Genomic DNA, 144179 nt, shown 5'->3' with positions numbered 1-144179 from the left:
CAAAATTATTCTTCTACAAGGTCATATTTAGGTCGCACATCTTGATCAAATTTTGAAAAAAGGCAAACACTCTTTACTTAGTGAATATAGATACTACGAACACAAGTTCAGTTATTTTGCAAAAAATATTATAATAGACATTGTGTTAAATTATAAGAAGTATAAAAAGGTTTTTTCTAAAATAGTCGTATGTAACAAAAAAAAAGGTGGAAAAACTTGATGATCTGCGAATAGCCCAAATCCTTATTTTATTTTATTAGAAAGGAAATATCAAAATTTTCATCTGTTATTTTCTCTTTTTGCTGTAAAGGGAAGCTTCAGGGGAAAAAATCATTATACATGCATTTAATAGGTAAATAATTAATGCAAAATTATAATTAATGCTGTATTTTAATCTTTATTGACTAAATGAATAATAACTTTTGTCTTCTCCTTTCAAACTTTGATACATTTTTTATATTGTCCAGCTAAAGATAACATCGTAGGAAATTGACATTTTGCATATGTCATTTTCATACAACATGAACTAGCCGTAATTAAAAACGGGAAAAAATGTTATAAGACAGACCACCCTAATGTACACGTTTACATTTGTATACATATGCAAATAATTTAAATTATGTTACGAGAAAACTATCGTTTTACATTCAATTTGAAATTCAGTAATAGTATACATATACAACATTCAAGTAAGAACTAAATCATGAATATTCAATGACTACATATCTCCATACATAAAAAAGTAGTTTCAAATTATGTTCCTATCTGAATAAAACAAATTAATGTACATTAGCGTAAGTATTCCTTCATTTGTAGGAAAATTAAGTAGGTATCTTATTCAAAAAAAAATATATATAGGTATGTATGTTTTGTACAAGTTGGGACTAGCTTAAGTAATCTGTAGAAGCTACAATTGATACCTCTCGCAATGCTTGATTTAGTTACAACATAAATCGTTTGAGTTATCAGCTATAAATGGATACTGTCGTTTCATTTTGATCTAATAAATGTTTTATATTATTACACGCTCACTCTGTACAAATAAATTCAAGCCAAAAAAGAAATTTATCTATGAGGGCAAAATCCAAAATTGATCTCAGTTTTTCTTTTATCTCATCTGAATTCTGATATATGTGGAATTATAGTACTCCGGGACTAATATCCTTCAGTTTAATTGTGTACCCTTAAAACAACCACCCAATTAAATTATACATTTAATGTTTTTGTATAATATAACCTATAACATTCCTCATCGCTATGGAATATGAAGTGTGTCGTTTTTCATAATTTTTCAGCCTAAAAATGGAAATATATCGAATTCAGAACAAGATACAGAATCAATAAAAACTCTATATAATCATAACAAACAATTTTACATAAGTTTTATTAATCCTACTTTTAATTTGGTGATTATTTAAGCGTAAAAAATGAATTTGAGCGATAATTGTCCAGAATTACTATAATCCCAGATACTTTAGAATTCAGAGGACTGGGAGATAAACTGAGATCGATTTTGGATTCTGCACTCATAGATAAATTCGACTATTGTCTTTAATTCATTTGTACAAATTCCTCCCCCACCCCTAATTCTTCCCTTGTGTTGTGTATTTACAAGACCCATAACTCTGAACGTATGAACTTTATAATATGCCACATAATTATTATCAAAATAGTCATAAATTACATTATCAAGTCATTGATTATTCAAATAACTTTTTAATTAATTTTAGAATTATATCATCACAGGCAATGCAGATTATTTTTTTAAATTATTCATCTCATTTTATGACTGAACATGATTGATGTAGATCTTAAAGGAAACTCTACAATACCTAAAATAATATCCCTAATCCATAAATATTAATACATTGAGGATCAATGTATGATTTTAAATTATAAAATTAAGGCATTACCTAAAAAATGAGCCTTTTTAAAATTCAAATTTGATACTTTGTGACGTCATGGGGCTGTTTTTATTATTTACATATCCATGACGTCATATGTTACAGATTAGTCGCTCATGGGTAACACATTACATCCCTTATGAGCAGGGATAAAGTAAACAAATACCACATGGTTTAAAAAATTACCATATGACATCATTTGCATTCAAATAAGGAAGGGGAAAACATGACTTCACAAATAATCAAACTTTAATTTAAAATTCTGTTATTTTCTAAGCTATCACTTACTTTTATCAATTTATATCAAACTCAAACTTTTTACATTATTTACCAACATAAGAAATGTGAAAATGTCCAAGTAACATAATTATCTTAAATTTTGCAATTTTTCACTACAGGTAATGCCTACAAAAAAATTTACTAAAAAATGATTTTTTTACACACTTTGGCTAGCCAACCATCACCACTACCTCTCTAGTCACTCTTTTATTAATTTAGAAGGAATTTGAGTACCACCAGCGTAGGTATATGCAGACTACAGTTTCAGAAACACTGATGCATACATTTTATCAATTATTGCAATTCATTTTTACAATGATTGCTACTTTAATTTTGACAATTTTTTAGTTTAAAGTCATGTATATACATACTATTTATCTTCTTGAACTAAAAAATAAATCAATGGTTTTTTGAAAAAAAAAAATTACTTGTAATTTTTTCATAAGTATGCTCTTTAGGTTAGTTTTATTCTGCCGTACTACATATATATGTAATTCAATTCTGCTTACAACTTAAATCTAATCATATTTAATGCATTGAATTTTTTTTATAACAATTGAACTTTTTGGAATCCATTATGAATATATTGAACATGTTGCGTGAACATGTGTAAAATTGACTTTTTTTTATCAATTTCCCATAAAAAATATTCATTGCATTGATTATTGAAATGACAATGATCAAATAAGCTGCAATATTATAATATGTTTACAATTTAACAACAAATTTGTGAACAATTGTACATTTATCGTTGAAAATTCGCAATAATTAAATTACTTGATGACTTGCAAATTTTGTGTTTATTTAATATATGAATGAAATGCTCACAACATATCAATTGTTGACACATATAAATATGGTCACTTATTGTTCAAATTGTATAAAAAATATGTAAATTTTTAGATACTCGTAGTTGTTAGTTCTTGTATAAATGTCGATATTTGTTTCATAAATTAACTTTTTATGTTCAAATCGGGTGTTTTTCAGGGTATTTAGTATATCTCTTAGGAGAAAAATAAACTTAGTAATGAACAAATAACAAATAATGTTTTAATTTGCGTAATAAGTCAAATAAATAATTCAAATTTGTCAATGTTCATTCATAATATTTTATATCGATTCAAAATGGTTGAATCTCAAGTAATCTTCTTTAGGCACATCACCTGGGGAGAGTGGAGCTAGAAAGTGCAATGGACAATTTGGCATTTTTTAATTACAATAATGTGTAGTTAAGGCTTGCTCCAGTAGTTTCGAAGAATTAGCAACTAATACATATTACTCGTTCATCTTGTTTTAAAACTTGTAGGTTAATGCTAAAATTGATCAAAAATGCTCACTCGTGGGAGATAAATTTATTTGAATAAAAAATATTTGAACAATAAAGTTACATTTATTAATTTGATACCGGTTCAGTAATGTTACCAAGATGACCCTTTCCAAAAAAAAATGTTATTTTAATGGAAGACAAACTTGACAAGCCTAATATATCTTATCTTGGATTTTTTTACCTCTTTTCAAACTTTGTTTTTCTCTCGTTTTAAGAAGTACACAAGTCATAACTGATACTTTCATTAATTAATCTAAGTGTGAGTACTTTTTTGTAATTGTCACTTCTTGGCTACAATAATTGAAAAACATTTTATTCAATATTCCTTTTATTTTTCCGATTGCATTATTTGTATACAATATTGTAGCAAATATCGAATTTTCTAAAAAAAAAAATTCCATGATACCGATACGATGCATAAATCGATTTTCCGAATTGAATTTGATCTATCAACTCACTTTTAATCTTATCATCACTTATACAAGCTCAAGATGAGTAATATGTCAAAAGTGAAAAGTGCAAGAGCTGAGCCCGCGATCGATCTACTGCCTAATATGAATTTTCTCTTTTCTAAAGAATTTTGACTTTTTGGAAATTTTCTCGAATTAGACGTGACTTATTTCTTTTAATTGATTACACAATTCCACAAAATTAAACTTTTTCTCATAACAAATTTCATAGCATTTTTCTTAACGCAATTTTTGTGCCGAATTGATATCTGTTTTTTTTTGGTAGTACGTAGTATTTTTGAAATACAGTGGTTGGAAATTTTACCAATTTTTTGAGATTGTTATGTGCCATAGATCAAATTTTATACAAATAGTATAACTTTGGGAACACGAAGCACCAATATGCATATACAAACATGTGCGTATTAATTGTCACCCCATATATATATTTTTTTTTTGAATAAAAGAATATTAAAAGTTATATTCTAGACTCGGATGAAAATCATATAACAAATATCAAGAACTGACCATGAAAATAGCCAAAAAAAATTGAGAGTGCCAATACTTATACACATGGTACGATCTAAATAAGCTATTAAATCTATTTTAGTATTTTTGAATAAGCATGTATAAAAACCAGTAATTATTTTGGCCCAATATATAACTTGAAATATTTCAATATATATTGGGCCATATATTGGTATATATTGGTTATATATAAGGTTTTTATACATGCTTATTCAAAAATACTAAAATAGGTTTTTTAGACATCTTTTCTTCAAGATTTAATAGCTTATTTAGATCGTACCATGTGTATAAGTATTGGCACTCTCAAATTTTTTTGGCTATTTTCATGGTCAGTTCTTGATATTTGTTGTATGTTTTTCATCCGAGTCTAGAATATAACTTTTAATATTCTTTTATTCAAAAATAAAGATCAGAAGAGTCGAGAGCTTTTTTCATCTGAGTACTTTAAATCTCTTTTGATAATATTTTTGGATGTAATGAACTACCTCAGTATTATCTAGAATTGCCAAGAGCAAAAAACATTGTCTTCGAGTCATAGAGAAGATTATTCAATTTTTTAAGCAAGGCGGAGGATACATATCGATTTTTTCAAGAAATTGGATGTTCCTAAATCAACTGTTCGCAAAAAATCAAAAAATAGGGAGAAGTTTATAATTGTACAAGAACTGGTTGTTCATCAAAATTATCTCATCACTTGCAAAAAAAAAAAAAATTGGTAAGAGAATTCAAAATTAGCCCCAGAACAAATACAAGGGGATTTTTGATGATTTAGAGAAGCATGAGATTGTTGCTTCACAATTAACGATATCTAGAATCCTTCACAAGGAAATCAATCATGGGAGACGTCCAAGAAAGACATCATTACTCAAATCTCGACACCTTAGATCAAGATTCAAGTTTGCCAAAGGAACACTTAGAGAAGGATATTTACATAAAGGAAATCTCGATAGTCCTTCTCTTCTCGTAACACGATACCTACAATAAAGCATAGAGCTGGATCAATCATTCTTTGGGGCTGTTTTTCTTCTTAAGGTACTGGAAGGCTTGTCAGAGTGAATAAAAAAAAGAAAAAAAAAGAAGATTATTTCAATATTTTAGACAAAAATTTGAAATCCTCCTCAAAAAGTTTAGGCCTTGGGAGTATGATGCTATTTTAACAGGATAATGAACCAAAACATTCCAGAAAATTTGCATCTTCGTGGCTTCAAAGGAGTAAAATTAAGGTCATTAAATCTAGACTTCAATCCTATTGAAAATCTTTGGGGCGAGTTAAAAAAAAAGGGTTAATTCCATAAAAACTAAAAATATCCAAGAACTCGAGGGACATAGTATTGAAGTGGCAAAATATTCCTTCCACAACTTGTTTGAACTTAATAGTAAATTATAATAAAACATTAGTTGAAGTTATCAGAAATAAAGGTTACACAATTGACTATTTATTAGAGGGATGCCAATACTTCTGTCATGTTTTTTTTAAATTATTGCTAAAAATAAAATATATAAACTTTTCTGTTCATCAAAGTAAGCAAATTGTAGATCATTAATTATAAATAAATATTTTTTTATTTTCTTTTTATACTATTGTGTTGTTGTTGTTTTTTTTTTGTAATCATAATTGAGTATCTACGTAAATATATAGGGTTGCCAATACTTATGTGTATAACTGTAAATAAAAATTATATATTAGAAACGTTGGGAATGCGTCTTCCTTTTAAATTTTTCCCTTGATTGTCACGATACTTTGTTTAATCTTTCTTCGATCTGTTTATGTTGTCTGACGATTTATCTCTTGAATAGTTGAATATATATCTCATGACCAATTTCTATCCCACTTTAGCGATCCCCACATCCGTTTTTTTCTCTTTTTTCGAACTAAACGTCTTTAGAGTTACAGCAAAATTTCTTGAATTATTATTGATTTGAACATACGATATATTCACTTTTTTTTTAATATATCCAACATAAAATATACAAGTCATTAATCAGTTTCCAAAGAAAAAATACTCGTAAATGTCTTTATAAAAAGCGAATTGATAAATTCAAATTAATAAGTAGGATTTTCCAATTCTTCATAAAATAGAGAAATCAAAGGATTTGCAGAAAAAAATAAAACAATCGCAAAATGAATAATCTTGAGTGGATTTTTAACAATATATATTTAATCAAAGAAGTTATTTAATATTTGAGACAAATAAATTGATATATTTTACCATGAAAAATATAAATAACTCAACTATTTTATACAAAAGACTATTTGTTGTCTACCTGTAATCTATCACTTGACAAAACATTCATATTCTATAAATAGGTTAAATAATTATACATGTATTTTATAATATTTTTTTCTGGCAATCAAAGTAATTGGATTATATGAAAGCATTAACAAGAGCAATGCATATTCATAAATCAATAGATAAACACTATGTTTTGTTGTTACTTTTATTTATTGGCTTACATACATTATGATTTCCTGTATTTATTATGGAAAATAGTGCTTTTTCATGGCTTCAAGTCTTTGCATAAGAAAAATATGCAAAAAAAAATATTATTACATAAATCACAACTAATGATTAATTTTTCATACATAATTTTGAAAATTTTTGTCCACAATTTAACAGAGTGTCTCTATTTGATCAATCTATTTAAAATAAAGTAGGATAGCCCATGTAGGGTTGCAACAGTCACTTGTCTGCGAGCATCTAGGAAGCTAAATCTACAAAATTTACATATCTCCTATCTACTTAATTGGCGAAACTACATCTGACCAATAATGGGAAAGAAATTACATTCAGTAAATTAAACCTACAACTATATAACATAATACCAATTATTTACAGAAAAATCAACAAATTTTGTTAGCTTTTCTTTGACATATTATTAAAACGGATTTTGAAAGGAAAAACTTAATATTTTTAATAATATGGTCAGTTTTTCACTATTCTTCTTGTAATTTATATCATTTAAAGTCTTGATTATTTTGCTGTAAGTTGTTTGTTAAATCAAAATTCAAAACACACTCACTTAAATTTAAAAAACGCAAGATTTAGTAAAGAGGACAGTTCGTTTGAGAACTTCCTACCAATGAACTACCACAATGCCACAAAATAACTGAGCTCGTTGGTTCCAAATATTGAGCTAACTTGTTGTCAGGTGTGCTAGTTTATATGAATAATCTATATCAACTTTATTATGTGTTTATTTTATAAATACGTAAACTTGATCAAATTATTTGTAATAGCTTTTAAAACTATACAGCAATAACAAATTCCAAGCTTTTATCACTTCAGTATCGACTAATAACAACCTTGGATAATATTTCCTTTTTTAATTTGGTCTATATTGTTTATTTATATCAAATAAATTTCATTTAATTTATGATACTTAACGAAGCCCAGAGTTGGTGTTTTAAATATAACTTATAAATTTCAGTCTCTTTTATTGTGGGGATGATGTTCTACTACTTAAAGTGTATCTTGCAGGCCTTCCAAGTGATTTATTAGAATAATTTGTTGATACATAGTAGTGATTGTTAGTTAAAAAATACAAATGTAATCAATAATATATTTTTAGAAGAATCCTTCTAGCTTATTTTTTATTGTTGCAACTGTTACTATATCGTATATTCTTCTTAATTATTTTATTTATGGTCATTTACACTTAATTACAATACAGAGTGCATATATGGAACTACTACTGAATATCATATTTGATTAATAAAATAACATACATTTGTAAGTATTTGGACGAATTCAAGTCAAACCAACTCAAAAATTGCATTAAGAGTAAACAAATACCATTGGTCCCCTAAATAATTAGTTATACAAAAACACATTTTCTATAAATAATGGGTAATAACTTTTTAAAAAAGAATGTTGGTTTTTCACGCCATTTGTCTAGTCAAATAATGCAATATATTTTATCATGATCATTATTCAAATATGGGCATTAAAGGGTGGGGTTCCGATCATTATACAAGTAAATAACGAGCAGTTTTAACAAGTGAAAATAATTTGATGAGATTTTTTGATAAGATTGATGAAATTATAATTATGTGTAACTATTTTACGAACAAACAACTTTCTATTTCCAAGTATGTATATAACCAATACCCCTGTTGTATAAGGTTTAATTCTAATTTGCAGAGATTCATTTCCAAATAGGGATATGAAAGTTTTTTTTCTTACATATAATCAGTAAGTTCATCTTCCTGGTATTTAGAGAATTTAGATTATATTAAAAAACATATATATATATATTTAAGCAAGTATAAATAAGGAAATGTACAATTGACGATCTATCAAAGTTTCCTTTGCTCTGTCTCTCAATTGATTGAGATTATGTAAAGAGATGAAGAGATACGAAATGATTGGATGTCACCCAATTTGAACAAATCCACAAATAAATGAGTGATTTTGTATATATTACAATTATAATATTAAATTTTAACAGAAGATCTTTAAGTGTTGATAACAAATCATAAGTTATTCTTGGACAAAATGAAGAATCTCATAATTTTTGAAGATAATTCGGATCTTTACAAAATTATAAGTATTGTTTTTCGTCCAAAATAGTTTAGGAACTCATCAATTAATTTATAGAAAATGTTTCAAGTCTATAAATACCTCTGAATATTTGCATATTGGTTTGGGGTTAAGTCAAAATTTTCTATTTTTGTGATCAACGTCGACTCAAGTTTGTGTAAATAACAATTTAAAAGTTCGGTCATGTTTAAGTTTTCGTGAATGTCGACATATGTAACTAATGAGTAATTGCCATTGATCGGATTTATTAGGCATTGACGAACAGGCAATAAGAAGGACATTATATGATTGAATAATATAGATCTTATTTATTAATATATATAAGAAAACTCCCTAACAAGGCATCAGTGTTTCGCTTCTTTTTTTAATAAGCACACTCACACGTAGTTATTCACTACTTAAATTTTCTCTCCTCAAGAATGATATAATAGTGGCAATAGTTTAAGAAGATTTTAAAAAAAATTGTCTACGACAAAAAGAAAAAAATGCACCCGTTAAAAATGTAGGATGTACAACACTAAATACTCTTATTTTATTTTTAATATAATGGCTTGAACCTAAACACACTTGTTGCTAAACCTTGACTAAAGTCATATTCATTATTTTTATGTAACTCCACTTTTTATTTAAATGGGGCGTAGAGAATAAGCATAAGACGAACGTTGTTTAAAATGAGTCATCCTCAGACACACAAACAACAAAACAAACGGACATACTTTACTTTATAAATATATATGTGGTCTTTCCTTTTAAATACATTAACTTTTCCTTTATTAAGACGGGAGATAGGGGAGTTTTTACTATCCTTCTATCCTTGATGTCCAAATTATGCAAATAAAATTTATTCGCATTTTCGGTTTTTATTTACATTTTTATGTAAAAAATATGTATTAGTACAATTGTTAGTAACAAACCTGATTACACACTCTCTAAGTGTTTCCCTCCAAAATAAGAGAGCTCTGTCTCCTCAACCCCTGTTTATCCTATCGCCAATGCTAATGAGATTTTTACAATCCATTTTCCCTTAATAAATATTAAGTTCATCAATTTTTATTTCCTTTCAAATACAAAACTCTAATGGAAAACACTCAGCTTTTATTAATTGTTGTCTGCATATTTAACTTCCTTTTTATGCATTAATTATACATGACTAGTGATAATAATAGAAAATTTGGCTAATCATTAATCAAATGTTTGAATTTTGATTATTCGAATTCAAATACAGCCAAATTTTCGATACAATATTTCTGACAAGTTTCAATTATTTTTAGAAAATTGTTGGTATTTAATTATATCGAAATTTTTGTTTTTTTAGTTCGAGTAATAATGGAATCCAACAAAATCTGCAAATGATCAAGAAAAATCAATTTATTGGTTCAGGGTCTATGGGCAAGATACCATAGTCCTTCTTTCTTTCGAAATATAATAAAGAAAGAAAAGTTCCGTAATTATGGTTTCATCAAAATGTGATGTCATTAATATAAAGCTGATTAATCCACTTGTCAATTGGTTCCTTTGCCACAGAATAAATTGCAAATACAAAAGTAAACAGATTTATACTTGAATAAGTCTCGAGATTTGAGACAAACAAACATTTTTCATCGAAAACTATTTAATTATTAAATTGCCATTAATTTTCAAAATAAGATTTCATCTTAATATTGATGATAATGACTGAATTATTACAACTTCAACTCGAGTTGAAATATTTATATTAAAAAAATGGCTTGATAGTAACTCTGTAACAAACAGTTATCTAATAAGTCGGTTATATACGAGGATGGTCTGCAAAGTTTTCAACCTAACACAGATACAACAAATTTTTTCTGATTTTATTGTTTATTTTTTAACATAGTCTCCTTGTAACTCTACACACTTTTCCCAGCGATCCTCTCATATCTGTAACAGGTCCAAATAGTACTCGGCGTTTTTCTCTGCAAAATAATTGTTCAAGATACATTTTTTGTTTTTGGATCAATTACTCCGAGTTGAATTAATTTAAGCAAATCAAATTTTAACACAGCAAGCCCTAATATGTCTTTTATTGTTTTAATCTATTTCAAGGTTACAACTTTGCAACATATATTTAATGACAGCTTGACACTCGATTTTGTCCATTTTTCACATCAACCAACTCAATCTAAATAAATTATTTTTATAAAAAAATGAAATAATTTTAGTAACAAATTTTAACTCAATAGAAGCTACTTGTTCATTTTATACAATAAAAAAAATAGATTCTGTTTGAAAGGTAATCTCAAAAATAAACAACTTATAAAATATCAAATGAAGTCTTTAAAATATACCTAATACATAAATGTATTTCAAAATAAGAGGCCCATTATAGTCCGAAATAAATCAATAAAATAATGGCATTTGTATATTTATCATTTAAAAGAAAACAACAGGAATTACTCATTTTCTTGATTACTGTCCTGGATTGATTTTGTTTTAACACGCTATCTATAAGATTTAATTAAATCAAATCAGTACAAAACTTTTTGTGCGATTTTCTATAATATTATTTTAATAACAATTAGTTTTTCAAAACCATGACAATTCAATTTATTTATAAGAATGAAACAGTAGCAATATTAAAAAACTAACCACACCTAAAAAAAAATTGAAAAATCCCATATGTTGTAACATTTGTATTGTGCGCAATTATTAGATATGATAATAAAGTACATCTTTATTTGCACGTTTTACTTACGTTGTTGTACATATAATACCAACAAAATAAAATACTTATAATTCCATATTTGAAACAATGGGTGTGGTTTATGTATATCATTTATGCATATATTTACTTAACTCTTCCATGCCAAAGAGCCTCATAAAATATAAAAAATTATGATTAAAACTTAATTGGAATCGACAAAAATTTTATATAATTAGATATGACAATTGATTTATTATTTCCATTGTTGATAAACAATAACATGTAATTCCTTTTGATATAACGTCAGTACAAGTCTTGTTTTATGGGGAAAGGGTACTGGAGCACCACCCACGCAGGATGAATTTTACAAGTGTATATACAGGGAGCGGGGATCAGATTGTCGCCTACTTTAAACCTTGACAACTTGAAGATGACATTATCAAATAAAAAACCAGTTACCAAATAGGAAAGCTATTCTTGTCAGCTGACGATACGTGGTTCAGTTAGCATCATGCCTTCATCATATGAGGAGATAAAGAGCTATAAGTGGAACGAGGAGCTTTCGAGGTCCGCCGTAGTCATAGCATTTGTTAATAATGGAGGTGAAATCTCCCATTCAACGATTGCTTCAACCTTAGGAGTGAATTTACGGACTGTTCAGCGTATCTGTAAGAAGCTAGAGGACACCTGGGATGTTGATGCCACCATAAAGAGGGCACCCAAGGAGGAGGGCGCTGACAGGAAGGTCAGGGACACCGACTTTGTCGACAAAGTGAAGAAGATGGTTGAGGATGACCCTACCAGGTCAATGAAGGCTGGAGACAGGCCCTGGGGGTGGCAACAGGAATCAGCACCCTGCCATGTGTCCAAAATCTCCATGCAGTGGTTAACCGAGAACTGTTATGACGTCGTAACCAAGGATTTGTGGCCTCCTAACTCTCCTAACCTTAATCCTTTTGACTATTTTGTCCGGGGCTATGTCGAGAGACATACCAACAGACATCCCCATAGCACCAAGGCTAGCCTGATGGACTCCATTAAGAAGATATTCGGCAACATGGACAATGAGACGGTCAGAAGAGCCTGCGGCCGGTTCAGAGGCCTTATTGAGGCCGTTATAGATGCCAACGGTGATTATATCGAATGAATGGCTACTCTATACCTATATGCTCGTCATAGTTTTAATTTTTAATAAAAAAGTTAAAAAATGTTTATTTTGTGTTGTTTTTTGTAGAAAAATATTTTGGTGACAATTTGATCCCCGCTCCCTGTACATAGACACAAAACTGGAATCTAAAAATTAGCTCATTTACCAATTGAGAGGTTCTGGTAAGTTATTTAGAGATGGACAAAAATAAAGTTAGGCACGTTAAACATTTCATAACACTATGTAGAAATTAAAACCTACTTTTCTTCTTTAAATTATCAAGAAAATGACATCTGAGCATGACACTCTACTGAAGATCCGCGTGCTTCATGATGCAGAAAATAAAATAACAATGCTTACTTCCTCCAGTGGATCCTACAACAGAACAGCGCTACGTGTCCTGCTTCAATAAGAAAAATGTAATAAAGGTCTACTCAGCCTTTATGTCCCGTTTACATTTGTGGGTCAAAGCTGAGGGGGATCATATTAAAAGATGCAACAGCTAATTGTTCAATTTAAATTTGATATTTTTTAGGTTTTGTCTTAAAATTCTATCTATTATAATTTAAAGTTACTTGAAAATATTGTCCGGATACTTTTACTCACCCTTGTAATCAATAAGTCATTTATAAAAAAAAACAAAAAAAAACAATTCACTATAAATTTAATGAAAATAAAAGAGTCTTAATGTACGCAATAAACTTCCCCCTTTGTTAAGCTACCCTATTGTTTATTATAATAAAATATACTTGTACATAGTATTTGAATAGTTTTCATATATAATATGGCAGTGTCCACATAAATCTTTCGATTGCATGTGCTATTATTTATATTGTCTTCTTATATATCTATAAATTATCATTATTAATGGTATTCTTTCTATTTTAGAGACGAGGAGAGAGAGAGGCAAAAAATAAAATACATACACACGTAGTACATATAAAGCTCCTAGATGGTATAATCGACCTTGAAGTAACGGGATATATATATAAGTAATTTAAGAACTACTTGAGGATTTGTTAACTCATATGACTTTTACTGATCCTAATATATTTCAATGACTAACATTTATGTACAAATCAAGTATCTTAAATCTCTTGGAAGAAAATACATAAGAACTTCCCATCTGAGCTCCCGGAGCCTCTAATGGGGCATCGAAGATGTGTGCCACCTGGTGTTATCTTGATGAGACACAATTCCTCTCCTATTCGAGTTTCATTTTGTATCCAGTCTTTTGCAAATTGTTCAAAATGGTTTTATGAGCAATTTTAGGTCCTGAGGGATGCTACAACTGCTAACATTACGATCTATTACGATATTTGCTATGATTTTATCGACATTTTCAACAGCAGGCCTGCTAGTGCGTGGTGCATCATTCACCTCCACTAAACCAAAAAAAAAAATACTCTAAGCCCTTTTGTGTAACAGGAACCGAAAGAGTATCGTCCTTGTGTACATTAAAAATATTCTTGGTTGCTTTCGGCGCGTATTTCCCTTTCAGGTAGGGAATATGTAAAATATTGCGGAATTCTTTCTTTGATACCTCCATGCTTGACGCTTGATAATTCACACGTGAACTGGCAAATTGCAAAATTATCAAAACAGCGTTTGTAGTATATACTTACACCTTTACAACACCTTTCGTATAATCCGATGTGACCAATAATGAATAATATATGTATATTTAGTTTAAAAAAGGGCGTGAAATATGAACTTACGTTCTCTCCAACAAATTATTAGACACAAGTAACTATTTGTGGAAAAAAGGAAACACATATCCCAGTCTTCGTTTAATAAATGCATGGATCAGAATTACTCCAATGTAAATTCTTAAAAATACTCCAAGTTAAACAAACACTTACCCCCCTACTCCCCAACAAATCTGAAGTATTAATCTCTATCAATTATTTGCACTCACACAAGTAAATACTTTATATTTAGTTGTTATGTCTTTAAAAAAATAAAATAATAATCACAACAGCTTTTGAAAATAAAAATATGTGCTCAAATTATTAACAACAGCAACGCTAGGAAATTCTTAGAGCTTACAGCTCTAAACGTCAATGTATGTTAGAAGTCCTTGATTATATCCTAACTACATAACATGGAGGGACATATTCATAAATTAGGTAAATAGTTTTGCAACCTATAAGATTTAAGGAAAGTAGGAGTGAGTTGTTGGGGCTAAAAACATTAAGCACAGGACAAGTCAGGATGCTATTGAGATATTTGAACCTGTGGTTGATTCTAGTTAATTAAAATTCAGGGAACTACCAGTGCAATTTCACACGTTTGAAAAGCAATTAGCAACTAAAAGATACGGTAAAAATCAATAAAAATGAAAGCCACACATTTAAACAGATGTCAGGTCAATCTTTGTTATCCACCAATGTTTTTTTTGGGGAAAGAGGGTTTTTATATTATCTAGCTATAAATATTTGTATACATACATACATAAATAAAACATCTCCCTTATAATTATATATTTGCAAAATCATGATTGAGTGGGCCAAGACTTTCGTGACAAATACAAATTATGCTTGAATTAATAGATTTTTATAAAAATTTCTTAATGAAAAAAAAAAATAAAAGCTACTTTATATATCAATTAATTATTATTATTTTAAAAGAAAACCAATTTTATAAATTTTAAAAAATTGATTTGCAATGCTTATATTTGATATAATTATTTTTTATTCCATTTGCTTTTACGATAAAAATATATATATCTTTTTTAAATTTTGATCTTTTTTTTATGTATAAAGTCACGGCCAAATATGCAAAAAAATAATGTGAACAGATGTTTTAGCTAAGAAAAAAAAATCCTTTTTACAGTTCTAAGAACAATGTAATGTGCTTATAGAGGTTTTCAAATGACGTCATCATTATGGAATTCTGCCATCGTAAATGAGACATAAACAACCAATATTGGGAAATGTAAGAACACCTTTTTTCCCCATTTTGTATAAGAACTACGACAGAATCATTTTTATTCAAAAATTGCTGTTTATTGGCTAATCAGTGACGTTAGTGAAAACGTTTAATATGATATTATTACATTATTTTCTTAGTTTATCTGACAAAGACGAAATAAATGATATTCTTCGTGCATACTCCTAAATATAAGACAGATCTTTCACTTGAAAGACCGTTACAACATTCACATGATTGATAGGCTTTGTCTAACTTACGTACATTTGCATAATTGTTATACGGTATTATGAGAATCATACTTTTAATAGTGAGATGTTTTTAATACAAAGTAATACAACCGAGTATTAACTTTATAAGAATGGCTCATTCTTTTATTTATTTCCTTAGAACCGTGTCTTAAATTTGTTATATTTTGTACGTATAATATTTCACAAGCAAATATGCTTTGAATGTTAATTACTAATTTAAATCAACCCTTTTTACCAAAAATTCAAGGGATCACAACGTTAGCTCAAAAACAGAAATATTTATGCTTTATTTGGTTCTCAACTGTCAATATTTATATTTTTTTCTCCCTAAGCAGTGCACTGAACGTTGACTGATTGAATGAGAATAATCTCTTTTCAAGTCAAAGCTATAAATCATAGTCTGAAATGAAAAATACGTAATCAATATTTGTTCAAATAAAGTTGGTTAAGTGACTACTTTTATGTCTGTTAGAGGTATCAAGTATACATGAATATTACTCAATAACTAACAACGCAACCTCTATAAATTCGTCAATTGAACTGAATTAATAGGCGAATTCTGCAGAAGGAAAAAAAGTTGTATACGTCACGAAGAAAAATTACAATAAATGATAAGCGAAATTTTGATTAAAAAAAATGATTACTAATAAAACAAAAATCTACGCATGCTAACAAACAGTTTCGCCATTTTTTGAAAGGTTTTGTTAAATTGTGGACAATTCCCAACAATTACTGAATAATAATTTTACAATGTGATAGAATTGACTAAGTACCAACTAATTTTGGAATATTTTTTTTAGCTTTATATGGAAGAAAAAGTTGTAAGAGACAATAAATGTAACGATGTATTATAAATTTAATAAAATCTAGGATAAATCGTTGGTGCTGCCAATAATTGAGACTATATGACATAGTTTTGGGATAAAATCTATTTTTTTTAAAAAGTGAAAGTCATTATGATGAACTTTAAAGGACATAAAAAAGTCAGGAGCGTCCGCAGGGGTTGGGCTAGAGGGCTATAATTTTTCTTTCCCAAGATGAATTTTTCTCAAGAAAATAGAGTAAAATTTTGTTTCCTAAAAATTTAATATTTGAAATTTAAATTAAGAATTGGCCATAATCGAATTTAATATTTCGCTTATCTTTGCATAATTTTCTAAGAAATACAATTCAATTGAAATAATACATTTCATAAATTATACTTTGAAGTGGATTTACGTATATATTAACACTTTTTTCTAGATAATATTTGTTTTGGGTAATTATAATTAATCAAAAAATTACTCATGAAGAATTACATTACATGGCTTTGTAATTTAACAATCCACTGGGATGTCATCAAAATAACGACAATCTAGAAGTTTTTATTATCTCTATATAGGCATTTGTATGTTAAAATGTATTTTATTGTCTTATATGGTATTGTCACGTATCGGTTTTTGTTCAAAAAGTGTTAGTGGTATTTCGATACTTTTTCACTAAAAAAATATTATGCAAAAAAAAAAAAAAAAAAAAAAAAAAAAAAGACCATGCACTTACACCTCTGTTGTACAGATTTTTGTTTGGGATGAGGGAAGGTCTAGTTTAGAAATGAAATTTATTTTCAAAAGAAAATTTTCTTTCTTATTTTTAATCATAATCATCAAATTGGCACGTATGGGTTAGAAATTTAAGGATTACGTCATCGATAGTAGTACTAGTCTTATTCCTATTTTTCTTTATGACTGTAAATTAATGGAAGGGTTCAGAAAAGGATTTAAAAAAGCATTTAGAAATGCGGGAATTATGCAAATTAATGGAAACATTTCATAATAAGTAATTTGCAATGATTCTCTCATTATTTATTATTTTCTACTCTTCATGAATATTTAGAATAGCAAATGCATATAATTCTGTAACTATGCTGTCAGTCAATATCTGTATGACTAATATCAAAATTAAACCAGGTAATTTTTGTATAATATTATTGAAATGAGTAGTAGATTATATAGTGGTTGAAGATTATATCACTTAAAGGATTATTATGTACAAAAACCATTGCTAATTCAATGACGCAACTTCCTAAATTTCGTAATGAAATAATTGTCTTTATTGTTGCCTAGATTCTTTTGTATAGCTTAAAATGTTTATTCAGCTACAAGGGCAATATTCATTCATTTATATAATGAATATGCAACATTGACATTGCAAAAATAAGAATAACATTATTAATTAAATATATTGTTATATTAAGACATGTCAAAGGCCTTAACTTGTGAAAAAAAATATTTTGCTTCTCGATTATTCATGCAAATAATTTAATACGTTTTTGTAGATGGTAGTAAAAATAAATTTAAGAACAAAGCTTATCATTGAATTAATAATAAGTCGGGAATAAATTTGTTCCAAAAAGTCCTAAATCTTAAAATAACGTCAATATACGACTCAAAAAACATCTCGTGAAACAATTTTTACGAAATAAAGTCAACATACATAAACAAAGGGCGACTTGTATTTAACAGCCAACAAGAATTGTTTTTAAATAGATTTTCTTCTAAAATAATCATATGATTTTAATAAAAACAAAAACCAATTTAAAACTTAACTTTAAAAAAAAAAAAAAATACATAATATTATTACACCATATAATGCCTTTTTCTTCAATATCGGTTTCGACTCTACCTTGGAAACGGGAGCATGTATTAATGACATTCTACTTTGAATGATTCCGGAATTCCTCCCAAATCCTGGACATCAGCTCGGATTTTGTGTAACAGGAAGATCTGTTCATGTGTCGCTCAACTCAAGTACATAGGGTTCAATTTCGGTGAGCTTGTAAATCAAACAGTGGGTCAAACAAAGTCAAATAAAAATATGACAACCAGGTCCAAGTTTTCTATAGAGTGTGGCACAGTCATAATTATCTCCAGACTCTTCCATTTTCTTCCTGACTTTTAAGAGAAAGGACCCGTCCAAGTTTAAGAAGTTTGCTATCTTAAAATTGTCTCTTCTGATACGTATCATAACATTGACACTCTACTTTTTCCAAGACTGTGGAATAAATACTTTGTTGATCCATGGCGTTTTTTAACCGACGTCAAAGGCTTCTGGCTAGCCGTTAAAACAACAAACAACGTCCTGCCTACCCATGTGCAGCTGTTGCAGGTACTCAAAGTTCGTTGTTAAACAACAGTTGTACGCTGTAATTCAGTGAAGTCATGAGCAACTTACTTAGATTATCCCTTAGATATGTTAAGATCCAATACTTACAATAATGATGAATACTATAATTAAGAATAGTGACAATCTATTAAAGGGTGTAAAGTATACTTGAGATAGTACTGAACGAATTCAATTTGTATACTGTCCTAAATCCTTCTTTAATTTAATAATTGAGTATATTTTTTAATTTTGTAGAACGATAATTTATAATTCTCGTTTTTTTTATAAAATAAAAGTAAGACACTCTTTTTATTGTTGTAATGATGTTTATTAATTTTTTTTCCCTGAAATAGTTATCAATAAATGTTAGTCAAATTACTCAAAATATTGATATATTTTCCGTGGATCGAATAAAATATACATTTCCTACATTATTTATTTGATTAACATGTCTAATCGGAACAGGGCCATTACAATCCTAAGAATAAGTAAACGTCTTGAATGTAACTTAATCTAATGGGGAAAAAACCCAATTGAAGGGATATTTTCACGTATGAAATTAGTTTCGATACGCTTTGTTCATTGTCAGTTTTTTCCCATTGATACTTGTATTTATGAAGTAGCCGTTTTATTGTATTACTTTTATTTTTAATTACAGTATCATATTTTCCACGTTTGTTTTATGAAGTCATTTTTCAAAGATATATAGAGCAAAAATAATTAAGATATTCCATATGAAAAAATATCATTTACTTCTTGTTATGAAAATAACGTAAAAAGTAGGTATTATTTGTGTTCCTGCATTGAAAAAAGATAATTTATCATCTTATCAAATATTTGAACAATTTTTTTTCTGGAGGAAAATACCAGAAGTATAAAACCATTAGTTTCAATTATTACCAACTGCATTAAATTATATTTAATTATATTATTTCTATTTTAATTAAAGAACGACTATAATTCATTGGCCATGAAACAACAAAAGACATAACTATTCTTACTTACCTGTGTCCTAGCAAAAATCAAGATAAATCTTTCACAATACATTACATACTTAATTTAAGTTTTGCAATTTTCAGCAGCATAATTATTGAGGGAATCTGGAAAGAATAATGCCCAACCTTTTAAAATTATTCTTCTCAAAATTGCAAAGTTTGTTATCAATGAAAATCAATCCGGCATTATCAAACAAGATAAGTTCTCGTAATAAACAAAAATTATATAAACTACTAATAAACAATAATTAACAGAAGATGGCAACAATATTATCGGTTATGTAAACATACTTCTAATACAGGTGGAGGAATAAATTTGGGAATATAAGTTTACTTTATAAACTCAAGATATATTTATTAGTATAAACTTGTATGAAAATGATCAAATTATAGAATAAACTAATTTTTAAAAACTAATACTCGAATTAGCTACCCTTTACCCGGGTTATATGTTGGAGACGAAGAGGCACTAGGGCTGAGGGAGCAAAGCCAAAGTTGTTCACGGTTGAGGACATCCACAATGCCCAAAATGACTCTGTGTTAGGTAAGACATTTGACAGTATCTATTAGAAGCACTGTGTCATCGCCATGTAACAGAAACTGCAGATTGTCATGGTCTGGGCCTTTTTTATGTTAGACAGGAAGAATATCCTCCTCATTGTTATTGAAGAGGGTGTGAAGATCGACAAACACGTTTACAAGACAATGTGTGTCGTCAAAATTCTTCACTGGCCTCAGGAAACATATGGTGACGCCCCTTACATCTTCAGACAAGAACGTTACAACATTACTCCATCAGCTGGTGCTGGTTCAGTTTTTTCATCTCGATTATTGACTTCGGTAAATCATACTTAAACTCTACAAAAAAAAATGTAAATTCTGGCTCTTCTAAAGTTTGGTGCTTGATACAATATGCTCGGAAAATTGATGCTTTGTACTCTTGTTGAATTTGTTTATAACTCAAGAATACTTATAAATAGACTCGTCAAAAGCATATTCTAATACAGAACAAACTTCTTAAACTTGTTCTCTGAAAAAAGTTCTTAATAACAATTTATATAGAATAATATAATAGAATAGAACTATCTTTCACATGTTTTCCAATGACAAAATAGACTCAAAAGTAATAAAGAAATCAAGGGTAAGCTTGAAGTGTTCAGGTTATATAATTAGCGATATAGACCTCACATCACTAACTCCATCTTTTTAATGGAATTATATCAATGTGATAGATATTAATGAGTTCAGCATTTCAGGACACTGAAGGACTCTTATCAATGAATGTTTTCTTAGAGTTGACTTAAGCAGAAATGGACTCAATAGTTTCATTGAATGATCTGTCGATGGAGGATGATTATTCTGTGTGTATTCCTCACTGGGTCTTTCAGTCGATTATACTGTCTTTTCATGAAACTCCTTAGTTCTTAAAGAAGTACACGATGATTCCTTACAAGATCTAGAGGAATTGATGTGTTTTTGAGCATAGAGGCGATGATTCACAAGATCAAAAGTCAATAGTCACTATCAAAGATCTTGATGTGAAGGGACATCTGCACAATGAGCAATCCCTCCATTAAAGGAGATGAGATCCCTTGAACAGAACATGAAGTTGAAGCAAGGATCAGAAGGCATAAGACTAGATATCCAAAAATAATTATATTAATTATTAGGAATGGAACCGATGATCCATTATAACTGAATGCTTCGTAGGAAAGATCCATCTAACTTCGTTTGTTTATTTTTCTTTTTGATGTTAGGAATACAACGGCAATTTTGATAAATTCTAACGGATTATATTGTCATTTTCTAGCTAAAATTACAACAAAATTTGGAATATTTTGACTAGATTTTGGAAATTAAGTAACGTAAAATAGATATAACTTTAGCTTAGGTTATCAATATTGTATTAATGTATTCATTTATGCAAGAAAGTCGACATTAATAGGGAAGTTTTTGATGGCACTAAAAATAGCTATGCGGAAAAGAAGCACGCTGAAAAGAAGCTATGCTGTAAAAAGTGTGCCCTAAAGAGCCTTGCTGAAAAAAATCACGCTGAAATATATGACCGCCATATTTTAGCACTTTAAGTGCTTATTGCAACAACAACAAAAAAAGGTAAATTTTATTTTACCGGTTCAACAAGAATGCAATTAAGTATAATCTTGCCAAATTTTAGTATAGCGAAAACCAAAAATTATTGTAACTCTCAGTCTCTCCTACATAATTACATTAATCCATTAATAATTTTACCTCTAATTTTAACCAATTCGATTCTACAAATCAAATGTATTTCTAGGCATATAATATAACTCATCGGGTCTTTTAGAAGTCATTATTGAGCAACTTGTAGTCTGAATATAGCTAGTGCATGTATTTTATATTTACAAGAACTTCTACTACTCGATCAATGTAGATAAATGCTCCTTGAAGAATGAGATGGAGCAAAATAAAAAATATATATCCATATATCTATAAAAAAGAGAAATCGAGTGCATTGCAAATGAGTAGATTTACTTGGGAGTCTATGGTATTATTGTAAACGTAATACAAAACATATTTCATATTGTGGATTTAAGAATTTATGAGCTTCGAAATAATGGCGTTTCGTGTTCATAATATCATACAGATTATACCATTATTTTTTTATGTTTATATGATATTTTATATATAAATATATATCTTGATAATTTGAACATTACATGATCCTACTCTTAGAAATTATAATGGTAAGTTTGGCACATAGAAATATATATGTAGCAATGATAAAACATTTTATTTGCACAACAGGGTTATAAATACAGGATCTTTAAAACCTGGAGATATTTACATTTTATTTTACGAAACAAAATTATGTATTAGAAGGTTATTTTTTGTGTCAATATTAAATATTTGGTTCTCTAATTTGATGTTTTATGTCAATAAAAATAATATGCTTTACTTGAAAAATGCACTATCCTTTTTCGTTCCTTTTGTGACCAACTTAAGGCCATGTTTCTATTAGAAAAATAGTAATTAAATGGAAAAAGGAATTGAATTAAAAAATCATGTAATGATTGTTTTAAGATATTAAAAGATATGTTTTAATTAATTATTAATATATAATAAATAGATAAACCAAAAAATGTACTTTAACTCTTTATGACATTCATTACAAAATTGTCCTACTTTTATTTTAGCATCTTTTACAAATATGTATATTCAAAAGATGAAATTTGCTTAGAGATAGATGGTCTATTGATGAAGGTCTTAGACATTTAACGTCAGAGAAATATTTCGATAAAAAGAACCACTAATCCAGAAAACCTAGGCAAACTTGGAGCAGTAGATTTTAGAAGCTTTTGTAAATATCTTTTAGCGATATGGATTCCAAAATGTTTCAGAAGAAAGGATTTATGGAAATATATTGTATCTTATGAATGTTTTAATCTCTAATATAACAACAATGAGTTACGTTCAATAAAGTATAATACTTGTAAACTCAAATATTGGAGCTCCCTCCTTAATACAGTTTGGGACTCCTTTTATACTTTTCAACTGTCCAGGGTGAAAGGACCGACACAATCCTAATAATAACTGTGATACTAAAAAATTGGTTTTTAGTTCTTAAAAGGAAAAAACAAGGGATAAAAGTGCGTTTTCCATAGATAGAATATTTCTTGGTCTATGTACGTCTTTGTATTTATTACTTGAGTTTTATTACTGATACAATATATTTTATTTAATTACAATTATATGTTTTTAAATATATATATCAGCAGGAATGTAACTTAATGCATGTGACTCCCAAGAAAAATTATTTTGAAATTATAATTACTTTGATGCTATAGAATGAGATGAAATGATTCAGAAGGCAAACATGATATGATCAATGGTCATTGATGGAATAAAAAAGTTGTACTAGAGGGTGGGGGCATTTATCACAGATGATATTACTTATGCAACTATTCCTACCTTTTACAGAATGCACATTGTCAAATCCATTTATAAGGTGCATTCATGAAGGCTAGGTATATAGTCATATAGTGATTCATGGCACCCTCAGTGAGCAAAAAAGTACTCTCGTAGCCAACTAATTTTTTTATATGATCACGTGGTCATCGTATCGCACCTTGGATTTTTGCTGCATGTTTAAAAAAATTTCCCATGGATGTGGTCTCAATTGGTATTTCAGAAATTTTCCCGAATTGGCACAATCAGCTTATTATGTCATCTATTTCCAACTTTTAAATATTTAAAAACACAGAAAGGTTTAATACTTTATAGGGTCCCATTTGTATTCCACCAATCAACGTTCAGAACAATTGTAAGGGGTATGAGTTTACAAATTGACAAAATGCAGTTTGAATTTTCATATTAGTGGACACATGATAAACTTTATTGCGTCTCTTTTTTTAATTTTTCGCTCAAAAAGAGAAAAAACATGACTTGTATTTAATGGTTGATTATTAAATGTCGTGATTATTTACAACTGTTCAACTACTGCTTATAGATTAACAAAATGTGACTTCAATGAAAACGTTAAGAATTAATAGGGGTGTAGTCAAATAAACAGCTGATAAAAAATAGAACTTACCTTAAATGTGTGTATGATAAAAGAGTGCAAATCTCCTAAAAATCCTAGCAATTTCTTATTTGCATTTAAAAAATCCGAGTTTCAACGTCGGATTTATATACATATATATATTTATTCTTGATAAACTGATTAATTGACGTCTTCAAATACAATATAGTTAATATCCAATAATAGTAACTATATTATTTACAAATACTTATCCATGGTCAATCAACTGAGGACTTTTAAATGCTCTGAATTGACTATATTTACTAAAAACTCTCACAGAAGAAAATCTAAAATATAATAATTATCATATTTTAATTAGAATAATTGGAAAATCCATCATACTTTGCGCAAAATAAATGTTATTAATTATATGTTTTGTATATATACATAGCTTTATAAACTAATTTGTAACAATAAAAGCTCCAATATCATTTTAACAGACCATCATTAAAAAATAAATGATAACGGAATCAACCTATAGCATTGCTTATAAATATATTTGTATGTCCATGTCACAAAGACCTCACGCATTTTTCTTATATCATTTTGCTATACCTTTCCATCGCACGCCATTATATTAAAGTCATGTTTGTTTTAATTTATTTGGGCAAGAAATAAATCAATAATGGTATACCTATTCCATCAAAAGTCTTTAATTAAATGACTCTTCAAACGAACAAATAATTAAATTAATAAATTTATTTACTAAGCTTTTAATCTACTTATCTAGTTGGTTTATGTGTACATGAAATAACAAATGATTACAATTCACTCATTCATTAAAAAAGTAAAAAACCATAACAAACTTGAAACTTGACGTAGGTTCATAAATGAAATTAATTATATAAAACGTCTTAGTTAAAGTACAGATATAGAAAGGGGATAATTAGTGACATGGATTCTATGAGTAAATCTATTTAAAAGTTACCCTAGGCAATAGGTTGAAAAAAATATAAAAAAGGGACTTTAAACCCTTGGCTAGTTGCAAATTTGTAATCAATGTAATATAACTCCAATTTTAGAAATAGCTTTATCTTTTAATAGCAAATTTGATAAAATACATAAATATTTTAATTTCTATGACTAAATAATTATTAAAATACTTGTTTGTTTGTTTGCTTTTTGTAAATGTATAAAAATATTTTTTTTTTTACATAAAATTTAGAAGAATATTTTGTGTTGTATTCTTTTAAACCTCACTGAAACAGAAAGGAATCCATGTTCTTCTTTTTTCCATTGTTGGGTCTTTTCAGCACTGTTCTCTTATGCTTTATCAATTATGTTCTGTGAAGATTGTTATAATTCTGATAAATTAATAGTTTATATAATATTTCAATTTAATGCCATATTTGTTACTTTTTATTCTATAGGCTTTTTTTTATTTGATGTCTTGATTGAGAAAAAATAACATAACATTCAAATAGTTAAATTTGGTTTTATCAACGGAACCTCTATTTATATATATATATACAATTTAGTAATTACCTTACTTTACTTAATTATTATAGTTTTACACTTTTTTATTATGATGTAACTAAAGATTTTTAAAATGATTTTTTTATGTGTATTCTCTAATTCCATTTGATCTAATAAACTTAATATATAAATATTTGAAACCAAAAAATATTCACTGGTCATAGAATCAAAGTTAATCCTTCTCAAATCGTTGAACTATCTAAACTATCTCAGATTTTGAGTCAAAAACTTAATTATTCTTACATCGACGTAACTCAGTATTAAAGAGCATATTTTAATTGAGTTATCAAGATGTTAAATATCATTTTTAAATACATTATTTCCACTTCCAAAATATCAATGAACTTGATGGATTTGCGTGATAAGAAGGTTCATTTCTTTGCTTCTTATAAGTATACTGTGCATACGTTGGCAACTCATAAGTTAAATAAAGGGAGCGGGGATCAAATTGTCGCCAAAATATTTTTCTACAAAAAACAACACAAAATAAACATTATTTAACTGTGTTGTGTAGAAATCAAAACTATGACGAGCATATAGGTATAGAGTAGACATTCATTCGATTTAATCGCCGTTGGCATCAATAACGGCCTCAATACGGCCTCTGAACCGGCCGCAGGCTCTTCTGACCATCTCATTGTCCATGTTGCCGAATACCTCCTTAATGGAATCCATCAGGCTAGCCTTGGTGCTATGGGGATGTCTGTTGGTATGTTTCTCGACATAGCCCCAGACAAAATAGTTCAAAGGATTAAGGTTAGGAGAGTTAGGAGGCCACACATCCTTGGTTACGACGTCATAACAGTTCTCGGTTAACCACTGCATGGAGATTTTGGACACATGGCAGGGTGCTGAGTCCTGTTGCCACCCCAGGGCCTGTCTCCAGCCTTCATAGACCTGGTAGGGTCATCCTCAACCATCTTCTTCACCTTGTCGACAAAGTCGGTGTCCCTGACCTTCCTGTCAGCGCCTTCCTCCTTGGGTGCCCTCTTTATGGTGGCATCAACATCCCACGTGTCCTCTAGCTTCTTACAGATACGCTAATCAGTCCGTAAATTCACTCCTAAGGTTGAAGCAATCGTTGAATGGGAGATTTCACCTCCATTATTAACCAATGCTATGACTACGGCGGACCTCGAAGCCCCTCGTTCCACTAATAGCTCTTTATCTCCTCATATGATGACGGCATGATGCTAACTGAACCACGTATCGTCAGCTGACAAGAATAGCTTTCCTATTTGGTAACTGGTTTTTTATTTGATAATGTCGTCTTCAAGTTATGAAGGTTTAAAGTAGGCGACAATTTGCTCCCCGCTCTCTGTATATTTTTATATATAAATGAATATATTTAATCAAACCTGATTCACTCTTATTGTAATATTAATGGTTGGGTCTTTCTTTTTGAATTATACGTGTTATAAATTTAATATACAGTGTGTGCAAACTATCTATGCCATCACATTGCCACGCTCTCTTGGGAAAACACATTCACTTAGGCAGCTGATTTTTTTTGTAAGATAGCTTCTTCAAACTTGTACAAGTTGGGAAAAAAATGAAATTAATGGACGAATTCGTTGTGCGAAATATTTGTAAAAGGCACGGATCCCTCCTAGAAATCTACACCAAGAAGGACAACATAACAATTGCTCGAACTCTAGTACTCAGTCGAACATTCTTTCATAAGGTTAAGAGGGAATTTGAGGCCGGTAAAGGAGATTTTGAGGCAACATCAATTTGGGTTAAGGTCAAAGGTCGAAGTTGATAATTTTTACGACTTCATCTAGTGAGACTTTTGGTCTTCAAACTCGCGGGATATGAATCCTATGGATATTTTGTGTGGGTTGTGATCAAACGACAAAAGAACCAAACCCCATTCAACACGAAAGAAGAACTTATCAGTCAGATCAAGAAGGAATTCCAGGATTTGCCAAGGCACCAAATGGCAAAGGTCTGATCGTGCATCCCGTCTCGTATAGAGGCACTAATTGAGAGCAGTGGTGATTTTATTAGTAAGGAAATAATTTAAAATCCATCAAGATCTTAGAATCGGTTTTTTTGTCTAATAGAATGGTTAGAGATAAAATAGCTTTAAAAAAACCTGCTTCGTAGTACAGATAACTTGCGCACCCTATACTTATAATGCATTTGTTTAACTCACATGAACTATTTTTAGACGATTTTAAATACATATGTACATGCAGATATGGTTAAATTCTAATATATTTTAGAGCTTAACAATATTTTATGTTAATTATATATATATGCACTGAACGGTTAAACAGTCACTTTCTTGAATATTAATTATTTTATAGTTGATGATCTAGAGATTTTAAGGGGGCAGAAATATTGATAATTAAGTTTTGCTTTGTGATTATATACCCATGTAAAAAATTTATGCAAATGAAAAGCTATAATACCAGATGCTATTCTATTCTAAAAACGTGGATCTCAAAACAGTTTTCTTTTATGAAATCAACAAAATTTAATGAACTTATATAGGGAAAATTTCTGAGTCACGTCAATTATATATGACAACGTTCCCAATATGTTTTTACAAAGTAATTTAAATGTGTTTGTATTACTCCAGTAGAGTAAGTTCTAACTTTATGTCATCCTTTTGGAAGTTAGGCATATTATTAGAGAAGTTTATTACAATACAATTTATTGTTTCTGAGCAATATTTTATTTTATTTAAAAATATCAAGTTTTCATAATATCCATTTTGTTTCATAAATATGTTATAAGCAACTTTGTTGCTATCTTGGCATCTTTTCCCTCATATTATAAACAAAGTATATCTCAATCTTTCATTTCGAAAAAAAAGTAAGTACAAAGGATAAAAATTAAATTTTTTTCATCCTTTTACTTTCAATTGTTACTCATTGATAAGTAGGAAATTGGTCATCGTTGAACCAAAGCTAATTATAGTTTTATCAGCAATCAACAGCTAAAAGAATATTAATTGGTAAGCAAAGTAGAAAAATCGGCAGCTGACTTCAAAAAACAGTTAACATTTTCATATTTATGGAATAATGTATCAGTGTAGAATAATTATTTTGCATAATTATAAAATCCGTGAAATCATTTAAACATATGTCCCCGCATTTCTAATATTTTTTGCTCAGCCAGAATTGTGCATACTTCATTTGCAAAAGAAAATAATTAATTACCTGTAATCAATTTAAAATCCTGTGATTATATAAAATTAAATTTTTGTACATCAATTAATATTATACTACGCAAAATACAAATATTATTTACATTTTTTTTTTTTACAAAATTGTTTCAGCGTTAAAACAGTCGTAAAAGTATCTTAATAAAAAATGTTGCGTGATGTTCTACATAACTTTGAATATTTAATCATAATTTATTAGATTTATAAAATATGTATAATGTATATACATACGTACAATGTGTGTACAATGTGTATATTGTAGAAATAGTTAAACATTTCGAAGCTATTCACATGGTGGCTTATTTTAAACGGCCACATAGTAAATATAAAATTACTCATATATTTTTGAACTGATTGACTAATTTTTCTAATAACTTTTGAAGGTTTTAGTTTGCTAAATAAAAATAATGGTAACATAAAGTGACTACGTTTGACCTTGATCCACTTTGCCGAACAGTTTTTTGTCCAATGATGGCTTTATATCCCAATTCAATAAGATATAATTTATTAATTAACAATAAAATTTCAACAAAATTAATGCTATAAATAGATGTGTGTCTGAGATCTCTTAGTCATTAATGTGCTGCCCTTAGCAGTAATGATAGTATTCAAGGCGGCTGTGGAAGGTCTGGCACCTGCTATGGATGTACTTATCTGACATGGTGTCCAAGTGCTGGTTGACAGTGGCTTTGAGGGCATCGGTGTTTGCATGAGAGACATTGCTGGCCTTCCTCTTGATATGCACCAAAAAGCAGCGGCCCAGGGGGTTGTCATCAGGGTTTTGGGGGCCACAAGTGTCAAAAAAAGTGTTTAAAAACTTATTCAAAAGAGTCTTACAACGAAGATGATGGGTTTCTTTCATTGGTGTCAAAAGTGGGCTCTCCATCCTCACAAGGCTCTTTCCACCCATTTTTTTTAAAATCTCTCTGCAAAGTCTGGTATGAAACCACGATATCTTTTGCACGGGCTCTCATGGACTAGATGTAATTGGCCTGGTATGTTTCCTTTAACTCATCCCGGTCCAATTAGGCCTTTTTTAAAGAGCAATTAATCCTTTCCAACGTTTTGGGATTGCTAACTTCGTAGACAGTGGTCCCGGACACGCACAACTACTTACAGTACTCAAATGGAAATTCGTTGATCACGTTCAAGTGTCATTTTCTCGAATTTTACATTAGCTAAAGGCTCAGATTTATTTTTGTTTTGTAGTCTTTGTTTATGCTTTAATATATCGAAATATTAATTAATTTCAATCAATCAACCTTCATAAAATAATGAATTAGTAAGTGTTCAGATTTCAATGGACCACCCGGTAGATAAATAGGTGTTTCTTACTCGAAATTTTATTGGCCTTCCTCTATATTTTTCTCAAATAAAAAAAACTAAATTTTTAATATCTGCTGAAAATAAAGACAAACAGTTCATGCAACATAAGGATATATGCTGTTTTTGTACCAAAATTCCACTTTCAAAATAGTATAAGTAGACGCCTTATTCTGTTAAAAGGTAATTTCCTTGTTTGGGAGGGCTTTACGGATCCATAGAAGTACATTTGTTCTTAAATATTCCAAATAAATATACTGGCTTATTTACATATCATCTTGAATCCAATGTTTGAAAATCATTATAGATTCATTTCTGAATCTTCAGCTTCCAAATGGCTTTGTCATACACTTAAGGGGGAAAAGAAGAAAACAAATTTTGTTTACATTGTGTATAACAATAAATCTTTGTTATTATGTAAACTGTAGCGTTAATTCTTATTCTAATAGTAATATTTTAATTTAAAATAGAGGATCGTTTAAAAAAAATCATTCTAATAATATGATTCAAGCATATAAAGATCTTGAAAGGTTCAGACCATACTAAAGGACTATATATTTAATCATCAATGAGATGGAAAAGTAATTCCTTATTCCTAAATGTTTTATAATTTTTTTAAAATATCAAATCAGGGAAAAAAACAAATATATAACACTTAATTTTTGCAATTCTTTATGGTTGATTGAAATGATAAAAGACGAAAAACTAATGCAGCTTATTTTTGTACTTTTTCTTGGGTTAAAATATACGATCAAAAACCATTACTGGTAATAATTTAAGTAATTGAAAGTTTTCATTAATTAATTAGTTGATTGACTTATTCGAATGATTAGAGTCTCAAATGCATTATTTAACAAAGTTAATTGACCTAAAAAGTAACTATTTTTTGAAATCTCTCACATCTAATATCAAAAGTTGATTATAGTAAGCCCTACCTTGTTTTCGTTGATACTGATCATTACTTGCCATGAATAGGGGGAAAAAATACTACTACAATTACTAAAAATTAGTCTAAATAAGCATGGTTATTAATAAAGAACATTGGAATATTTGTCTTTACAGTCCTTTTGTAAAAACTGATAAAACCATCGTCAAAGTCCGTTATGATGTTTGGGAACATTAGTTGCCAGTGAAGGAATGATTTTAACTGGATGTTACATATTTCTAGATAACATCTAGAGTAATATTCTTTATGTGTTTTCATTAGTTTTTTATCGAATTTTGATCAATTCGTCTTGAAAACGAAACTTTAGATATTGAATTACTTTTTTTCAATATTTTTTACAAAAGCTTTTGCCATTAATTGTTTAAACCTTTTCGTAGAAAAGTATATCAGTTGATTTTTTTAACTGTTATAGAAATAACTAATGTAATGGCTAATATATGTAAGTAATAAAAAAAAATAATAAAGTATTGAGTATTTCTATTTCATAAATAAAACTGCAAATAAGTCATGGTACACTGTAGGTATTTGTCTATTAATGTAATTCCTTTCCAACTGTAGTACTCATTTAAAAGATTTGCACACTAAGGTGATCTTAATAGTTAAAATCTTAAGACCAAATGCATATGTGAAAGTTAAGCAACAAAAAGAAGAAATCAGTAATTAATAGTCCTTTTATAGCTCCTGATAACAATTATTAGGTAAAAAAGAATAATGATTTATATGAAGTAGATTTTGAATTTTGTTTACTAATACAATGGTATGTATTTTCAGTGGTTATTTATGGCTAAGAGGTATTTACGGAGTAGTTATAGCGATAAGACTTGGTCTGAGTACATATTTTTTCGATTCGTTCCAAAGTGGTTCCTTTTAAGCCTACATATATTTTTGGTAAAAGGTAGTCTCTGACTCTTGATCTATATTTAATCGGTTTGAGATACTATTATTCCAAACTATATTTTTGTATAAGTCTGATTTAGAGAACAAATTATTTAGGTTGAGTAAAAAGTTCTGGGCATTTTTTGCTAGATGTCTTTCGTGACCTATATCTCACGATTAATACAATGCATAAAAAAAAGCTTAAGTATGTTTAAAGGTTAAGTTTACTCTTAGAAAAAATTTATTGACATTTTTGTGTTTAGTAAAGCCAGTTGTCTGTCAGCGTTCCAAAATGGAAGTAAAAAAATAAGATAAAATTAAATACATTCTTCAGCATCACTACGACAAAGGTGAAAAGGTGGATCAGGGAGCCAAAAAAGGTTTTTCGGTTTCTGGAGCCAATACAGTATCGAATGCGACAGCAAAGTAGTGGTTCCAATGATTCAGTTCTGTTAAAAAGCATAAGGCTGGTTTAAAGAAGAAGCTCGATGTATGGGTGCCATGTATTGAATTCCATCAAGACAACGCCAGGTCACACACATCTTTTACGAGCAGAAGCTTCGAGAGCTTGGATGATATTACATCCGTCGTATAGTCAAAACCTGACACCAAGTGATTATCACCTTTTCAAGCATTTGAAACATTTCTTAGTAGTACAGAACTGGCCTCAAGAGAGACTTGTTAAAATGAGCTGGTCAAGTTTTCTGCCAAGCGACTTTTTTAATCGCAGAATTATGAAATTGGCTTCAAAATGGGGGGGGGGGAAATAATCAGACAAAACGGAGCATATTGGATCGAAACCGGATAATCCTAACTATGTTAATTTTATAGCCAAAATAAAGCAAACACTCAGAACTTTTTACTTCACCTATTGCACGTCATTTACTTTATTGTATTTATCAACCTTTGGGAAAAAGAAAAGAAGGCTCAAAATCAGTAAGTTCTTCCTAACAATATGAAATGATTGTTCAATAATTGTTGAGAATTGTGAACAGCCTATAATATTTTTGTCAATTAGAAATCTAACGACAACAGCTAATTTGAATTCAACCAAATCAGAAAACAAATAAGAGTTAAAGAAGCAGAAAAATCCACACCTGACAACAAAACACAATGTAGAATTTGTTGTATTCTAGTTTGTAAACGCTGTGATCAATCTAAAAAATTATAAGGGTTATGAACCGGTTCAAAGTTTCCACATCATGAAAATCATTTAAATGTAATGGTACTTTATTAATAGAATGACTCATATATTTTTTTAATTTATTCATTGAGAATAAGCCAATAAAAAAAGTAAGCAAATATAATATACAAGAGCCCCGCTGATATTTAATTAAATATTGTACATATGTAAGCTCATTTCTACTACAAAGTCATAATCCTACAAAATATCTTAAGTAAAAAAAAACTATTTCGTGTCAATCTTGTTCTTTTCATATGCTTGGAACTAGTGATAGGACAATTCCAAAAAAAACCCGATTCCGATTTTTTAATATTTTAAATAATAGTTAAAAAATAGCTGGGTTGGGGTAAGTTTTTGAAAAAATTAGAAAAATTAATTTAAAAAAAAAAAAAAAATCAAATATTAAATATTTTCAGACAAAATTTCAAATTCATATTTTTTTTTTCAAAAATCATGATCTATTAACAAAAAATTTTAGCAATTTCAAAACCCATGACTATTCTCAAAAATTAACTTTTTTGAAAAATTTTCTCACAATCCCAAAACAGTAATAATTGAGTTTTTTTCAATTATTTTTCCGAGAAATAAATTTTTTTGAGAAAAGTGGTTGTTTTTTTTTAATTTTTTTCTAAAATTTAGTTTCTTATCTAAAAAATTTCAAAAAACAAATTCAAATATTATATTTTTTCAAAAAAAGTTCAAAAGTTAAATTTTTTGAAAAAAAAATTCAAACATAAAATTTTTGGAAAAAAAATTCAAAACTACAATTTAATTCACAGATAATTAAATTTTTTGAAAAAATTTACAACCCTAAATCAATTTTCAAAAATAAAATTTTTTAGTAATGGAAAAGTAATAAATAATTAAATGCCAGTAATAAGTAAAAATCGGAATCGCCAATTAAGCATTTTCTTCCCCGCTCCCAATTTCAATTCCAGAAAATACACTCTAGTTTCCGATTCTGATTAATTGTCCCATCACTACTTGTTTCACATAGAGAGTCACCTTGATGATTTACTTACTTTTTTTTTTCTATGGATATTTACTTATTTCTATTAAATAAAACCAGTTTGATGCAAAGTGACTCATTGGCTGAAAATAATAACAAATCGTATGTACTTTTAAAAATGTTTCGTCAATTAAGTAGGTATTTTTTATACACATTACTATTTAGTTTTAACGTTGGTAAATTAAGGTGTTATCCCAATAACATCAATGTTTGTAGTGTGTTATCATCTTAGGAGTTATTTATTTTCCTACTTTTGTCCCACAAAAGAGTTTTAAAGGTTGTTGATTGTCAAATTAGAGAAATTGCATTTTTAATCAATAAACAGTGTAATCCTATAATTATTTTTTACCCCAATATATATTTTCAATAAATATTGTAAATGAAATAACATAATATGGAATAATGACTACGGTGAAAGGGTTGGGTCTGAATTATTATACATCAACTAGAACAGAATTCGGCTAACTTTTTTGAGGTTACCCCAAAAGAAATTGTAGTAAAGGGAATTTATCTGAATTTTAAAAATCCACAGCTGTTCACAAAAAAAAGATGAAAAAATTAAATTTTCTTATATTTAATTTTTTGAAAAAAAAAAAAATTTATACCTTCTTACTGAAAATTGAATTTTTTTAAAAAAATTAAGGAAATTAAATTTTTTATAAATTAATTTCAATAATTAATTTTTTGGAAAAAAATTCAATATCCACAGCTGAACACAACAAAATTGACAAACATTTTCAAATGTCAACTTTTTTGTAAAAAATTAAATTTAAAAATATTTTTTATTTGGGAGGAGGGCTACATACACACAAGTCCATCCCTTGAGGACGCCCCTATAGTGGCATGCTTCATATCTGTTTATTTCATTTAACACTAGGAAGTAACTTAGTCCCATGACCCCCAAAAATTTCTAAATTCCCTCAATTAGGGGTAATTTACCTATGTTCCCCAACAACTGAACTAGAGTAAATGGCAAAATTTCAATACTCACAGAAACAGGTTTAGAGTCCATTCTATCCTCCAATGCAGGATCCCAAGTTCATTTCTAAAAGTTGATTTGGAGATGAACCTAGCATAAAGGCGATTTCCATGAGACCAACGAATAAACTAACCCCAACTCACAAAGACACCTTTATTCAACCAGGTAAAATCTGGCCACTCACGTGTGTGAGGTTGGTAAATATAGGAGGTCCTGCTTGTAGCTGTTTTTGCAGGGAATAAAAGGATTTATTTATGTTTTTTAGAAGTAAAACCTGTAAAATTGCATAATCTTGATTTTAATGTTCACTTTTTACCATTTTTTCTTCGTTTTATATTTTAGTATGATTATGCAATAAAAATTGCTTATTTATAACAAATTATTTAAAATAATGAATGACAGATAAAATACTTGTAAAATAATTTGATAATGTAATCGTAATCTTACTTGATAATCGTTACTTGATTTTTAATCCGGTCATTTCAATCCTGCAAAATTTAAATTATCAGCACTTAACCAATATTTATTCTGAAACCTTTTTTATTTCGGAGTTTGTATAGTAACCAAAAGTTTTCAAACTAACTGTACAAAATAAATTACTAACAGGACATTTGCCCTTCCTCTATGCAAAGTTATACGGTTATATTATCGTATCAACAACTACAAAAATTATTGTTTACCTCAATGTATAATTTTTATTAATTCTAATAATAAAATAAAAACACCAAGTTATGTGAAATCTGCGGTGTTTGAAGACGTGTTATTCGGGGACATGCTGTATCAAAGAATGGATTGGACGGTAGCAGATTTAAACTTACGTTGTTTTCCCGTTTATTTCAGTACAAAAACTAGTAAATTGTTATATTTATTTTAAAAAAAGTCAATTTTTAATCACTAGGCGCATCCACAGAATCATATAAATAGTCTTATTATTATTTTTTTTTTTTTTGGGGGCCTTAGTTTTAAGAATTTTTTTTTCTTTTTAAATAGAAGTTTTTTGACAAACAACTTAAAAGTGCACAATTATTCACAGAAAATTGAAAAAATTCATAATTATTAAGAAACAAAAACAATTTCCAAATTTTTAATTTTTCTGGAAAAATTTTCAAAAACATACATGTATTCAAAAAAATCAAATTCAAATATTAAATTTTTTGTTCCAAAAAATTTAAAAATTTATAGTTTTTTACCATAATTTATATTTTTTGAAAAAAAAATATCAAAATCCATAGTTATTCACAAAAAATTTCAAAAATGAAATTTCAAATATTAAATTTTTTCATCCTGACCAAAAAAATTCCTACTAAGAAGCAAAAAATCCTTGATTTGTGTGGGGCTTCAATCCTTGCACCTCCCCTGAGGAAGGTATTGCATTCCTGGATTTTGTAGCATATATTGGTTGACACAATTGTTTTGTGTATCAATAAAAAGTCTAACAAATGGATTTTAAACCAAATTCAATAGTATATTTAAATTAAGACATGAACCAGAACGAAAAAAATAAACTAGTGGAAGAATAATACTATCTCTACTTTTATAATTCCGGGTTCATTCTTGAATTTATCATAAAGTTTTTGTCTTAGAATCAAATCATATTAAATTAGGGCGATTACTCCCTTCCGATGAAAATGTTTCACTCTCATGTCTTTTTTAGTATATTACTTAATCTTTATATTGAAAAACTAAGGAACTTAATCAATGAAAATTATTTTCCTACATATTTGGACATATAGTTTTTGTGTCTTTTTATACTTTTATTTGCATAAAAAACCACGTTACGAGTAATTTGCCCAATAAGAAATGCATAGTATAAAATATGCATATTTAAATAACTGCTTTTTGTGCATTTAGAAACTTGTTAATGACAAATGCAACTTTGAGTTTTTATTTTCTTCAGAATTTAATGTAACTGTGATTATTACATTGATATTCCCAATCAAGTCCCTTTGCCAATTCGTGATGCACACTACAAGGGACCATCAATGACTTAATCAATAGGGACTTGGTATGATCTCTTTTGTTATATAAATGTTCAAAAAGAGGTATAGAAAACCCTTTTATGAATATATACACTTATGTTTATAGATTGGGGATTTCAATTCAGAATAGGCATTGAGCTCAATATCTTGGTAACCCTGAGATATAGATTTATCAGAGTTTGTTCTTCAAGATTTTGATAACACAACCGTATAAGAAAAAAATACAACATATGTGAGATGTTCTTTGAATACGATCCCCTTGCGGGCGGCTATTATTCTGTGCCTTCGTGTAGGGAGCATACTTAAGGAAATTATTGAGTTAACAAAGCTACCCAATTCAACTGTTTAAGATGTTGCCTAGGCTTTCAAGGAGTCTTATGCGTAGAGAACACCTACAAGGAAGACTAATGATCGTTTTGGATAATAACTAATAATAATACAAGATTAAAATTAATAGAATGTGACTTCCTAGCTCAATATATCTGAATTTCGTACCCTACTAATTGTGAGGTGTCTTAGAAAGGGTCAAATAAAAGTGCAGAAAACAATGTTGACTCTTTCCAAGCTTCCATTTTTGATACAATGGCCAACAGTAACAAGAAGTTCCTCATCAAGGCCTCTCCTAGGTCCATGGCTAGGTTTGTTTCTTAGGTTGAAGCTGGAGATGATTGATTTGAGGGATGAACTTCATTATGAACCCCTACATGCAAGAGTAAAATACTTGTGAACTGCTGAATTAATTTTGTATAATATAATCTAATATAAATTATCCTTAATTTTTCTGAATTTAAAATCCCTACTCTTTATAAAAGGTAACTATATATACAAGTATGCCACTTTGATTACTACTAATATTATAGTATGGGATACATATAGAATACACCTTTAGATTATAGTGGTGGATTTTATAGTAACGTTAAGAATAGGGAAAGTGCATTGTACATATATATAATATCATTTGACAAATCGTCATCTTATACATTCTATTTGGGGGACAAATTATATTTTTAGCACATCATTCAAAATTATGAACAGGTGGGTGTTAGCACAGATCAGTAGAATATATTTATTTATGTGTGCACATTGCAAATATTGCTTGGAGATTAAATTGAATTTGTCTTCAGGATAATCAATATATATTTCAAGTTTTATTGTTAATAGCAAATTTTGATTATAAATGATAAAAAAGGAAAATAATTTTAACAGGTTTAGTATTATTAAAAGGGGCTGCAGGTTGGGTTTTTTTAAGGGGGTCTTGGTATTGAAATTTTTAAAAAATTAATAAATTCATAGTTTTACAGAAAATATTAAATTTCTTGACAAAAAATTTCAAAAATCCAAAACTATTCAAAGAAAATTAGAATTTTTTGGAAAATAAAATTCCAAATATTATATTTTTTGGAACGAAATTTGAAAAATGTAATTAAATTTAAAATATTAATTTTTTTTCAAAAATTATTCAAATATTTTTGTTTACCGTAAAATTGTGGGTTTTTTGCCCTAACTCCAATTAGAAGAATTGTCGGTTTCTCCCTCTAAAAATAATTTTCTTCAGAATAGTCTTAATAAATACTGTCATTAAGATAAATAAGAGGACCAGTATTTAATTAAATAATGATTCACTAGTAAACTTATGATATATATTGAGGAAAATTACCTAGTATATTTTACATTTTTACTAATGTGTAGCTTGTCATATTATAAAAATTTAAAAAAAAATGATTCGAGATTATCTTTGCATAAAATATTTATTCCAATCAATTTGGTCTCAAAAAATATTTCGACCTATAAAAAAATAATTACAATCTTCGATGATATTGCTCTTTTTAATCTATTTTTTTATAGATCAAACATAACATTTATTTGAAAATTTATTGATTCTTTTTTGTGAGACTAAGTTATGAGTTTCTTAAATTTATATATCTTTTTATTCCCATAAATTAATTAAATCAATATTTTCTAACAAAAATTGTAGTACTACCATAAATGCAACTCTATTTTAACCATAAAAAAACTAAATTATACAGTTTTTACATAACTGTATCTGACTACATATATGAGTATCCTGGGACTAAAACTAAGGCAACTCATTGATGTTAAGGTTAGTTCTTACACTGACGAGGATTCTTGCTAATTTTGTTTGGAAAATTTTCGCCGTTGGTAATATCAGCTCATAGAAATCATGCCGTGTGAGATCTTCGCCGTCTTCTTATATTATAGGTCCCAGCATAATCATTTGTCACTCCCGTTAAAACATTCCTTTCTTTCTATCGATGAGTTTCTTACATTTCTTCAGGCCTTAACTAAGGTCATGACTTCACAGAAAAAAAAATCAGATCCCCCTATAGCTGAGATACAACAGTAAAGAGTTCGAGAGTGGTCTGAAAAGTTTCTGACAAACATAGATTTTTTTGAATTTTTGATTTATTTTGAAAATGGTCACCTTGTAACTCTACACAATTCTCCCAGCGATGCTCCCGTCTCTGTATAACCATCCAAATACTTGGCCTTTTTTCTTTGTTCACGAGAAACTTTTTGTTTTGGGGTCAATAACTCCGAGTTGGTACACAACATGCCTTTATATGTTTGCTATTGTTCGAATCTATTTAAAGGTTTCAAAACCAAATATATAATTACAGCCTGATACTCGATTTTGTCCATTTTCTCAAATACGTTGCAACGACTGTTACATAACAACTGCGCCTCCAAAATGGCTGAATAACTGTAAACTGATGCTAGATAGATTTGATTAGCTTTTATTTACGATTAATTACTATATTTGAAATTTTATACTTATGCAAGAACGAGGTCCTGTTTTGAAGACCCTCAAAGTTTGACCCATTACAAAGAATACTCTAAATTCAGTGGGATATAACTCCACTCAAACTCAGTGGATTTCACAAATGTTTACTCTAAAATACTCTAAATGATGACACCCTGAGAAATATCTTGGATTACACAGCTTTCATTTACAGAAAAATCATTAATGTCATCGAATTCACCTTAGATATATTCAAAAAAAATAGTTATCAATTTTATTTAAAAAAAAAAGAAAATTTGCTATTATTATGAAAATATGATTTTTTTCAATTATAAGCCTAGATGAAAATAATTACATTGAGATTTAACTCTATTTTTTTTATTTTTTTCTATAACTCATATAGTGTATAAGTGTATTTTTGCACAAACGTTACTACTGAATAAAAGTTAACTTTAACCACATGCTCTTATGATGATTTTGAAGCATCAAAAATTAAATTGGTGGAGGCTAAGCAGAGTGATATCCAACTAAAGTGCATTGCTATAAAGAGACAAACTTTGAGGGACTCTCAAAGGGCCCCTTGTGCTTGCATAAGTCTAAAATTTTATATTTAGTGTCGAACCAAACTTTAAATAATATATATAGCTCTATATTATTATCTCCAGCAACAAAGTTAAATGTTTTGTCTCTGTGTATGTTTTTTTTGTTTGATAGTCACCTAGATAACAATGAAAGTTACATATCAATCAAAAAATCAAAAATGGTACCAAGATTACTAATGGTCATAATAAGAGACCATAAAATTTTGAGATGTCAAAGGATAAAGCGTAAAAACTGCATAATCGACAATAACTTTAGAAAAAATTGAGATAAATTATTACATTTGAATTTATGTGGAGGTTTTGCGTTCCACCGAGTGCCCATTCCAGTTTAATATGTATTTTAATTTCGTAATAATTTAAAGGAAACTTTCAATGTTCTTGATAGACAATAATATTTACAATATTTTCTCTTTAAACCTTTGCAAAAATGATTTTTAATTTTTGAAATATTTAACTTCTAGTGCAATTTGATTTCCAGTTATCTAAAATATCATTTTCCTTTTTACAATATTATGTACAGTTACTCGTTTAATTAAATTTTATTTTTACAAAAAAGCTCACGTATCTAAAATAGAAATAGATATAGATTCATAAATATTGAGAAATGCACAAAGCTGCCGCGTTTAATTTTCTAATACTACTTTACATGGTAGAAATATACTACCTATCTACTAAAAGAATATAAATGTAGGCATTCTTGTGTAAAAATAAAAAACAACAACCCATTCCAACATATGTACAATGGAAACGCCCAAAAATAAAGATGTGTATTCATATTTATGTATGTAGACATCTTTGTTGACTAAAATGATTGGGAATAACATTCACCAAACAATACAATATGCCGTATACCTTGATATTAGTAAAAGAACATAGCCACATAAATAATCTAGAATTGTTAAAATTGTATAGGTACACATATTTTTAAAAACCGTTTAAACTAATTTGCTGTTTTGTATAGCCATTGTGTGATTACTGTATTCCTTATATAGGTGATACTCCATAAATGCTCTTGGTTGAAAATTACAATAAAGTTGATTCAACAAAAACAAGGTTGTTGTAAAGAAGATTGTCATTACATAAAAAATTATTTCTCACAGATTTAATTGATTTGTTGTCTAATATCTATTAATACTTTTTTTCGGTTTGTCTTCGAATTGAACAATATCTCATTCAAAGTACTTGCCCTTGTTCTGAACTACTTGCCACTGACTTGCAGCTAGTGTACACAATGTTTTCCAGACTACTTTTTATAGCTAGTCCTCGCAGCTGACATAAAAGAGTTTATTCTAAGCCTTGAAACTGATTAGCGTTCGTCGCAAATTCTCCGTTTTTTATAAAAATTTTGTCCCAAAAGTGCTCAAAATTGGCATTGCATCATTCTTGCACTTAACTTAGAAATAAAATAAGAAATTTTTTAGGGAATTCATTCAATAAATTTGTACTGTGCACGTTGTAATATGTAAGAACAGACCTTTATACAATTAACCTTATCTGAGTGAACTTTTGAAAAATCTTAAACGATATTAATAAAATATGATTTGATTAGATTTTTAATAGTTCAAGATGGGAAAATCGAAAAAAGACTTCTTATTATTTTTGATATATCCTATTAGTGTTTTTAATAACTTTATAAATTGGCAGATTAACTCAAAAAAACCAAAAATGCAATGCTGACTTGCTTCATGTCTATTTTTTATGTGAATTATTTATTAATGGATAGTTTATTCGCATTTTCAACCTATAACAATAAAACAATTCCCCGGATTTTGATTGCCTTTACCAAAAGAAAAAATACAAAGTAAACTGTTAAAAAATTATTCTAATGATTGGGAATTATCTGACTTTTATTATACACTATACAAGGTTGTCCAGATAATTTGGAAAAATCTTTGAAGTCTTATAATGATCGAACTAGGTGGAATAGAATCATAATATTTTATAATTTGAAAGCTATATTTAACGACATTCAATCAAGGTTGTGCCCAGTTCAGGCTCAGTGGTTTGCAATGCAACGGTCGTAAGGGGAGGCTAGAGGGTGCGGATTGATTTTAACATTATATATGTATAATTCGGAATGTACTTTAAAAGTTGTGAAGAAATAATATGACAATAAAAGTTTTGTTGTACTTAAGAGAAAAATAGAATTTGGGTTGGTTGACTTGTTTGGCTACCAGATGATTTCGCCCCAATTTTAAATTCTTTTAAAAGAAAAGGTTGCGTGATATAAAAAATGTAACGCCTTGTTTCATTTACATAAAATTATGTAAATGGAATATTAAAAGGTATAAATATACCCAAAAATACAAAATAACGAAAATTAGCACAAGAACCAAGACCTATATTACGATTTTGGTTCCGGTCTCAGTTCGACTTTGTCGGTTCTAGTTCTTGTGGCTCAAGAACTCGAACCACCTGACCGATAAGGGCACAACCTTCTATTCAATTATTCATAGTGAGATACGCTTCTCTTGATAACCTCGTCCACACTGCACCAGAAGATTTGGCAGGCCTGGTTGACCTCGTGCAGGTCCACCTGGTTCTAGGTTTGCACTTTTTATTTACATTCCTTGGATAGATGAAGTAGCGTAAGGGAGAAATTACACCTTCCAACAAGACAGTGTACCAGTCCACATTGCCAAAAAAGTGCAGGATGTCTTGACCACAAAATGTACTTACTTTTGGACCCTGGATTTTTGTACTGCCAACAGCCACGAACTGTATAATTATGGTAGATGGAGTATGATGCCTGTACGAAGTATCATTCGTCTGCGGATGCCTTGAAGAAGTCGTTACCCGTACAACGACAAAACTAAATCTGCACGAGGTCACTTGGGCCTTCCAAATCTTCCTGCGCCATATCGGCGAGGTTATCAAGAGAGGCCGAACTCATTATAAATAATTGAATTTCATTAAATGTAGTTTTCTAATAATAAAAAAATATTTCTTTATCCCATCTAGTTTGTTCGTTATAAGTCTTTAAAAAATTTCCCAATTTATCTACACCGCCCTATATAAACATCAATGTCCATAGTTGTGATGGCCAGGTTGCCTTTTTTTATCTAAGGGGCCTTGCATTTATTGAGTTATGTAACTCTCCTAATTCTCCCATTGCCTTCAAAGTATAAGCGATTATCATCAAAACTAAAAAAATAATTTACTCTGTCAGATGCCATCAGGTTCCGATTCTAATAGATATCGAAGAATAGCTCGATATTTTCAGTCACTTTACAGAAAACGGAAAACGTTCACTTCTTACCTAAGATTTTTTAGCATTAAGGAATCCAGAATTAAATGAGGAATTCCAATGTTTTAATAACTAAAACTATCTTATAATTTGTATATTAATACCTTATTTATTCTATCGATCTCCCTTACTGGATATTAATTATTACGTTTAGAATTATGTTAAATTTTTATATGTTTATTACATTTTATATATAAGTATTAGTTTCTTTGAAATACTTATTTTTGTTAAAATAAAAATAACAATACTTGTATTTTATTTCATTTGACTGGTATTCCTAAAAATTAAATTTAAATGTGTATTAATACATACAATTTATTCGATTGAAATTTACAAGTTTATTTTACAAAATTGCCCTTGCACTTTTGCACTCATAATTAAATTATTTTTTAATGTCTCATATCGTCTCAAAAAATGGTAAAACCTTCCACATTAAACCGTTATGTTCAATTTTAGTTTCCAAAAAAATATTCTTAAATCAAATTAGGGGTTACTCTTCTACGTTTAAATTCAATGTGTAGAAAATAAAAGCATAAGAAAAGGTGAATTCGTTGTTGTTACTATTGATGAATGAGTTTATTGTTATTAGAATTACGGGGTAAAAATACAAAGGCCGACCTGGATCGCAGGCTCAACATAAACTTGTGTATCACTAGTACCTACATATATAAACATTTTTATGTTACATGAAGATTCATTTTTGACAAACCACTCTGTATTCATGTGCATTACGACTAATATATATCATGTCACAAGTAATTAAATGAAACAAAGAATTTAAAAAATAAGGGTTTATTCTTAGTTTTAACTATAATATAATGCAATTTAGAAAGTATGCTAAAAATATTAGGTTTCAATAAGATCCCGTATTCTACTGATTTTTTTATGATAAGACACATGTTGTATGAACTGTATCCAATGTAACTTAATAAATTGTTTAATTTTTGTATGCTGGAAGGTTTTTTGTCAATTTGTATTACATTTAATTTTTATTAATATAGTTATTTCACTTTGAAATATAGCTTTGAATCAAAATTATACTCAGAAAACGTGATTAAAAAAAAGATAATGTGAAAACTTATACACTCTTATTTGAAAAAAATTTTAAGTCATGACGTCTCAGTATCTTTTAAGACCAGTATTACTAAATAACGGATTTGTATTAGGTTCAATTAACCTTAAAAACAGCCGCACCTATGACCTTTATCACTATTTTAAACTATATTACTCATCTCAACGGATACGTCTATCATACTGTCCCCGTATTGAGTAAAAATATCCCAACTTATTTTCATTTTCATGACATAGAATCTCAAAAATGTAATAATTGATTTCATAAGTTTTTTAACAAATTTATGAGATAAAAAGTGTGAAGGATTTTGCCACATGGGGTCGACTTTTTTTTTTGCATAGGCCTTATATCCATATTAAATAATATGTATAGACTTAGAATTATATACATGCATAGATGTGTGAAGAAGTTTGATGATTTAATTTATTTTAAGTTTTGAAGTACTTGGAAGATGAAAGGGAATATTAAAATTCTAATAATATTTTGCATCCTCACCCCCCAACCCCCTCAACCCATGTTTGCGTTCGGTACACATAATGTACGTTCTTTCTTATGGGTTTTGTTTTAAAATAATATTTCTATATTTGGGAAGTACTAATTGTTTTAAGGCTTCCACCTTCTGTCTTTTTTATGGAAAGGCTACAAAATGACGATCTACAAAAAATATGCAATATCTATCAGCTATTGTTGAGGATTAAAAATATTATATGCACCTGGGTAACCAGAGGTAATTAGTATTGTATATCTTGAATTATCCCCACCCGCCACAGCTTTGCAGAACAAGGTATTGGAATGATTATGAGAGATCGGCAATTATGGTCGTTATTATATGTTTAGCAGGTTGACCAGCAAGAAGAAAGGCATTAGAATAGCAATATATAAAAGAGAAAAGGAAAAACAATGTATCGTGCACATGCACAGTTAAGCCTTGACAATACGAGTAGTGAAGGACAAATACATTACATCACCCCCCTCCCCTGAAAAAAAAATCAACATTTGTAATGCCGAAGTTGATTAACATTGCTTGTTCTGATTCCAATCTTCATAGTCCAAAGAGCATTCATAGCACAAAATTGTTAGAGCAGATGAGGAACAATCCAAATACATGCACACCTATTAATTTTTAGATTTAACTGAAATACCATGCGTTTTTTTGTGCAATACATAGTGTTAGTGTAGTTGTAAACGTGTACTTAAACGGTATGATAAGTGTCTAATAGATGCGTCCACAGTAATTTGACTTTTAAGTAATTTTCCAAATGTACTAAATTTACCACATTGGTTCATAAAGGGTTAAGGCGTACTCCAGCCTTACAAATACGTTCATAAACAATCTTAAGAATTGCTAGGTGTTGGCACACACATTAGGAATAGATGAGCAGATTGTCTATGTAAACCTTTACGTTAGGGATACCCTCTAGGAGTTTCTCCTGTGTAACCTGGACTATAGCGGGAGCAGCTGACAGTTCGTAAGGTAAAACATTATACCAGAAAAGACCTAGCGGAGTGTTGACCGAGACAGGCATGCGAGCTAAAAATCACTTGATCCACGCCTGTAATCAGGAATTCCATTAGCCCTGTCTTCGACCATCCAGAGAGACAGGGATTGATACCGCACCACAAAACTTGACTTTGCCACCATTAAATGCGGTATTGAATCCGGTGGGCCAGATATTTATGAGGAGTCACTCAGATATTTCTTGAGAATATTCACATTTGCCCTAAGTCAAGGGGAAAGATAATAGGTTATCTTTTAATCAGGGAGGAAACAAACGCTTTTTGAGAAGAGTTAAAGCGAGAATACAGAGCGAAGTAACATTTAATTATGTTACTATTTCCCGATTTGCAACATTATAAGAATTGATCTATTACAAAACAATTGGGGCCAATCTTCGCGACAGCAGGGCAGAATTTTCTTTGGAAGACATGAGTAGTAGCACAGAAATTGTATACTTTCTTTAAAGACGGATGACACCTACAAGTACGACCCCCAAACTGTGTGAACTTTTTGATACGCCGTATCAGCTTTAGGAAATTTATATTCCAAAGTCAGAACAGTTTTGTCTGAAATCATTTCCCGGGAAATAGCTAGTCTTAAATTCTTCTTCTTGAAATCTGTCTGGCGCAGTCTCAAGATCTAGAGTTATTGATAATTGTGCCTACAGCCACATCATCTTCGTAGAACTCATTGCATGAGGAACACAACAGTTTATAGAATTTGGCCTAGCCTTATAGTCTATCTATTCACCAACCGGTTGTTTTATCTCGGTCGGACAAAATCTTTCTTAAAAAAGATTCCACCGGGGAAAATGCTTCGTGCATTACACGGAGTAGGGCAGAATAGTTGTCCTCATTCTCCAAAGGCTGAACAGTGAGGGTTTTGTGTAAATATTGTACGCCAGGGCCAGCACAGTGGAGGAGTTACGCCTTTTTTTATCTGGGGAAGTTCGGCGCAAAGAGATACATAGGTTTTGAAATCTTCACTCCAGGTTAACCAGTGATAGCATCTACGAAGACAAGTCATGTCGAAAGATGGAGGTTCAGAGACGCCTAAGAGATTTGTTCCTGTCCAAGAATCTGTGGTTGGGAGAGGAGACGCATAGGATTCTGCAGCGAAGTTGCAATTGTTGGGAGTTCAGTCTTACGTAGCCGTTGAAACTCTTGAGTAGATTCCCCAAGTTACATTCTGGAACGCTCAATTTCCAGCCTGGCGGCTTTGGATTTAAGGAGAAGTTTAACCATCCTAGTTTGTGACGATGTGGATTACAACTATTGGACACAACTTGGAAAGAAGAGTTGTCGCCACCCGTTCACAGTGTTAGTATTATTATGGCCATTCTGATCTGTGTACATATGTTTAGCGTTTTATATATTTAGTTGTCCATATATATTATCTGTTCCTATTTATATTAATTCTCTTGTGGCTACCTGCGTAGAGTGTATATATAAAATAACCCATTTGTCTTAGATGATTAAAGGAAGTTCCAGTGCGAACAATTATTCTCCCGATATCTCTTTATCTTATTACAATCCAACACAAAGCTTAGAAGAACAATGGATTGGAATGAATACGAGAATACGAGATATGGTCGTTATTTTATTTATTAACACGTTGACCAGCAAGAAAGAAAACATTAGAATAATGATAAATAAAGGGGAAAAGGAAAAATAATATAACGTAGGCATGCACAGTTGTTCCTTGACAACATTAGTAGCGTAATATGAGTAATATAAATCCATTCATATTACAGATACTAATCATGCTTCAATAACCTTAAAAAATCCCTTTTGTCGTGTATGTTAGTTATGTCCAGAAAAACTCTATACATGCTAACATTATAAATCGTCTTCTCCGTTCCCCAGATGGCCTTCTTGGAAAATTCAGCGAGGAGGTGCCCTGCTATCTCGATTATTTTCTGGTATTCTGAGCTTAGAGGGGCTACTAAAACAATGTCTTTCTTAGAAATCGACAGCTAGTTATCAGTTCTACAACAATACTCATAGGAATATTGTAAAAATATGACACTTAACCCCTCAAAATATGCATAATAGATATGAGTAAATAATAACTGTTGGCCCGGTCATCTAAAAGTAGCCATTACATGGTCAAAAAAGGAAGGGAAAGAAAGAGTGTGCATTCCATTTGTAGTATATTCCTAGGTTAAGTACATGCTTCTAAGATTTTGATTTTGAAATATTTTTTTTTTCTTAAAAGAAAAAAAAAACTAAGATCATAAATTGATCATGTTAGGATAGACCAAAGTTTCTTTGTCCTTTTTTCTTTGTAGATATGACTTTTAAAAGGATAAAAGTAATAATAAAAAGGTTGTTAAAAAAGATTTTTTTTGCTCTTTTAAGAAAATAAAAGTTCAACATTTCATAATGATTTTCTATATTATAAAATTAACATTTTCTTTCTTCATTATCTCTTCCAAGAAGATTTTTTAAGAGAGTTCTGTAGAATTTAAGTATATAACTTTGCTTTGTATAGAACTAACATATATGAAAGAAAAATATTTCCCTCGGTCATCTCATTAGTTTTGAAAAGTCAATCATGATTTAGTACATAGTTGTTCTAAAAGTTTGACTAAGTAATAACGACCACTGATGAAATATAATATTAAGATTATTGATGACTTTATTCATCTGAAATTCAATAAAAGTGTCAGCATATAATAAACAGTATTTTCAGACATATGAGTTAAAAATAAGTTCAAATCAATTATGTGGGCTGGGCCGTCAAGACAAAAACAAGCTAAAATGTTTTTAAAATTGTATTCAGATAACATTAATGTTAATTTATGTACACTTACGCGGAAGATACAGAGCTCAGCTTTGTTATGTTTTGTAACTTATTGTTTACACTTTAATATATCAAAATATGAATGTATTTTAATCACTCAAGCTCATAAATTATTTAATTAGTAAGTTTTCAGATTTCATGGACCACCCAGTATGGCCCAGAAATTACAATATATTCTGAAACCTTCTGCTTCATATAAAAAAAATCCTACTCACTGAATGTGTGTACACCTTTTTTTTAAAGGAGATTATAAGATTTAGAGAAGCAAAAATATTTGAGTTGAACTGTCGTTGATTCAATGTTCATACTACTTTTTTTTTTCTTTACAATTTCTTTAAAAAAAGGGTTCAAAGATAAATACCAATATTCACCATGAATAAATTTTAAAATTATGCATTCTTTATTTTTCTTTTATATAAAGTAGTAGTTTGTTTGTCCAAAAAATGTTTTTTAGAAAAATGCTATTTAAAGGCGGCCATGGCCTTCAAAGCCCGACAAACTTTTACCTAAACCATCTTTTGAGTCTTAACAACCTACATGAATAATTTAAGATAATCTATTCATTGGCATTTAATATATAGATGGCAGGGGCGTCCGCAGGATTATATATATATTTTTTTTAGGGGGGAAGTTGATTTTCTCAAAAAAATTTCACATATTCACTGCTATTCATAAAAACTTTGATTTTTTTTTTGAAAAAAAATTCAATTATGAAATTTTTGGTAAAATATTTCAAAATTTACAGATGTTAACAAAAAATGAAGTTTATTTGGGAAAAAAATATGAGAAATATTTTTTTTTTAAATTTCAAATATTAAATTTTTGTGAAAATTTTTTCAAAAGAATGGCCCATAGGCAAACATAAATTTTGCAGGAAAAAAATTGAAAAATTAAATTTTTCAACGAAAAAATTGAAGATTTTTTTAAAATTTGGATATTCGGGGGCTACAGCCCTCCAGCTCACCCCCTGCAGACGACCCTGGGTTAGGTACAAACAAAGTCAACAATAGGGAAAGTGGGTGCAAACATTAAGGTATAAAGAATCTGTATATTGAACACAGGAGTGACCAATGGTTAATATTTGTCTTTATGTTGTTTGTTTTCAAGATCAAAACCCATACTAGAATTGATTTTTGGATTGTTATATGAATTTAAAAGGAATCATAGATTTGATTACGCTAACCTGGAGAACTAAATCACAAATATGTCAAAATAAACTACTTATAGATGCAACTCATACATTTACATTCAATGGATATATCGCACATACAACATACAAAGATTGTTTATTACCTATAACTTTTTTTAAATTACAGAATCCTGGAAAGATTGGGATCCTATTAGAAAATAATAAACACTGTGAAATTTATATATTGCTTTTTCAATTTAACCCTTGTTTTGCCTTACGGGTCAAAATGAAAGTTTTTCAACTTTAACTTACAAACAATAACAATTGACATATTTCAGTGACTAATGTATAAAGATTGTCTTATGGTTGATTTTGACTCGGTTGTTATTAATAGTATTTTATATCATCAATAATTTTAGATAAAGATATATATATGAAGGAAACCCAAAAGAAATAATGATTTATATTCTTATACAGACCAAATATGATCATTTTGGACAGAAAGCAAGAGTACTCTAATTGTAGAATAAGTAAATTAAGAGCAACTAAGATATTTGAAACGTGTATGTGTGTACATTGTACGTGAACTTTACCCAAAAGTACTTCTCGATACAATTACAAATAAATACTTACTCATTAGTTTCAATCTACATAATTACACAATAATAAAAACTATGGACAAAGAAATGTGAACATGTTTTCGATGATGATAAATTACATGAATAATTAGTTATTTAGATTGCCGATCGAATCAATAATTAGTTTCCTTAAAAAAAAAAGGAATTCAAAAGTACCTGCCAAAATTTTTCATGATGCATGGTAAAATTGTCGTGTACATTATCATTGTGAGACAAAATTGCAAGCAATACAGTTATGTGTAATTTCATTCCAAGAAATTATTATTGTGTGCAATTTCGTTGCAATTTATGTTATATTGGGATGATAAAGAAACTTGCCATGAAATATCCCATTTAACATTCCCAGCCCATAGGTTGTACTGGTGAAGCGTTGGGTCCCAAAGTAGTTTAAACTCCACTTCTGCCGCGTTTATAAGCATTTACGACCCTATTATAACTTACCTAAAATCACAGGGTGTGCAGGTGAATGGCTTAGCCCTAAGATAGATCAAATTCCATCGTCGTGGATTCTCTAGACATCAAACAACCTTTTTATATCCAAAAATGCAACCCAGCATTCAGTTTGTAATGTTGAAGTACGGGGCCTCAAAGAAGTTTAAACTCCACCTGCCCCGAATTTAAGTATCAAGGATCACTTCTATTATGTTAGAATACACCCAGGCCCACGGGTTGTATAAATGAGCTCCTGGGACCGAATTAGATTAAATTCTTCAGTCGCCGCTTCCTTGAGCATCCAAAAACCCTTCTAATATCCAAAATGCACTCTGACTCTCGGTTGATACAGGTTAAATGTTGGACGACAAGGTAGCTTAAACTGTCCTGTTTCTATGCACCGAGGACCCCTCCTGTTTCTATGCACCGAGGACCCCTTTGAATACGTTAATATACATCCCTGGCCCACAATTTGTTTTTAGAGCCAACCGCTCCAGCTTTTAGTAATTCCGTAACTTGAAAAAAAAAATAGTAAGTGATGAAACAGCTAATTTTTGGCGAATAATATATATTTAAAGAAAACTTTTATAATAAAATAGTCACACACAGAATTTTCTGGTAATTTTTAAATGTATAAAACCAGAAGCATACGCAAGGGGACGGCTGGAGGGGCTGTAGCCCTCTCTCCCAAATTAAGTAATTTTTCCTTTTTACTGGAAACTCTATGATTTTTTTTTTAAATTTAACATTTGAAATTTAATTCAACTTGTCAAATTTATTTTCAAAAAATTAAATTTTCTATGAATAGCTATGAATTTTGAAATTTTTTCAAAAAAAATTGATATTTGAAGTTTAACTTATTTTTTCAAATTTGTATTAAAAAAATTTAGTTTTCTGTGAATTGCCATGAATTTTTGATATTTTTTAAAAATTTAATTTTCTGTGAATAACTACAAATTGTTGATTTTTTTTTTCAAAATAATTTATGTTAAAAATTTAATTTTTATGTCCAGCTGTAGTTTTTTGAATTTTTTTTTTTTTTTTCAAATTTAATTTTTTTTTATTTTATTTTTGAATGGTTGGGGATTTTAAAATTTTTTTCGCTAAAATTTCAATCCAAAAATTTAATTTTTGAAATTTATTGCAATGAAATTTTACTTTTTGGATTTCTTTACATTATTAAAGTCTGATTTTCATAAAAGTAAGTACATGGTTAAGTTTTCATTATACAATTCATTCCTCTATTTTAATTTCCAATCAATAAATTATACTAAAGCACTATTTTAGAGTGGTTTTTTTTTTTTTTGTATTCACATTCATACATATTGCTATGATATCCAAGCAATAAATTAAAATTGTCAAAATTGTATGAAGAAATAAAAACCTTTTGAGAATTTTTTAAAGTATGGGCGTATGAATATGTTTAATTAGAGGGAAAATACGATTTAAATATTATGGTCTTGTTTTTTTTTATGTACATATTCATTTATTTTTTTGCAATAAATCAAATTTCTAAATACAATTTTTCCAATATACATACCTACACATTTATAATCAGTTAACTATACATACATCTGCTTTCCTTTCATATATTTATTTATCTATCAATTTGTACATATGTAATGCGTCAAGATAAAAACAATTCGTCTTTAATTATATTATTAGTATTAATTGGGGAACAAACTACGCGTTATTAGTAACAGTTTAAGGATAACATGTTAGAACAAATTATATTTTGAGAAAAATACATAAATCCTTTCTGTTGTTAACATCTAATCCAAACATGTTATGATCTGCCATAAAGGCGAGCAGTAGTGTTAGATCGGTCCTAAGACTGATTTTCTAATAAGTCCTATTGAAAACTTCAGGTATCTTGTCTTGACTTAGTTAGTAACTACGGCATTTCAGCTACTGTAGTTTCTACAAAAGATCGATAAGGACCGTTTTTAAGACTGACAAGTTTAATTAGAAACAGGCTGAGAAGACTACAGTCTCTTTAGTTGTTTTTTTTAGACTGATCCAATACTGGCGAGCAGTGTATCACTCACATATGTTACCCTCTTGTCCGCTCCTTTTTCCCTTCCAAAGATACGTATATCTTTTTATTTTAAGTAAAATATGTATTTTTCTGTCCTCTTCTCTAAAACACACATTGGCATTGCCCACTATAATCATTAACCCATTTACCAGTTCGGAATTAATGATATTTTTAAGAATGGACGTAAAGTGATAGACCTCAAAACATACTTTGACTATGGTTAACCCTTGCAACATAAAGGATCCCTTTACTTTGGATATGAGACTTTGCATATAGCTATGAGCCAATTGGAGCGAGTAAGATTTTGGTCGTATTCTCTTCTTTTTAAACTCTCTACTGTTTCTATTACTGGAGTTACTTGGAGACAATCAAATGGTAGATGGGATGAAGTCTCAACCTCTCTTCGGCCGAAGGAACATTTACATAGTACATCTTCATTTCGTTCTTTTTCTTATTAGTTGTAATAAACAATCTTGAGCAAAAATAAAAAAAGGGAGAAATGCCATATTAATTTTTTTATTTTATATTTAACATACACTTTTATATTTCATGGACTTATTCGGTCAATTGCAGATACTGTATTCAAATTTTATAATGAGTTGAGATATCTAAAAATTTTAAGTAAAGCTTATAAGCTTCATTTGATTTATGATACTTAATTTGGCCACGCGATGGTCTTTCAAATGAAATCCATTAAATTATAATTCTTTTTAGGTGAGGATTAATTTTTACAATGTTCTTTCAGTGCAATTTGCGGCAACTCCAAAGTGTTAATCATAATCATTCATTGGAAAAAATAAACGGTAATTATCAGAAGAGTAACAATGTAATCCAGTCTCAATTTTGAGGAAAATTATTTAAAACTCTTTTTATGTTGATAAGAAATATATATGTTTTTATAAATAAAAATTTGACGGTTATTAGTTATATTTCAAACCTACCAAATCAAATGTTATTTCAAGAAAATATTTCAAGGTTTATTAGTCATATATATGTCTTTCATAAAATTTAAAAAAATTACCATATCTATGCAGCTCAAATATTATCATCTCAAATACGGCGAAAAGAGTTTTACTCTAATGATATGTATCATGTATTTAGGCAGTGTATATTAAAACATTTTTTGACATTAATGCGTATAGTAAACTCTAGAAAAAAGAAGACAAATGTTATGTCTGTACAAATATTTGGGGATGTTAAGATATCGCCTGCACATATGTCCAAAAAGGTCCAGATATGGTTGGAGGAGAACTTACCTTTCAGGCCAAAGAAAATGGGGCTCCTTACTCACCAGATGTCAAACTATTGGACTTCACTTTTTGGTTGCATGTTGAGTCCAAGGCTTATACCGTCCGTCATCCAAATATCAGTAACCTCAAGGACTGTTAACCAGCACTGGGATTCCATGTCTGAGGATTACATCAACAATGGGTGCAAGGCCTTTCGTGCCCGCCTGGAAGCCATCATTGCTACAAAGCGGGTTTGTATCGATGATTAGGTAGCCAAGGCATCATATTAGTTATTTTTATTTTATTGACATACTCAATTACAACTGGTTGCTGAAATACCTTTTGATAAAGCGTTAGCTTGAAAGTGTACATATTTTTTCGCCACACCCCGTAAATAGTTTATTCATTCCATATAACAGCCTCGATACAAAGTAAAAAACTTTGCATGTTCAGATAGCTTATGTTTTTGGAAAGCTGAGTCAAGCATCACGGATGGCGAATTTTAGGGTCTCCACCTTTGGTTACCTCGTAGTCAAGGGGCTTAAGTTTCTGGCTTGAAGGAAGCCACTTCGACTTTTCGCCTAAATTTGTAAATTGGCAGCAGCAGAATCATTGTTTTAACGGTACAACGACAAAGATCACCCTCTTGTTGGTAACAATAGTAACCATTGGAGTAATTGACCAAAGTCCAGGGTAAAACAACATGGTCAAGGATCCTTATGTACTGCCTGGCCCCAATTTTAGCTGCCAACTTAAAAAAGTATCGGGGCAAAACTTTTCCATCACATTGTATTACTCCAAAAATATTTTGGATAGATTTTTTGAGCAGGGTACCCCTGAGACTTATTGTCTTGATTTTGAACGCCATCAGTCTTTTTGACGGTTGTAGTGCTCATCAATAGTGAAAAAAAAATTTATAGGAAAAAAATTTAGGATAGAACTATTATGCTTAAAAAAAATCAAACTGCATAAGACCTCTCAACTCTTTTGTTGATAGTTGATGGAGCTAATAGGTGTCTGAAAGACAACATCAAAACCCTTGTTATTTGGCGAATTGATGTAAAGAGCGTATTTTCAGCTATGTCCGGAATTGCCTCCTTTCAACCGGCCGTCTTGGTGACTTGAATCTGGAAACCGTTTTATAATGTACTACAGGTCCATATAGTCCTGATTCGCCTTGTAGTTTTTAGTATTGGTGACTACTACTATTGAAAGTGCTACAGGCTACTTTAAAATGTCCAAGTAATATATTTAAAAAAGTTTTAATTGTATAACTATAACCTTTTGCTCCACTCCCAATATCGATATTGGGTCTACGATGTCCATACTGATATATTTCATTCAAAGTCAATATCACGGGTATTCAGATATCGATACTCGTCCATAATATATATCAAATAACTATGATAAATAAATGACTGTATCGAACTCAGATACATTATTTTTTTTTTTTTTTTTTTTTTTGAATTTTTGATATTTTATTCACATATTCAACAAAATATAAGTATGTACTTTCATTTCTATGAAATGATTCTATATTCAAAATAGAAAAAAAAATGAGGAAATCTTATAAAACTCACAAGATAATCTTTTGAGATAGTGTATATCTTGTTTAAAAAGATTATTCTTCATTTAGAATGTACTTGACAGCAAGCACAATGGTTTAGTATAGCTCTTTTTCTACATTGTAATAGATTGAACCACCTATAAATAATTTAAAAAATATATAACATGTTCCTCGAAGGACACATTTATGTTCATCTAAGATGCATAAAAATACACAATTTTGTTATGTAGATCATTCTAATTCAATGTAACTAATTGTTGACGTCCCTACCTTTTGTAAATTTGATAAAATTAACTGTGACTTTTTACATTCAAACACAAATAAAAATCACTTCTCGAAATATTATGTATTTAACTATTTTTGCGTTTTTTTCCCGCAATTTTACCAAACTTCACACGTTTTTAACTTCCAAAAACACAATTTCATAGCAAAAAAATGCCACTGGGTTTCAGTAATAAAGAGTATATATTTTTTTTAAATGTTTATTTGTTGTCTCACAAACTTAAAAAAATTACAAAATTCGTTGATTGAAAATTTATTTTTGTTTGTTAAACTTTTATTTATTAAACAATAAATCTCTAATTTTCTACATGTTCTACCTAAGATTAAAATTTCAACAATTGTTATTCTTTTGAATATATATTAATTTATTCAATTTATCTCTACGTATATATTTTTTTATTTGAATTGAATCACTAACTTATGAGAAACATATATTTGAAATTTGGTGAGAATCACAGTTTTGATCAAAATTGAAAAAAAGAAAAAGGACTAAATATCACAGGAATCAATAAATAAATTGCTCAATATCTGAGCTATCTATTTTATAAGATCACTAAAAATTATGAATTCCAAAATACAGTTTCTTAAGGCTATAAATTTTGCAAATTAAAGTTATTTATAGGAAATACAAGATCAAGTAATTTTATTGTTTAACATCGACATTTACATTTGAGTTTTGCATTGAATTGATAATTGAGTGCCAATTTCTACACATTATTTTTGAAGACTTATTGGAATTATTGACAAGTAGGGTACAATACTTATGTTGACGTCATTAGGGGATATTAGCATCCAAACATTAAGATAATATTTTCTGTTTGCTATTGATCCTTTTAAAAAAAATGATAATATCCAAAAAAAATCATAAATCAAACCAAAAAATATTTTTTGAATACATATGTTTTGTTTGAAAAAAAAAACATAAAAGATAGAAGATTTTTTCACTATATAAAATACGTCAAAAAAGAAATATTTGGTCCCTTTTGATATCAATGGAACAGACATACAGCGTCATAATAAAAAAAAGACTATGAAAATTTGCTTTTGTTATCATGTGTTTATGAACGTTATTGCACTAAATATTAAATTATATCTTATTATGCTGTGAAGATATCTTTATATTCTAACAGTTAAGAAATATTACAATATTTGGCAAGAAGAGGGAGTAATTGCTAACTACTTGTCAACTTGGACTTTTTTCTTTTGCAAAGGAAAGTTGATAGATGCATTAAAGATGGCAGGTGAATAAATGCTTAGTCATGATTGGCTATTACATAATTACTTTTGAATGTTGTTATACTTATTTGTAATTACTGCATGTAATAATGAAAAAACTATTAATTTAATTCGGTTGATAGTTTCCATTTGACATATATTTATTACTCTTACGTGTAAAGGATTTTAAATATATTTGAAAAATACTAATTACATAACGTATCCCATCAAATAGTTTGATGGATAAATGTTTTCTTCTAATATGGAGCAATGCAAAAAAAAAAAAAATACTAAATGGACTCTTAAGTAGATATTTTTTTCTTCCGCTAAACATGGTTTAATTACTTTTAAATGCATTTTTCTATCATCTTACAAATATATATATGACCAAAATGAATGTTTGTCCTTTGCTATTTTTATGTATCAAGGTTACATATGCAAATGAGCTTAGTATCAAGGAAGGGATTTTCTTTTATAAATCTAGATCCATTTAGATATCCTTAAATATACTTTTATATTATATATACTTTTATGGTTTCAAAAGTGTTCCATGAATAATGATCAAATTGTAACTATATATCATTACTTATATATACATATATAAATCATTTAGTTTGTAAGTAAATAGGGAATCAAAGTGGATTTTTGTGTACATTATACATATATTTCTGCAGCTGTATTACTTCCTGAGGGAAAAATTATATTATATATATATATATATATATATAAAAAAAGCATTGCTAATCCTAGCAACTACCCATTCAACTTGTTTGCATATATAATTCTTACACTTCACCAGGCATGTTGATAATAATTCAAAGGTGATAATAGTTCATCGTTCATAAACGATGAACGAATTCAAAATATACACTTTTGAATATTTAATCGTTTATTTAGACTAAATTATAGATTAACTCTATTTTTTACAAAATATTCTTCAATCGGATCCAATTGTCTATTAATTTCAAAAGTCAAAAAGTGTCAAAAGTGGTACTTCCATCCTCACAAGGCTATTTCCACACACTTTTTTTATAGTTCTTTGTACAGTCCGGTGTGAGATCTTGCATATATTCTCATAGACTTGAAGGGATTACCCTGGCCTATTTTTATTTTTTTTAATCCTCCGGGTTGGTCTTTTAGACGGAGCCCTTCTTCATTTCCAACGTTTCAGACTTGCTGACGGTTTAGACGGTGGTCTTGGTGACGTCCAACTGCTTGGAGTACGTAAATTGAAATTGTCGATCACGTTAAAGTGTCATTTCCTCGGCTGTACACAAGCTAGAAAGATTAGGTTTGTTTTGTAACTAATTGGTTATGCTTTAATATATCGAAAAATGAATTATTTTCACTCATTTAACCTTAATTAATTCAATTACTAAATTAAGAAGTGTTCAAATTTTAATAAACCATCGGGTACTTAAATTTCTTTTGATAAATATATTTTTTCACATACATAGATTAGTATTTATGACTTTATTTGAGATATTTTGGAGTACTTATCACGTCTTAATATTTTAATAATTTGTATACAGTGCGGCGCCAGCTTTTTAAATTACGGACGCGTTGGAATAATGAAACGTAAGAGCAACGAAAAGAAGACATTAATTTGAAATTGCAGGGAAATTTACTTAAACACGAACCATGAATTTTAAGCTTATTTATTTCATAAAAAGCTTGGTGAGGTTAGAAAAGAAGATATATTTTTAGGTTTTTGTCCTAATTGGTCTACTCACTGATTGAGAGTATATTCAAGATTCGCTACATAATCACCTAAAATTCATCTCCATGTAGATCCATTAATATATGTTGAAAATTTGTTGATTTCCTATGATTGTGTTTTATTTTTCTAAAAATTGGTCAAAACAAAACGAAAAGGGGTTTAAAAGGTGAACAATTAATCCAAGTAAAGTGAACAATTTAATGAACTAAACGAATTTCAATAAATTAACGATTAGAGCAAACTGAACAATATTAAACTATTATAATTTTACTAAATAAGATAAAATATTCCTTCAAAATTATTTTGAACAGCAAATAAGAACTGTATATAGAAAAACCCTCGGTCAATATTACCTTAAATGTTTATATTTTTGTTCTTCTTAATCGTAAATAAGAAATACTATATCCAATATATATTTTATTAATACAAAATATAATAATTTTGTCATACTATAGATTATATTTAAAATAGAAAGGTTTCGTGTGTTACAAATATATATTGTTCCGTTTTTTATATTTATATTTTCCTTATTTTTACAAATTATAAAAATAAATAAACGTAAAATTATGGAGGGATTACATCCGGAACTGATGAAATGAAATATAATTAAATAATTATTTTGTGATGATCCCCAATAACCAAGAACAAAGTATTTTCTAGAGTGCAGAGATTGACTAGGAATAACTATCAGGAAAGTTCTTATTCCATCTAACGAATCAATTATAGAAACACACTAGACGACTTGGACCTCGTTAAGATTACTTCTAACCCACACTAGGTAAAAAGGATAATTTATCTGATCAAAAATTATAAAACGATATCAAAGATACATAAAAATACGGTTTATTTAGATTAAGGGTCAAGTTCAGAGTACATTACAGTTAGGACCTAAATCCTTAATAAAAAATTTATAACATTGGTTCAAATCTAAAAGTATGAGAAAAAATTTGCCGCAAGTTATCAGTACTTTAATGTTATACTCATAAAGCTAAACTATAATAATTTATTTAAGGATAAAATCTTTGTTATAGAACAGTTAATGCAGACTGGTATAAGAAGTGCAAATCATTTGTTGGCATAGTAAGAAATAAGCAGTTGCTAAAAAAGAAATAATAATCAAAATTTGTTCTATGAATATCTATTAGTCATTCATTAGATTATTTGTCAGATTTATTGATGCTATAAATATAATACAAACTGGATGCTTACAAATAAATATCATATCCATTTAATGATTGATTCGTTTTTATCATCGATACCCATGACATCTATATGATGAAGTTAAATATTGATACTTTATTGTTCAATATATATCAATATGATCCTGACACCACTTATCTTCTAACACTCATGTATATGAGTCCAAAATTATTCAAGTGTACAAATTACTTGCACTGAATAATTTGATATTTTTGTATGTATATTAAATTTAAAGGATAAATATTTTGTCAATACTTTTTATTGCTTAAGTACATGCAGATGACATTTATTTGTTTGAAAAAAGGACTATAAAGAGGGGTAAAACAGTGAAATTGAAAATTTGATAAACTGTTGAGTTGATTGGATTTACTGGACAATGCTTCAGAAGATGACCAATGTGTTTTCTAACTTTCACAAGATTTAAGATTGTGTTTCGGGTATAAATATTAATGAAATTATACTTTTTTTTATTTCCTTCTTTTTAATAGGCCATGACTTTTAGAACGGCTAGATTTTTTATCCGATAAGTCCTCTTCGAAGTCCTTTTTCAAAAATGTAATGAACCCATACTTGAATTTTAGTAGGCATATAATCATTTCTACAGATATCCTTAATCCATAGCCTCCAAAGATTATCATTTCAATACAAGAAATTATAGAGAGTCCAAGTCAAGTCAAGTCTTAGGTTTTATTGTCATATTGTCTTCTAAATATGGAGCTAAGTCCAAGCCAAGTTGCAAGTACCCTTATAAATTTATTATTCCACTATTAATTATTATAATAACTATTGATAAATCATAAATGTATAATTGAAAACTCAAATTCTCAATAAAATATTTTTTTACTTTCCCCACAGCAATTCTAGAGTATGAGGAGTGTACAATCTCTTTTTTTTTTTATAATTTATAAATTACATTTTAGTCCTATAGTTTTTATAATGAGAATATATACTTGATATGTGTTTCATCTTTCTTACTTACTTAAAATGTATCTTTATCCCTATTATAAATACATGTAAGATACAAATTATTTAATGGAACTAAGTAGATGAAAAATATGAGATTGCTAAATCTTCTATATAATGGATTCCGTATTCAGATAAAAATCAATAAACATACTACATGTTTGGCTTAAACTATTTATTAATGGTGAAATTTTACTTATAATTTATAATTTGGTGCACATTAAGTATAATATAGGTATGAAGCAATTAATACCATATTTTGATTAATTAGAATCCATTTTAAAATTCAATGACAATTATTATTTGTAAATTTATAAATCCATTACAATACTAATAATCGATACGAAAAGTCATAAGAATTAGTGCAAAATCGTTAAGAAAGTTCGTTATTATGCTTTCTTCATCATGCTCTCTCGCTCTTCCCATTTGATTGTGATCTCTTCACAGTTGATCCCTACCATAGCTTCTCCAAGGTCCTCACTAATTTCAGCTAGTTTTAGAGGATCTTTATAGTGTGTAACAGCCTGTACCATGGCATGTGCACGTTTCTTTGGGTTATTACTTTTAAATATTCCAGATCCAACAAAACATCCATCCACTCCCAATTGCATGAGCAAGGAAGCATCGGCTGGTGTAGCTAAAATATAAAATAATTTATTAAACGGAACAATATATATACACCACAAAACCTTTACTCCATATTGTATGTACTTACCAAGACCGCCAGCAGCAAAATTAACAACGGGAAGTCGTCCTAGTTTAGCAGTTTCACGCAACAAATCAATGGGGACACCAAGGGATTTTGCATATGAGAATAACTCTGATCCATCCATGAATTGTGCAGCTCGAATTTCTTTGTTAATGCATCGAGCATGATGAACTGCATTAATGACATTGCCTGTAGGAAATATATAAAAATCATATAATATAAATTGAATATTTGAAAAATATATATAAAAAATATGTGAAGTTTTTTATTAGTTATGGCATTATAAAATGAATTGAGACTTGCAAGGAAATGTACATACAGTTGATCCCTTCATATTCCATTCATTCACCTATAAATCACTTATTATTTAATCAAAGAATGAAGTGCATTTGAGATAAAATTAGATCTCTGATTGATTAACATCATTTTTAAGATATAAGGAAACTGTTCATTTGTAATTTAGTATTGAAGTACTTTTATATAAAAAAAGGAAGGAGTTTGTACATCTGATAAGTAAATTGTCACTTATTGCATTCGTTTTGCGCTCTGCTCTTATTTGCAAGGCCTCTTTATACTTTCTTTGCAAAGAAACTGAAAGAAAGGAAAGGAGACACACAAAATCTTTGTAATGTGTAAAATTATTCAATGAAAAATGAGCTTGGAAATTACAAATTTAAAAAAATAATTTACAGAAATGCATAGACTTCATTTTAACTTATCTGTTAATGATAAAAATACAGACATAATTACGTAAATTAGCAAATTACTACTCCTAAATATTCATATATCTACATATTATAGCAGTCACATTAATTGCTTCGATGTAGGTAGATTCAAAATGTTGAGGATAAGTCAAATCCTCCCCCAACAAACTTTGAATGTACAATTTTCAACTTTCTATCTCCATTTGTAGAAGTCGTCCAATCTTGAGTGGAAACAAATCTATTTCCACTAAAAGAAGAGATACTTTTTTCATTTTCGTTCACTAATAATTTATCCTTTAGTTTTATAAACTTTTTATTGAGTTCTAAATATTTCATCTTCTCCATGTGCAAACTATCCATGACCTGTTCCAATTTCTTTTTATGCTCCTCGTCTTTGGTGATGTACATATTTAGCTCTGTCATTAATTGCTTCACAAAATCTGTTTTCCTTCGGAGATTTGACTTGACTCTTTGAACATCTATGATACAAGTTGAAAGTTAGAAATTATGCTATGTTGTGCGTAAATATTAATATTAAATATACCTTCGATCAGATCCGGATCTGGCTGCCTTGCTATTGTAATTTGAGCATCCTGATATAGTTGTTCCTTTTCTTTGATTATCAAATCCTTCTCTATCAACTGTTCTTGCCTCTGAATTAGTTTTTTTTTGCAATGCATGCGTCTTTTGAACAAGCTCTAAATTAGGTGGATCAATACCTTCTAATCGTCTCCATCTATGAACATTTATTGGGTTTTCCAACTCCGTTTCTAGTGTTTTTACCTTACATTTCTCCCTTAACAAATCTCGTTGTAACTGCAGAACTTCCTTTCTTAATTCGTTAACGATTGCATTTCCCTTATTTAGATATTCAGCTTCCCGATACAATCTCTGAATCTCTCCCTTTAATATACGAATATCCTCCTCTCTCTCGCGATACATGGACTCTCCACGAGCTAATATGTTTTCCTGAAGACCCACCTTCTTCTTCAAGGTAGTAACTTCTTCATTGCGCTTTCCCAATTGTTCGTCTAACATGTTCTTCTCTGTAATTGATCGTTCAAGTTTCTTAGATTCATCTTTTGAAGTATGTTCAAGTTGAGAATATCTTTCTTCCAACATTTTGTATTTTTTGTTTGCCACACTCAATTCATCATTGGATTGTTTTATGTTATTTTTTTATTATTAAGCTCTATGTTCATTTGATTCATTGCCTTTGATATTCGAATCCTTTCATGAGTCTCCTTAGCTAAGTTTTTTTCTTTCACTGTGATCTCTTCTTTTAATTGATCAAACTGATGATTTAAAACTCTTAATTTTGTTTTCAAATCTGAGTTTTCGTCTTTAGACTCTGCAAGTGAGCGGTTTAAAGCTATACGATCATTTCTTACTGCTTGATAAATAGTTTGTTGTTGGTTTAACGTGGATTCTATGGAGGATATTCTTTTTTGATAGTTGTAGGAAGTCCCTTCAGAATCTCTCAAGTTGTCCATTAGACTCTCGATTTTTTTAGTTAGGGAAGAAGACTCTAAGATCTGTCTATCTCTTTCTTCTTCCACTTTCATAACAAAACAATTCTGCTTATCTGATATCCTTTCCATTTCAGCTATTTGTCTCTTTAAGTCAGTCAATTCTCGTATTTTGTTTTTTATTTCTCGTTTTAAACGGACCAATACCTCATCATTTCGCTTTGTTTCAAGATCTTTTGTAGTTATTTCGGATTTCAATTTTTCTCCTCTTTTTTTCTCAACGATTAGTTGCCGTTTTATTTCATTGATAGAAGTCATTGCTTTCTTCGTTTCCTCTTTGAGTTGATTCTTTTCATCCTGGGCCTCTTTAATCACTTTATCATTTGCCTCCTTACTCTTTTTAAACTCTTCTAAATTTTTTCCAAGAACAGATTTCTCTGATTTCATTCTATTAATGATCTCTTCCTTATTACTAAGCTCGCCACATTTACTAATATTTTCTTGTTCTAATTGGGATATTGTACTAGATTGTGTCTCAAAGGAACGTTGAAGAGTATTCAATCTTTCTTTAAGGGACTCGACACTTTTTTCTGCCTCAGAATTAATTAATTTTTGATCTGATAAACTCTTTTCAAATTGAGATATATGTTCTTTCATCTGATTATTTGTCTCTTCTACTAGCTTTATTTCATTCCGTTTCCTCTCAACATCTACTTTTAAAGTCTTAACCTCTCTTTCTGTTCTTTCCTTCCTTCGAATTTCTCTATTCATCTCATTAGTTCTAGATGATAAGTCATCTTTTAGCTGATGAATACTTGTTTCCAAAGATTCTTTATCTATTCCAAGAGTCTCATTCTCCTCTGTTAGTTGTTTAACTCTCTCCTTTAACTTTGATACTTCATTGGAGAGCGAATCCTTTTGTGCAATAAGCTCGTCTCGAAGTTTCCTCAATTCATTTACATTAGTATCTTCAGCTCCAAGGGTCTTCTCCTCAACTGTTTTGGAGAGGTTCTGTATCTCAGTATTGAGAGCTTCAATTGTTTCTCGTGCCCTTTCCTCTCGTTCTTGCGTAATATCCACTATCTTCCATGCTTTGTCTATCTCCTTCTTTAAACTCGCAATGTTTTCTTTATCTTCCAAAGATTTATCATTTATTGCATCTACTTTTGCAGCTTGACTCGCTATTTCCGACTGAAGCTCCTGACACTTTGTTCCAAGTCTTTTTTCTCGACAATGAGATTTCTCAAGTGCATTAAAGAGCTTCTCATACTCTCCACGGAAGGCATCCATGGCCTTGTCTTGAGCAAGTTCAGCCAAAACTTCACGAATTTCCGAACAAAGAGCAAGATAGGCAGCATCATCGTCGTTTCCAAGGGATGTTGCTCCAGATATATCTTCAGTTTCAGATATACAGCTAAAGCTATCAGGATCTGCATCTTGTAATAAATCTTCCCCAAGATTATTTTCATTCTCAGACATTTTGCTTAGTGAGGATAGCAAGTAAATACACCTTTTGTAAGGAAGAAGGAACTAAGAAGAAAATGTTGGATTGAATCCTATTGATTAAATAGTTTTTTTTGTTACTGTAAGCAGTAACATAACGTGCAGCTTTTTGGAGTACTTTCCTTTTCGTCCTTCCATCAAATTATCCATTTATTTATTTTCTTTTCATATCTAACTTTTCCATAGGATCTGTATTTTATTCACATACGAACATTATACACATTTAAAAATAGGCTACTTTTGATTTAAGTAGTATAAATACTTTACAAGCATCAGTAACACTTTTTTCTATAATATTCGTTTGTATTTACATGACATATATTGATTATTAGACCATAATTCCTATGCAATAACTTACTTTTTTGCGATGTTTATTGTAGCAAAAGCAAATAAGTACAACATATATTTTCAATATTGCAATTTCACATTTTGCCGGTGAATCAAATTGATATAAGTAATTCAGAGAGTATAATGTAGTGATGTGCCACAAACTAAATTTTACTGCATGAGTATTTTCGAGCTTCTAAAAAAACCTCGAGGAATTACGAGCTATACACGTAACTCGGTTGAATACTCGTTAGTCGCCTTAATGCTCATTACTTGAATACTCTTTACTCACTAGAACACTTCTTGCTCGATAAAAAGTTATGTAAATAATTATGGACAGATATTTTTTAAGTATTATTATTGACAAAATCATTTAATACGACTTCATGGAGGTTTTTCATGTGGGGTTTGATTAAGGTTGTGCTGCTGACACATTATTTTTTTATATTTTTGCTACATAGCCTGTGAATCATTATATTATACTCTTCTTAGATCTCGTAAAAAAATTATAAGCAATGCTAGCTTTCTAACTGGATAGATTATGGTTAGATGGAGAGGAATTATTTCCATAATTTCAATTAAACCCTGGTAGGTTGATAATTTCCCAAATTTTGTGGTTCAACTAGAAATTCGAAAAGATAAATAGGACTGTTAGAGTCACATAGATCATCAACTACAGCATTACTTGCTCCATCATTCCAATTTTAATGTTCAATTTATTATGATTTTTTATCAAATACGAATATATATCAAAATTTTACTAATGAATTCATTTCAAGATGTAACTTCTTTTTAGACAAAAAGATAATGATAGTTACAAAGTGAATCCTCATCCCTCATCCTGAAATACTGCAAGAGGAATGGGGATTATGTTTAATGTTAAATTTCAAGGGATACACCAAACGAATTTGTAGCTAGTAGAGTGAAAATCAGATTTATACAAAAAAATAAATGTTTAATAACGGTCCCTCCCTCATGAATTTAATCTATATTGATACATACAATTTTTATTTATGCCTATTGGTACGAAAATTAATTTTAAGTGTGTGCTTAATAAACTGCGTAATTCCAAACAATGTCGAGTACTCCCGCAACACTTAAAACATTCAAGGAAAGATTACTTTTAAAAAAACTGGATTTAGAATAAAAAATCACAATGGTCAACATAATGTTGCCTTAAGGAAAACATAAATTTAATTTTGAATTTAAGAGAGAAAGGAAGTCAGTCTTGAAATATTTACATATATTAATGGCTGAAAAAGAAAAACAGAGAATCCCAAGTTTCGACGCGGTCCAGGTTTTGACAGGTTACGAGGTTTTGCCGAGTAACACATTAGTCTAGTTTTTTGTGTCTTTTTTTATTTACTTCATAAAGCTCGAGTACCAATGTACGAGTGGGACATCACTAGCATAATGTATGAGAAAAGCTTTTAAAAGAGTGATTTCACTAACGTATCAAAAGCATAGCATGGGTTTTAATATAGTTATTTACATTTCCTTATTAAAAAAAACTAACTATGGTGGACTTCCATAATCCTTACAATACGTGAAAAACACTCGTTTGCTTATAACACAGATACACATAATAAAATTTTCTGTACATAACTTTGTCAATTGTAATACTTTAGAAATATATAAAGAAAGTGGAACTAAATAGATTTCTCAAATGCCAGAAAAAAGGAACAAATGATGAAAAATCAAGATTTAATTTTTATTTAAAAAATTTGTATAAAATATATTTTATACAAATTTTTTAACTCAATAATCCAAGCTACTAATAAAGCCGATTCACATTCTCAATCAGATAAAATAGGGCTCATTAAAAAGTTTTTATTTTATACAACAATATTTAAATACTTTTTGGTAGAGTAATAACTCTAGAATATTGTTTTTCCCTCAATAATAATTATATTTCTTGAAGGCAAATTATTATTGTTATCTGATGGAATGAAAAAAAATTTACAAAATGCAATAAAATGTATTGCATTTCTCATTATTATAAAACAACTACTTTATTTTTTGTTTAGCCTCTCATAAAATATTTAGATATAATTGATTATAGAAAAGATCCTTTATAAAAAAAATATTTAATCTAAAATAAATATGTACCTGTTCCAGCCTCTCCCTTAGTGCGAATCATGGCAGCACCTTCAGCAATACGACGTAGAGCCTCTCCAAGGTTCCTTGCTCCACAAACAAATGGAACTTTAAATCCAGTTTTGTCGATGTGATGCTGATCATCTGCTGGTGTAAGCACTGAAAAAAATTATAAGCATTTAGTGGATTTATAAGCAAGTGTTATTATGAAGCTAAAGTATCAAAACTTTATATTATATTGTCAACTTGCTACTCTTAAAACTTATCATAGTGTTTTGAACGTTAATTTATTTTTTAGAAGGAAATTATCAGTCACGATCTACAATCCTTGTCGATTATATTATTGATAAATCGATCAGGTTCTTATACATGCCTAGGTATGTCTATAATCTCATTTGGTTCCTTTGCAATTTTAGATACTTTCTATATAAAGATCAATTTGATGTTACTTTTAGCATTGTTGACGTCGACAATCTTTAGATTATAAGCCAGTGGTTGGGGAACAAGGGGTAAATACCCCAAATGAGGTAATATTTATTTTTTTCCGGTATTTGGAGTATTTCTTCCTAGTATTAAATGAAATAAAGAACATGTCACTACAGGGGCGTCCTCAGGGAGGGTGCTGGAGGTACTGTCCCCTCCCCCCAAATGATAATAATAATTTTTGCTTTTTAATACTAATTTTTAGGTGAGGATGAAAAATTTTTACTCGAAAAAAAGGTGTAAATTTGTAATTTTTTGTGAATAGCTATGGTTTTATGAAATTTTTTACCAAACAAATTTATATCTGATTATTTTTTTTAAAATATCTAATTTTTCATATTTTATTCCTAAAAAATTAGTTTCAATGAACAGCTATGGATTTTTGATTTTTTTTGTGAACAGCTGTAGTTTTAAGAAATTTTTGTCCAAAACGATAAAATTCAATAAAAACAAAACCCTTCTATTTTTTGAATTTGAGGAAATGGGGAGTTAGCTGTGACGTGTATTTGTATCGCAAAATGGGATTAACAAATAAATATATTGCCTATATAATCTCTCTGTCCAATGTCTGGCTTTATTATATACGAGTATATCCATTAAAAATATGTTTTTACATCCTTTTACATTATGTAGCCCATTAATTAACTATTATATTTTCAAGGATCGAATATTTTCTGATAATATAGTTAGTTCTGTTGTCGTTCCTAATCCATCATAAACAAAATGTGTTGTAACAATCTAATCATTTCATGAGCAATTACCCGTCAAAAAATCCCTATTATTTTTGGGTATCAAGCTGTATTCAATAAAAGTATCAACTATGACCCCACAGATGCATACGTAGAGTTTAAATCAATACTATGAGAGCCAAGATTTTGAAATTTCTTCTAGGGTGTAAACTGTAGTTGTTTGCATACAAAGAAAATAAAATATACAAAATCATATAAAAAAATTTAAGGGTGACGGAATTTCGGCCCTGTCCCTCCTTCAAGCTTAACCTATACCAAGATGGTGTCGTCTTCAATCATGATGGAATATTTGACGTCAACTAAAACGTTCTATTCATAGATATCCGTGCCACGTCGTTACTTTATTGTATCACGCAACTTTTTCTAGAAAAGAAACCGATAAAAAGCCAGAAACTCAGTTTGCTGTTAGCCAATTCTTCTCAACTATAGAATGATTATTTATTAATTGTTGTGAAATGTTACAGATTAAAAGGGACTACTTCTAACTCAATCAATCAACATTCAGAGCAGGGAGAAAGTAGAAAAATCGACAGCTGACAAGAAATACAATGTATAGGCGAGTTAAAAATGTAGAGGGCCCACTACTATTCATTTGAATACAATTATTTAATGCATTGCTTATCATTCATTTGAATACAATTAGTTTATTAATTTTGAAAAAGTTTTGATAGATTTAGTGTTAAAGTATAACATATCCTATACTTATAGATCCCAACTACATACATACATTAATAAATAAACTTTTTGAGTTATAACTACATTATTTCGTCATTAATATTCCGTTTTCAAATTCTTGTCCCCGATGTGATCTGAGGATTATTTAAATATATCTGAGGTCTTTTATCTATTAAGTGGCAAAATTTTACCATACCTTACTGAGTGTTAATGGTCATAATTTCAAGTGCAAGATAAATTACTTATTATCGATAAGTATGCGTTGTTATGTTTAGTATGACAATGTTTTCAAATTCGAAACACCATTTAGTGTTCAAATAGAATAAGAAAACAAATACTCATTGCCTAGACAAATTGCAATTACTCCGTTTATATGCAACCAGGTAAGATAATTTTGTGATTATTGTATTTTTCATCTTAAATTAAATAATAGTTATTACATAAAGAATTATGATTTTTTTGATCTTTTGTTAACATGTACCTACAATGTACAGTTTTTAGTTAAGGCAAAATCTCGACAAAAAAGTAGAAGCATTAAAGAATAAAAAGAATGACGTGTCAAAATTGAATGTATGTAATTTGTTACACTTTTTTAAAGTATTCCTACTCATTTTTGGTAATGTAAGTTGAGACAATACGACACCTCTCCTCCCTTAATCCCTTGTCAAAACACTCTGTCTTACTCCATACTTCTTCCATGTCTCTTTTTGACACGAATTAATTCCATTTATTCACAATTTATTTTCCCTTCATTTACTTATTTATGTGACTCCCTCATATCATTCACTACTTTATATCTATCTAATGCTTGAGTAAAGGATTTCCCTTGGGATATATTCACGTTTCACTCACGTTATTCCTACTTTTCTTCATTCTTTTATGGGTATCTCTCTTATGTACATTGTTTCCTTTTCTTCTCCTTCATTTTCTTACTCGTGTATGTAAGTCTGTCAAAATTAAATTGCCTTTCTTTATTAACAAGAAAAATAACCATAACATGAAAAACCTTTTCTTTTCATTTCCCACTAATTTACTTAGATGGGTTTCCTTAAACCTTAATTTAAGAAGGGCTCTAATATTCAATTATGGTATTATATGTACCTATGTACTTATTTTTACTTTTATATACCATTTTTAGTTGTTTTTACAGCATCCATTTTATTATAACTAGAAAATAAGGAAAAAATTATCAAAATATTCAAATGAATGGAATTGTCTTTACTGCGTTTCCCACTGAAATTTTTATTAAAATCTACCAAATGTTCTTAAAGCTTTTTACATTAAAATTACTTGTAAAAAGTATTTGGTCCTTTAATTTGAAATAAAAGTCAATATTTTCCGTACTCCTGCTAGTTTTAAATAAACTAATAAACTAAATACGTCTCTCCTGATTAACGTCGTTATTATATCAAATAAAAAGTTATATTTAAATAATCGGAGGTATAATTATATTTAGAAGACAAGTTAATTAAAACTTTATGGAAATTAATCCCTTGACTAATGAATTATATTAATTTACCGTGAAAAAGATATGAACATTTTAATAAATATATGATGCCCTCTAAATGCCACCTTCAACTCTTTTATACCCAAAAAAAAAACAATGGAAAATTTTGCTTCAGAACACTCCTAGTTTATAAGGATTACTCAAAAGCTACGAAAGGAAATTTGTATGTAAAGTGTTCTTTGATAACCCCATTAAGTCAATTTTCTAAATGAAGAGGGATATTCATTTAATTTCTTATATAAAAGGCCATAATCAAAGGAAATATATTGTTCTCCTTACTTAAAAAAATATATTTATATATTTAAAAGAAAAATAATCTTAAAAAAATGAATTTGGGAAGCTTAAAGACTCTTAAAAAGAAACAATTCATAATTATTAATGAATAGGGCAAAAGCAAACTAATATATATATATTATCTGCAAGGTGGTGTGACAGACTGTAGCTTTTTTTTAAATAAATAAATGGAGCATTCTCTGAGGAATTTTCTCATTTTCATATAGATATAATGCTAAATTATATTTATAATGGTATTTCCTAATTTCAAATATGGATCGGCTCTAAAAAACTTCTTATACACCTTAAATTGAAATTTACTGTTTTTTTTCTGAAATGGAAATAGCCTTCAAATTTTTTTACGGATAAAAAAGGGAAAAAACTTTTTCCATTTTTTTAATTCATCATTCGTTAGTAATATTAAAAGCTTCCCTTGTATGAAAAATGAACATACATCACATACGAACATGTTATAAAAGTTGACAGGGAATGTTAACAACTTTATTGTTATTAATATTTAATGTATAAATAATTAACCTTGAAAGTTGTCTCGCCTAGACGCAATTTGAAACAAGAATTTATCTTCCCTCAGTGTTTGTTTGTTAAAATAAAATGAAAAATGGGTTATAGGGGGCTAAGGTAAAGTTTGATGCGAGATAAGACATCATAAAATGTAGATATGAACACCCCCAATATTACTGTTGTTATGTTAAGATCATTTCGAGGAGGATTGTGTGTAATTGAATCAAATATTCGAGGAGAACGAAAATATATTTGATCTTATGAAGGTGAATTTGCAAATTTTAGCACAAGTAATCTCAAATTTTGAACCTCAGAATGAACAGTTTTTTAAAGAATTCTACATGTTTTATTCTACAAACTTTAACAATTTTCAATTTATAAATGGTGAATTTTTGTGACTTTTTATCTCGTTTTTCTATAAGAGAGAAAATGTAACAAAAATGATTGTCTTTTGTAATTTTCCGGCAATGTAGCATAAAAAAATTACTTTGATTATTATTTTTATTTGAATTTCCTACCCTCCTATCAACATTGGTGGTCACAAAAACCTCTTCATTTTGAAATGAAAAATATTTAAAGTTTCAAAGAAGCTGTCACGTCTTTACACAATTTTTAATATGAATTGTACATATCATATGTTATTCGCAATATTATAATTCTACATATTATTTTATTAGATATTGTATTATAAATTTGCATAGTAATATTTTAATATAAGCGTAGCTATACATTTATAATTGTAGATTATAGCCAAAATGTTTTCATATAAATGATAAAATGGTCAATATATGTATATACAATATATAAGTATACAACGACTACAAGGGATCAACAAGAAATTGGAAATGGAGTATAAGTTTATCATTAATAACTTATTGCTTGGTTTATTTATCAAAAAGAATAAATTACGAAATAGCCATGACATATCATGTGAAACGAAGGAATCAATATCTTAAAGCAAAATACAAAGGTTTTTTTTTTGTTTTAGTGAGGTAACGCCGTGATGTAAGTCAGATATTTATCGACGTCACAGATTTCCTAATATATCGAAAGGAATGCCATTTTGCTGACATAGTTGACCATACTTGGGATGTCCCGCGAGTTGAATTTTGCAAGTAATACTCGTTACTTGTCATATAGCTCATACATAACACTTTTTGCCCCTTACAAACTCGTCAGTCATAACTTTATATTTTCAGAGAATTATTGAAAATTTGTCATTTAAAAAAATGTTTTTTCCCAACTCTAATACGTAATGATAAGATTCCTATTAGATACAGAAAACCACTCAGATTAAGCAGATTTCTTTATGGTGTGAATGCAAAACTTTTTAAATCCGAATAAAAATAATTATGTTTTGAAGATGAACATGCTACAATGTGCTCAAAAAAGAAAGAGGAGGGGATCATAATTGTGACAAGTTACGAGTAAATACTTTCATTGTAGGTATCGTAGCCGAGTTTATGTTTTTTATTTATTGTTTACTTCTTAAAACTCGAGTACTAATTGAAGAGTGGAAAATTTTGAGTTATAACTAAAGCAAATTAACTTATTTTTTACAAAAATATTATGAAAATTTCACCCAATGCGTTTAAAAAGAAAAAAAACCCTTTTATGTATTTACATACATAAAACATGGACTGAAAAGTCTCGGGCTTAATAAAGAAAACACGTCGTTTTTTTTTTTTTTTTTGTTCAAAATGGTCTTTTTTTAAATTAATCTTATAATTTAAAAAAATTAGTATTGACTTTTCATGCCATTGCTTAGCTTGAACACTATTTTCCCACATGAAGAAGCAGTTCAAAATTAACAACATATTTTTTTTTTTGACCCATTGCTTTGAAAAGTGTTGCATTTAGAATAATCACTTACAAATTAAAGAACATATTGTAATGAAATTTGGACGTGTTTTTTTAAAGGTTGGCACTAACTGAAAATCAGGTGAATTAAAAAAAATAGCTTAATCTATTTTTGGAGCCTGGACTTTTCAGCCCATCGGATCTTTCAACTTCTCTTGTAATTATGTCTTCTGTAAATGTTCTATCTACCCAAAGTGATTTATACAGTTAATAACAAAATTTAATAGAACAATATTTTGTGAAAAACATTGTTTACTATGAAATAACTGTTTAGTACAATAAAGGATACACATTTCAAGTTCTAGTACATACGACTTTAAGCTTTAAATATATATAAATTAAAAATATCTAGTACTCTGTCCAGAAAATAATTTTATTTTTTTGTTTCGATATTAAGTGATTTTTCTAGACCGATTAATGTTTTTAATAATATTTTTTTCAAAGAAATCTCAAAAGTACACATTAAGTTCTGGAACAAATACTTAATACCTATAAGAGACCGGGAGGATCAAGATTGAGCCGCCTTATCACTGTTTAAACTTCGTATAACGTCATTGTACTTGAAAAAACATATGTTATATTCAAAAAAAATTAAATTAATTATCAAAAAATAAAATTATTGACATTTTTCTAAAATCAGACATTCAGTCCACGTTTTTCTTTCGAACCCTGTATATTAAGGTAAACTACTATTTTTGTTTTGTTAATGAGTTCGTTCATAATATGCCTATACATTCATATAATAGAAGTGTATAGTTATGCATATGGGTAAGGGGAAGGGGGCATTAGTATTTGTAATAACTGTTAGAGCTCCAAAGTCATTTATAAGTATGTAATATTATTTGCATTTTAATTTTATGCTAAATCTTAATTTCTTTGAAAAAATATGTAATGTTCTAATTTTATCATGTAAACAAATATTTAGAAATGATAATAAAAAAGGAAAAACTAATAATAATTTTTCGTAACACAGTGTAAGTTAAGGGCCGTACGAAAGCGGTTGTGTGTCCCAAATGAAGGAATTCTTGCTTTCTACTAGAAAATGTAATATTAATTATTATTAATCCGAATAATTTCTTAATATAAATGGAAAATATGTAATTATCTAAGTATTCCAGAATCCTTTGAGAGAAAATAATCTGTTTTATGTTGACGGTTTTTTATATAAATATTTATTCTGATTTTAGTTTCCTTCTTGTATACTGCTAAGCTTACCTTCTGATTCGTCAATCATATCAACCTTGAGGGCTTCCAGAATTTGTGCTTCAACAAAGTGTCCAATTCGTACTTTGGCGAAAACAGGGATGGTGACTGCAGCCTGAATCTCCTTGATTAACTATTGAGATTAAAGTAATATGTTTGAATTATTAATATGCTTATAAAGTAATTATTGTTAATACAAATAAACATTATTTATTTTTAAAATTCTAAATATATTTCCGCACAAATGTTTTCAGTTTAAAAAGATTTAATTTTAATACATTAATTACTATAATCTATTTTTATTGCGAGGAATAATTCCCATGGATTAAGAATTCTAGTTATTTATTTTAAATTAACTATGTAGCAAACACATATATTTACTTAATTTCTTTGAATAAAAATATAATCTGATTACAACTATAGCCGCCAAACTGTCTTTTATTTAATAACACTAAAATCAATATCTGCGATGGTTATATTATTATTTTTATGTTATTCTTTCACTTCATTACATTTTGAATCCTCAATTTTGTTGTTTATTTAGAGTCATATCCGTAAATTTACTAAAAAAAATTCTAAACATTTTTGGTGAAACAAGTTTTCAATTCGCTTTACAAAATTATGTATCCCACTCTGGGCAATTCATATATTTCTGCAAATTCTTTTTTATGTAAAAGAAAGTAGAGTTATGGATATATATTTATAAAAAGTAAACTATACTAATTTTGTGAAATAGGAATATAGTGTATGAATTGAACAAAAAACCCTGATTTGATATTGCAAAAATGTTTATTTTTACAATTATTCAAGTCTTATCCGAACATCCAAATGTAAATATTTGCCTGTTTGTATTGATTTAATTTATTAGTTTTATCATGGCTATTAAATAAATAGTTTTTGTTTTATATTGATTTTTCGTTTGTTTTGAATAAATTTTACATTCAAGTCTCATATATAAATCTAAGAAATATAATGAAAACTTTCTATAGATGTATGTAGTACTGTAAATAGTATCATCACATCAACATCTTTAACTCATATTTAATTCTTTGTCAGCTGTTGAAAGCTCTACTTTATTAGCTATCTGAACGTTAATCGGAGGAGCTCAAATATTTTTTGGTAACCCATGAAGCCGATAGTTGTTTTTAAAGATATAACAAAGTCATTAGATCTCGAAAGTTTCGATTTCAAGTACATACAAATTGCTACGATTAGTTACTTAAAAAAATATATATTTTTTAATTAAATTGAGTTAAAAAGTATCATTTCTTCATTTAATAAAAAGTTTTAAAACATCATGAATGGATTGCAGTGAGCATCAATTGTGGCTAATACGACTTTGTGGCTATATATTACCACTCTTGGACTACATCACATATCTCAAAATATTTAATTGCTATAGATTTTAAGGTAATAATTTTAGTAAAGACAAATTTACATTTTTTTAAATCTCTACTATAATTTATACCTACAATAGATCAACAGTGAGGGAAATTGGTGTGATGGGATAGTTGTCATATAATTTGGAATATTTTTTTTTTTTCATTTATAAGAAAAGGTTGAGAAATCATTTTAAGACTGTTATTTGTAAAATAATTATTTTAAAATAGAAAATTAATTCAGTAAAGTATGTTTTTATTGTAAACTAGTTAAAGTAAAACAAAAGTGTGTTTTACCCATTAAAAATGCTTTCACAAATGGATTAATTATTTATTTGCCTATATATGAATATTTATATATATGTGCATTTAAAATGGGTTTTGATAAAATTGAATCAATTTATGTATGTTAAATACAAAGAAACATAAATACTTTAGGGGGTCCTTAATTTCTTTAAAGGTTATTTACTTGTGAGCCACGGGATTTTGGATGTAATTTGAACAAATGTTATTTAAATTAGTTTTGTCTTGAAAAATTATTTTCTTAAGCTCTTAAATATCGATTTTTAATTTGTATTCATTTATGGGCAGAGGTTTAATATTATAATACTTTATTCAGCATTATCTCATTTGTTCCATTTGATAAATTTACATTGAATGCATTTCTTGAAGAATACTTCTTTCTGACTATGATATAATTGTGACACTTCTTATTTCATCCGGTGTTACCTCTCTAACACAAAAATTTATATTTTATTTTGTTGCCATCTGTCAATTTTTCTGCTGATTTTCCCTCAATCAGTGTTCTGAATGTTAATTGAGGGCCTTTATATTTGTTTTTGTTATGGCGTGAACGATTCCTAAAAAAAATTGTAGAAAAGGTTGCGAGTTACAATAAATGTAGTGACGTTTTCACAAACTTTTTATTTATTTACATTTTAGAAATAATGCAATATTAAAAGAATCAAGCAACCCCTGGCATAAATCAATGCAAATTTGAAATTGATATTTAAAAGTTTCAGCATATTTTTTTTATTTCAATAAAACTAATTTGAATCATTTTTGTTTAAATGTCGTCCAAAATCCCGTGTCTTTGAAAGAAAAACAAGGATCTCTCTAATATTTATAAGTAGTATTCATTTGTATAAAAGTTTGTAAATAAAATTACAAGACAGCTCATATCTAAAGATTTTTACGAATATATATATATGTTTATTGATGTTGAATATGGTATTTTGGATAATATTCATTTATTCTTCATGTAAACTTCCCATAAAAAATAAATAACTAGATTCATTATGGAAAAAAGAAGATAAAGTGCACATACTTATATAATATGTACGTATAAATAAGACTTGTCCATAAAAAAACATTAAAACAAGTAAAAAAAAATCCCTTAAAATGTGCATCAATATTAAAAACAATTTATCTTTCCAAAATGTGTTTAAAAGTAGGGGTTTAAAATGGAAAAGAATAAGTGAGGAAGACGAGGAAAATTAAATCTCTTATTTCTTTGAAAAGATATATGTGATATGTGTATATGTATATGAATGTATTTGATTTCAAATAAAAAATCCCCCTTTTTACAAAAATAAAATGAATATAAATTTCTTTTTTTATATTTGTTTATATAATATGTGAGATGAATTTATGACTCTTCTTCTCATTTCCCTTCACTTAAAACAAGAAGATCCTTAAGGGGCTCAAAATTGATGTATAATGATTCAAAATATACATATACAGGGTGTGCAAAATATCCATCCCCCACTTTAGCACGCTTTCTTGAGCCAACATGGGCGCATAGATAGTTAATTTTTTTATGTTAGATAGCTTGTCCAAACCTGAATGAGTTGGAAAAAATGTAATCAATTAACAAATTTTTTGTTGCAAATACTTGGAAAAGGCACTAAGCCCTCCTTGCGACAACATAACAATTGCTCGAACTCTTGGACTCGGTGAGACGTTCTTTGGTAAGGTCAGGAGGGAATTTGAGACCTTTAAGGGGGATTTTGAGGCAAAGCTATGTAGGTTAAGATCAAAAGTATTTATGGTTCTTCCTGTGTTCCGCCATGGCATCAGGGTCAACACTGATGCATAACTAAACGTGCTAAACACCAAGGTAGGACCCTGACCAGACGTGGCTCCAAATGGGATGCCTTGCATTTGGCTCCCGGCCACATCCATAAAAAAAAAGATATACAATGGCTCCAAAAACTATTTTGACGACTCTATCTTGCGGACTTTTGCTCTCAAACTCGAGAAATATGAATCTGACGTTGTTGTTTTTTGTGTTTGGATTGCAATCGAACGACAAACCAACCGAACATGCTGCAACACTAAAGGCAAACGTATGAGTCGGATCAAGAAGGAATTCCAGGAACAAGGGGTGAAGGCCTGCTAGCACATTTGGCATCGTATAGAGGCTGTAATTTAGACTGGAGATAATTGTATTTAAAAAAATCAGAATCTTACAAGTTTTCAGAATTCGGTTTTTTTTAATCTAATAATTAGGTTAAGGACAAAATTAGGTTTCGCAACACATATAACTTGCACACCCTGTATATATAAACAATATATTTAATTGATAGTAGCATCTACTCTACTCGTAGAACACAGCTTACAAAAAGTTAAATTGAAGGAGAGTTTTTTATATCAATTCAAATATTGTACAAAAAATATATAGGATTATAATTAACTTTAAGTAGTCTATCGAGAGCCACTTAAGCTAATCGGCACAAAGTACTGTGTAACGATATGTAAATGTGTTTTTACTCTTGTATAATTTACTTCAGGGCCTTTGATACTTTTAGTACCAATATTGGCCATTTTTTTACTCAAATGGCTCCTGTATATTTTGGACTCCTCATCTCATTTTTTTATTATTATTAGAGTTAAAAAAGTGTTGAGACGGAGTTAAAGTTATAGAAAGAAAACAAAATAACAGTTGGAACTACGTCAGGTACTTTCAATCATATAAGAGTCAAATCACGAGAACAAACGAAATTGATATATTTATTCATAACAAAACAATAGTTATGAATTACATAGCAACTAGAATTATAAATTGTCATTAAATTTTGTAATATGCATTTAATCTCAATAGTTTTGTTTCTTACTCAAACAATGACTCACAACTTTTTTATAAGTGTAAACATACTTATTTAACTTCAAATGAGAAATCGGAGTTCTACGAGAAAAACTAATTGCAATTTGGAATGAACTACTAGAATTGGGTTTAGCATTCTTTACTTATTAGTAGATTGTTAACATAGCCAATGATAGTTGCAGCTGTCTTACTGGGGTCGGGAGGCATTAAAATCAAATTCAATATTAACCACACTTTTCGGATGGAAGAGCATCTTTTAAGCATTCTAAAAAAAAAAATTAAGCTCCGTCGAAAAAAAAAATCCTACCCAAAAAATTACTTTTTTACCCAAACATACATATTTTTCTAATGTATTTTCAATGTAATGAGAAGGAACTTCCAAATTTCGTGATCATTAAACCCTTTTTATACTTAAAGCATCAGTTGTTTAACATTTAAATTATAATGTATAGTGTTAAGTTCATCTGCAAGGTCATAGGTCATACACAAGGTCAATTTCTTCGAAATATTATTTTAGCGTGTGTATCGAGGTGTCCAAGTTTGGAAAATTTATTTTGAAGATTTTCAGTCTTCAAATGGCATTTTTTTATCTCTATAGTCTTCTGGAAATGACTTTTTTGACCGATATTCTCTACATGTAAAGAGATTAAGAATTTTCAATTTTAAAGTTATGTTGCTGAATTTCAGAAGTTTGTAATCTCAATTTATGTTGTTAAATTTCAAAAGTTTCATTTAAGTTATTTTTCTAAAGTGATACATAAGATTGTAATATCATTTTTCATTTAAAGAAGAACAGACATATAACATAACAAAATACTTCGGTTACTCAAATGATCAGATTTATTTTCACTTCAAATCTCTTAAGGTTGATTATTACATCTATTATGTGTGTATGTTATAACTACACAGGAATTTATTTTAATTAATTTTACATATTAGAATCTTCGAACCTTGATCACCCTCTCAATCAAAAAGAAGAGCTTTTATAATTTAAATTGTTTTTGTTCGTGTCATAGAATATGTCACGTTAGTCATTTTTGTGCTTCAAAAATATAATTGCAAGTGTTGTTGAGGTTTGAAAATGGTAAGTTTTTAGAAATACATTCTCTTTCCAGATATATCGAGGATACGTATGATAGATGTGGTAATCTACCTCAAGAGCTCGAAAGTAAAAATAAATCATAAGTTGTTTTTGTTTATTATTGAAATGTTTACATATTTGGTTATTGTGACAGCTTAATACATCTACGCCATCTTGCAGTACAAGATGTTTATTTGGTTTGATTGTTATCTTGTCTTCTAAGGAATCTAAAAGATGTTTTACTCATGTTTTATATATTACAACAAATAAATATTAATTTGTTAATTCAATTTTACTAATTTTCATTAATAAAATTAAAGGATAGAGCAATCACAAAATGTTTGATTAAAATTCAAAGAAAAACACTTTTTTGGTATAAATCTGTTATACAATATAAAAAAACTATATGAAAAGGAGTGTAAATACTTTTAGAACATTTTCTTTGAATGTTTTAATATTGTGTTAAAGGGAGAATATATATGTCTATATATGAGAGAATTTAAAAAGAAATATCAATAAGTTTTTAAGAAAATAACTTTTATTATAAAAAAATTATGTGAAATATCTATAAAAATTCAAATATTGATATTTTCTTTTTATAGAAGGATTTTTCATATTTCGCATCCTTTTTGGATAATAATTCAATATTTAAGCTCTTGATAAAGGTACATACTTTAGTTATTTATGAACCCCCATCCAAAGAAGAAAATTATGTCCGCAATCTTGATTCATATAGTCAAACACATCTTTTAAAAAGGGGTTTTTTAATTATTTATGGTTGGTCTCATATCTACTTACATACGTAATTTGTAATAACTTCATAGAAAAATGTTTAATTAAAGTTTATTTCAATCCATTTAATATAGTTTTCCACTCACATTTGAAACTTTATCAATACTTGACATAAAGTAATACATAAGAGCTAAAAGTTTCGATTGATTGCTGTTGTTTACTAAGAAAATAATGAGACCAATCATGAGTTGGTATTGTTTAATCGAATTATCTAATCTAATTCATAGATTAACTAACTCCAAAGGTAAAACGACAAATAAAATTCATGTTCTAATTAACTTCAAAACTAAAAAAATGATCATAGTATATTTTAAATCAGTTTTTATACTATGAATAAAAATCTTAATAGCATTTGTAACTTGGATAAAAGTCAAAACAAAGTCAATGAACTTTGATCAAATTTCATTGGTCACATCCAATGCTAAAATATTTTTTTTATTAAATTATTCAGTAACATTTTTTATACTTGTTTTTATGTAGACACATATAAAAATTGAATTTTTTTTGGGTGGTCTGCAGATTTTTTTTTTTTTTTACTTATTGTGGCATTTTTCAACATAAAAAAAAACGTAAATGAAAAAACCTGGAAGGCTTAACAGTTTACTAGAAAACATTCTTAACACAATCAACTTCTGACGTCACCATTAAATACTAAAATAAAATATTCCAAAGAATTGTTGATAAAGGTTCCATCAACAAGTGTTATTTGTGCATTTCTATGTTTTGAAAAAGTCTGATTTTTGACAAAATATTATTAACCCAAATGTTTTTTTAAACTCTGGTGTTTGAAAAATCCCTTTAAAATCTATTTCTTGTTGTATATACCTGAAGTTTTTTTTAAATATGCTATCAGTTTGAAAATAATATATTTTATATTTATTTATGTATATGTATGTAGATATACAAAAAGAAAGAATTCGTTTCAAAAATTGTATGAGAGTTTAAACAAATATACATATTGTATAGCCTATTCAATTGAATAAATATATAAGTTTATAAAAGGCGCCCCTGGATAATTTTGTACTAAATGGAACAATAAATACTCGTACAATTAAATTTACTTAGTCGAGCAAATTTCATTTATTTAGAATGAAAAAAGTTTTTGTAAAGCCAAAGAATGGGATGACAGAAATATAAAAAAAAATCAAAGCACTTTCTAAAAAAAATTATCATTTATTTCTTTTATAAAAACTTACTCTAGGATCTGACATTCGAGCTACTCCACCATCCTTTCGAATATCTGCTGGCACTCTTTCAAGAGCCATGACGGCACAAGCCTACAAATAAATTAGAATAAAAATAATTCTACAATTTTGCACTACACATTTTCTTACTCCAGCTTCTTCTGCAATTTTGGCTTGCTCAGCATTGATGACATCCATGATGAGACCGCCTTTCATCATTTGTGCAAGTCCAGTTTTGACGGTAAAGGTACCTTCTACCTTTTGGTTATCATTTCCATTAGATTCTGCAAAATAAAACAAATGCTGTATTAGAGATGGTTTTTGAGTGGTTTTTTCCCAACGGAATAGAACCGGGTAATTGTTCTTCTGACTGGGGTAAAAGAACGTATTTTAATACCTGCAAGTAATTTGTGGTTATATAGCCTTAGTCACAAAAACCTTCAAAAGTACAGAATAATATATCTAAGGTACTGATGAGGTATGTACATAGAAGCCAGAATTGAGGGACCAGTGGGTTATTCCACATCCCACTTTTTCATAGACAATAACAATGAAAAGTTGCTTGTATAAGTTGTTATCAATATAGGCAGTCATTGTTATGAAACTCTCTCCCCCTCCCTTTCACTTTTAAATAAGTTAAATCATGTGATGAGTGAGAAACCCTTCAACTACTTCGTTTACTGAGTCATAATTTGTACATAAGTCTTCATACAAGAAGGAAAAGACTGGAAATTAACCAATAATAATGATATAATTATTGCAAATACACGGAGAAAAACTGGTACGAGACAAAAAATAAAGATCAGAATACTTTTTTATAAATTTACCATCCGGCCAGTTATTATTGATGTTCCGAGTACTAGTTCATGATTGTAAATTTTACCCAAGTCCATTCTTAATTGTGTTGTCTTATTCTTGCGTTACACCAAAAAAAACTTATTATTTGACAAAAATGGCAAAATTGTATCATTTTCTGATTAATGTCTGGTAAAGCTGAATAAAAGTTTTTACCATTTTTTATGCAATACATAGTACTTTGGATTTCGAGCACTTTAAAAAAAAATTGCAAGCCAAAAACTGATTGTGAGCTTGATGTCTATAAATATGCACATAAATTTAATAGTACAGCATGGCATATTATCTAAAAAATATATATATTAGTAAGAAGCTGAATGATTATAACATCTGTGCTAAAACTGTAGAACACAGGTAATATTTCCAGAAAGTATTTTTGTTCAATGAATGATTATAAGTTTCTAAAAATATTGTCATAAAACTTAAAAATTTCAAAAATGCTCAAAGAATAATCAAAAACGTTAAAAAAAATAAATAGACAATCCAATACGTATAAAATTGTCTTTTTTTTATTTCATTAAGAGATTGAAATTTTATAATTTTATACAAAATGCCAAAAAAGGAGTGCAGATGTTCTAATCCTATCGAAGAAAAGCATTAGTCAACATGTTCCAAAATAATTGTCTTTTTTGAAACGGTAAAAGGGAAAAATACTCATCAATCATATTATACATTATCCAAATTGAAAACGGATATTCATTGTCCAAAACAACTCGCTTACCAACTGCCTCCATATGAAAAATTTTCTTTCTTTTACTTTAGTTTTGAAATATAGATGTATGGAACGCTTTATTAACCTCGTCAAAGGTAACTACTCAAACAGTTTGTTCCTCATTCGAAATGTGAAAGAAATGTGATAATTAATTCAATAATCGAACTAAAAAGGTGATCTGTATAATTTGTATTGATTTGGCTATAGTGGAATAATATATAATAACAACGTCTATATTTTCTGCTTATATAAAAATTAAAGACGTGAAAAAATACGGATTTTTTTTCTATTTTAGTCATTAAAAATATTTTTTTTAAACTTCCATGATTAAAATTTACCATTGTGTTATCTTAAAAAATAAATTAATTTTTTATCCTTTTCTTAAGCGATTATTAATGTTTTTATTTTTTTATTTTTTTTTTTGCTTAATATAGCCTATTGAAATAGAATTAAAAATGTTTGTTTAGAGAAATAAAAGTGCTTTTAAGTTTTTGTTTCTTCTCTCAAACATGTATAAATATATTTGAATACATTAAATAAATAAGCGAAAAAGTAGTACTAATATTATTATCAAATCATATTTTATGTAATGCATCTATGCAGAAAAAAAGTTTAATTAAGATTTTGCTTTAAATATTGTAAAAACTATGCTTTTCTATAATTGATGAACCCTTTAAGAATGTGGATTCGTGTGTAAAAATCACCGAAGAAATAATCTCTTCAATTCCCCCTTTTATGAATATATTTATTTTATTTCAGTAAGTGATATTTTTATATATGTGGTCAGTCAAAACAAAAGCAATCTAGAATTATTTTTCTCAAAATCAAGTGTGGATTAGATTTATATTCTCGGACGTATAATTATTGTTAATTTCTACTAACAAATCATTCTCATTAACCTTTTAGATGTCCCGTTAATTAAACTTAAATTAGCCAAAATTAATTGTTGCAATAAAATATGGATAAATGGAGAATTATATTTCTAAGGCCAAATCAGGGCCGATAACAGTCTCTTATATAAATATATAAAAAGATTTTAAACTAAAATTAAAATTCTTCAATATCGTAACATACCCCATAAATTTGAATACAGTTCCTACAATGGACTCAAATATGTATATTCCATAAGGTATTGGATTTTATGTATATACTAGCAAAGGGTTATCTAGTGTTGCTAAGGCCAAAGAGAGAATGGAAAATCACATTGACAATGGTCAATCATTATTATGAATTTAAAAAAATATAAAGTGATATAAACTTCAAATAATATAGCAACATATATCCACGAAAAAAATTGTCTGGATGAGAAGTCCATTTATTTTATTTTTATTAAAAAAATTGCACAAGTCGTAGTTCGCCAAGTTAATTGCAAAAAACTGTGTTGCAATATCTTTGTAAAAAAGTAGAAATAAGCATTTATTGGCATTCTAAAGAGAAATACAAATTTATGTGGAAAGGTTATTCGTATAATTGTTCATTCGATGCCAGTCACTTTTTGATTAATAACTCAACACCCGATCTAGTCCGCTTGAGTTCCAAAAATCAAGTTTTGTGTTTGGGATTTGAATAAGCCCCCTTATTAGACCTCTCTTCGAAAATTGGAACCCATGTCTTACCCAGACCAGGTTCAAAAGAGGTCCATATGCAAAAATTCAACCTCCTAGGTCCAACAGTGTGGGCACCCATAAAGGAGACACACACAAACAAAGTCTATTATTATATATAGAGATGAGTCAAAAAATAAATTAAGGATTTTTTCCTTTCTTTATTTTGTGTTCAAGGTATTTTTATGTTGACACACGTCATATATATAAATTATGGAAGTGTCTTACTTCTTTGAATTGAATGATTTTGTATAAATAGATTTGTTTTATAATAAATTATTTTGACAAATAATTTTTTTTATCTCTTTAAATATTCAATGTTAATTTCAAAAATAATACAGATTTTTTTACCTTGCATTTTGAGTCGAGGTTTGAAGCAGTAAGTGAAGGAGAATGATGTCTTGAAGTGCCACGGAATAGCAACTGTTTGCAAAGTGTGAGGAATTCTACCTATTTATAGAACCTTCTCTTGCGCTGGACCTCATATTTCACAGAAGGGTTTCAGTTACAACAACAGTGTGTGCTTATGAGGGTAAACAAGATTTCGCTATTATTCATATTTTATGAGTCGTGTTTCATTCGTTCTGTCTTACGTGTATGGATATCCCCACCATATGTGAACGTTATTATAAAACGACCCTCAATAGTGTTTTCTTTGTTTTATACAATATCCATTTCTTATATAAAAAAAAAACATCTCTTACTCATTGTGCTCATTGTTTAAGAAATTTGTAATATTATATAAGTTACTTTTTTTTTAATTTTTTTTTTCATGGAAAAGTTGAAGTAATATTTCAATTCCTTTTCTTTAGATCTACAAATAAGTAAGATGGGAGGGAAAAAACTTCAAATTGGTGTTCTTGCAGTTCAAGGATCATTTGAGGAGCATGTCAAAGCATTGAATCAAGTTTCAAATGTCTCTAATAGATATGATATTCACGTTTTTGAAATTCGATGCAAAGATGATATAACTGAGAACATGGAAGGACTCATTATTCCAGGTAAGTGTTTTTTTTTTCTTCTCGATTATCATTAAGTTATTCAAAAATTATACGTTTGTCAAGTCTTAAAATAGGTGTGCATTTAGTTCTGCATAGTGCACCCATTAATACAACTCAATAAAGAATGCTATAACATTATAGTTACTCTTTTTTGATAAATAAAGTATACAGTTGTAAATATTATCGTGACCAGTAATTTTGATTTGAAAACTTTGAGACCAGTAATTTTGTCTCAAACATTTTCTCCTCTGGTAATTTCGCCTCTTAGAGACTTTGCCACATGACATATTTCGAAAAGACTAATTGACTATTGGTACCTTACTCATAGTCATTCTCTTATTTGATGCTCGAAGTAATGTAAGAAATTCAATAAATAAAAAGAAAAGAACGTTTCAAATGTAAAAACTAAAGATTAACTAAGAACCTACAATATGTAACAGGGATTCTCAACCTTTTTTTAGTGATATACCACTTGTAGAAAATATTTATTTAACTGAGTACCCCTTACCAGTACAAAACATTTTTAGCTAATAGGGGCCGAAAAAAAAATCTACGGACGTGTCTGGGAGGGGAAGGGCTGGGCTAATGAAATTCAATTTTTATTGAAAATAATGCCAAAAATAAAAAATTTTGGAGAAAAAATTAGAACAATTATATTTTTTTTTTGGAAAAAATATCAAAAATTTATTTCGTTTTGGATAAAAATTTCAAAAAATTAATGTTTTAGAAAAAAAATTCAAAGAATTATATTCTCAAAAATTAATTTTTTAGGAAAGAAAACTAAAAATCAACAGCTGTTCACAAGAAATTTTATTTTTCCCAAAAAATTTCACCTATAAGTTTGTTTAAATTTTTTTTCAAATATTAAATTTCTTGGAGTAAAATCTATCAATCAATATTATATAGCTATTAATAGAAAATTAAATTTTAAATATTCTATATATATAGTAAAAACCAAAAATTTCTTAATTTGGGGGAGATATGTATTATGTATCACTTATAAAATATTTTTTTTTTTAAATCTCAAGTACCCCCAGTGCCTCCAAATACCCCAAAGGGTACGCATACCCACGTTTGAGAACCAATAAAAAGGCGGCGAATATGTCACGCAGCAAAATCTACAAGAGACAAAATTACCGTAGGCAAAAAGGTATGCGGCAAAATTACCTAAAACTAAATATTATATACCCTCGTTTACTTCCCTGGGGTATTAATCCAATCCAGATTCTGGAATATTCTTTTGTTATCTCTTGGGTATTATACTTTTTCTATACCTTCAATTACTTTTTATAAACTTTATCCATCCAATGATCTTGGGATGATACTCCATTAGTTTTTGAGTTATTGACTAATTAAGTATTTAATTATTGAAGTTTCAAAGAATGTTTTTATTATTTATCTACTATACAGCTGAATAGAAAAAAGGGAAATGTAGTATTTGTTATAGAACATGTACTGTTTGAAAATAATTTATGAATTCAAAAATAATATATTCTCTACATTTATAAAAAAATGAATATTATTTTCTTCAATGACTATTTTAGATTATGAATTGACAGATTATTAAATCTAATGGTAAAATAGTATTCAATTGGTTCACGAATACTTATATACATAATCTAATAGGTTTGACTTTATTTAGTGGTAAACATTTTATCATTTCCAATATTTCAAGAGTAAAATTGATAGAAATTTTTTGGTGAGGACATTTATTAAACAAAATCATTTAAAAATAGAGCTTGGCACAATTTTTATTCACTATGTGAAGCCTCAGCTATAGTAATTGCCTCCATACGAGGCCTAAATCCCTTGCATACCTATAATATGTACTCATACTCGATTTTGGCCTACTCCTTCTTAATGAAAGTATCTAGAGACTAGACACTTCCGTGAGGAGTAGCATACACTCTCTTCTCCAGTGGCGTCTACATAGAATATCCAAAGACTTCGCGTCTGTAGAGGAGGTTGGCCACATGTTGAGGGTCCCAAAATTCGGGATAGTTGTCTTTCAGGAATTCCTGGGTCTTAGCAGCGCGATGATAAGGAGTGAAAAAAAAGTTGTCCCGAAATTTTCACTGTCCCTAGGTAGTAGCACTTTTATATCCAAAAGTTAGATGTAAGCATTTGAATGGAGCCACTCTTCCCTCTCCACAAAAATGGGAGGCAGACTTAACCTGTGGTGACCACGGGATTTTTTTTGTTATCAAGACATGTTTCACTGAAGCTGAGATATTGTCTGGATACTCGGTTGTGATGTAGCGGCTGTTCGGCTTATTCAAAGTGGTATCAACCGTGAAAAAAATTTCAGCAGAAAAGAACAACACATTGGCGGAATTTTTGTTGGCCTTGAGAAAATTTGAAATATTCTTTGCTCCAATGCCATTCCGAACTGAAAATAATAAAATGTGTACCACTAGATAAAATCAATCTTTTAATAAATTTTAGACTGCTTAAATATTTATTTTAATGCTGGGATAACTAAATTCAATTGAGTTTGCACTCGTGTTACGATTTGAGGCTTAATAAAGTATGTATATTTCATAGATTCTCTGTATTTAGTTCTTATTTTTACAAGAAAAGTTATTCAAATGGAAGTGTTATGTTAATTATTCCCTTAGCTGCGTTTTTTATATAAATTGTAGCATATATTTACTCAAATTATTCATGCTATAAAACGTTAGATACCAAATTGTAGTATACACCCTTTCTTAAGTAGTCGTCATCGATAAACTGCTCCTTTACTATGAGTTCTACTTATTTTCCCCCCTTCTCTAATTCTGTTTCTGTTTTTACATACACAGGTGGAGAGTCTACAACTCTGAGTGTATTCTTCAAGGACCAAGAGTTTTTTGAGAAAATAAAAGTATGGATCAACAATGAGAAACACTTTGTTTGGGGAACGTGCATGGGAATGATACTTTTATCCGATGAAATCACGGATCAAAAAGTGGGCGGACAAATACAGGTAAATTCTTCATAAGTTCATATATTTTCCGTTACTAAAGTGTCATTAAGAGTAGCATATTGTATATGTATAACTTTCTGTCTTCCTCAGAAAATGAGAGATTTTCTATGTATGAAGAAAATTTTTAGGATATTTTTTTTCTATGTATGTATTTTTTCACATCTGTGAAACAACTGAGTTATATTTTCTGTTTTATGTTCCTTTGAGAGGCCAAAAACAACATTTTATAAATAAATTATGAATGAATTGATTTCCAATTCATTAGCTTCCCATGAGTCTTATCAATAAATAAAAGTTTAATCATAATATATTGTAGCTAATAAATTTTCGTTCAGAACAACTTTATTCATTTGGATAAAACCTGACTTTTGATATTTAAAAAAAAAAAAACTTCTAAACGTTTGACAAAATAAAATATTTTTCCCTTCCCCAAAAAAACCAGTTAAATTTGTGTAACACCTCTGCTTCAACAAATATGTTATCTTTGTTCAAGGTGCATTTAATGCAAAGATAGATGACGTCACCATGGGTTCTTCTTTTACCCAACGACAAATTTTTAGCACTAGACTTGATTTAAATTCAAAAAACATAAAAAAACGAACTGTTCTATTGTATACTCATAATATGTATGTTAAAAATCACTTCATATCAGATAATAAATATAATGTCAGTTTGGTTATTTTAATTCTACCATCAATAAAATAAAGAAAGTGCTACTATTTATCTATCATATTTTTATTCAAAATTGGGAAAATAATCTCATGAAGGACATTCAAATTAGATATATAGGTATTGAATTATTTAATTTTATCAAATATTTTTTGGCTATTCTGAAATATTAAGAAGAAAAATTGAAGAAATCTTTCAAAGTATTAGAAAAATATTATTCTTCCATCCTATTAATAAGAAGAGTAATATAATATACTCGGATATCAAAATATTTATACATAAATTGTTTTCAATTCTATATGTAGTACTACTCTACAAGGAGCCACATATGAAATAACTTCACTCTTAGCTTAACAAAACTTGATCCTTTAATTTAAAATATACATCTTTTCTTGAAAACAACAGTAACTTGAGGCTTTAGATAGAGATTAAATAAAAAGTAGGACTTAATAGGAGTAACAACAGAGGGATTTTTGTACCTAGTGTTGTGTTTGTTCTTTTTTTTTTAACACCAATAACACTGTTAATTGATTAATGGAGAAAAATACAACATATATATCAATAACAAACACACACCATAAATTAATTAAAGTCAGATAAAATAAATAAAAACGACACCAGGAATAATAAAACATTTGTAGATACAATTCATAGACTCGAGGTTTTGTCGATTTCTAAATATAATTCCGAGGAATTAATTAGTAAAATAATTTCTCTATAAATAATCAACTTATGAAAATAAAAGCTGCATGAATCTCAATTCTTTCTCTGGTAATTAAGTTAACTTATTACGACCTCGGCCACTTTTCTTGAGATATGGCATCTCAGAGATGCCCTCTTTGCCACCATCGTCCAGAACTTTGCCACTGATTTGGACGCTACCCTCAAAGTCAGATTTTGGCTGCCCCGGGTAGAGCCCGGGCAGTACTAGTACAGTGTAGTTTGTACTGCGTTGATGGTCTCCCAATATTTTTGAGAGTACCCTCCACCAGGACTCATACTGCTTTCTTTATTCTTTTGAACTACCTAAAGTCGTAATTTAATGTCTGCGTCTCATTACAGAGGCTACGCTCATCGGGAAATACTATCGGCGTCAAGTAGAGGCCCGATGCTAGTCTTTATTTTTTCTATCCAGTCCAGTCTTAGGACCAGTCCTTGGGACTGGTATTTCCGACTGTCAGTCCTTTAAATTTATGTTTTAGGACTGAAATACAGGACTGAACTGTCTTCCTTTCCAAATACGGACTGATACGACATTTTTTGTACCTAAGATTTTCATCCCATATTTAGCGAAATACTTTGTTTGTTTTTTTTAGTTTTAATTATAAATAAATATTTATCTGTATTTTATGTATTGTGTAGTTCTTATTTCTATATGCAATTTAATTTTTTTAAATCAAAAATATAAGTTTTTAAAATACTTATTGCTTCCAGAATAATGTTTTTTTTAAACAAAATGTTAATAATTTTAGGAGTACTAAATTTGATATTATATATTCATTTGTAATAAAATAATTTTTTTTTCATATCAAAACTTGTCTGTCTCAAAAAGGGAAGGAGGAGGTCTATTTTTAATTTCCTTAATAGGTAAGTTCTTCTTTAATGCTTGAAGATAACATAGGGGAACACTCATTTTCTACAAAACAATTCAAGCAAAAATGAATATATCTATGAGCGTAGAATCCGAAACAGATCTCATTTTTTTTCTCAGTCATCTTAATTTTAAATATCTGTGATTATAGAAATTTGGAACTTTTATCCTTCAGAGTCATTTTTTTCCTTAAAAATATCCCCAAATTAAAAGTAGGATTAATAAAACTTATGTTAAAGTGTTTTTTTATGATTAATAAGTGCTTTTATTGATTCTGTATCTTGTTCTGAACTCGATATATTTCTATTTTTAGGCTCAAAAATGATTAACAATGACACTCTTCTTTATAATACATAGTGATGAGGAATATCATAGCTTATATTATAGAAAAATTTGATTTACAATTTTTTTTTAAATATTGAAAACGTATGCATCTTCAAGAATTTTTGTTCCATTTTGTTTTTCTCTAGTGATCCCATTCAGAAATATTAAAATTATGTACTCATCGTGAATGGATTGCTCTATTGTTTCGATCCTGGTATCTCCTCCACAAGGAAAGAGTCCACCATACTCCCTTATAATGTCTGGTAGTTTTTCATAGATGAATTCTCCTACCGTTGTTCGTTGTGGAATTTTGAACCAAATTAGAACATCTCTTGAGATGGATGATCAAGTTGGAAGTATCTTCCTACAATTGCCTCGATGTTTCTTTTAGGAGGAAAAATATGATGATAGTAATAACTTTGAGACTATTTGCAAGTATACACCCATACAAAATGGGATCACTACAAAATGGAACAAAAATCCTTAGAAATTTATATTTCTTATTTAGATCTTTTTTTTTAAATTATACGATAAATATTTTTCTATAATATAAGCCATTTTATTTCTCATCGTTACGTAATATGAATAAGTATAAGGGTCCAGAGAAGATAATCATTTTTCTGTCTAAAATGGAAATACATCGAGTTCAAAACAAGATACAGAGTCAATAAAAACACTTTTTAATCATAAAAAACACTTTTACATAAGTTTTACTAACACAACTTTTAATTTGGGATTGTTTTAAGGGTAAAAATTACTCTGAACGATAATAGTCCCGAATTCCTATAATTCAAGATATTTCAGAATTCAGATAACTGAGATCAGTTTTGGATTCTGCGCTCATACATAAATTTTGTTGTTGTTTTCAATTCATTTGTACAAGATTTTCACCCCTTACGGTTCCCCTATGTATTTTGAGAAAGATGAATCATCGTCTGAAGACCCATTCATGTTTGTAGATTATTTATGAATATTCTTACTTTCTGGTGTCACAACACAAACTCGTCAAGGAGCTCTTCAATCATTAAAATTAACCCCAAGAATCATCTTCTAGTGAAGTAAAACACGAAATATCCAGGGAGAGACACTTCCACGAGTTTATAAAACACTTTAGAATGAACAGCACTATCACAGATCCTTCAATCTCCCTTAAATTGATTTAAGCGTAACACGATACTCGTTGTTTGTATTCCATACTTTTCTCATCGTGAAGATGGCAGCACTCCTAAATAAAAGCTAGGCACATTCATCTAGAATCTGTTGACAGTTACTCAGCAAAGGTTCAGCCATTTTGGAATCGCAGTTGTTTTAACAGTCGTTTAAGTGAGTTGCTGTGAGTGTTTTTGTGACAATATACAATATCGAGTTTCGATCTTTCACAAAATTTTTATTTTTTAAAGTGTAACAAACCTTTAATACATTGAAACAGTAACAAGCATTGAGGACTGTGTAGAGTTAGAAAGAGACTGTGTTCAAAATAACAATATGAGAAAAAATATCTTGTATCTTTGTTATGTCAGAAACTTTGCAGACCATCCAAGTATATAAATCATCAGAATAACAATGAATAAATGTGTTCTTTTAATTCTTTAAAACATTCATTACACGATTGTTTTAATTCTATGTTCCTCTTCAATTTCATAACTATTCTACTAACAGTTGGTCAAAAGAGAAAGGAACAAAAGAGTACTCGCTCCTTGTATAGAATATTCGTTGATTTTCTAGTTGTTTTTTGCTGGGTGGTAATTTTCCTAAAGCCCCGTAATATTTCGTATTTTGGTTTCCATGGTTTTTCACTCCAATTATGGACATGTTTTGATATTTGTTTATATTTGTTTAATTAAAATCTTATATTTACTGGGTTTCCAAGTAACTTGTTGCTTATTCCTGTTTGATCACATATATACATCCTGTTCTCAAAAGAAACTTTCATTACAAAAAATAAAAAACACTGACATCTTTATACTCCGGTTTATCTCTAAATATATATTTTAAATAAGATTAAAGAGACAGTCTTATTAATTGATTTCCGTTCCTTTTCATGTTATTTATTATAAATAAATATAAACTCTTTTGTGTAAGGGAAATTGACTCATAGGAAATGAAAAATAAGGTCAAAGAAATGAAAGATACTCTCCTTTTTTTCTTCCTTTTGTTGTTTAAATAAATGATGTTACTTGTCAAACAAGAAATAATATATTTAATATCAATTGATATTAGGTTTGAATGAAAAAAAAGGTAGCAAATCAACAGTCAATATTGATGGCTCAAAATAATCAATTGTGATGGAAAAGGGTTGTGCATGTCTTTTTCTGTTTACCCTTTAGAGATTAAATTAATTTGAACGGATATTGAGCAATACATAAAAAAAATTACTAAATAAGACTAAAAGTTTTATACAAAAATATGATTTCATATAAAAGAGAAAATAATTCCAAAATCTTTATTGAGTAAGGGTATAACTCAACAAGTTTGACAATCCCTACTTTAGCGTAATGGTAGGGGATAGTCTGTTACAATTTTATGAATGAGTTCTTATTAAACTCGTTGTTAGAAGACGTATGGGGTTTTTCAGATTGGTTATGATCTCAATTTTTAATCTCTTGCTCTCATTCCACTAAAGTTAACATCTGCCTTATTTAACACTTGTTTAAACTACTTATTCATTTAAAAAAAAAAAGAGTGAAATATTTATCAAATTAGTTTGAAAAGCAGAATTTCATTTAAACCTTTTGTAAATCTTATATGCGCAAAGCGTAAACATATATTAATTTGAATGAACAGTCTGTATTAGTGTTCCGGGCTTTTCATTCCCGTCCCCATTATTGTTTCTTGAACAACCGTATAAGAATTTACTATTCTTATAAATATTGTATCCTTAATTATTAAACTTGATTGATAATGATACCAGTGGTTGATATTAAATTTGATTTGATTCATCAATGTCAATTCAAATAGGACAACTTTTCCATTTAGAGGGACCAATTCATCCCTAGTCTCCATATTCAGACAAAAAATCTTACCTTTTGTATATTTAAAGCTGTTATCTTTTATCAATACTTCATGACTGCTATTGTAATCAATCTACATATTCTTTCAATAGCTAGCTTCTTTGTTTTTATTACTAAATGTGTCACTGTTTTTTCCCTTTCCAACGAATGAGTTGACATAACTGTGACATCAATCAATTTGGGATCATCTCGTTATCACCATATGGCGTTTGTGATGTATGTACATATATTATATTATAAGATATGATCATTTCTACCATTGTTAAATACATAGGATTCCTGTTGTAGATAATAATATATTCTGTATAGTTAAAATTGAATTATTTTTTAAAATGTTGTTAGTTGGTAAAGGGCTAAAAATCGTAAGCATTTTCGGTATGTAAAAAATAAAGACACCAAAAATTAACATGGTAACCCTGACAATTTGCAAATGTTTTGCACAAGAGCAGCTAAGCTGCTATGACGTTTCATTAGATTAGGTCCAAGGATATAAACACAAATCCCACTCCATATCTAGCAAGGTCATATTAGGGAGTAATTACTGTGACCAACAGAAACTTAGATTTTTACTGCCCAACAAATCATCAGCGTTACTCTCTGGCAGTCATAAACTTTCCCACTCCTGCTTAAACTTTATACTTCTTTCCTCCAGAAATAATAAGAGCTTTAGAAAAAAGAAATGCCCCAGTGGCCTACAAAAAAAAAGGTTTTGTTATGAATTTACTTGTGATCCTATGGTTCTTATTCCCCTTCTTCTTTAACTTGTCATCGTTTAATATGTTCTTAATATATATTTATCATAAAGTACTTCCTCTGTATTTCTTACTATAAATATCCTATCAAGATTGTTAATGTCCCAATAGTGTAATATTCGTATACATTGAATATATAGTACATTATCTTATTCTTCCACAACCTCTCTCTCTTTATTTCTGTAAGCCATTATGGATCCTATTAATAAAGTTTGTGTTAAAGTAATCTCCTCAGATGCAATATCGGCGACGAGGATGGGATTAGGCCAGCTTAACTTCCCTGCTGTGGATTCGTTGACAAAACTAGCCTTGATAAACTTGGGTAACCCGTTTTTGTCGACAGGAGAATCTTAATCCGTCTCTTAAAGACAGACCAGTACTGGTTGTGCCTCGTGGACGATGAAATTGGACTATTGTCGTTGACAAAAGTCGTGGTATGTGTCCAAGCGAGGGACCACATCACTCAGTCTGGGTTTAATCACCAGGATTTCTGATTCAACAATGTTCCTTCTCTCTTGTTCCCCCTCATGATAGGTGAATGTTTAAAGGTGAAGAAGGTTCTGGTTTCTCCCTGGATAGGCCGATGGTATGTGATCCTCCCCTGGATGAATTTGGACTGTTGGAGGACGTTCTAGTTTCTCCTCAAGGACTTGGACATGTGAAGAAAGGCTTATGGCTATACTTGAACTTACAATATAAGGTGTTTTCTTGCTTCTGGTAAATACACACAACAATGACGTTAGTGTAGCTCCTTCCTTTGCAGATTCCTAATTTAAAAAAAATGATCCTAACAAATATTCAAAAATATGCTGTAAAAAAAAGAAGTATGTTTGAGCCTGTTTTGATTAATATATAGTTATTAATTACGAGTACTAACTTGCTCCATAACATTAAAAGAAGGAATATTTGATATGTCTGAGTTCATGGTTGAACCAGTAAGACTCGTCCGGTAGAAAAATGATTCCACCTTCTGCTGTTTTTGTATCATAAACTGTTTTAAGATAATAAAAAAGTATATCACTCCGAAACTTCATCTAGAGTTATTATTCAAATGCTTAAAAACCCCACTTTTTTCAAAGGGTAGGGATTTTCCCTTGGGATCACATTTTCTTGGAATTTTTCAGGGTTTTACACCTACGGGAAATACTCACCAAACATTTATTTTCCTCCCCGGAAATCCTGCGTTAAATTATTCCAAAATATAAGTTTCATATAACTTTATATAAATAATTATATCACTATAAATGAACTCAAACATTATTTTAGGTCTTGTAAATAACAAATCAACTGTTCCATATCTGCTCAAAAGTTTCGTATTTTGAATATAGTATGTGCTTTTTAAGCTGTATAAAGTGTGACATTTCCGGTGACTTATATTTTTATGAGACACAATTTCATCAGTTCTAGTGATGTATTGTTGACTTTAAGCCTGTCACAAATATACAAAATATCAACTTTAGGAAAATATATATTTTTTGCGGCACAAATTGAGTTACAGAATTCAAAAAGGTGAATCCTCAAGCTTTATCTATAAAGCAACCTATTTACTATTAGTAATAATGATAAAAATGAAGAAACATGAGAATTGAAAATAAATAGATGAGACAAGCTTAAAATTTATTATTTCTCCTTCAAATATATTAAAAAATACTTTTAATTCAACAGTATTTATTATTTACTAACGTGATCCCCATATTTTCTGGGATCTTTTTTATGTAAAAATTCTATTTTTCGACACTAAAACTAAGAAACTCAAGTTTGAACATTGAATAACATTTTAGAGCAAAGTCATTTATTTTTTCAAAAATTGTTCTTCTAGTGTTAACCTTTCTATAAATATGACTCATAAATTCTAATGGGCGTATCTGAAGATTAATAAACTCATAATCATGTGTTTTTATTTATATACTTAAATGGAATAAACTTTCTAATACATTTAAGATTTTATCAATTAAATTTCTTTGAAGCCCCCTCTTCATGTTTACACATCCTTTCAGAAGTAGTATGTATATACTATCTACATAGATAGTAAATATTTATTTACAGTCATCCTCAATCCCATTTAGGAATTTAATGTACATATACAGAGATATGAATCTTTTCTTAAATCGATACATATTTTAAGAAAATAAATCCGATAAGTGGAGAAATAAAAAATGACTTTTATCTTTTTTTTTTAAGGGACGCACAGAAATCTTCTTCTTAAAGAAAAGAAAAAAAGGATGAAAAGTTAATCGATTTGGAAAATATAAAGATCTTTTCCTAGTGAATACTAATGAATCTTGAATCCCCTCCTCCCCCTCCCCCCCCGTTCTTTTCAACATTCTTCCTTCTTTATAAATGTGAATACCGCAAAAATAATGAGATCATGTCGTATATTGTTTGGATCGGAGTAAGAGCTAATTTCTTTAAGAGAAGAGTCCCCATTTTTCTTCAAAATTTATTACGTATATCCTCCATTCAATATATGTACATAGGAGAAAGATTAAAATTGGAAGGATTATTGAACCAATAATTTTTTTTTTGATATATAGCTATATAGAGATTTGTAAATTCTAAGCACTTTCAGTATAGCATGATAACCCTGACAATTTGAGGAATGTTAGACATTAATAACTTAGCTGTCGTTCCTCGATTCTACTCTGAGTCCTGTAAGGACTTATAGAGTTATAATTACCCAACAAATTCCCTGTGTTAATCCACGTTATGCATAAAGACACACAATATGTTTTCTTCTCAATAATTGAAGGATAACCAGAACAGAACAGAAATTTAAAAATAAAATTATTCTTTGTAACTAAGTAATAAATATCAGGGTTATTCAAATAAATAAAAATAAATATTTAATTTCATAATACATGTATTATATGTGAAAGACTCAATGGCAAACATGCTCTGGAAATATTATTTGTAGAGCTTAATGTACCTAGGCTCGATACGCTCTCCTAAGGAAGCATCATTTTGCTTAAGGACTTCAAAGACAGTTTCTAAGTCGGATGGCGTAAAACTATAATGTTTAGTAATACTTACATAATTAGTACAATTTTATCTGACCAATTAAATGATGGGATGGAAGGGAGGATTATTAAAGCAGAATATGACTAATAACATTAACTAGATTCAATATTTCACCAAGGTTAGCAACAAACTTAGGATATTTATTAGAGCGAGATGTTATCACAACAATGTTTTGGCAAATAATGAACAGTAAAGGCCACACGCAATTATCGGGGTTTTTTTTTTCTTTTTCCTAATCTCAAAATAAGTATTTATCTAGACTTTTTTCAGCCTTATATATGACGCACTTCAAATATTGATAAAAAGATCCATTTTTTGAAGTTTATGAAATTGATGGCATTATTGTTGGATAATATGTTCGAAGTGAGAACAGGGCTTAACGCTTCCATCTAAAGATGAAGTTCATTCAATATCTTACTCTTAACTAATCAGTAATAAGGGATACGCATGGTGTTGTTAATGAGCCCCTTTATTTGCAAATTTTAAGTAAAATTGTCATTCGTCCATGGATTAATGTAACAAATTACGTAAAAGCTTAATTAATTAATTGTACTAACAAACCAAGTCCATAATTTGACATATCACGTTCTATTAAGAGTAATAAACACTTTTATTCTTAATCTTTTAACTTGTGACTTTGTATTCAAAAATCTATAGCTATTCATAGAAAATTAAATTTTTGGAAAAAATTTGAAAAAAAATTTCAAGTTTAATATTTTTTGATAAAAAAAATCCAAAATCGAAATTAAATTTTTTGCTCTTGTAAAAAGCAAAAAGTAATATGTTATTTTTTTTTTTGGGGGGGGGGAGGGGTGCTACAGCTTACATCTTGCTGACGCCCTGAAAATTCTAAATAATATTTAAATAAGTTATAATATAATCAAGTAAATAGAATCAACCTGAAGCAATCTCGATTGGACTTCCATCCGAGACAATATAGCATTGCTACTAATATGCTCCAACAATCTTCTTTTTACCTCACGGAATAGCTGGGGACTGGGTGCAGTCGATATAAAAGTATTTTGGAAAAATATTAACCTTAGTTGGATAAAAAGACTACAACGATAATATATGCCTGCAGATGAAAAAGGATACATAGACTCAATTGATTATTAAACAATACTACATTTTATATTTTTATAATGTAAAGAAGACTTTTTAACATCTTTTAACAAGAAAGTATTAGTTTTATTTCCAATTTTATCTTCAAAGTCAGTTTTTTTCTATTTTAAAATTATTATTAGTCTATGGAAAGATTTGAAAAGTTATAGTGAAATTGATTTATGCACTATTTTTGTTATTAAAATGAATAATAATATTAAATTAACACAACAAACATTTTTAACAAACATACAATGGCGTACTTAAAAAAGATAGGAAAGTTTTATTAATACTTAGAGAACAAAGTCTGCACAATCTTTTATTAAAAACGTTCAACAACAAAAAAACAACAACAATATCCAATGCCTTTATAACCAAAATTTTATTTAAATCCCATGGATACATTTAAAACACTAACTTAACAAGACTTGTATTTCTTTATTCTAAAAATACAACAAGGAACAATTTTGTGAATAAACTTAAAAAATCCCACTCTATTTTTTTTTCAAAAAAACAAAACTTGTTGATTTATTAATAACTGCCCCTAATTCATTATTTGTATGTATATTCATCCTTAAAAAAAGAGATTTAAATTAAATCTAAAAAGGTCCAATGACATATTTTACTAAAAGAAGTTTACCAAGTGGTCCATAAAAATCTAAAGATTTACGAATTCAATTATTAATAAAAGTTGAGTGATTGAAAGTAATTCATATTTCGTAATATTAAAGCGTAATCAATTAGTTACAAAACAAACCAAACCTCATGCAAGAGATCTCAGGGTTTCACTCCAGATTGTCCAGAAAGCTATGAAAAAAGTTGGTGGAAAGACCCTTGTGAAGGTGGAGAGGCCACTTTGAAATCAGCAATGAAAGAAACCCATCTCCTCAGTTGAAAGACTTTTTTTGAGTTCTTTTGTACTCTTTTTTCATTTTTTTGCCCCCAATAGAACTCTGATAAGAACCCTCTCGAGTACTCCTTCTGGGTGCATGTCGAGGAGAAGGCCTGCAGTGTCCATCATCCAAACACCGAGGTCACTGTCGGCCGGCTCTGGGACGCCATGACAGAGGACTATATCTGCAGCGGTTGCCAGGCCTTCCGCTTCCGCCTGGAATCCATAATTGCCACTAAGAGGGGTTATATCAATGATTAAAAGAGCTTAGACAACCATCTATTTATCGTATTAATTTTGTTGAAATTCTATAGTTAATCAATAAATTACATCTTGTTGAAGTTTAAATTCAAACTGTTCAGATTTAAATGGACCACTCGGTGTTTTAAGTAATTCCTTTTTCCCTTCTTTTTTTAAAGAATGAGATGGTTATCATTTTAATTATCCTTTTTCTGACCTTAATATTTTCCCTTTGCAATAAGAAAATTGCTAAATCGTCTTTTTTTGTTGGTGATAAGAGATTAACATGCAAAGCACTTCTAGAGTAAATAAGTATAATTCAATTATATAATAGAAAAAATTATTTTATATTGATTAAATGCTAATTACCTTCTTTATAATTCATTTACAAATATTGTTCAAGCTCAAAGTATGTACAAACAGGTTTTTTTTACTTTTTATACATCCTTTTTGCAAAATTTTATTAATTTTAATAATCCAAGTACATTATGTATGTAAATTTACTTATTTACGATTGCAAAAGTATAGAAAAAGTGTGTTAAAAAATTTAGAAAAATGTAAAAGAAAAGTTTTTAAATAATTATAAAACTTTTTGAAGTACATATAATTAATAATCTCATTAAATAATTGTAAATACTAATAAATAAATTGGGAATATTTTTTGACAGTTACTTATTGTTCACGACTATTGACTTCTGATGGAAAATAATGTTGTGTATTTGGGCTAATTTGTCTTAAAAAGATGACAACAATTAGACTTCTTTGAAGAAAAAAAGTACAGAAAGGACATATTTACTTTGTATTTTTACTCATAAGAATATCAGTTCTTATATAGTATTTTAAAACTAATTGAAAAGCCATAGATATAGTTTTGCTTCAATTAATTATTACACTACAAAAGTAATGAGTTTTTTTTGTTTTTGTTTTTTTGACAATGAGGTCTTTAAGAAATTTAAACAAAGGAATCACCAATCGAGATTATTATTATAATCCTGAAAGAAAAGTTTTATTTTTTTGTGATGCTTGTACTGCTTTGATTCCATAAAAACTATTCAATTACCAAAAAAAATCCTTTATGACACGATTTTAATAGATTCTCTTGTAATGAAAATACGTGTAACAACATATTTCCAATGAAGTTGCATTGGAGTGTAGACGTTGAATATTTATCGATTACTATGTAACTCAATGAAAGTTGATACTTTTAAATATACATATGTTAATAAAATAAAGATTTAATGCTTTGAATCCAATAAAGAAGCAAATTTATTTTCCATAAAATGTGTCTCTCCCAAACCTCAGCTACAAAAAAAAAGTAATATTTCGATACAATTCTTATATAATTTCAAATATACAAATGTCCTAATGGTTAAATGCTTTACTATTAATTTTAACAATTAGGTATATGCCACATTACTCATAAACATTCCAATATGACAAGAATGCATATCTATAGCAAACTGAATGTTAGACAAATCAATTTGGGTTTTATTAAATTAAGGTAAATAATTTTCATATAATTTCTTAAGTATTCAAGAAAAAAAATAGTTTACATCGGTAAAATATGCATAAGCTAGTGATGGCTATGAAAAATTATTAAAGCAATTAATATGTATACTTCACCATGGGCCTCACCAGGGCGTGGGTTGGAAGTACTGTATTTTTATTTTTCAAATTTTGGTACAAAAAAAAACAAGCTTCCCAAAAGATATAATCTTGAGTCTTCATTGAACTTTGATATGATGTGAAAAACTCGAAATTTTTTTAAAATCTAAGTATGTCCTATACCACTACTTCATTGGACTTAAAGTTTTTCCAAAATCCCATTTTTGATTATTGTGGTTAGTTTTTCACAAAAAATATAAATAAATCACAGGATTAAATGGCAAAAAAAGTATTTAACTAAAAAGGATGTTTTTTTCTTATATTATCCTCTTTATATATTTTAATCGATGTATCAAAATTTCCCAGTACAATCTAGGTGAAGAAAAACAGCTAGGTGGTAACGGACAGCAGTACTAATAGTACTATACTCCCATCCATTAATGTTATTTTCATTATATATATTTGTTTTCGAGAGAAAAAAATAAAATTTTCGAAAGATTATACATTTACTTCCATTTCACGAAATTGAATAATTCTTCTTATACCAATTTGATAATCAGAATGATAAATCTTTTATATTATTTATATATTTTCTTAGACTTCTTTAAATAAAAAGTAAAAATCACAAAAATTATGATAATTTATATTATACATTTATTTAGTTATTTTCAAACTTTCAAATCGTCTCCTATTATATTTTACGACTTGAAGAAGATACTCTCTCTCTACTTGGGATATTTTAGCCATTATGATCATAAAGTCAGTCATCCATTTCATTCCTATCTCTACAATAGCAAAATATTATGTATATATTTTTTTGGTTTTTATGTAATCTTCATTTGCTGAACATGATGCAACAGGCTCTTGAAGCCAATTTGACTCTAGATTCAGTATAGTAAAAAAAAAAGCACACCTGGTCATATAAGATAAAAAAACATTCAATAATAATCTAAAATATATAATCGGATTTTCTAAAGAAATCAGGTTTTTACTCAAATATAATTTCAGGCCCGTATTCCTCTTTTGATTATTATCTAAAACATAGCTAAATAGAGGGAACAAAACCAACTCCTGCGTCAAATATCATAAATGATTATGAAGCTTCTTCATGACGACATCTCTTAAATCATTGTCAATTCTTCTGAACAATAACCTATCCTGGTAAAATTTTAAGTCATTAAAAGGATCTTTTTTTTTATTTGCCTACATTGAACTAGACAATTTTGATACTTAGATAATAAAAATGCTGTCAAAAACATTATTCAAAAATAAGCATATTTTAGTTTAATGTCTTTTTTGGGATTCAATCCTCTCTTTTATTTATACTTTTTGTCCAAAAGCTACCCAAAATCATTTAAAATTAGACTTTGGAAAAACTATAAGGACGATGAGGTGGGGCATAAGAAATAATTTGATCTCTAAAAAAATAATTTTGACCATCTAATATCTAAGAGCATTGGAAAAATGCTGAAAAATATCAAAATTCAAAGAAATATATTTCTGAATTGACCTAATACCTCATGATACACACTTATCAAAAATATCTAAATATTTAAAGCTAATAATTAATTAATTTTGCAAATATTTTAACTTAAAAAAGGCTTTCTTGATAAAAAACTTTAGATACCAATAATGATTCTAGTACAAAATGTAAGCTAATCCCCAGCAATCATCTTTGATACAAAACGTATTACTCGAAAATTATTGACTGCATCTATATATATTTTTTAAATAGTCAAGTAGGAGGTTACGGATATTATCAATTTTATATCAGTAGTAGAACTTAAATAAATACAAATCTGAAGAAACAAAAAAAAGTGGTAAATTTATGAACCTATCCATTGATGTAATTTACAGTTTTATAAAGTTAAATTTAATAGGTGTTCTTTAGACTACATGTGGCTCGAAGATTACCAATTGATTTTCTCTCGTTTAATAAAATGTGTTATCTTTAAAAAATATAGTATGTAAGTAATGTACATCACTACAATGACGTTTTTTAATAATGTCCAAAAAAATTAATTTGGTTGATATTGGGTAATTTCAAAACAGTGGTTATATTATATTTGACTCCTTAATAATGAATAGAGTTATAAATGATATTCTTTTATTCGAGTGATAAATTTAGAGTAGTTGACAATAGAAAGAGTTTTTAATTTTCAAAAGCTGTTATCATTGTTCTTTAACTTTTCAAGGAGAGAACATGCAATAAAAAATGATATAAATAATCACATTTCTGTGTTGCTCATGAGAGACGGAGAATATGCTGAGGATTGTTGTTGCGTAGAAACAGAGATGAGAAAATCATAGATACCTTTCTGAAATACATTTAAAAAAGTATATGTTTGCAACCTGCTATTATTAATTATTCCTTCCCGTTTTGAAAAATTCAAACCTTTTAGTAAGTAAGGATCACTAAAGTTTGAATAGGGATCTTTGTCAAAAAATATATATTGCTTCTCAAAGTTATCAACATATATGTTTTTTTTTTTATGCTCACAAGGATTTCAACAATTTTTACATCTACAGTTATAACTATGAAGTAAAAATCTTTGTTAAACATAAAAGAGAATTGAAGATTGACAAAGGAATCAATCCTACCTACAAATGTCCTTTTTACATAGGGAGATGGATTTGTTTTCATTTACTTTATTTCATGCCAGTGGCGTCTGCAGGAGGTCGTCCTGAAACCCTCCCCTTCCCAAAATTAAGAAATTTTTGCTTTTTACTAAGGTTGATAGAAATACAAGGTTATACCATAACCCATGTACGACTAATGTTTGACTTCGACCACGATTTTAATATTGAAGTCATAGTAGATGAGTGGTTGTGTGATTTGTCAATATCTTTTTTTCTTTCGTAACATTCGGTACGATACATTAAATTGAAAATTCTAGAATAGTGACGTCATAGACTATGAGTGGTTGCTTCTTTTGTCAAAATCCGCCTGTCTTGCCTTACAGTCGGTACAATACATCTGATTGAAAATTCCAGCAAGCCCGATTATAGGATGGTCTAAGCTAGTATTTCTATTAACCTTGCATTTTACTAGATTTTTTTTGTCATCTGGGCAAATTATGCGGTAGAACCAAAAATTAAATAATTGAAATTTTTGTATATTTCGTATTTAGCTATAGATTTTTGAATTTTTTTTCCAAAAAATTTAATATTTGAATTATAGTTCCAAGAATTTAATTTTTTTTGAATATCATTAAATTTTTGAATTTGTTTTCACAAAAAAACATTTAATTTTTTGCTAATAGCTTTGAATTAAAAAAAAATACCCCCTCCCCATCCCCAAGAAATACACATTTAATCTTATATACTATACTTATATACTATACTTATATACTACTGCCTTTGCATATAGCCAATCTAATAAAATGTCATAACGGCTAAGCAGCTCTCCTCCCAAACTGTTTTCAAACTGTCAGCCCTACCATGTTTATTTTTCATATTTTTTTAATAACTTTATAGTTATGCGATAATTTAAATTATATGAAAAAAAAACCAAACTTATCATAAATATAATAAAACATTTCAATACAAATGTTATTATAAAAAATAAAAATAATCTTACACATTTAGGAATAATACATGATAATTCAAATATATTATATACTAAATAACACATCAAAATTGACTTGGTGATGCTATTAATAACGATATATAAGAGAATAAAGAAAAAAATCCTATTTTTAAAGACATTTCTTAACAGCTCTCCTCTTCATTCTGTCTGTTTCTCTATATTTACATAGACATATGAATATGTAAAAGTGGATATAAGTAGTATTTAGCTTTACATTTTTCATTTTTGTATACTTTATGACTTAAAAAATGAAGTAAATATATATAAATATGTAAGTTACATTTCTTGACGATTACATTAATGATCATTTTAGCTATTTCATAGAAAAAAAAATCGCATAATGAAAATTTTAATAAAAGGTATGTAATGTAGATATATATATATTTTACTTTGTCTCATGAAACTTTCTTCATAGCCTTTCTCCCTTTTCCCTTAACTCTGTTTCAAAGGCTTTCTTTTTCACATGATCTTAATTTAATTAAAATATGGGAAAAGTAGTTGTTTGTTACAAAAAACAAAACTTTATGAATTTATAAAAGTATAATTATTTTGATCCTAATTGTGTTTTTTTTCAGAATGCATTAGTTAATTTGTCAAAAAGCATATACCACTTATTTATCATATTAAATAGTAATCAATGATTCCTTCAATGATTTTTTTTTTTTAAATATACGTTATAGATAGTTCAAAATTAATATTCTCCTAATAACTAGTAAAATCATATTTTTAGATTGTAATTCAAAAATGTCCAATAAAGATTGTGAGATGTCCAGAATGAAAAATGAAAAATTATACAACAAGGGTCCAAAATCAAACAAAAAATAATATAACAAGCCTTAAAAGACGTATAACATTTTATAATTTATTTAACTGTTTTAAAAAGTAAGATTGCATGTAATTAAAGTTTTATTGCATTTAAAAGAGCCCTTTGTTTTTAACAATAAATATCTGGATGATGGTTCAACCAAGCTATTTAAGTTTAGATACTTTAACCATTTTTTAACGTCAATTAGTGAATTTTAATTGTATTTCTTAAGAAATTTATTAAAGTTAATATGTAAAAATACATATTATTTATAATTAAATTAAATAATAATTAATGATTCTTTAAATGTGTTCTTACAATTTCTTTTGATAAGGTGACTTTTTTTAAATATTACATATAAACTATAAATGTACATTTAATAAAATAAATGAACTTTTAACTATAACAAAGCAATAAAAAAATATTTTTAATTGAATGTAAATTTTTTATGTACATAAAGATTTGATGAATGAAGCATATTTATTAAAACTTTTCTAATTGAAGTTCATTTTAAAAAAATCTTATGTTTGTATAACTAAATTTTAACCAAAAGTGGGTAAAATTTAATTATAACCAATTATATTTAATGGTTGATAAAAATTTAAGAGTGAATTATTACCCTAAATTTCATTATTTTTTTTATATTTATCGCGTAGATTGGAGGTATCAAGATAAAAGTTGCAAGGAATTACTTTGGTCGACAGGCTCAGTCTTTTGAAACAAAACTATCCCTTACTTCAAAGGATTTCCCATCTGTAGATTCCTTTCCCGATTTTCATGGTATTTTTATTCGAGCACCTGGAGTAATATCACTATTGGATGACTCTAAAGTCCAAATATTAGCAAATCTTAGGAATTCACAAACTGGAGAAAAAGAAATTGTGGCTGTTCGACAAGGAAGACTTTTGGCTTGTTCTTTTCATCCAGAGCTAACAAAGGATTATCGATTTCACCAATATTTTGTGGATATAATTGCAACTCGGGAGATATAATTACATAAATTCTTTTGATTCCTTATTGGTATCATTTAATTAATAAAACCATAAAAGTGAGTTTCAAAAATGTATATATTTTGTCAAAAAATGATACTTTTTTATCATATCAGCTACAATCCAGAAAATGTAATTTTTTATGAACCCTTTTACAAGTTTGTCAACGTTTGTTTTATCATTTATATTAATGTATATATTTACAATTTGTTTTATAATAAAATAACTTATAAGGAAAAAAATTATAAATATTTATCTGCAAACAATTTATTTAAAAAAATATGAATAAAAAAGTTAGTTAACTCATTTAATCATGTGGTTTGTGTATTAGGTTATTTTGTGTAGCAGAAAAATCATAAGTATATTTGTTTGAAAGTAAATATAAATGTTTAAGGCTTGTAGGTGTGGCTATATCAACTTTCAGATGATTTTGAAAGCTCATATTTTGATAAAATAGATATACTTTTGTAGGTTTTTTTTGGAACATGTAGCTTGTATTTAACAATTTTCTCCATTTCCACAATGTGGTATTGTAAAAAATCACTCTGCATTTCTATGTAGAACCTAAAAAGTTTTCATTACATCTGTTTAATTATTGCAAAAATACACAGAAAAAAAATATTATATTTAAAAGTGAAGTACATATGACAACGTATTCATGTAGCATTCAAAATAAATATTCTAATACATTATGTTTTTAAATATATATTCAAATTGCTATGCCAAAAATTGCCAATTTTGGATACATAGACAAAGGTACCTCAGATTGCGAGGATATTTGATTGTAATTATTTTCAATTTTTACTTGAATAGGCAGTTATCTATTGGTTCCATTAACAAAATAAATTGGTATTTTGGTAATTTTCAATACTTTTTTTTGACTTAGAATATAATTTTTTTAATCTATTTAAGTGCAATTCACGTTCATTACTACAGATGTCTGCATGATTTTTGGTGGGGTTGCAGACTAGCTGAGGAATGTTACAAAATAAAGCTGCTATTATTTATTTCTTATTAAGGACGATTGTGTTTGAAGAGGTCATACATTTTTAGTGATTAGGTGAATATTTTTATGACGTAGTAGAGCTGCACGTACGAGTTCAATATCTGCTTTTTATGTTACCGTTTTAAATGTTCAATTATCTCGGTATTACTTTCTTTATTTCCAGTATATTGAACAACAGTAATTTTTTTTACTGTTCTTACCCTTTCAAAAATACTTACACCAATGATGAAAAAACCTCCTTATTGTGTATTAGTTAGTAACAAGATAAATAAATCCTTACCCCCCCCCAAGATAAAAAGTCATTTATGTACTTTAGTTGAAATGTCATATTTATTTTATAAAAATCAATATTTTTGCTCCAATTTCTTTTAATATTTATTAAACAGGGGAACAATTAGAGTGGACGGGGGAGTTTTGTACAAATGGATTGAAGACAATAATAATTTTTTTAGATCCTTATAAGATATTCATAATTAGTAGAAATGAAGAAAATCATAGCTTATGTTATAGAAAAATGTATCATTGTTATAATTTTTTTAAAAAATCCTGCTCCATAAAAGGAAGTTCGAGGCAATCAAAGGAAGATACTTTTAACTTGATCATCCATCTTCAGCGATGTTTGAGTTCGGATTCTGAATTCCACGAGGGACAAAGGACTATTGGACTTCATAAGAAAGTAGAGTAGACTTCTACCTTGTGTATGAAAAACTAGGATCGAAACAATAAAGTGATCCATAAACGATGAGTAAAGAATTTTAATATTTCAAAATGGGATCACATAAAAAAGTACAAAAATGGAACAAAAGTCTTTGGAGATGAATATTTTATATTACTTTTTTTTTCAATTATATATTTTTATATAAGATAACATATGATACTCCTCATCACTATGTACTATGGATAAGTTATAAGGTTTTAAAGAAAAATGTCATTTTTCATCATTTTTGAGTTTAAAAATAGAAATATATATCGAGTTCAAAACAAGTAGAAAATCAATAAAAATACTTTTTCATTATAAAAACACATTTAAATAAATTTTATTCATCTTACTTTTAATTTGGGGATTGTATTAAGGGTAAAAAATGACTGTGAAGAATAAAAGTCCCAAATTTAGTTAATTTCTTATATTTCAGAATTCAGATGACAGATAAAAAAAATGATATCAGTTTTAGACTCTGCAACTCTAAAATAGATTCCTTTTTTGGCTTGAACTTATTTGTAAAAAAAGATTGGTGCCTAGTGTTATTAATTCTAAAGTCTTATGAAATATTTTTTTTGATGGGAAACTTAAAGCTGGAATACAAAAAAAATAGTGATTTTCTACGGGCTTTTGCCATGAATACAATGGGTGGATAATTCTAAAATTGCCAATTCCGCAATAGTAGTGATATTTTTGTCAATTGCAATTTTTCGTTAATTTTTTCGTTGGCTATCAAGTAGCCAAAATAGATACGGGATAAAATGTATCCTTCATAATACATTTATATTTTGAAATGCTCCCAGCATTTAGAAGAGCTCACAACTTTCATGACTTTAATATTTCAAATGAATAATATAAGAAAAGGAAACCTTTACTTAAAAAATACTGTAGTATACTGGGAATCGAAGCCATACACAAATAGTTTAAAAATATTAGAGACATAGACAATGGATGTTTTTTGGTTGTAGAAAAATAGAAGTTCAAATATATAATTTTTCTGAGTGCATCAAAACTGAAAAAGTTAGGCTACTGGCTTCTTGAGTTTTAGAGATATTGGATTGAGAAGATATAACATGGAAGTTTCTTTTAGAGACATACAAAGGGGGAAGAAACGCAACAACCGGGAGAGACCTACTATGCATTTAAAAAAATTATTGTCGTTAGGACAATATATTCAGAAATATAACGTGATGGAGCTTACTGGATAATACTTCCTGTGATAGTCCACGAAAAGTAAATAATGGTAGAAACTTTCCCCTTTTAATCGATTAGAGAAAGTGAAACCCTCTCAAATTTAATTATTTTAATTAATTCAAATACATAATCATTGATAATTCCTACTAAATATTAAAAGTGAGTTTATATTAAATATGATCAACTATGGTTGCACGGCCTAGCTTTAAAGAAGCTGGCCTTGTATTGTTGATTTTTAATCACAAAAAGTTTTTTGGCACTTGTATATCCATATCAATGTATTTGCACACTAAAAAAATATTTCAATGACCATAACAAAATTATGCATTGCCCGTTCCCTATGAAAATAACTTTTTTATCTACTTATTATATTTACTGAATAGCTATTCCATAAACGGCACAAAAAAAATAGTAATGTTGCACAAGAAGTTTATGGTTTATTTCACAACAATTTATTTATTTTATGATATCAAATACTAAAAATATCATTATTATATTATGAAGTATTCTACAATATATAGGTTTGGTATTACAAATGATATTTCAAAATATTTGGAAATGAATTTTTATGCCGGTTTTTGTTACCTGTTTGAAAAAATTAATGATGGGACGTGTGGGATATATTTATATAAAGGGTATAAATTTAATTTTGGCACACTTTAGATGAATGGTACATTTTATACTTTTATCTCAATTATTTACCACTAGACACTTGATATTTTTTTTATCTAAAAATAAATAATCGTAGATCATCCTAATAGATAGTTAATGAAAATTTAACTCTGTTGATATAACTTTATTTATTATATAATTTTTTTGTCTGTGTTTCTGTTTCTAAGGACATATATATATGTATAACTATATTTTCCAAGGATAACATTGGAAAGATTAAAATGAAAAATTCAAAATTTAGGGGGTAAACTATGAAATGCTACTAAAATCAATTGGGTATTGGAAATATTGTTAGAAATAATATTACTTAGTGTAGCCAATAGGAATATCAATATAATATTTTGTAAAAGAGATTATTCTAAGTACACTAGGATATGGCAACAAAATATTATACATTAAGAATTACAATAATTGTTATAGTATGTTATAAAAATTGCGAGTACATTTTAATTTTTTATATTTAATTTATAGTTGACTCAAGAAATGCCTGAAGATTAAAATTAGTAAATAAAGAGTTATGGACTTAAAAAGAGTTTGAAATAAATGTTGGAGTTTGACTTGTTTTGATGATATAAATTATTTATCATAGTACTTTGAATTAATTTTCTAGTTCTATCCTTTTAAGCTTCGTATAAATGAATGAACATTTTTACTCAGTTAGAATAAAGATACTTAAATCTTAACTTTGGTGACCCCGACTTGATATCATGCCTCCTAAAAATTCTTATTATGATTGTCAAGACCATGCGGATAATGTCATTCCGATCGAAAAAAAGTACATAGCGGAAGAGGTCAGCAACTTAACTCTTGCCGTAGCAGAACTACGTCTTCCAAAATACTAAGCGATATATCCGGAAAATTGGTTTCGAAGAATTGAGCTGGATTTTTTGATGAAGAAGATCAATGAAGATAAGGCCAAATATTGTTTAATGGCTTCAGCATTACCTGGTGAAGTTTTTAGGTATATTCCTATTAAAAAAGAAGGTATCATGTATTATAGTGCAAAAAAGGCAATTTTACAGAAATATGGTCTCTCAACTTCAGATAGATTTTTTTTTTTTTTGATATGCTGTGAGATTCATCGGGATTTTCCCCAGGGGGAAATTATAGATGAAGTTGAGTGTCTCCTTGATAGGAACACATTCATGATTTGCGTCATCATTCACTAAGAGAGGCACTCATCAGAAATGTCCCTCAAAACCAGCAAGTGTACTTGAGAGCACAGTCATATTCGATTGAAGAGTTGAAGCAAATGTGTGTTGCAGCCAAAAAACTTAGCAATTCACATATTTCCACTGTTTAAGACTCGTCTGCTTTGCTTCCTATTAATCATGTTTTCAAAAAACCTCTTCATAACAGGTACAAATTTACTAAATCTAAGGAGAAAAAATATATTATCCATTATCATTCTAAACTTTGAATGAACGCAACTACCTGATCAGGAGCTAGTTGTCATTTTTTTGTACTTGTTTCAAAAAACTAAATTGACCTCGGTTGCAGGAGACCAAGGTTGTAAATAAACCATCAAACTTCTTTTTCATCAAAGACAATTCAAATTTGATTAACTTTCAGGTAGATACTCAATCTAGAAAATCTAGGATCTAGGAGATTTCCAATGGAAATTTTTTGTGGTACAATGTAGTAGTCCAATTTTGAGTGCAGATTTTTTATATCATTTCAGATTTAGAATTGATATTTTCAATAAAAAGCTATTCCGAGATTAACCGTGCTTTATTTCAGAACTATCGAAGACTCAAGAAATAAAATCGAAATATATTGATGCCTTTGATAATAAAAGTTTCATTGAAATTTATCCAGCTCACAGAGTTGAACACCATATCGAGTCCTTACTTTGCAAAATCACGCAAGTTAGGTGGTGATAAGTTAAATTTTGTATGAGACGAAATTAATGAATTGTTGAAGAAAGGAATCCTACGATGGTCCTCTTCTAATTTTTCTTGCACTATTCACGTCGATCCAAAACCCAAAGGAAGCTGGCGAATGTGTCACGACTATCGTCAATTAAATATGATGACGGACTTTGATCGATATCCCCTCCCAAATCTAAGAGATTTGGTGGCTAATCTAAAAAGTATGACCTTTTTTAGTAAAATGGATTTACAAAGAGCGTATTACCAAATGCCTATGAATAGCACTTCTATAAATAAACTGCAATCATTACGCCATTTGGTTTATATGAATATTTGAGGATGCCTTTTGGTGTTAAAAATGCTACTCAGACATTTCAGACACTCATCGAATCAATTCTACGAGGAATTCCAAATGTGTTAGTGTACATTGATGATATTCTTGTCACTTTGGAGTCGATGGATGAGCATTGAAGAACATTAAACAGGGTTTTATGAAGACTTAAAACAGCTGGTATGATCCTATCCCCTGAAAAATATGACTTTTTCATGAAATTGGTAGACTTCCTTGGACATTCTATTTCATCAAAAGGTTTTAGGCCTCTAGAATGTAAAGTAAACGCAATCCAAAAAGTACCAACTCCAAAATCAAAAGATGAACTGCATAGATTTTTGGGCATGACACATTATTACTCTCAGTTCATTTGTACCTCCTGTTATAGAATAATGTAAAGTTTAATTGGAATACAGAACATGAACACGCCTTTCAAAGTATTAAAAATAGTTTGTCTAAAAGTATTCAACTTGCATTCAGAGATGGTTCATTGCCTTTAGCCCTGACGACTGATGCATCTGATATAGGGATGGGAACTGTTCTCGAGCAAAAGGGTAAATGGACAATAGCAACCTCTAGCTTTTTGCTCTCGGGCTATTTCAACGATACAACAGAAATATTTTACGTTTGATGGGGAAGTATTAAGTGTTAAGGAAAGCATCAAAAATTTTCTATGGGCATTGGATGGACAAGTTTTTAAAGTTTTCACAGACCACAAACCTTTGATTATTTATCAATATTTTTATGATGCAGTTTATTGTGTATTACTAACTAAACGAACTTTTTACTCACTCTGTCGTCAAGGGGGAGTAGTGTAGGAGTTCGACTTGTTTATATGATATTAATTATTCATCATAGTACCTTGTATTTGTTTTCTAGTTTTTTCCTTTTTATTTTCGTATAAAGGAATGATAATTTTTACTCTAGAATAAATATACTTAAATCTAAGTAGAAATATAAGATTTTGTAAATGGTAACTGAATAAACATTTCAAAATATGTTTTGTATCAATATTGTTATATATACCCACTTTTGATGTATGTATAAATAGATAGATACTATAAAATCATTTAGAAAGCCCGAAAACTATAAAAAATTACAACATAAAAAGAAAATGTATGATAAAAGCTATACACTTTTAATGAAATATCTCTATTATATAACATCTAAAGTTATCACAAGTAACAAAATTACTCAGAAGAACTGAGACTTTCACATAACGTATGTGTTGTATATTGCTATACCCTGAAGCTTCTAGTTAGTTGGCTCAGAGAATATGCTGGATCTTATTCTTTTTCCAATTAAATGGTGATATTTTAAAGAAGGTTCTTGGATTTAATAACCATACTATTCACAAAATGAATAGTTCATGCTATAACAACCATGGTAGTTAACCACATGATGCAAAATTCTTTAGATATTTCTACAGTTTGTAGATACTCCTTAAATATGAAAATAATCCAAATTTGAGATCAATTAGTTCTAGAAATATGGGTGTCTAAAGTGGGATAATTTAAAAATATTTTCCTCTAAATAGGCACTAAAATTTGACTAAACTCTTCCTTTAACATCAATAACTCCCTCAATTTTCATGAAACTTTCTTCAAAATTTGTATGTAGATATGTGAAAGTAAATTTACGCTAGCAATATATGTTTTAATCATTTCAAATGATAATTTTAGATATATGACCCCTTAAAAAATAGTTTATCTGAATATTTAACACAAATTTATAAAATCAAAGTATGTGGCTGAGAAGGGTAAACACTAAAAATTCAATTAAAAAACAACACATACACAGCTACACTATGATATATAAATAAGCTTGGAAACACATATACGTTGATAGTTTATTCAAATTTAAATAAAAAGACATATATTTATAACATAAGTAACATTTTTAATAATTTTATTTTTAGTTTAAACTTTTTATTAAACCTAGAATATATTAGATTCAACTTTAAAAAATTTAAATCTGTATATTTCTAAATTTAATTAATTAATTTTTTTTACAATTGTTACGTCTATATATTGTGTATATGCTGCTAAATGTTATTCAATATCTTTAATTAAAAATTATCTTTTTTAATTACAAGAACGTTTAATGTCCGACGCAAAAAAATTATTTAATATTAAACAAGTGCTCAACCTTTCAAAATGTTGAATTTTTTATATTTCAATTTATTATAGTAGATTAAGATATAATTATATTTGTACTTTAGATCCCTGCTTAGTATTATGAACTTGATAACTTACCTCCCATAGCCGTTTCAGTGTCCTACCAGTAAAACGACTAACACAAATACTTACAGCCAAATATAAATATGTTGGTAAAGTAATGAAGAAGAATAAAAAATTCCCTTAAACTTGTAAAATTTGTTTGAACTATTCCTTTTGTTCTGAGTTTTACAATATCTTTTTCATTTCTCCTCAATAAGGGACTTTTAAATTTTGATATATTCTAAATCAAGTGATGGCAATAAAATTTATAATTCAAATGATATTAGTTACAGCGAAAACAATGGAAAACTGGCTCCATTGTTGTAAAACTATTATTCTTCAAAAATATTACCTTTTCTCATCCAACTCAGTTTTGAACACCAAATTAATATATCAACCACCTCTTTGTAGTCTGATTGGCTAATTTGAACATTATATTAATTCATACCAAGTATAAATTGTTATGTTTATTTACAATGATTTTTATAAGATGTGATATTCATAAAAACTACCTAGGATTTTGTTGTTCCATTTGGTATACTATAGGGTTGTTTTTTTTTAAATTGAATAAGGCTTTACAGCTTTCAAAGTTTCTAAAAAATGCAGAAAATTATTATTGCATTATACTTAGTTTTCACAAAAAATGTTATTAAATAAAAGAAAACGAATATTGATTTGATAGTGATCCTTTGAAAGTTCCTAACAAAAATAAATACTCATGAAACACATATATGAATACATATATTTACTCTAAACAAAGAATTTAATAGATTAGCAACTCATAAACACAAAAAAAAGGCTTACAAACACGTTTTAATAATTTATTTTTTCCCTTTATTTAATAACTGGTTCATGATTCATTTTGTAATACCTTTATTATTTATTTTTGAAACTCATCATCAGGCTTAAAAAAAGTAAACGACAGTGTATGAAAGCCATACAATCTACAAATTTATATAAAAATAAATGGATGTTAGCTCCATTTGCATTCTCAAATTAGTTCTTGGATCAAAATGTGCCATGGGGGTTGGCTATCAATTGTAAAGATTTGTCAAACACTATAAAAAAATATAATTATATTAACAAATGAGCTTGTACAGTAAGAAATAACCTTTTTTTGTCCTTTCAAGTATGTCTTTTTATATTTGTCAATAACACCAGAAGTGGAGAAGATTCAAGAATGATCTTACAAGTTAGCCTTAATTAATGTATATTACTACCTTGTGAGTGAGTATGTACACTAGCAAGAAAAAAGTTTAGAAAAATGGGATTTCACTTATTTTTCTAACTACTTACAACTTTATCATCAGGTAAACAGTAATTAGACTATTAAAATGAAGAAAAATTAAGGTTCTATATGGGTATAAATAATGATTTGTAAAAAATCAAAGTATTTTTGTTTAAATTTTACCCTCATCAAAAAATTATCCCTTTGCACCTCCAAAATACATAGTGAGCGATATAAAAAAGATCAAAGTATGAAACATACACATATTATACTTAATAAGCCGAAGTTGAATTGTATCAAGCTTAGAAGAAAAAAATTGAGACTCATTGTACAAGCCTACACTGGGCATGGCCCTTTTGTTGTCCACCTAAACAAGTAGAAGGACATAAGCTCAACGTGCAATGTATGTATGGAAGAATTGCAAAGTGCAGACCATCTCATCAATAGCAAGAGACATCAAGCAATAAATGAGGAAAACGAAGACATTCATATTTTAAAATTTATGAACAGTAAAAAAAATATTATTGAACAAATTTTTAATGTAAACTAGGTTTTAGAATCTGCTTTAGTAGCTTCGATTCCCAGTTGTAGGGCCCTGTTAGTTGCCTTATATTTGTACAATTTTATTTTAGGTATGTATGTAAAGCAGTAATATATATTTAACTAACTAACTAACCTATAACTGCTTTAAAACGTTTGTCATTCTTGTTGTTAGTTTTTCAAGATAGTACAATTTTCAAGAAGTTTTTGCTGAGGTTGGATGCATATTTTGGTTCAATGTCTTGTTGAAAAACAAGTTGAGGAACATTTTGAAGAATGTTTGGAATCATATCTCACCTGCCTATCTTGAAAAACTAAAAACAAGAATGCCAACAGTTAACCAGTTAGAAAATCCAAATAATTAGTCATATTTCAATGTTGTGTATAAAAATAAGCATACATGACAAATTTCTGATGGATGATAAAAAGTTTTTAGCTACAGAAACAGCATTGAAATATAAATGTCGCAAATACTTTTATTATATTTTATCATTAAGCCTACATTGCCTGGCAATTCCAAAAATTCAGTCTTAATAGTAAGTAAATTATTAAATTTTTTAATTGGTATCTTGCTTTAAATAATTTTAAAAGTATAGATATGTGATTCTCAATCCACGTATTTCTTACCCACAGCAAAATATCTTTTGAAGAATTTCTTATTTGAGAATCACTAGTTTAACAACTAGAACCTTGGTTTTACAGGTTTTTATAACCCCCCCTCCCCACATAAAATAAAGATGAAAAAAGTAAAGGAAAAATAAGACATTGATGAGTTAACTTATTCATTCATGTTTTGCTATTTTTAAAGACATTTATTTACTGGGTGGTTCATTGAAATCTGAACAGTTATTAAATCAATAATTAATGAAGGTAGTGTAATTTACATTAATTAATATTTCGATATATTAAAGCATAAATAATTCATTCTAAAACAAAACAAACCCTAGCTCTCTCTTTTACGTACTAGTCGAGAAAAGGACACTTGAACGTGATTGACGAATTTACATTCGTGCACTCCAAGCAGTTGGGGGTCTCTAGGACCACCGTTTACGCCATTAGTAAGTTTTAAAAAAATTTAAGAGAAAGAAGTACTCTATCAAAAAGGTCAAAGTGGACACGGAGAAGTTAAAGAAAAAAGCTCAGGCCCATAGCCTAAAATCCATGAGGGCCCATTCCAGACTATCCAGAGAGCTATCAAAAAATGTGGTGGAAAGAGCCTTGTAGAGTGAAGAGACCACTTTCGACACCAGCAATAATATATACCGATCTCCGCCGTTGCAATTTTGAATTCTTGAATTTTTGGGACATGTCGAAAGGAAGGCATTCAATGACCATCATCCACACATCAGGGCCCTCAAAGCAACTTTCAGCTACCACTGGGCGCTATAACGGGTTAATACATCCGGCACTGCTTGGAAACCATCATTACCGATAAGAGAGGCTACATTAATGATTAAGAGAGCTCAAATACACATCTATTAATAGTATTAATTTTGTTGAAATTCTACTGATAATTAATAAATTATATTATGATCAAGTTTGAAATTCAAACTCTTCAGATTTTAATGGACCACTTGGTACCTTTGCAGATATACCCAAGTTAAGATAAAGTCGTGTAAAGATACATATATTCAAAGTGTGAGAGGAATGTAAAAATAAATATTTAATTTAAATAATATTATACATAAAATTCATCATGGTATATCAGAAGGCTATGGTTTGGATAATAGTACTTTTAAAATCCAGGAAATTATATATTGTGCAATATGGCAAACTATTTTTCATAAGAACGTATCACCTTTTTATCACCAGCGATTTATCAATTTCCAAAAAAGTGGTTTTACACCCTCAAAATGGCCTGCTATAAATTGTATATCCTTTTCCTATCATTGGATATAATTGATTGTTTTAGACATAATGCTGAAGTGAGTTTTGTATTACATTTCTTTTAACCTTTCGTTACAAAATAATTATGAGTTTTAGTAAGTCAATTACTTAATATATTGATTTCAATAAAACATATTTAAATAAAAAATTTCAAGAAAAACAAGAACTTTTTTTTTATATTTATAAAGAAATATACATATTCATTATTTTTCATACTTTAATCATAAATAATGTATTGAATACGAAAATATGTTTGAAGATGTCAAAAATAAATAGTGCATTATCTCAAAGACATATATATAATTAATAAATAAAATTTCTATAAAAAAATGAAATTATTTAGTAATTTAATTTAAGTCTTTTATGCATTACAATTTAACATTTCCATTGAAAAAGGATAACGTTTTTTATCTCTATAACTCTCAATGTACATTTTTCTTTCTTCATAAGACTAAAATGTATGTCTATACAAATGTTCAATAAAGATAAGATATAATCATTTTTATCAAATGAGAAATGAATGTATAAAAAGTATTACGACGTTGAATAGATGGCTAAACATTAATTTAACAACTACTTGTTTTTTGCTGTGTTTATTCTTGTTATAATGAAATACAATATAAATGAGCTGTTTATAGAAATGATTTCATCAATAGAGTTACAAGAAATGTTGAGATAATGTTGAGTTTAAGGAAATAAAGAAAAATAACAGTTGTGTCTTCTACCTCAAGCCAAAAACAACAATAATCACTTAAAATTTGTTTTTGAATGAAACTTTTTTATTTAAGTAATGTGGATGTATATAAAAATATTTTTTTTTTTAGAAAATGGACTTCCTTTGACTGAGAAAAAGGTTGCGTTTATATGATTACACTTACTAGATCTAAATACATTTTCAATAAATACAATAATGGCATTATCAAATCTTCAATTAACACAACACAAATATGACAAAATAAAGTTCCAAATGTACGGCGTTCACGCTTTCAGTTCATTTTTAAACGAATGAACGGTGTTTTGTTTTTTTTTGTCTTTCATTTCTTTATTGTTTCTAAGAGGTCCTTCTATGACTATTTCAAAGCATAAAACATAAGCATTAAGCAAAGTGTAATTATTACAATATATAAGTATATTGTAAAATTATAAATTACTTTATAAATTGATTATTTTTTATCAAATATGTAACAGTACACCATTTGCAAATCATTTAATTATGGAATGGTCGTGTATAAAATAGGAATTCTAGGTTCAGTAAGAGTTCAATTTTCTACAAACCAATTCATTACTTATTTTATAGATAAATATTTCACTAATATGGACTTTATTGAAACCAATATAAAGAATGTTGTGTAAAATTTTCCAAATTCAAGAGGATGCATGCAAACATGTAAGGTAAAGCTTATAAGTGTCCTAAAGTAATTGGTTTCAATTTATGTATCACGAGAGTAGTGATTTTAGAACCAAAAAGGGGTAATAAGTTTTTGGAATTTCTTTGAAAAAAGAAGAAATATTATTTTTTTTCAGAAAAAAAATTTAAATATTACATTTTTTCCAAAAATTTCCAAAATCAACAACTATTCACAAAAAATCTATAACTATCCTCTAAAATTTAAACCTTTCGAAAGAAATTTCAAAAATTCATACCTGAAACTCAAAAAAAATCAAAAATTTCCAGCTGTTCAAAGGAAATTAATTTTTTCGGAAAAAAATATCAAATAATAAATTTAGTGGAGATAAATATCAAAATCAATAGCTATTAAATAAATTAATTTTCTGGAAAGAAAATTTGAAAAAGTAAATTGAATTTTAGATTTTTTGAAAAAAAATAAAAATAAGACATTTTCTAGTTAAAAAGAAAAATTAATTATTATTATGATTTTTTTTTTTGGGGGAGGGAGGGTACATCCCCTCCTGTATAACCCCAACGGACACCCCTGAAATAAGGTTTTGACAATTTAAATAATGATCCTTCCCCTTCCTATGAGATATATCGGAACGAAATTGGATAAGCGGATATATCATCTATAATATCCATTATCTGCATTGTATGAGTATCAGATAAACTTATATGAAATTTTCATATTTTCTCAATTATACTGTATGTTGCAAACAATAAATTGTTTTTAATATTTGTAGCTGGTTAAGGCTTAATACATACAGTACTCACACTTAGATGCATGAATGAATGCATTTGAAGATAAATGACAATTGGTAAGATTGACTGATTTGGCTAACTTACAACTGATTTTGGCCTTTCCTCGGTTCCTTTTTAAGAAGAAAAGTTGTGTGATACAATAAAACTATCGACATGGCTGATATACTTTACTTAATTAAGATTGGTTACTATTTAATTGTATGTCTTTAACTTATTATTTTTGGAGGAAAGGTTGTGAGATACAAAGAGTATTGTTACGTTTTCTATTACTTAAAGTAGAAACTTTATCTGAATTACATTTACAGGGCTTTATACCAGTGTTATAAGGAGCCACGAGTGTCAATAATCTATAACACAGGGGAACAATTAGAGTGACAATATTACCACTAATGAAATTAAGCCAATAATAAATATAATTTATTTTTGAGCACAAAATTCAAAGCTGAGTCGTCAGGTTTCAAAAATATTTGAGATTATAGTAATTCGAGACTATTATTATTCAGAGACGTTAAGATAATCACTAAATGGAAGTACGATGAATAAAACTGGTGTAAATAGGTGTTTTATGATTATAAAAGTGTTTTTATTGATTCTGTATTCTCTTCTGAACTCGACATATTTCCATTTTTAGGCTGAAAAATGATGAAAAACGACACTAATCTTGAGAGCATTATAACTTATTCATCATTCATAGTGATTAGGAGTAACATAACTCATATTATAGAAAAATATTTATCTTTTGTTTTTTAAAAATATGAATCTCCAAGGACTTTAGTTGGATTTGGTATTTTTTGAGTGATCCAATTTTTAGGGGAGTGTACAAGTAAACATGCAACATAATTTTATATTTGGTACGGTTCCAATGTCCTCATAATGAAGTCATAACCGGTAATAAATAAAATCATAACATAATTAATACCGCGCTTCGCACGAATTCAAATAAAATAGTTAGTAATTACTATTCGGTGTATTTTGAATATTAAAATTCTCTACTCATCATGAATGGATCTCTTCATTGTTATTTGTTTCTATCCTGGAATCCCCTTTCCCAATGAAGGAGTCCACTCTACTCTCTTATTAAGCCTTAGTTTTTCTCGGATGAATTTTCATTCCGTCGTCCCTTGTAGAATACGGAGTTTCGAATAAGACTAAGATCATCTCTTGAGATGAATAATCAAGTTGGAATTATCTTCCTTTGGTCCTAAATCTTAGAGAACAAAAAACTGCACTTTTTCAACTATACATAAATTAAGAATGATCTCAGGCTTTAAAAAATGTCTAAGTAAAATTGTATTTCAATTTGAAATTGTGTTATATCTTAATATTATGGCTATATCTTTTCATTGTTGTAGTACCTAATTAACAAATTATTAATAATATATTTCACATCAAGAGCATTTCATCTGAATCTGAAAGTAAATTGATCCTGTCATAGTTTCAACTGTTGAATACATTCATTGTTATATATGGATGGAGAGATTTCCCGCCAAAGAAAAAAGTCAACTGAACTCTTGTATGAAGAATAGTTTTGTTAATTTTTCTTCTTTGGGTAAATTTTCATCCTGTTACACTTGCCTAGATATTGGAATTCAAGCATTTCTTGTTGAGGATAAAGTATCTCGGTTCTCTTCTTTTGTCCTAATTCATAAAGAATTTTTTATCTTTAATTAATGAAGATCAATCTAAACAAATGGAAAACCCTTTTATAATTATAATTTGCCCCTCCATTTACTCAAATACTTTTGCATGCTATTTTTAATATATTTAGATTTTATAATTATAGCTTATATATAATAACTATAGTCATGTTTGGATAACACCTAATATTGTACTTAATTATAATTACATATGTTACATCAAGTCTTTTATTTTATTTAATTCTTGATGGTCAAATTCTTTATATCTACGACAAGATGCTATAATTAGAATAAAATAAAATAAAAGACTTGATGTCTTTTGTTAGTTTCGAATTACTATAATCTCAAATATTTTTGAAATCTGACAGCCCAGAGAAAAACTGAGATAGGTTTTGGGTTTTGTGCTCAAAGTTAGATTATGTTCTTGGTTTGATGTCATTGGTGAAATTTTGTGTTCCCCTATGTAATTTATTAAAATAAGGATCTCTCAAAATCATCTTCCATTTTATAAATTTTCCTAATAAAGCATGATGAATCACAAGTGTTGAATAACTAAAATTATTACTTGTATTAACTTGCATGTTTGGATTATGAGTTAATGCATTTCGATATTCAAAACACATAAAATATCGTTGAAAAATATAGGTTTACATGAATATACAAAATGTGAATAAAACCTTTAAAATTGTAACTTAGGAATTAAACGTTGACTTTAATAAATAATTAAAAATAAGAATCGGAATTGCAAATTAAACATTATTTTCCCAATGTTGATCCCAATTCCAGAAAGACACCTGATTCTCCCCTGATTCCGATTTATCGAACCATCACTAATATGAACAGTAATATCGAACAAAAAGTATTGTGTACAAAAAAATATGTTTTTTAACCCTTTCAGTTACTTTTTCCCTTTAAAGTATACATATTCTGCATGAATAAATTTGAAATGTAGTGGGAGAATGGAATCCTGTATTCAATACAAGAGTTACATTAAAGAAAAAACACATATATTAGGTACAGAATATCAAAATATGGGAATCAAATAGAAATTGGTGTACACTGCAGTTTATTGTGTATACAAAAATTCCCAATGGAGGCACTTGAATCTTCAAACTCGGATTGAATGTTATAATAACTTCATTATTCCTCTGGTGTTATAAAGGGCCACAGCTTAGCTGTCAAGGCAATCAATGAGGAAGGAAAACGGCCTCTGGATATTTACCATATATCTTATATATGGTACATACAAAGGATCGAGGAAAGATCTAAGAGAAGGTTAAGTACTCTTTAGTAGAGTTTTGCCTAAAATTTATATCAAAATTCTTATAGACTGATCGACTAGACTCAAACTCGAATGGAGTTATGTAATCTTTAAATTGATCATATATCCGTGGTTAATGCTCAGCTCAGACCTCTCCAATGAATACTTGAGCTCACTTTACCCCTCATGGACTGATGTTTAAAGGATTGTATGGTATGCTAAACCTATCAAGGATTACACAACAACTGTGGATATAATTAGGCATAATTCATCTAAGAGATATTTAAAAAAAAAATGAAATTCCCCAAAGCTTAGGGATTGAAGCAATACAGCGTAATATTCTTACGATACCTGACCTCTGTCAAAACCTGGACTAAATATTATACCAAAGAAAGTTATTTTTTCCCCTGATGCGATCTGGATGGAAGGAAATAAATTTACTTCACAATTCCACATATCCACAAATTGCATTTTTTTTTTAAATAGTCCTTGTAAGGACTGCAGGAAGTTCTTTAATAGTATTCAGCATTATTTTGTTTATTGTCCTTTTGTGAGAATACTTAAAGAATTCTTAGCATTGAACATAGAAATGAAAAATCCCAACAATTAAGGTCAATAATTATATCTGCATGGAATAGCAGCAGCTCATGGACAACGCGCTCGGGAAAAGATATTCTCTTGAACTTAATCTGTGTACGTTCGCGCCCAGGTGATTCCTAGAGAAATAAATATGTATATGTACTTCACCTACAGATTCCTAGGTTAGATGGAGTAAATGTAATACTGTAATGTTTACTTATACTTAATCAGTGCAACTTTATCGAACCAATTAAAGGAACATTAAAAAAATAAATAATACTAATAATTATATCTGCCTCCGTGAGATATTCTGCTTTTTATCTCAAAATCCCAAACTTCGATGGTAGCTCCTGGGTTTACGCCCATGAAGTCACTTGATATCCCATTGCTATTCGACGTTGAAGGGAATTGTCCAACAGTATGCACATTTTATGTAGAGATCAACGTTTTAAACTCAGGAATTTTTCACCAGTTTTACATTATTTTACCATTGTTATTGGTAATTAGTTAGTCAATACTTGTATTTTTGTTAGGTCTGGTTAGGTTGTCTAATTTTAAGCTATAATGCTTATTTTTGTTTTTTTAGTAACACAATTCTTCCTAACATTTTATATTATTTCAATTCTATAAGTACATTATGAGCAATATAAATGAAGACTTTATTTAAAAAAGAAATTATATATATATATCAGACTTTAAAGTTTTATTTTTCATTTTATAGGAATATTATTTATTCCTATTACATAATTTAAAAAATTATATCCTACCTGTACCTATTGAAAAATTATATTCTTTCTATCTAGGAATGTAGATAAACTCTTACGTATTATGTTATATATAAAATATTTGTATACATATAATCCTATATGAAAAAAGTACACATTTTGAAAGTTTTTTTTATATAAATCCAAGACCACTTATTTGGAAATAATTTTCTACATTTTTCCAAAGATAAAATAAGAATTTGAATAATATAATTATATATACATTCTGTAAGAGATAACAAGCAATTTCTTTCCCTAATAAAACAATCATGATAAGAATTATAAATGTATGGCAAATTACAAGACTTAATCCATATTAATTCCATATTTTGAAAAAAAAAACCAATTTTATTCGATGCATTTTTTAAAAAATAAAATAAAAAAAGTTGAATTAGTTTCAACATTATATTTAAAATAATTTCATTCTATGCTCAATACTTAAAGTCTAAAAATAAATTAAGTGGTGAGGGACCCCACTCTATTAAGAGCAGTATGGACCCTCAAATTTTGTAATCATTTAATATTCAATTTGTTTTTAAAAGATAAACGAGATTAAAGTTTCAATCAGAGTAACCAGGAGGTATGTTAAAAAAAAACAGAAAAACGACATGGGAAGCCGGACAAATATAAAATTCTAAGAAGAACACTAAAAGTCAAAATACAGGAGGTGCTTGTATAATGGGACTTTCTGACTCTCCGTATAGTGTGATGTATTCCCCTCATGTTGCGTTTTTTTAAAAACATAATATGATAATAAATTATAAAGAGCTTTAGACTGAGGTAAAAAAGAATTTTTGGAGCTGTTGATGAATTCGTTCATACTATGTTCATATATTATAAAATAGAATATTATAACTTTGCTGAAGGGAAGGGTGGTTTCTTATAAGTATTTGATTTTATAACTAGAATTAAAAACTTTGGCCATTACTTTTTATACAAACTTGCAATTAAAAAAGTTGTTGAATAAATATTAGTAAACTCCGGATTATTTAAATAAGTATTGAAATGAACAGGGTTTAAAATATAGTGAATATCCGATTAAGAATAAATTTACAATTATTTTAAATGCATAATGTCTGACATAGATTATTTTAAATAAATTAGGATAAATAAAATGTTTGTATTCTCATAGCAATACGAAGGAACAAAGGAAAAATAGTAAAAAGTGATTTTTGAAAAATAATTTCTCCTATTTTACGGATTTTAATACGAAAAAAATTCCTGTAGGTCGCAGATTTTAAATAATGTGGATTTTTTTTTGTGTCCCAAAATCTACAAATACAGGACCCCTTCTAGCATTTTAGTAATATAGGAATTGTAAAAATATACTCTGTAGATGCTATTTAATTCTTTGTTAGTGAACTGGGATTTTCTGCACACTTATTTTAATAAAATTCCTTGAAATCTGTTTAAAATAGATTTTAATATTGGAAACAGTATTAATATGCTTCTGAAACATCTTTTAGAATAAATACGACTTTTGGTTATAGAATAAAGTATTTTCTTGGAACTATTTGCAAAATTTTCCATTTTTAATTAAAGTTTGGTAAATTCGATTAATTTTTTCATTTTTAAGTTGTTTTGTTGCTTTGTCTATCTCCCTCTTTTTCAATTAAAGGTATACACAATGCTACAAATTTATTTTCCGCTGTTATCCCATATATTATGCTCCATTTCACCAAATTTAGTGAGTACATTTTACAATCAAAAGTTCGTTAAAAGTAATAAAAATTTCATAGATATTTTTTTCCAAAAAATAATTATAATATTTCAACTTTAACAATCCCAAATTATATCTTGTTAATGCCCAAATCTAGTGTTGTTAAGATTAATTCGCGTAATTTTGGATTTATATCAACTGTGTATAAAAAAATGTAATTCCCTTGATATTTTGGGTGAATGTTGAACCCAAGTTCACTAATTACGTCTAAAAAAGGATGTTCACTAACAGAAGTTTAAAAAAGTAACCAACAAATGTTATGGTAATCATGACAACTTTAAGAAAGTATTGAAGTAGAGCACCTTCAGTATTACATATTTATTTTGCGTTTTGCCATCGTCAGAATCATAAAAAATTGATTATACTTCATCAAAATCATAGCTTCATTATTGATTGTAATGCTCATAAAAACAGGATAAGAGAAGCAAAATGATGCAATTGTGTATTTTAATAAAATGGAAGGTTAAGGCTTGATTTCACTCGTTAAGTAATTGCAGGTTGTTGTTTTTTGGAATGATCATAGTAGTAATTAGGGGCATTGCTACCTATTTAGAAAGTGGGGGTGCCTAGGCCGATAATTATCAACAGTGTTATACAATTAATTATATAAATAGTTTATGTATATACCGGGCCGTGCAAAATTATTTACCCATGATGTAAATATACTTTTTAAGAGGTTTTGTGGCAACCAATCTGATTGTTTCGTATTTTTACTGTTAAAATAAACAAAAATCCTTTCTGTGAGAGCGTAACAACTTCCACACGTAAGACCATGTCAGGAAACAAAGAAGATCGAAATTGCAGCCCTCCTCCGGGCGGGAGTGCCTCATAACAACATTAAGGAACAGGTTGGGGCCTCGTTGAAGACAATTTACAAGGTTTCCAAGCGCTTGGGCAGGAAGCCCACTGTCTCAACAAGGCAAGTAAAGGCAGTGTTCAAGAGGACTCCCAACAGGTCCATTGCCGACATGGCCAGAAAGATGAGAACGTCGAGATCAACTGTTTCAAGGGCATTGAAAAGGGCTGGAGAAAAGACCCTCAGGCGTACTGAACGCCCTCTGCTAACTGAACGTCAATAAGAAGTCAGACTTGAGTGTGCCAAGAAAATCTTGAATGATATCAAGAGCTCATCTAGACGCATCATCATTTTTTCAGATGAGAAAATTTTTACGGTTGATACTGTTTTCAACAGGCAAAATGACCATGTTGTGAGCTTAGGAGATGTGCAAGATAAGCACCGCTATGTGGCAACAACAAAGCACCCTGCTTCGGTGAGGATGTTGGGTCTCGTGGCCTCCAACGGAAAGCTATGAAGCCGGTATGGTTCCCCACTGGCTACAGATTAACAGCTGAGGATTATGTGAAGATTCTGGCGTCCAAGGTCCTTCCGTGGATCAAATCCATAGTCGGCAACTCTCCTTGGGGTTTTCAACAAGATGGAGCACCCGCCCACGCTTTCAAGAAAGCTCAGCAGTGGCTCAAGGACAACACGAACTTTTGACCCAAGGACTACTGACCCCCTCAGAGCCCAGATCTCTATCTAGGCGCACGTGGAGACCAAGGCCTGCAAAAAACGACACAAGAACATAAATGCCTTAAAGGCTGCTGTCAACAAGGCCTGGGCCTCCATGGACGCCAATTACATCCATCAAGTCTGTGGCAGCTTTAGACGTCGCCTGACTAGTGTCATTGAGTCAAATGGTGGCTACATTGATTAAATTTGATCACAAACTATTTTATTATTCTAAAAATGTATGAATAAATTGTTTCTCAAGTCATTCGAAATGTCATTATTGTTTGCAATATGTTCTGAACAAAAATCGGTAAATAATTCTGCACGGCCCGGTATATATATATATATAAACTAGCAATTGGTGCCCGCGTTGCAGGGCTGAATAGAAGCAAAGAATGAAGGTAGAAGAAAAGAAACAGAGAGAGGGATGTAGAAAGATACATATTGAAAGAAAAAATGAAAAGTAGGGTTTATTTTGTTCAAAAACAGAGTCATAACTCCATAAAATATCATTGATTAATTAATACATCTACTTGATAAATTTCATACTGGTATGTTCGAACATTTGGATTCTATATGTGATAACACCAAAAACAAATTTATAAATATATATAAGAATTCATAAAAAAATGAAGGGGCTACAACAACTTTTAGAGGGCTCAACCCTACCCCCCGCCCCTCCATAGGGGCTTGGAACACCGTCGGTAGCAATATTAAAAAAAATAATTTAACTGTTTCAAAGGGAAACTATCAAAATGAGTGGTCATTTACAAATTATCATAGACATGTTTTTGGCATGTTTTCTGCTCCTTCTCCCATTTTTGCAAATAGTATACATGATCTATGTACTTTATTATAGGTTGCGTTCGCTATTTGAAATCCCTTCTTTCTCCTATTTGCATACTTACTTTGTAAATTAGATTGCTTGAGAAGGCTTGTGTCGAGTGATATTTTGTCAAATATTTTTTGCCCCCACCATATGCTACACATATGTATTCTTTGTAAATGAAGAAAAAACTGCAGATTTTTATTTAGATTAATATAGTATAAATACCTTGACAACAGCTGATGTCATCTCGAATCGATAACAACCCTTTCAATAAAACCTTTGTTAGTCTAAATATTATTTATGGGAGCCACTGATACAATTTTGGAATACATATTTAATTTAATAACGTGTTTCAAAAAAATTTTATTTTGTTTTAGATATCTTTTAAAAAAAAAGAGTTTCCTTGTTTCACAAAATTTCTTATTTTTGAACGAAAGTGAAGGATATAGTAAGTTCTTCAAATTACATCCCTAAAATAGTTCCCAAAAAGTTACTACACAACCCTTCAATATGTTTAAAAAACATACCAAGATCGACAAAATTACAATTTGTCAAGGAAATAGTTCTCCATATAAAATTTTATAGCCTAAACAATAAAATTTAGTTACTGCCATAATATACCACCCATTAAAATTGTTTTGAAAATAATTTTTAGAAAGTTTGGCTATAAAATAAGCCTGTTATTATTACTCTTGTTTAAAAGTTGATGTTTGGAAATGGTTATTTAATGGTTTAAATGAACATACACTAAAAATATATAATAGAGTAAGATAAAAAGTAGATAAAACTATATTAATGTGTATTTAGAATATATATCTTTAGGGTTTTATTTCTTCATATACTTAAATAAGGTAAGAAATAACTTTGTGTTTCATATTATGTCAAATCCTCAAACAATGGTACTTGACCGAATATGTGCGTGAACCAAAAAAGTAATCATATGACTAGCTTAAACAAAACCAATTTGGAACAAAAATCAAGAAAGTGATATTTATTTTAAATCATTATTACTCGTTTTGGGTCTCGGAAATAACATGAAAAGACTAAACTCAAAAGGGGAAAAAAACATTAATTGTACAAAAAGTAGAAGAGTATCCGAAAATTAATCTAAAATATAAAATTTGTTCTGTTGTAATCCATAATAACAAGTCTGATAATGAATTGCTCCAAACAACTTTTTCATAGAGTAGGGGGATCATCTTGAGTTTGTGCATTATCTATGTACTGGGACCAATAGGGGGCCAATACTCTTTCGCTTGATGTTGTACAACAGCAGTTTGAGTATCTAAAAAAATTGGCTCCATTCTGCCCTTTAATGTGAACAACTGGACCGTTTGAAGGTAGTGATCGAACAGAAGGGACCAGCATTGTTGAATAGGTAGCACAACTCCATCATCAAGACAACAGAAGCTCGGATGGGAAGTTCTTATGCATCCACCCTACAGTTCGGACCTGGAACCAAGTGTCTAATACCTGTTCTTGTCTATGGCCAATACGATTAGGGTACAAATTTTGCCTTAATCGAGGCCTGTAAAAATGGGTTGTCCGAGTTTTTGTCAAAAGGGACAAGGGCATTATGAAGTTGGAATCTTTTTGGCTACAAGTTTTCAAGCAGAACAAGGCATACTTGTCCTAAATCAGATGATTGTTTCACTTATAAAATAAAATAAATTATTTTCTAGTTATTTCGTTCTGATGATGGTTTTTTTTCCTTCTAGTACCATTTGCAAGACTAATAAATGATAATGGGAATAATTCATTGATAGAAATTGACAACGTAAGTAATCCATATCAATTTTGAGAAAAAATGTTCCAGATTTTTATTGTACTGACGTACCAAGCATTCATAATTTGAAATAGTATTTCATTCTGAGCAATGTTGATTACATTTTTTACTCCAACTGTTATATGGATGTACATTTATGAAAACATATAATGTATAATATCTACCTACATACGTATGTATTATTAAAATATGTACAAAACAGTGTTGTAAATAATTCACTTAGTTGTATTTCATGGGGATTGGGGACTATGTAATGTATATGAACATTATACATGGGTAGGGGAGACCATGAATAGTTGATAGAACGGAGAGTTGAATTACACGAGTATTCCAAGGGTGTCCGCTAGGGGAGGACTAGAAGGGCTGTAGCCACCCGAATTAAGGAATTATTTATTCTTGGTGGAAAATGTAATATTAGATTTTTTTTTCAAATAAGTTCATATCTAACATTTAAATTTTCCTATTTTTTCAAAAAATTTAATTTAATTTTTCATTTTTTTTTTCAAAAATTAAATTTTCTGTGTACAGCCTTGAATTTTTAAAAAATTTCTACGAAAAATTTAATATATGTTTTTTTTTTTTCAAAAAAATTTATATTTGCTTTTTAATTTTGGAAATGTTTTTCCTAAAAATTTTAGTTCTTCCCGAAAATATAATTTTTTGAGAAGTATTATGATTTTTTGAAAAAAATTCTAAAAATATATAATTTTTGGTGAAAAAGTATGCATTTTTAATTTTTTTTATAAAGAAGTTAAAATTGGAAATCTTTTTACATATAATTTAATATTGGAAATCTTTTTTCAAAAAGTTTCAGTTTTTGTAAACAGTTCTGAATTTTTAAAAATTAAAAAAAAAAATTATAATATAAATTTTTTGATTTTTTTTTTTTCAAACATCAAAACATAAGTTTTTGTCATAGATAATGCACAAACTCAAGATGATCACCCCTACTCTATGAAAAAGTTGTTTGGAGCAATTCATTATCAGACTTATTATTATGGATTACACCAGAACAAATTTTAATTAAATTACCCCAAATAGGGCAATTTAAAATATTTTAGGGGTAATGGGAGTGGATGTTTTAAGTGAGGGAAACAAATAGGAAATTTGAAGAAAGATATTGCATTGCGAATTTTAGGATCCTTAAAAATTCAAAATTTGAGAAATTGTGTAAGGGATTTAACACAATAAATTCAATTAAACTTCACATCACACATAAATAATGAATAACAGTCTAATTTATTCACTGCCCACACTCTAATTGGTAGATAATTCATTATAAATATATAAGTAGTTGTTAATAAATTTGATAGATTTAATCCAAATCTTCTACAAATAATTAATACAAAAGCTAATAATGTTAATCCTATCCCGGTCTACCCTAGATCCGTTTGAACGCAGAGAGACCATAATATCTCTACTTTATTACTGTGGTCCGTTTTGCTTTTATTGCTATTATTGTCATCAAAATAAAAGTGCCTCTAGTAAATTCAGCTGTGTCTTTTATTATAATGATTTTGTTTATAAATACCTATAATGTTTATTTATGATTTATGAACATAATGTGAAAACTAAATTTCTCTACCTTTTCTGGAAAAATAAAGCCTATTAAAAAATATACATCCATAATCCCAAGTCTTTTATTCAGAAATTTAATTATTTGTTACTCAGAATTTAAGCAAGTACATATATATGTAACTGAGTTTTTCTCACAAGATCCCTTTTTTTCTGGGATTTATCGAGGTTTCACATCTACGGGAAATTCCCAAGAAATCCTACTGGTCATTATTTCATAATATACGTTACATTGAATGATTATAATTCATTAATTGAAACGTTAAATACATATTGAAAAATCATTAGGTTTAAAGATATTACAATTTTTAGGGATTACATAATAAAAAATGCAGGAACTGGGTATCCTAAAATACAACCCTCGCACTATTAGTGATAATAGGGTTATGACTTGATTAATTATTTTTTTAAAGTTCTAAAATAGATCTATATTTTTAATGATGACAAAACAAAAATTTAAGTTATTAAAATACAATACCAAAATATATCTGACATCACATCAGTAAAAAATAAAATAGCAAAAGAAGACAAAACAACCTAAAAATCAATTTTTTTAAATTCAAATATTTAAAAGTGAGAGTTTACAACAATTGTCGGAGAAATTACCCAAAACGTCAGGATCTTTAACTAACTGGTACAGCAAAAAAATCTTTACACTTTGTTTTTGCTACATAAATCAAGGTTTTTGTGAATACGGTAAAATTGTTCTGGTCAAATACTAAAAATAAACAAAGAAACTAGATCTTCCTATGTGTCTTAGAAGCCAAGAAAATGCTATCTGAAGTGACCAACGAATTTCGGTACGCGCACTTTTGGACAGTGACCCTGCATAACCGCCAAAATGACAGGTATTTGTCCCAAATCACCCTGCATGTGTCATTTCCCTGGGATTTGTGGGCTCAGATGTCAAGGGCATTCCTCTTATCTGGTTCACGGTCAGTTATAGGCTCACAGGGGCCGATTACGTGCAAGCCTTGGAGAAGAAGTTGTTACCATGGATCCAAACCATTTATCCGGACATGAACGTGGGGTTCCAACAAGATGTAGAACCTGCACACACGTCCAAAAAGGCCCAAAAGTGGTTGGAGGTTGCCTGTCTGGCAAAAAAAAAATGAGACCCCCTACTCACCCGATGCCAACCCATTGGACTTCACTTTTTGGGTGCAAGTTGAGTTCAAGGCCTGCACCGTCCGTCACCAAATATTAACAACCTCAAGGACACCGTCAACCAGCACAGGGATGTCGTGTCTGAGGAATACATCCACAATGGGTACAAGACCTTCCGTGGCCGCTTAGAAGCATAATTGCTGCCAAGGGGGCTGCATCGCTGATTAGGGCAGGCAAGGCATCATATCAGTTATTTTCATTTCATTGACATATCCTATTACAACTGGTTGCTAAAATAAATCGTGATCAAGTTCTAGATTGAAAATGTCAAGATTTTTTCGCCGTACCCGGTATTATACATTCCAAATTTATTGAAATGGGGGTTACTATTACATTTGTATGAATAAATTATTACCTTCCTTTTGCTGATGGTTTTCTCTACTTTAAGAGACATAAGAAGATTCGGATACGTGGCCACTGAACAATTTTTTTTCTGATTTTGAGACTAGTAGATTGTCTTTCATTTTTTGTTCACACATTTGTACTAAAGAATAAATCTTATCATATTCTTAAAGAATGTTTACTCACGTTTCTAGTTTCTTGCTAGAGTATGTGCAGTTTATACTCTCATTTTGATGATTCGATTTATTAGCATAAATTGATGAGGTAGTTATTATTTAACGCAGCCATGTTTGCATAAAGGAAGTAAAATAATTTTTACAATGTGTTTTTGATTCGATATCAGACTTAGCGATAATTCTTTTGTCCAACCGTTTTGTTACTAGTTTTTCCAGTAAGGTTTCTCCTTAACATACTAAGTGGGGCATTCCATATTAAGTATACACACTCAAACGACATCATTTTCACCGATTTCAATAAATTTTTTTTGGGGTTTTTATCCCAACAAAAGAATATTATGTGAAGGAAGGAAACTTGAACTTCAGTGGGATATTAATCTGCTCAGACTCAACTGATTTTAAAGACGTTAGTTTAAAAATAATCAAAAGAGAAAGTACTTATTTAAACTTTTATTGAAAAATAATATTTATTCAAAAAATACTATGGAAACATTAATGCGAAATATTAATTATGGCACCCCAGCCATGTTTCAAGTTTGATTTTATAAATTTTTTGTTAGAAGTTTGACCTATTCATACAATATAATTATGCAAAAAATTAGAGGGTTATCTAAATGGAGTTATCTTCATTTAGGTCTATAATTGAATAAGGTAATATTTGTCATAATATTAAATTCTTAAATCTAAAGACATAGTGTTCTTATCTTGAAAAAATCCCTAACCAAAATTTTTACAATCAGCGATGACAATACTTCAAACATTTCTAAAAAGATTGTACACTTGACATGGTATGCCCTAGTTCCCTCCTTATCTATTTATTGACTCGATAGCTATGAAAAAGGAGTTAGTGATACATAACATATCATTTCTTCTTAAATTATGATAAAAAATACTTAAATATCATAGTATATAATATTTCCCGGGATCTTGTTCAACGAAAATTTTCCGGGAAATGCGTAACACTATTAGGCTTGTATAAAGGGTTTCTTAGGTTTTTTATCCCATTTTCTCTCATAAATTGTTTCCTTAGTAATTTGTATGTTGTACTTACTTCAATGAAATGTACACAAAAATTCATGTATGAGATTTTCTAGTTTGAAATCAAATAATGACCAATGTGAGAAAAATACCAACATACCATATCAATTTGTAAATTAAATGTCTTTCTTCCTTTTTGTTTGGGACAAACTATAAAGTAGATATTCTATGCTCTTCCCAACAAACGTTACTCAGCCGAATTACTGAGTATATTTCGTATACTTAATCCAAACTTGTGAAAAATAATTTTTTTTTTAAATGTTGGGGGGGGGGGGGAAGAGGTCATAGTCCAAAAATGTTCCCTTGGTAAAATAAAAACAGTTTAAGCCATAACGATCAATGTTTATAACCTTGAAGTTGAAAATGATGAGGGGGAGGGAGCTTTGGAAATATAGTTATTATAAAGAAATTGTTGAAATACTCAACATAAGTTGAGCAATTTATTTTGTATAGCTTTATTAGATAAATAAATATTATTTAAAGAAAGTTTATATAGTGTTTTCCTTAAATTATCATTTCTTGTAAAATAATTACAAAAAATATCGTTGTATTGCTTATGGCTTAAGGCATTTTTAAAGTGAATAGTTTATATTTTTTAAAAAATCCTATTTTTAGCAAAATGAATTGTAATATTTCGTTTTGTTATAATAATTGTAAGCCATACTATATTATTGACGACATAAAAATATATACTTTTTAAGTAGCATATCTTATTTTTGTCGTGCAGTACTCCACAAACAGGAATACCATTTATCCGGCTCAAAGTAATGTACTAAACTAGGTAGATGTCATAAGATATATTCATAATAATAAAAAGAAGTTGATAATATCTCTGTATGAAAAACAGTCGTGAGGTGCACTATAATAAGTGCTCAATGATATATATTATATACATATTTTTAATGTAAGAAATAAAAATAATAATACGTCATAAATTTTCAGTATCAGTTTGAATAAAATATAAACGCTAATATGTAATAATTAATTAACTTTAACAGGCGTTTTGTATTTAGCATATGGGGAACAAACTGTGTTTTTTTTTGTGTACATATCAGTTATCCAATCACATTTTATAATTTTTCATTTTGATGATAGAACACCACATATTAATTGATTTAAGTATTGAGTAGTTACATGAGAGTGTACCCATGAAAAACAGAGAATAACACTGTTGATTTATTTGAGAATTATCTTCTATAATAATGAAGCTAAATTGTTCTTTCAGACTACACCTAATTACTCATGGCAATGTCGGTTACTACCGCTGGAATTCAATAAGTATATGTTCAAAAAGTGCACGCTATATACAGGACAACAATATTTTGTTTGTCATTTTGTATAAGAAATAATCAGTTTTGAGGAAAATTGTATGATAAATTAAAATTAATTCTTGTATCACCAATCCAGTTGTAAATTTTATTAATATGGCACGTATTTTCTTTCATTTTGTCATAGACTCCTATAATTTTTATTTAACATTACTAAATCACAATTTTTTGAGGAAAAGTTGTCTTCTTTTTAGAGTCAGAGGTAAATAACTCTAGCTGAGATAAAATCTATAAGTTTGAGGTCTCAATATGATACTTCCCTTAAATGTAAAGTCAATTCCCAACTTATCAATAAATCATTTATTTTACCGGGCCGTGCAAAATTATTTACCGATGATGTAAATATACTTTTTAAGAGGTTTTGTGGCAACCAATCTGATTGTTTCATATTTTTACTGTTAAAATAAACAAAAATCCTTCCTGTGAGAGCATAACCACTTCCACACGTGAGACCATGTCCAATCAGGAAACAAAGAGGATCAAAATTGCAGCCCTCCTCCGAGCGGGAGTGCCTCATAACAACATTAAGGAACAGGTTGGGGCCTCGTTGAAGACAATTTACAACGTTTCCAAGCGGGCAGAAAGCCCACTGTCTCAACAAGGCAAGTAAAGGCAGTGTTCAAGAGGACTCCCAACAGGTCCATTGCTGACATGGCCAGAAAGATGGGAACGTCGAGATCAACTGTTTCAAGGGCATTGAAAAGGGCTGGAGGAAAGTCCCTGAGGCGTACTGAACGCCCTCTGCTAACTGAACGTCAGCGAGAAGTCAGACTTGAGCGTGCCAAGAAAATCTTGAATGATATCAAGAGCTTATCTGGACGCATCATCATTTTTTCAGATGAGAAAACTTTTACGGTCGATCCTGTTTTCAACAGGCAAAATGACCGTGTTGTGAGCTTTGGAGATGTTTGGAGATCCAACAGGAAGGCCATGAAGCCGGTATGGTTCCCCACTGGCTCAGATTAAAAGCGGAGGATTATGTGAAGATTCTGGCGTCCAAGGTCCTTCCGTGGATCAAATCCATAGTCGGCAACTCTCCTTGGGGTTTTCAACAAGATGGAACACCCGCCCACGCTTCCAAGAAAGCTCAAGAGTAGCTCAAGGACAACATGAACTTTTGGCCAAAGATTACTGGCCCCCTCAGAGCCCACATCAGAACCCACTAGACTTCCCTATCTAGGCGCACGTGGAGACCAAGGCCTGCAAAAAATGACACAAGAACATAAATGCCTTAAAGGCTGCTGTCAACAAGGCCTGGGCCTCCATGGACGCCAATTACATCCAGCAAGTCTGTGGCAGCTTCAGACGTCGCCTGACCAGTGTCATTGAGTCAAATGGTGGCTACATTGATTAAATTTGATCACAAACTATTTTATTATTCTAAAAATGTATGAATAAATGGTTTCTCAAGTCATTCGAAATGTCATTATTGTCCACATGTTCTGAACCAAAATCGGTAAATAGTTCTGCACGGCCCGGTATATAATAATAAAGTAATTATTCGTGCGTAATTTTGAATGGTGCACAAGATTTTGATAAACTTGACCCCAATGCCTTTGTTTCATTCCACGTCAGAAAAAGGGCAAATACTACATTTTTCTCCCTTTATCAATAAAAAAATATGTACAAATCTACACATTTTTAGGGATTTTTAGTACATATTACATAAATTTAATTCAAATGTCACTGTTAATCATTGGCATCAAATTATATTCAATGCAAGTGTTGAGCCGTTTTTATTTTGAAGATTTGATTGAGTTTGATCAAGATTTATTATACAGTAGTCCGTTTTATACTATGAACCCTCAAGATGGCGTTGTCTTCTATTATAATGCAATTTACGATGGCAGTGAAATAACACTCTTTTAAAAATGGTACTGACTACATCTGAAATCCAGAGGTCGTTCGTACATGATGATTATGTACTATGCACCAGGGTGTCCCAAAAAATTATCCCAACCCTAATTAACTTTCCCCCCTGTTGTCAAGATGGAGTTGCATGGATTAGGTCAATACAACAATAAATTTATTTTACCTACAAAATTGAAGTCAGTATACATATTAAATGTAAATATATTTACTATCGACCGGTAATCGAAAGATAAACAATTCGATCTTGGTTATATATATAAGGATGTTCGTAATTACTGACCAATCCATCACAAGCCAAATCTCTGGACTAATGAAGACTTAATCTTCTCTAAAGTGAGATTTGTTTTTTGACAAACACAATTTGATATCTCTCAGCCAATAGAGATTCCAAAGTAAAAGGTCTTGTGTTACAAGCCTGTTATCATTCTGGGATGATATAGCTTGAAGTAGGGAGTCCTCAATGGATAAATATGCCTTATACTTTGATTTCAACAAGGCGTTTGACAAGGTGCTGCATGGTGGGCTGGAACATAAACTATATTGAATTGTGATTGGGGGTGAATTATTGCTGTGGATTCCATCTTGGCTCAGAAATCGAGAACAGCAAGACCTGATAAACGGCATAAGATCACCTTCAATAGGTGTCCCATCCTCTGTACCTCAGGGTAGTTTCCTTGGACCTACTCTCTTCTCCTTCTATATTAACGACCTGTGTTACAACCTGAGATTTAAAATATATTTGACAACACAAAACTTGTTTGCCACTCAAAAGAGGAGGCCCAACATTACCTCAGATAATTTTTGAGGTTGAGCGACCATAGTAGAATTCCAGTAAATCTTGAGAAGAGCTCTTTTATGATTTTTTGGGGCGGTGTTGTTGACCTTGGAAGGATGAAGAACGTGGGTGTCTTTAAGGACCTTGGAGTGTTGACATCTTCTAATATGAAATTCAGCACTCACATTTACAATATCGTTGGAAAAGCAAACAGAGCGCTTGGGTTTATTAAAATAAGTTTTGAAACGAGAAATATGAAGCTGATGAAGAAGCTTTATGAAGTATGCCTATTTTAAACTACGCTTCTCAGTTGTGGAATCCAATGTATAGAAAGGGAATTAAAGCTCTTGAAAATGTACAGAAACGCTTTATTAAGATGGTATTCGGCGATGTATCCTATGAGGTTGGTTTACATCTAGTCGGACTGTTGTCGCTTGAAAAGAAGAGGAAACTTCAGGATATGGTTATGATGTTTAAAGTTATTAATTGATTGACTAATCGCAACATCAAGCCCAAAGTATGTAGTAAGCTGTAAAACATAGGTAGTCTTAAGATTTTTACTTAGTTCAGCCATCGTCAATAACTAATTACCTCCAACATTGCTTTTTTAATCCAACTATACGGATATGGAACTGCCTCCCCGAAGAGATGAGGTCTTCACTTAACAGTTTTAAGAGACTTTTAAAAAATAATCCACATCTACTTTAATTCAACAATAGGAATCTCAAGTGTTATTTTGTTTTGTTTTTCATTTATTGTTAAATTATGTCTAATGATTTTACTAATCTATTTTATATAACAATTCCCTCTTATTTTTTTGTCTAATCTTATTCATATTATCTCATTTCATATCACCATATTATTTCATTAGATTTTATCATATTGTTTTTCTATCCTTTATCATATTATATTTTTTCATGAGTTGACAATATCGGGCTTTTTTTAGCCTCTAGTCGAAACCAACCAAATAAATAAGTGATATACAAAGTAAGATTTTGTTAAAGTTGGAATTGGTTCTCTAAATAAAATATTCTTCAATTTAAATACTAGCCACTACCATTATCAACTATCAATTAAAACTCTTATTTATTTTTCATCTAAATGTAAATTTTAACTGAGTGTCCTATAATTATGAGGAATAGAAAACGGTACCTAGAATACCCTAAAATTTAATGGAATTTTAATTAATTAGTAATGTCAAATATTACTCCTTCAATATATTGACCATCTAATAGAAATTCGATAAATGGATTATCTTTAGCACTATGAAAAAGTAAATTCTTAATTTATGATATATCCCTCCATTTTTAGGCAGCCTCTTTTACTCTCTACATGTTATAATTTGTACGAAATTTTAATTGGTATAATAATAAAATAATTTTCATATTGTTTGTAAATGTTATATCAGTTCAGATTTAAATATCTTTATTTTAACTGAGTAAAAATGATCATTCCTTTATACTAAAATAAAAAAGATACAAAGTACTATGTAATATTTAATATCATCTAAACAAGTCGAACTCCTACACTACTCCCCCTAGATGACAGAGCGAGTAAAGAGATCGTCTAGTTAGTAATACACAATAAAAGGCATCATAAAAACATTGATAAATAAACAAATAGATAATTCTCCAGTATAGATCTTGTGCATCTTATACTCGGAGACGCTGGAAGGGTACTTGGAACTCCAACTGCAGGTCAAATGAAGTCTATCCATCGATACATTGTAAGTTCTTGATCCAAAGTCCAATTTATACTAACGATCGTGCCTCTCAATCACCTTAAACGGGCCCATAAAAGTTGGAGAAAGATACTCTTTCATAGGTTTATTTTTAACAAAAACGAATTCGTTCTTTTCAATTGTTTGTTAATGTGTCCTTTTTTAAAGTGTATCGGAGGAACGTTTGTTATTTTCTCCATTGCTTTAAAGAAACTTTCGACGTCGAGGTTGCCAGAAATAAAGGTGGACGAATTAAAGAAATTAAAGGCCATGGATCCTGAGCGGCCTGTGAGTAATTGAAAAATTGAATATTTAGAACACGGATTTATTGGTACTGAGTTCCCCAATCCCCATAAAACTGCAGGTAGTGCATTGACCAGTCTTCTTTTTCTTCCAGCATTCGTGCTACAAGTCTGGTATTAAAAGACCTGTGGATATGTTCTATGAGTCCGTTGGACTCTGGATGATACGAGGTTGTGTTCTTGCTTGTAATTTCAAGTATCCTGCAAACACCCAACCATAATGAACTTGTGAACTGTGTTCCTCGGTCAGACACAATAGTTTGTGGAACTCCAAACCTCGAAATCCAACCACTCAAAAAATTATTGACTATTGTCTTGGAGGTTATATCTGGAATAGGTATCACTTCTAGCCACCTTGTGAAACGATCCATAATAGTTAGGCCATAGCGCTGTCCCTGAACTAGTGGTTATGGACCGATTATGTCTACGTGAGTAAAGGAAAGTCTTTCAGATGGAGGATCGAAAGACGAAGTTGGTTTTGATGGCCTGAAAGGTTTAGTTTTCTGACACGCTAAACACTTTCTAGTGAAGTTTCTGACGTCTGGCATAAAGCATAAAAAAGGGAAATCCTCCTTAACTTTTCTTT

General features: G+C 29.1%; 3 protein-coding genes and 2 long non-coding RNA genes across 7 annotated transcripts in view; 1 reads left to right on the top strand and 4 right to left on the bottom strand.

The window, feature by feature from the left end:
- Window positions 1–62220: 62220 nt before the first annotated feature.
- Window positions 62221–87339, bottom strand: LOC121119673 (pyridoxal 5'-phosphate synthase subunit SNZERR). The gene is made up of 7 exons (XM_040714408.2): window positions 87206–87339; window positions 83834–83967; window positions 83696–83776; window positions 76154–76274; window positions 68882–69028; window positions 62776–62958; window positions 62221–62697 (listed from the first exon to the last, which is right to left on the bottom strand). Exons 1-7 carry the CDS (start codon window positions 87210–87212, stop codon window positions 62450–62452), a joined length of 921 nt encoding a protein of 306 aa, XP_040570342.1. The 5' UTR covers window positions 87213–87339; the 3' UTR covers window positions 62221–62449.
- LOC121119672 (cilia- and flagella-associated protein 58-like) lies at window positions 63708–66971 on the bottom strand. The gene is given in 3 exon segments (XM_040714407.2): window positions 63708–63952; window positions 64018–64640; window positions 64643–66971. Coding segments are annotated over 3 exon segments (2502 nt in total). The 5' UTR covers window positions 66422–66971; the 3' UTR covers window positions 63708–63852.
- Window positions 87250–109717, top strand: LOC121119674 (probable pyridoxal 5'-phosphate synthase subunit pdx2). 2 transcript variants are annotated; one of them, XM_040714410.2, is made up of 4 exons: window positions 87250–87386; window positions 87667–87855; window positions 90657–90820; window positions 109074–109717. In XM_040714410.2, exons 2-4 carry the CDS (start codon window positions 87684–87686, stop codon window positions 109407–109409), a joined length of 672 nt encoding a protein of 223 aa, XP_040570344.1. In that variant the 5' UTR covers window positions 87250–87386; window positions 87667–87683; the 3' UTR covers window positions 109410–109717. The 2 variants fall into 2 exon arrangements, with proteins under 2 accessions (XP_040570344.1, XP_040570343.1); XM_040714409.2 differs by lacking the exon at window positions 87250–87386 and adding an exon at window positions 87443–87585.
- LOC139905873 (uncharacterized) lies at window positions 97187–98259 on the bottom strand. Of its 2 annotated transcripts, none has more exons than XR_011780980.1 (2): window positions 98035–98259; window positions 97187–97976 (listed from the first exon to the last, which is right to left on the bottom strand). It is a non-coding gene; the product is annotated as an uncharacterized lncRNA (long non-coding RNA). The 2 variants fall into 2 exon arrangements; XR_011780979.1 differs by having other exon boundaries at window positions 98045–98259.
- A 33970-nt stretch (window positions 109718–143687) lies between the features above and the next one.
- Window positions 143688–144179, bottom strand: part of LOC121119290 (uncharacterized) — a 1242-nt gene continuing 750 nt past the window's right edge. The window contains exon 2 of the long non-coding RNA XR_005864728.2: window positions 143688–144179. This exon is cut by the window's right edge and continues 560 nt beyond it. This is a non-coding gene — a long non-coding RNA (uncharacterized lncRNA).

The sequence above is a fragment of the Lepeophtheirus salmonis genome, chromosome 6 (assembly GCF_016086655.4).
Source record: "Lepeophtheirus salmonis chromosome 6, UVic_Lsal_1.4, whole genome shotgun sequence".
In the NCBI taxonomy this organism is placed as follows: Eukaryota; Metazoa; Arthropoda; class Copepoda; order Siphonostomatoida; family Caligidae; genus Lepeophtheirus; species Lepeophtheirus salmonis.
Note: the sequence above shows the minus strand (reverse complement) of the source record. Positions and strands in the feature narration are given on the sequence as shown.

Bases quoted from the DNA above. Each gene is read 5' to 3' on its own strand.
- LOC121119674 (XM_040714410.2), top strand. From the start codon at position 87,684: ATGGGAGGGAAAAAACTTCAAATTGGTGTTCTTGCAGTTCAAGGATCA. The intron at 87,856-90,656 runs GTAAGTGTTTTT...TTACATACACAG, and splicing joins GGAAGGACTCATTATTCCAG to GTGGAGAGTCTACAACTCTG. The intron at 90,821-109,073 runs GTAAATTCTTCA...TTTATCGCGTAG, and splicing joins AAGTGGGCGGACAAATACAG to ATTGGAGGTATCAAGATAAA.
- LOC121119673 (XM_040714408.2), bottom strand. The intron at 76,275-83,695 runs GTAAGTTTTTAT...TAATCTCAATAG, and splicing joins CTCGAATGTCAGATCCTAGA to TTAATCAAGGAGATTCAGGC. The intron at 62,959-68,881 runs GTACATATTTAT...TATTTCCTACAG, and splicing joins TAAGGGAGAGGCTGGAACAG to GCAATGTCATTAATGCAGTT.